The sequence below is a fragment of the Mytilus galloprovincialis genome, chromosome 12 (assembly GCF_965363235.1).
Source record: "Mytilus galloprovincialis chromosome 12, xbMytGall1.hap1.1, whole genome shotgun sequence".
In the NCBI taxonomy this organism is placed as follows: domain Eukaryota; kingdom Metazoa; phylum Mollusca; class Bivalvia; order Mytilida; family Mytilidae; genus Mytilus; species Mytilus galloprovincialis.
The window spans coordinates 46,917,962-47,042,306 of NC_134849.1; the positions used below are offsets into that span (position 1 = coordinate 46,917,962).

Consider the following 124,345-nt stretch of genomic DNA (forward strand, 5'->3'; position numbering starts at 1 on the left):
ATGTCATAATAAACTTTAGAAGAAAAGAAAATGTCAATAATTAGTACATTGACTCATGCATATTATTTACAAGCGGGACATCAGTGGCCTGTAGACACATTCTTCATTTATTGATACCATATATATACATATTCCAAGTCGATACCATCAAATGGAAATCTTTTGCTTATTTCAAATTTTGTGATTACTAGGACCAAATCTTTTTGGGAGGATTAATTACTGATGTTTTTTTCCCCGATTTAGTGGAGAGGGGGCATTAAGTTTTACTCTTGTCCATCAGTCCATACCTACAATGTACATCCGTACTTCCCAAAATTGGTTTCCATTCTCTAACTTGATTTTGCCTCAACCAAATGTTGTGAAACTTATATACAATGCTTATTACCACAAAACACAGATCAAATTTGAAATTTGATGGCGTCACTTTAACCGTTCTAGAGTTATGCCCCTTTATAAATGGAAAAATTGCAAAAATTTTAGTTTCCGTTTTCTAACTTTATTTTCTTGTTCCTGGTTCATTCAAACTAATGTGATAATTCAATGAGGGGATCTTTTCAATATGATTAATCTTAACTGTGAAATTAGCGACAAATACCCGGTGTTAATTTCTTTCTTGCAGAACTTAATTAGGTGCTAAAAAAGTGTAGGCAATTGGGGACCCCTGCCTTCTTTATTATTGCATATGGACCTTTAATTGTTATCTTAAAAAGTATAAAAACTTTTAATTTTGCATCATTAATTAATTCTTTATTACCACGTTTTATTCCTGCAAATTGATCTTTGATAATCTTCTTCAAAAGTACGAAAATATTTTGCATCAACAATTAATTGCTTGTAGGTGTTGATATTGACATTTTATGGTTGTTTATTATGGAAAGCATAGTAGATGGAGAGAAACTGAAACTCCAAAATAATTACATCGCTGAAATAGTCTGCAGCCAACTCCTTTTAGAGTTATTGTCCTTTTTTTGTCTTTTTATGCCAGCAACAACCACATTAAAAAAAAAGGACAAGAAAAATATAAGTTTGGCATATGCATTTATCTGTCAAATTCTGATAGTTCAGAGAGACTTTGACAAACAATGGTGACAAGCAAGACAAGTTCTACAAATCTTGCAACATATGACTGGAGTGTAAATTTGACCTTAATTGACAATTTTAACTTATTTCCATTTTTGGCCAGGTTGGATGATGTCAAAAGTTCCAAATTAAACTCACTAATAATATGGAAATGTCGGACAGATTGGCGACATGAAAAGTGGATGCCTATTTTGTGTAATCAATTTCTACAGTTTCCAACTCAGACCCTTAAACCTTTGCTTAAAGATTGCACCCATATTGAAGTTTTACATCTATTATTATGGAATTGTTAGAGGAATTGTGTATCGATATTTCTAAATACCTGAAACTTCACAGGAATATCAGGGTGGATCCCGTCATTTAAAAAGAAAGGGGGGGGGTCACAACTAGAACACCCCTCCTCTGGATCTGCCACTGTATATTTCATATATATGTTGATGTTGTGCACCTGCTATTATGGGAATTTTTTATCCTATCTTAATAATTTTCAGAAAAATTAACAAAAAAACAGGAACTCTTTTGTGTAATCAACTCAGATCACTAAAACAGTTAAATTGCACATAAGACATGTATGTTGAAGTTTGTATATAAGGCCAAATAAAAATATATGTGTGGTTCCAGTAACCCTACTTTCCCTACTTTTTCGACTCAAAAATAGCCTACCCTAAAGATTTTATTGACTTTTTTCATTAAGCACTGTTAAAGTCAGAATGTTGCTCCCATAGACTCAATGTAAAAAAAAAACACAAAATAAAAAAAGATCCCTACCTACCTACCCTTACTTTTTTTCAGATGTAACTGGAACCACACATACTTTTTATACGACCGCAAAAATTTAAATTTTTTACTTGGCCTAAAAGATTATGCTTTATTTGGCTGAATTGTAGCCTAATCTGAAATACTCACAACTGTATTTAATTCAGTGCCTCAGTAAGAATGACCCGAACAGTAAGATCTACAAATAGGTTGACACAAAAAAGTGTCTCTTGACCTCTTGTAGGAGTTAATGCCCTTCAAATACTAATTTTACTGATTTGTCACAGAACCTATAATAGAGAAAGAAAGAAACATTGTCATTGTCAAATAACTGTGAATTTATTGCCGCTGAAAAATGATTCTTTTACATTTATGCAGCTTTGAAAAATAGTAATATTATAATAGATAGTGAAATACAAGCAAAAAAACCCTGTTCAGCACAAAAAGATCTACAGATCAGTCATCATAGTTAAAATTGCTAACAATCTACTTGATACTCAGGGGCGTAGCTGCCATTAGGCACTTTAGGCACGTGCCTACATATAATTTTTATGCCCCACCTACGATAGTAGAGGGGCATTATGTTTTCTGGTCTGTGCGTCCGTTCGTTCGTTCGTCCGTCCGTCTGTTCGTTCGTTCGTTCTTTGTTCCGTTCGTTCGTCCGTCTGTCCCGCTTCAGGTTAAAGTTTTTGGTCAAGGTAGTTTTTGATGAAGTTGAAGTCCAATCAACTTGAAACTTAGTACACATGTTCCTTATGATATGATCTTTCTAATTTTAAAGCCAAATTAAACTTTTGACCCCAATTTCACGGTCCACTGAACATAGAAAATGAAAGTGCATGTTTCAGGTTAAAGTTTTTCAGGTTAAAGTTTTTGGTCAAGGTAGTTTTTGATGAAGTTGAAGTCCAATCAACTTGAAACTTAGTACACATGTTCCTTATGATATGATCTTTCTAATTTTAAAGCCAAATTAAACTTTTGACCCCAATTTCACGGTCCACTGAACATAGAAAATGAAAGTGCATGTTTCAGGTTAAAGTTTTTGGTCAAGGTAGTTTTTGATGAAGTTGAAGTCCAATCAACTTGAAACTTAGTACACATGTTCCCTGTGATATTATCTTTCTAATTTTAATGGCTTATTATATTTTTTATCCAATTTCATGCTCCATTGAACATGGAAAATGATAGTGTGAGTGGGGCATCCGTGTACTTTGGACACATTCTTGTTTCACAAATATTTAACAAAAAAATAATAAACAACGTTATCTGTAGATGAAAGCCGGTGAAGCTGTCTAAACTCTTTAATTATCGAATGTCATGTGTACACTAGTCTCTCGTCCTTAGTGAATGGAATATTGGATAGAATTGAATGTTTTTCCAATTTTACCTTATATATATATAGAAACTATAAACTAGAACTTTGGTTCTGATCATTTCACTTCTATCAACAAAAACTTGAATAAACTTCAACTTAGACACATGAGTTTTTTAATTAGCTGTTGTTAGTTTTCAACTATCTTTCCACTTTGTCTTCAACCGACTTGCCAATATTGGTCGTCCGTTTGGCTGTGCAGGATGTATAAATGTATAAATGACCAGTCACGTCTGGTCATAATGGGGACATTAAATCCGATGCCTAGTTGTAGAGAAAATGCAACTCTTTGAGGAGTTCACAGTTGTTCTACTGAAATGCAAAATTTCTGCTATCCAATAATCCCTCATTTTCCAATGCATGGCATTTTAAAATTTCCAGACCTTCGTCCTGGACGACACCTATTACAGGACCTAGCTCCAAGTTGTATTTATTGTAAAAAAAAACAACGGTCCTGAACTTGCATACATATTTGACACTGGATGTAAAAAAAATCAATCAATCAACTGGCTTCCTGTAATTTTGAGTATTCTCAAATTTGCGTGTAATCCATTATGGCCACAATTGTTCAAAATTCCTAAGCAGGTAGGGATTTTACAGTAGAGGATATAAAGAAACACGAATTTCTTGAATTTTGTTAGGCATCGACTATGTCTGTATGTGTTTGTGTGGCTAGGGTGAAGGTTTAAGATTCAAGAGATTGATGGTTGATGCAGTAGTATCAGTGTGTACGTGCCTATTTTTTTTTAATGAAGGATCGTCAAATTGTACTATTAATTAAGTTAAATGTATACATCAATCAGAACGGAATAGATATGATAATACCAAACAGGGTGTACCTGCTTAATTAAAGGGATACGCTGATCTACGCTGGGCAATGCATATTGTAAATATATTTTTTTATATTACGGATTGTAATGCGTTATTTAATTCACCAGTCAGATGTTATGGTACCTTATTCATAATTCTTCGAACTTTTCATTAAATATTTTTGTACATAAAATTTTGCAGCTATAAAACGCTGAAAACCATTTTCCGTCTGGGGGCTTTGGCCCTGAACCCCTACCAGGGCTCTGGCCTGGACCTGCTAGGGGCCTTAAGCGGTCCCTAGACCCCCTGCCGATTGGTGCCTACAGTTGACTGAATACCTAGCTACGCCCCTGATACTGTTGATTTTTTATCCATTTCTTGCATTTTTGTAAAAACTAGGGGAGTTGAAGAGAGAAACTTTTAAAAGCAAAAAAGATTTGCTAGTCAGTCAACATCTGAGGCCATGTGTCACAATAGTTATAGGATAATGATAACCAATAAATATCAAAATGGCATACTTTTAACCAGGTGAGCAATTGTGTCTTGGGAGCCTCTTGTTTATTACAATAAAATTGAGAAAGGAAATGGTGAATATGTCAAAGCGACAACCACCCGACCATAGAGCAAACAACAGCCGAAGGCAAACAATGGGTCTTCAATGCAGCGAGAATTCCCGCACCCGTAGGTGTCCCTCAGCCGGCCCCTAAAATATGCATAATAGTACAGTGACAATGGACGCCATACTAAACTCCGAATTATACACAAGAAACCAAAATTTAAAATCATACAAGACTAACAAAGGCCAGAGGCTCCTGACTTGGGACAGGCGCAAAATTGCGGCGGGGTTAAACATGTTATAAAAAAAATGTCTACATTGGCTATACCTCTAGCCAATGTAGAAAAGTAAAAGAATAACAATACGCACATTAAAATTCAGTTCAAGAGAAGTCCGAGTCTGATGTCAAAAGATGTAACAAAAGAAAATAAATAAAATGACAATAATACATAAATAACAACAGACTACTAGCAGTTAACTGACATGCCAGCTCCAGACCTCAATTAAACTGATTGAAAGATTATGTCTTCATCATATGAATATCAGGTACAATCCCTCCCGTTAGGGGTTTAGTATCATACTATCATAAAATATATGAGAAGAACATAACCCGTGTCATGCCAACAACTGTTTTTTTTAAGAAATAAATGTGTTTAGTTCCGATGCAAAGACCCTATCAGTGAATCAATGTTAAAGCCAAAATATGCAATCTTTAATGACCTGACAACAGTATCGTAACTATATCCCCTTTTAATAAGTCTATTTAAAGGTTTTGTTAGTTTCTGAGGAGAATACTGACATTTTTGTGCTTTATAAAGAATATTTCCATAAAATTTTGGATGTGAAATACCTGAACGTATAAGATGTCTGCATGTTGAGTTATATTTACGAATTATTTCCTTATACCGGTGATAAAATTTAGTAAATGTTTTGACCAGTTTGTGATATCGAAAACCCTGGTGTAATAATTTTTCAGTAATACATAAATTTCTCTCGCTAAAATCTAATACATTGTTACATACACGAGCGAATCGTACGAGTTGAGATATATAAACACCATAAGATGGTGACAAGGGAACGTCACCATCTAAAAATGGATAATTAACAATAGGAAATGAAAAATCATCTCTTTTATCATAAATTTTTGTATTAAGCTTCCCGTTTATGATATAGATATCAAGATCGAGGAAAGGGCAGTGGTCATTGTTATCATTAGCTTTATTTAAAGTAAGTTCTACAGGATAAATTTCTTTAGTATACATACTGAAGTCGTCATTATTTAGAGCCAATATATCATCCAAAAGTTTGTTTTCTTGCACTTAGTCTACCATCCCTTTATTTTAACTACACTGTTGTATAGTAACCACCATAAGGTTTTACCAGAACAATCATTTTTTTATGATGCTTGAAAACCCCATAATGGGAGAAAAATAATAAAATCATCAAAGTTTTTTCAATTTTCATTTTCGTGAATGCAATATTAACCATCAAAGGTTTTGAACTTTATTTTTTAACATTAATTTTTTACATTGGCCAATTTCACCTGTAATCAAGAATGCGTTATTTATGATAAATCAATACAATTTTTACAGGTTTAAATAAATTGTTTATGTGTTGAACATGTGTGCAGAGATGCAGAAAGCCATATCTTTTAAGTAAATAACATCTTTGCATGATTAGTGAATGAATCATATAAATAGTTACTTTATAGTGCACATCAAGTTATAACAAGGCCAAACAAAAAAGTATATCTATATGTGTTTATTCTTACATGCTGAAAAAAATCAGTTGGGTAGGTAGTGATTTAAAAAAAAAAAATTTTCACATTGAGTCTATGGGAGCAGCATTGTGACTTAAACAGTGCTTAAAAATAATTATGGAAGGTAGGGGTACATCAAACACACATATTATTTGGTTTAGCCTTAAAGGCCAATGAAATTTTTAATATCATGTTGAGGAAGACATCTCTTGTTTTTTTTTCTATTTCACTTTTGTTTAAACAAAAATACATTTTTCTTAGTTTAATTTAAATAAGCAGGACATCATATTTTTAATGAAGGAAAAGAGTAAAAATGTTGGGTTGCATGACGTATAATTGACACATTTTTTTGTAATAAAACTTCACCGATTTTTCTTTAAAAGTACATATACTAGATTCTCACCTCACTATTAACACTGTGAAGGCTTGTGTGTGTACCTTTGTGTTAAGGGATAAATTTTTTAAGAAAAACTTATCAATTTTCTTCATAAACCAGGTAAATGAGAGGTTGAGATCAGGAACTTGGATTTCTTGGTGTGTAGTCACTAAAATCTAAGTATCAACTAGTTTACGCCAACGTCATAGGAAAACAAAAATTTACTGATTTATAAATAAGTGTTAATTGGCGTTAATTTATGAATTGGATGGATAAATAATGATTTGTGTTGATGATAATAATAATGATGTCTGCCCACAAACCAGGACAATAAGATGTACAATTTCTCAGGAAGACCAAAAATAAAATGTAAATTGCTTGATGTTTGCGGCCTTAACTTACCTAATAAATACATTGTAATAAAAGCTGATGCCTGCACGAAGAATAATTATGGTACGACTTGTCTTTTGTTAAAAAAGATTTCTCCCGCTCTAACGTCAATTTCTTGTCTAAATGCATGCAACTATAAAAGAACTTGTTTACCAAAAAAATGAAAAAGAATCCCTTCATACCTTTGGACCATGGGTAGGCAACAAGCAATTTTTAAAGGGTGGTCTAATATTTTATAGAAGTGTCTAATAGTATGTGTACTAGATTCCTGTGTCTCTATTAGCAACGTCTTCACTTTTGTACATTCATGTTTTAGGATAAATTTTTTAATTGAAGATGAGGAGTTTTAGCCTTGATTTTTCTATGTGTTAATTTTATAAAGAAAAACTGATTTTGTGTTTCACACCAAAGAGATTACAAGTACTAAGCAGGGAGAGTTTTTTAATGCCAGGCATGTCATGGTTGAAAAAAATGATTACCTGAACCTGGGTATGTCCAAGATCAGGAGGTATTGATATTTGTGATTATTTGTAATAGCAAAATTCAGGGCTGTGAATGTAAGAGTTATTTAAAAAAAAATGGTGAACTAATAGATAAAAAAATGGTGAACTAATAGATAAAAAAAAGGTGTAAAGTCCAGTTGTCATTATCTAAGTAAACTTGGTCATAGTTTCCTTTGACCAGTTGAGCTTTGTCCCAGTCATCTGTTGTATATATATGAATTTCGTTTTTTTACAATCGCATTGAATTTTAGAATGATTGTTTTATGATGTAAGTTTACACATGCACCATAATATTGCATTAAATTTGAAAGTTTAGATAAAATTTGCTATACTGCAATCATGTTTATCATATATAAAGCATGACAAGGTTTTAAACAGAATTTTAACAATTGTTTCTTGGACATACCCCTAAATGTTATCCTTTCAAAATATGGAATTCAGCCCCAGGAAAGGGAAAAGCTTTTATTTAAAAATTTGTAGAATAAAAAATCTACATTTAAGGGGGTTTAAATATAGGATTTCGCTATTTTTAGCTCACCTGGCCCAAAGAGCCAAGTTAGCTTTTCTCATCACTTGGCGTCCGTCTTCCGTCGTCCGTCGTCGTCCGTCGTCGTCCGTCGTCGTTAACTTTTACAAAAATCTTCTCCTCTGAAACTCCAAATTAAACTAAACTTGGCCACAATCATCATTGGGGTATCTAGTTTAAATAATATGTGGCGTGACCCGGCCAACCAACCAAGATGGCCGCCATAGCTAAAAATAGAACATAGGGCTAAAATGCAGTTTTTGGCTTATAACTCAAAAACCAAAGCATTTAGAGCAAATCTGACATGGGGTTAAATTATTAATCAGGTCAAGATCTATCTGCTCTTAAATTTTGAGATGAATCGGACAACCCGTTGATAGATTGCTGCCCCTGAATTGGTAATTTTAAGGAAATTTTGCTGTTTTTGGTTATTATCTTGAATATTATCATAGATAGAGATAAACTGTAAACAGCAAAAATGTTCAGCAAAGTAAGATCTACAAATAAGTCAACAAGACCAAAATGGTCTGTTGAACCCTTTAGGAGTTATTGCCCTTTATAGTCAATTTTTAACCATTTTTTGTAAATCTTAGTTATCTTTTACAAAAATCTTCTCCTCTGAAACTACTAGTCCAAATTAAACCAAACTTGGCCACAATCATCATTGGGGTATCTAGTTTAAAAATTGTGTCCGGTGACCCGGCCAACCAACCAAGATGGCCGCCATGGCTAAAAATAGAACATAGGGGTAAAATGAAGTTTTTGGCTTATAACTCTGAAACCACAGCCTTATGAACAAATCTGACATGGGGTAAAATTGTTTATCAGGTCAAGATCTATCTGTCCATAAATTTTCAGATGAATCTGACAACCCGTTGTTTGGTTGCTGCCCCTGAATTGGTAATTTTAAGGAAATTTTGCTGTTTTTGGTTATTATCTTGAATATTATTATAAATAGATATAACTGTAAACATCAATAATGTTAAGAAAAGTAAGATTTACAAATAAGTCAACATGACGGAAATGGTCAATTGACCCCTAAGGAGTTATTGTCCTTTATAGTCAATTTTTAACAATTTTCATAAAATTTGTAAATTTTGACTAACATTTTCCACTGAAACTACTGGGCCAAGTTCATTATAGATAGAGATAATTGTAAGCAGCAAGAATGTTCAGTAAAGTAAGATGTACAAACACATCACCATCACCAAAACACAATTTTGTCATGAATCCATCTGCTTCCTTTGTTTAATATTCACATAGACCAAGGTGAGCGACACAGGCTCTTTAGAGCCTCTAGTTTTCTATAAATAAACTTTATCCTATACTAAATAAAAAATAAAATTAAAAAATGAGGTCATCATTCATTTGAGCTCACAATCTGCCTTTGAAAGAAGCATGCATTTTTGTTAAGGTACTTTTTTCTGTTGAACTAGTAGGAGAAAAAAGGTATATCAAAATAAAAAAAAACTAAATTACAGAAATCGCTTAAATTTTAATGCAACATGTACAATAATTTAGTTTAAGAACAGCTTACTGGAAAAAAAAGATATAGGTCATCTGTGAGTTAAAAAAGATATTTCAATTTTAATGCAAAAAAATGAAAATTTTCCATGAAAGGGAGATAATTAGGAGCTTTTCAATAAACATTACTATAAACATTTAAAAAGTCATCTGGGACCAAAATAAATTGATTTTTTTGGTTGATTTGTGTACCATATCGTAAAGTAACAACTTACAGTGTAATAAATAAAATTCATAATGAAATAAATAATATTTAATTTTTTGCTGAATTTTTTGTACCCACTTAACCTCCTTAATATCAGAAGCTTGGTTGTACCTGTTTAATGGTCAGATATATTTCTTAGTTTTAGTTTTGGGCCGAGCTGTAAGTGACAGTAGGTAGATTATTTAAAGACCAAAGATATTTTTGGGTTATTTCCCTTTGGTAGTAGTAAACAATCTGACCTTTTCTTTAATTACTGTTAAAAGTCATTTGCACGGACTGTCAAAAAAGGAGGCAGTACAATATCTCAATTTATTAAAGTTCATTTAGAATACACTAACCATGCTAAGGAAGTGAAAAAAACATGAGTGGTTAAATGCACAACTCCTACTTGTACAAATTCTGATGTTGCTTAGAGCACTAATAGTAAAATTGGAATCAGTTTTACAGGTAGATCTATCATGTAATCATGGTTCAAATAAAGTGCATATTGTAGGAAGTAGTCCTTACCCATATATAAGATTTATACATATATATATTTAACAGTGTCAAGGTCCTTGATATATTTACCGATTTTTGTAAAAAAAAAAATGCATAGTTTATGTTAAGAATTTACGATTCAGGTAAAAATATTTTCCATTGATTGTTCATTTATTGAATACATAATTTCCATTCATTGACATAATTTAACATATTAATATATTTGATGGCTTGATTTCTTACTGATGTGATGGATTAATAAAAATAAAATCCTAAAATGACGGAAATCATTTATAAGTTAGAGAATTTTACTTTTTGCTTAAGCAGGTTATAAGTTGCATTCAGGGGATGCATTTATTGAGATGTTAATGTTTATTACTGAAGGCAGAGTTTTAAGGTCTGAAAAAAAGCTGATTTAGATTTTAATCTCATGTTTCTGTCCAAAGTTAGGAAGTACCGTAATTGTCTTTATTTAAAAAAAATAAATTTGGAGAATAAATGTTATTTGAATATTTTGATTGTTTCTGTGAAATTTATTCACATTCACAAATTTCTGGTCCTTAGTGCTTCACATATTATTGTACATTGTTAAAGACCATATGTTGAACTTCAAATGTCAGTTGATTTTTCTGTGACCTTAAATATATGTTACATTGACGTATTCTCAATATTTCCTTTTATTCATATTAAAACTTTTTTTGGAATTTGATTTTGTGGCTCTATTAAGTTATCTTTGTTTGTCAATGGAATACAGTGATTGTAGGAATGACTTCAACATTCAGTTTTAAGAAATTTATTGACATTCCTGAAATTTATTTAGTGATTACAGAATAAAATTCAGCATTCTGATTGAAGAGAATTGATGTTCATGAATTTTATTTAGTAATTTTGATAACTATGAATATAAAGTACATGTGATTGCAAGAATGTAGATCTTAATGTTGTCTTTTATGTCTTATGTTTTTTGTGTCATTGGGTGGTAGTTTGAATGATGTACTAATTATATACCTGGCACATCTTAGTCTATGATCTATTTTATTATTCATACATGTATATCTTTATATTGACTCATGGTAACTATGTTCTTTCTGTAATTATTTTGGACCTTTCATCTTTGAAAAGGAATGACTATAGATATATTCAGATACTCAAATTTCATAAAGTCTTATTTTCATTCCCAATAAAACTTGAGTTTACATATAGAATCAGTTTTTGTTCATCCGCAATGTAACTTTAATTTATATTCTTATGATGCTTTTGTTTTTATGCCCCACCTACGATACTAGAGGGGCATTATGTTTTCTGGTCTGTGTGTCTGTTCATCAGTCTGTCCGTTCGTTCGTCCGTCTCTCCCGCTTCAGGTTCAAGTTTTTGGTCAAGGTAGTTTTTGATGAAGTTGAAATCCAATCGACTTCAAACTTAGTACACATGTTCCCTATGATATGATCTTTCTAATTTTAATGCCAAATTAGAGTTTTTACCCCAGTGTCACAGTCCATTGAACAAAGAAAATGACAGTGCGAGTGGGGCATTCGTGTACTGGGGACACATTTTTGTTTAATTTGTAAGCAAAGCTATTTTCTGATAAAAATAAAACACCCAATCTTTTTCCATTCCTTTTTGAAATAATTTATAATCAAAAGTCAATAAAATGAACTTGAACTTCTTAAACATATCAACATAAAAACTGATAGTTAAGTCTTAGAAACATTATTTAATTGGTTGTACATGTAAGTGGCATTGAATAGTTTAAGTCTTAGAAACATTATATATTTATTAGTTGTACATGTAAGTGGCATTGAATTAAACTATTCAGTAACTGAGAGTTCTCTTAGATTGGTAACTTGGTGTTTTTAGTCTATTTGTTAGTTGTTTTTATGCTTTGTGTCAAACTGATGTGCCAATTACCCCTTTGTCAACTGATTTTTAGTTTGTTCTTATGTCATAATTTTACACTCTTGTAAACATGTTTAACCTTGCTGCAACATGTTTGTGGCTGTCCCAAGTTAGTAACCTGTTATTTAGTGGTTGTCTTTGGTTGCTGACTATTATCATTTTGTTTTATTGATAAATGTTTTGTACCTTAGGCTAGCTAGGTTAACTTACAACAATGTACAGTATTTGATTGGCTTTTTCCTTTTGTCATATTTACTTTTTTTTATAGCTTACTATAAGTATTAGGTTTTACTCATTGTTGAAGGCCTTACAGACACTGAAAGTTGTTTAAATCTTAGAGACATTTGGTATCTGCTGGTAAGTTGTCTCATGGGCAATTATACCACATTTTATTATTTCTATATTCCCAAACATAGATTTGAAAACTTTATAAGGAGTGATCTATATTGTGTAGAAATTGTGAATTGACCATACTTGGAAAACAGTATTATTAAGGAGTCACTACACAAAGTCATTAGATGTTTTGGATCAAAGTTTAGAAACCATCAACAAGTAAAACTTTAAAAAATTTTTTTAATTTCGATGGCAAGCGACTCTGGCAGAAAATTCACCAAAATGTCTAAAATACATCTGAAGATGCAATTTCCAATGTGACGTCATGCATGTCTGTGATCTATGCAGTTATTATATTGATCTGTGCATTGTTTATTTTAAAAGTTGAAGGTCAGATGGTACATGTATTACTGTTTGTTGGCGGAACCTACACTCCAATGCATTTCCTTTTACTTCCTGTAAACATGTAAACAAAGTTAAGATAATCATGTGAAATTTTTTAAACAGGTTAAGAATTAGGTCATGGACCTTGAAAAATATAGAAAAAACTGTGCAACCATAAACATATCAGGTGTGGTCAAATATAAACATAGAATATACAATTTTTATCGCTAATATTAAGTTTCCTGTTTTAAAGATTCTCATCCAAGTTTAATGAAATGATTGATCCCATTGATAGACAGACTATATATAACCTGTCTAGAAATGTTATGTATACTGTAGGTTTCATTATCAAAGAAGATAAGTAAGATCAATTTTCACTTTTTTGTATCAAATTTTATTCTCAAAATGAGCTGAAATAGTTCTACTTCCAATTACCAACTTTTGTTTCCAAAGTTTGAATTCATTTACAAAGGGAATTAACTTTGACATAGGAAGAATTGTAGCATAGATAAAGATGACTGTATAAAAACCTAAACATAAGATTTTGAATTCACCTGATGAACTTTTCTGTTTTTGTTTTTATTTACAGTATGACTTGAACTCCTCTCCCCTTTCCCTAGCTTCCCCTTCCCCTACAGTAAAACCCGTTTAAAACTTAATTTTAATGTCACTACATTTTGTAACCTTGAATATGTTTACCTTTTTCACAAGGCCATTCATATATAACCTTGCTGTTAAAACAAATTAAGTAGGGTTCATTTACGTGAGCATATATCTGCAACGAAGAAATAAAAACTGCATGTTTAACATGTTAGATGTTTGTTATGAATCAGAAGACCTTCTGACGTCGTAAATTTAAGGAAAGGTTTTGTGGACGTCCTTTACCTGACATTTTTTTCATTGTCATGACAGATCATTCTAAATATGTTATACACCATGAATAATAGATGTGCAAATCTGTGCAATCTACACCGAGTGATTTATTAATTTTGGTTAATTATTCCGATTTTTTTGTAATGCTTTGCGTATATTGGTTAATTATACTATTTTACATTATACATCAATGCCTGCACACATGGCCATCACTCATGTCTATTATAGTTATATGTCAGATCATTTATTAAATTTATTTAAAGGATCTACATATATTTAAAAGGTGTTTTTTGTATGCACTGAACAGGTAGTGCCAAATTTCAATTTACAATTTACGCATCTAGTGTACTTGTTTGATGTGGTTATTGGAAAATGCAAATGATATATTTTATGTGCGCACTGAAAATCATATGACATGATATCATTGTAAATTCTAAGAGATGTACATGTATTTCTTTTGCAATGGTTAAACAATTAATGGACTCAAAAGCAAGATTAATTTTTAAGATTTTAGGAAATATTGCATACAAAAAATGTTATTGAAATTGAAATGTGAGTTTTATACGACCGCAAAAATTGTAAATTTTTTAAGTCGTATATTGGTATCACGTTGGCATCGGCGTTGTCGTTGTCTGAAGACATTTGGTTTTTGCACTCTAACTTTAGTAAAAAAAAAGGCTCTGTTGCTAAAATAGTACATTGTAATACCAAGTTTGCAATACGATCTATTATAATAAAATCTATTGAAATAACACCATGGTATAAATTAATGCCCTTAGAGAGAGTGCTGCAGATTTTTGTGGCTCTTTCATCCTATCAATCAAATGAGCTAATGGGATATTGTTATTATAGCATTAAACACATGTTGGGGAGTAAATTGACTGCAGGAAAAGTACTTTATCCTGAGAATTCTTTTTCTTTGCAGATCTTGGTACCAAACATGGTATAGTACATCCCAATGATTTGTATTATGGTCAATGCAGAATAGGATCAACACACGTAAGTCACCATGTTCTTTATATTACTGTAAATTCAGAAATAATTGCCAGGTTTTTATTATTGCGAAAAATGTGACAGAGTTGTAAATGCAATAATTTAAACTCGCATTTTGAAATATTTTCTATGAGTTAAACAGGATTTTTCTCAAAATCGTAAAAATTAAATTCTCATTTCAGCCTTAAATGACAAAATCACAATAATAAATGCATGCAATAAATTTTTGAATTTACAGTATTAGTTACAGAAGGAGTTAATTGAACATGCTCTATCAAAAATAATCTACCACTGGAATAACCGCTGCTAATTCTTTTAACCAAACATAAGTAAGGATTCTAACTTATAATGCAGCCAGAATTTTTATCTATTCGTATTAGCATTGGAACGTCTCATTTCCATGAAAATAAGTTGGCCCTGTCCCCTCAGTTATGGTCTATTGATTTTGTAACTTTAATATTGTTTACATGGTACATGTTTAAGTTTGTGATTTACTGGTATGACAGTTTAAGATGAACCCCTTATGATCAGTCAATGATATTTGGTATGCATGCAGCTGTATTAGAATTTGCATATCTCATTTCCATGGGGTTTACATATGGCATGCCAGTGGGCAATCATGGATCACTAAATCTGAAATTTTGCATAGTTAACACTGATGAAAAGTCAATGGTATTAAGCATGTTAAAGTATTAACTTTTGCATTTCTCATTTCCACAGACCCCTGCACCTTCAGTCATGGTTCATTGACTTTGAATGTTTCACATATATATATAGTATACATGGTAAAGTTTTTCCATTTTAACAAAAAAATTTTACTATCATTTACACACTACTGTCATGAATGTAAAACTTGCAAAATGGCAAAACATATCTCTGTGTCAACAGTTAATTATGGTTGTTAGTCATGAACTGAAATCTGAAAAAATTAATACAATTTCATATTTGTTACATTTTCTTTTACTGGATGCATGACACATAAAAAAATAAAAAAATATGTTAAGGTTGAAAGGGAATAATTGAGCTCATTCAAACTTATTTTTAAGAAATAGATTAAACTATCATTTAACAAATTTTCAGTTTCATCTAAACTATATATTGTTTAGCCAATAGCGATTTTTAGACCACTAGAGACAGACATTTCAGTCCTCTTAAGAGCGAAATGCGCTCAATTTTCACTCCTCATGGATTTGTAGTAAATAGCCGGAATTAAATGGATGTATGTGTTTTTCATTTCAACGTTATTAACAATTTGTCTTTAAATGGTCATTTAAACAATCCTAGTATTGCAGACTAATTTACAGCCTTTCTATACATCATGGTTATTTGGTAATTGTCACATAAAGTCGTTCTGTGCTAATGCAGAAAATTGGGAATAATCAATTTGTGTTAGTCTGGTCAGTTACAGATTGAGGAAATGTTAACTTGATTGCTGTAGGAATCAAAAATACATTTCATTGGATTTAAATCTTATGTAAAAAAAACTGATGTCTGAAAAATAGAATTGATCTTTCAACTTGATTAGGACACAAGCTCTTATTTTTTAATAGTTTTTTGGTGTTCAAAATTATTACCAGTTATTTAATTCATATGATAATCATGTGTTTGTGTCATTGCTTTGTAATTACACCATAATTATTTTAGGACAGATTATAAAAAATTTGCATGTCTGTTGTGACTGCAATTATATAAAATTCACACCTACTTTTTATTCTTATTATAAAAGGTGACACTGTCAAAAATAACAGTTCTTATAATCTCTTTTACATGTGTCACATTTATTGTTCATAAAGAACAGGACCAATATTTGGTACAGAAATAAAAGAGGTTGATTTTTGATATCATGTTCTGACGAATCTAATTTATTTCCTATAATATATATACTTAGTGGTGTTGAGGTTGAAGTGAACACTGCTAAAAATATTTTCCATCATTTCACAAATAGCCTTAAACATGTAGATCTAAATAAATTAGTATGGAGGTTGTTGGTTTTCTTTCAGTTGTTAATTATTTTGCCCTCAAATAAAATTTCTCATTTTACTCAGAATCCATGAAAATTTTGTACCTGCTACATAAATAATACTTTTGAAGTATAATTTTTTGTGTATAGCTCACAATTTGTTGTCTTTTGATTAAGAAAATGTTTGCTTTGATTGGCCTTGATTGAGTGTTCAGAAAACTGAAAGAAAAAGACATAATTATTTGTGTAAATCTGATTAATCTTTTTTTACCAGACCCTTAAAACCATGTGGATTAAAAGGAGACTGAAATATTGATAGTGATTTTAAGATAATCGAGCATTCATTTGATAGCACTCTAGTGGTTTCAATGCAATTTGAAGTTATGAATATTTTATAAAACAGATTTTATATAATCTATGATGGTTTTGAATTTCTATGACCTGATGGCCAATGAAAGGAGGTTATAAGGCTTATCATATAGGTTACTTATCATTACATATATATAAATGCTATCTTTTATATCTTAAAATCAGTTAAGGATGTTTGCTACTCTTGTTTAAAAAAAAATGCTTTTTAAAACATTGTTAAAAATTTATAGTGTCAGTATAACAGAACTAAAAATGCAAGGTCCTTGTTTTTGAGATACAGTGAAACCTGTTTAAACCGAACCTCTTCGATTGTGTTCGGTTTTGGCCAATATTCCGTTTTATCAGGTTCACAACGCACATAATTTGATATGACGGTGCTTACGAACATGTTTGGTTTATACAGGATTAGGTTTAGTCAGGTTTCACTGTATAATATCAATTGAAAATGTTACAGGAAATGATTTTCTCTTGATTTTTCATACATTTCTAATCAATATTCCTGAATTCAAAAATATTTAAAATTCAAATAATTCAGTGTTAATACATGTATATATTTTATATAGCTTTCCTTTACTGGGTGATGCAGCTTACTTCCTTTGCTTAATGTTTAAGTTTGTAATGACAATGTATAGTTGTTTGTATACACATGATTTCTTAAGACCAATCATAGATGTAATACCATCTATGGACCAATGGCTTGAATATCTGTGCATCTAGCTAGTCTAGCTAGTCAAGACTCTTTTTTGCAAAATGAATTGAAACTGTTAAAAGACTGTAACTCCCATTTGCAAATGTTGATCTGTCTGTCTTACCCCTGTGACACTTGCCCACTGTCCCACTTCAAAAATAGGTTCTATGGACTTTTTTAAATATTACCTGACAAAAATAAGTAGTTTGAACAAATCTTGGTAGTGGATAGATATAATATAAGAATCAAATATTTTCTGGTTTCAGCCAGTTTCTGTTTGTTTGTATTTTCATAAATCAAAATTTTTTTTGGTTGTATATTGGTATCACGTCGATGTTGTCGTCATTGGCGTTGCCAGCGCCGTGGTCACAGTCAGAAGACAGAAGGTTTCTGGATAGAACTTTAGTACATGTATAAGTAAATAGAAATCAATAAGATTTCAATTTTATTTTATTATTGAATATTCTACTCATTTTATACCTTTTATGTGCTTTTGATAATATTTGATGGTTTTTACTAAGTGACAGATATATTAAGTAGTTTGAACAGATTTTTAGTAGATGTAAAATAATCAGATATATTTTCCTGTTGCAGCTTAATTGTGTTTATATTTTTTTTATTTTTTTTTTTTTTTTTTAGTATCCAATATTCTAATCATTTTATACCTTCTGTGTGCTTTTAAAAAGATTTGAGGCTTTTTCAAGCTCAGCTAGCATATTCAGGTCTTGTTAGAATGACATTTTATATAGTTAATAAATATAAGTTAAAAAGGTCTTTTGGGGAGTCCTTCATTTCTTTATTCTTCAATGCTCTCTCTAGACCCTTTCTTTCTATTCTTTATTTATTTTGGCCATTATTCTCTTATCATTATAGATAAGGACCCTGGTAGTTCCTTATTTTTTATGCCTATGCTCCTAAATTCTTTATTTTTGGGCCCTGTATTCTGTACTTTTTTGGAGCCCTGTATTCTGCACTTTTTGCCCTTTATTCTCTATTTTGTAAATCCCTTCCAGACCCTCAGTATAGTATATCCAGATTATGAACATCATGTAAACAGCCTAGGATAATCCTGTAACTTGCAGGGATTAAACTTATTAAAGTATAAATAGTTTATAAAAATGTCAACACAACCTGTCACTTTAAATACCATGCAGTTTAGATAGAAAAATGTAAATACAATGTAAAAATAAACTTAAAAAAAAAAGAATAAAGGATTGATGTACCAAAATTCTATAAGAAACTGACAATGTCATAACAAAAAAAACAAACAAAACACTACACTGAAAACTTGGAAATAAGCAAATAATAAAATTAACGGTACCAATTTTCTTGCATCAGATGCGCATTTCGACAATACATGACTCTTCAGTGATGCTCGTGGCCAAAATATTTGAAATCCAAAGATTATACAAAAGATAAAGAGCTACAATCCAAAAGGTTGGAAATAAGCAATATGAACCCTGACCAAAAACCCAGTTAGATCTCAGTTGCTCCTAAAATATAAGCAGATCCTGCTCCACATGTAGCAACTGTATAGTTTCAAATACAATGTAACTTGATTATATTCTGTTTGTATACATTGGGGTCAAAAATTTTTGTGAGGGGTTTATTTTTCATTATATTTGTGATAACTAAGGGAACATAATACCCACTGGTGTTTTATGTTTTAAAAAAAGAAGTTAAAAATAAACTGCTTTGCATGTACAGTAAAGCATTTTTTCATTGCCAACACAGTAGAAAAATAGCTTTTAATGTAATTTTTCAATTAATATTTCTTCTTTTCGAATAGTGGGCCTAGAAATTAATTCTAAATATAATATTCTTCTCTTGCTTTGGAAACAAAGATGAAATTAAGAATGGAAACAGGGAATGTGTCAAAGAGACAACAACCCAATAAAAGAGCAGAAAACAGCACAAAAAGTAAAGTTCTATCAAGTTCTTACATATATTATATAATCCAGCCTACATTTTAAATGGCTACTGTGACGGTAAAGGTTAGTAATGTTAACTCTAGTTTAGGATAACCTTATGTGGGCAATGATGGTTTGCTACTACAAGAAATCTGAGGCAGTCATATTTTATGAGAGTTTAGATTATAACTATGGTAATGAATTAAATTGGAGTTTTACTTTATCATATTTGCAATAATGTTATAAGGAAATTATGAATATAAATCATGTTGACGTCTGCTAGAAAGGGATAAATGTGAAATAAGGAAAATAAGTTGGTTTATAGTTTCATTTTGGTGATAAATTCATGAATAGCTTTGAATGTGCTTCCTCAATGAAAACAGCCAATGGTAGTTGGGTACACTTTTTGTTTTGCTTCAATAGATATAGCAAACATAGAATTTTGTAGGACAATTTGGATTAGTCAGTTTCTGAACAAATTGCTTCCTGTTAAGGGTTAATTATATGGTTTTATTTATTCCAATTCTGAGAACAAACAAGAAACAAAATTATAGGGTTAGGAGATACATGCTAAATTAAAATGCTTAAATACAATGTTTGGTATAAAACAATACAACACCAACCCAACAACAACACTGTGAACACAACACCAATCCAACAACAACACTGTGAACACAACACCAATCCAACAACAACACTGTGAACACAACACCAATCCAACAACAACACTGTGAACACAACACCAATCCAACAAGAACACTGTGAACACAACACCAACACAACATCAACACTGTGAACATAACCCCAACCCAACAAGAACATTGTAAACACAACACCAACACCAACCCAACAACAACACTGTGAACATAACACCAACCCAACAACAACACTGTGAACACAACCCCAACCCAACACCAACCCAACAAGAACACTGTGAACACAACCCCAACACAAAAACAACACTGTAAACACAACATCAACCCAACAACAACACTTTGAATACAACACCAACCAAACAAGAACACTGTAAACACAACACCAACCCAACAACAACACTTTGAACACAACACAAGCTAAAACAAGAACACTGTAAACACAAGACCAACCTAACAACAACACTGTGAACACAACACCAACCAAACAAGAACACTATGAACACAACACCAACCCAACAACAACATTTTGAACACAACACCAACCAAACAAGAACAATATGAACACAACATCAATCCAACAACAACACTTTGAACACAACACCAACCAAACAAGAACACTGAACACAACACCAACCCAACAAGAACACTTTGAACACAACACCTACCCAACACCAACAATGTGAACACAACACTAGCCCAACAACAACACTGTAAACACAATACCAACCAAACAAGAACACTTTGAACACAACACCAACCAAACAAGAACACTGAACACATTACCAACCCAACAAGAACACTTTGAACACAACACCTACCCAACACCAACAATGTGAACACAACACTAGCCCAACAACAACACTGTAAACACAATACCAACCAAACAAGAACATTATGAACACAACACCAACCCAACAACAACACTTTGAACACAACACCAACCAAACAAGAACACTATGAACACAACATCAACCCAACAACAACACTTTGATCCACAACACCAACCAAACAAGAACACTGAACACAGCACCAACCCAACAAGAACACTTTGAACACAACACCTACCCAACACCAACAATGTGAACACAACACTAGCCCAACAACAACACTGTAAACACAATACCAACCAAACAAGAACACTATGTGCACAACACCAACCCAACAAGAACACTGTAAACATAACACCAACGCTATGAACACTGTTAACACAACACCAACCCAACACCTTACCCAATTCACTTTAGAGCTGCATAATACTTAACACATTATTGTTTCCCTGTTCTTATTGTTGAAGAAGTTATGTGGAACTTGGTGTTAGAGGAGATCTCTAAGATCCTATGTGTTGAATTTATTCCACAACTTTTTTCTAGTTTTCTGGATAATGGAGAACTTGATTTATTGTAAACTGTTATATATAGACATTGAGTATGGTTGAATATATAATCTTGTCCTCTAAAAAATATTTGTGTTGTTTGGTTACTGTCTTATATGTATACCTCATTTCCTCCTTTTACTCATTTGAAAATTGAGTATGAAAAATGAAGGAAATATGATTTTGGGGTTAGGTCCTAAATTTACAGTAGAACATAGATCAACATAGTTCTAAACAACAACACCTAGGTTCTGGTTGATTGTTGTTTGGTACCGTTAATGTTATTACTACCACTGGGTCGATGCCTCTGCTGGTGGACTGTTAGTCCCCGAGGCTATCACCAGCCCAGTAGCCAGTACTTCGGTACTGGCATGAAAATACGGATTTTTTGTGTTATTAAAATTTGCTGTTACAAAATGTTAGAAATTATTATAAATTAAGGAATGTATCTCCCTCATGCAAAGCTCTGATTCCTTTCACGGATTTGGCTATACTTTTTGGACCTTTTGGATTATAGCTCTTCATCTTTTATATAAGCTTTGGATTTCAAATATTTTGGCCACGAGCATCACTGAAGAGACAAGTATTGTCGAAAAGTGCATCTGGTGCCGGAAAATTGGTACCATTAATGTTATTGTTTGAAATTATTGTATTAAATTAAAAATGTGAAACAAAAAAAATGTAAATTTCAAGCATGATAAATGTAACAATTTACAAAAAGTCAAGAGATTTTTGAGTCCTTGCTTTTATTCGATGCATACATTCAATTTGATATAGGTGCTAAAAAGTCATTGATTTGGCAAGAGAGCTAAAAGAAAAATTAAAAACCTTTAAGAGATGAAGACTTACGACAGGAAGCCACATTAAAGTTAATATGAAATTATTGAATTCTGTTCTTAATATAGTTCCAGTATATTTCTTTCTGTAAAACGTAAAAAACAAATTATATGAATTGATACTTCATTCTGCACAATTTAAGAAAGATAAGTACTCAACAAATAAATTTCATACTTCCTGCAGGCTAAATTATAAAGTAATACAATTTAGGCCTATCTTCAGAACATTGGAAAAATTGCAAAACTAATTCTTAAATTACACCTTTAAGTTAGATTGACAGCATTAATTTTTTATTTCCCACATTTCACCCTCAAAGCCTCGAACATAGCAAAGATCAGGTTATTTATTATATTTTGGAGACCATTGATTGATTTTAAGATGAAATTACAGGCTTTTTTTTTAAATCGTTTTGGTTTTGTTTGTTTTTTTCTGTTCCTTGAAATTCTAAGTTTGTAATCCTTAATCATTTGTACAGTCACGACAGTCTTCCTAATGGCTTTGAAATTCGGGTTTTGAGTAGATTGAAATAAGAAGATGTGGTATGTGTATCAATATGACAACTCTGCATCCAAGTCACAATGTGTAAAAAGTAAACCATTATAAGTCAAAGTATGGCCTTCAACACAGAGCCTTGGCTTACACCAAACAGCAAAAGCATAAAGGGCCCAAAAAGAGTTTCAAGTGTTCCTTATAAAGGTTAATCCAGAAAAGCACTACATTTAGATGCTAGCAAAATCTGTTCTTTTATATATATATTTCTTACTAGAATCATTAATAAGAGAAATAATTTAAACCTTTCGGCACCTAACTCAGGCATTCAATGTGTGTACACCTTAATTCATTACAATAGAATTGCACCATAAATAGGCTTATAAAGTTAATCCTGCCATTATCTGGATTATAATGCACAGATCCTATTAGGATTAATTATAAGCATCCCCTTGCCTTAGATAAATATATATATAGTTATAGAGGTCAAAAGTTGTGTCATTTTTGGTCAGAATGACAAAGTTTTAATTGTAAGCTTTAAATGTTTGAAATGTATTGTAACATTGTGTGGTTAAAATAACACCTAGGCTTCAGGTTGAAATCTATTGGCAATTAAAGTATATGCGCAAGTCTATTTTAAGGTAAAGTACAAAGTGTACAATTTACTAAAATGGTCAGGGGATTAGGGACGACATCAAAAGTTCAATGTAGGATAAAAAACTTAATTCACATAGTTTTTTCACTGACACCCCACCCCCTCTTAACTTAATTTGGGAAAAATTGATTTACCAATAGGGATATATGTAAAAATCGATTTTAGATATACAAAACTTGTAGAATTTTAACACCCCCCCCCCCCCTCCCCACCCCCAAACTATTTGATTTAAGTTTTTTATCCTACATCGATCTTTTGATGTCGTCCCTTAGATGTTGAGTATTTTAGACCGATATCTATGACTTTTGGATATAAAAATGCATTGTAGCATTATACAATGCTATGAACATATATTTCCATATTTTTCAGCTATAAGTATAATGCCAAACTATCCTGGAGACTATTTATAAAAACAAAAGTCAAGCAAGATTATAAACCTTTCCTTCATATTTCTTATCTCAAAAACTGAAGTCACAATTACAAGTAGTTATATATAGAATAATTATACATAGGGGGATCCGGGGTTGGGTGTGTGGATTTCATTGATTATATAGGCAATCATTGAAGCATGATAGGAGCTGCTCCCCCCTTTAGGTGGTCAGTCAGCAGGCCCCTCATGATCTTAAACCATAAATTAAAAAATAAACATGAATAATATTTTTACAAACCACAAAAGTTAATACAGCCATGATAAAACAAAGTTGTATTCCCACTTTTTATTTGCCACGTTTTAGTTTTCTACCATTCAACTTAGAATTTGCCGATTTTAATCAAACATTTTTTGCAACTTAGAATTTGCAGACATTTATTCTTACATTTTTCTTTTATCTAGTACCAAAAGACACTAAAAATCTTAGATTTTGCATTACAGACTATCTGTAGAAATATTAATGAAAGTACTTTGAGCTTTATATATAATGGTGTAAAAGAGCTTTTAATTTAGCCTGATGGCAATTTCAATATATAAAATCTTAAATGTTTTTTTGCAAAATATTGGTAAATCATTAACAAGTATTTAGAAAATGGCTAAGCGCAGAACAATTAGAATTTATTACATGCTTTAAACCAGATTTCTACCAATTAAAAAGACATATTGCTTTCGGTTTTTCTTGAAAATAATGATGATCATTTTTTTTTTATCGTCTACCAGGCAAATGTTAAACGTTTCTTAGATTTTTCCCACTATAGACTTTGAAAGGGAATAAATATTCCCAACAGAATTAACACTGATGGTTTACTGCAATAATTGGAAGCAACACTTTCACATTTAAAATGATTTTTTTCTTAAATAAATTTAATGGATTCAAGCACTTTCACTAGGAAGTTTTTTTAAACTGTTTGCCTTGAACGTTCTATAGACATTATATATTATTATCTTATTTGAAATTTTGTGAGTTTTTTTTTCAGGAGAGTTAGGAGTTAGATAAAAAATAACGCATCATTCTTCCATTATCTGTTGTTTTTCAGGACTTTTTATTATTATTTTTTTTTAGACATTGACATTATAAATTTTCCTGATCATCACCATGTTAATTAAAACTTGATTAAAAGGACCCATGCATCTTGAGGAAGTATATACAGACTATTATCACTTGCCAATCCCAGGTGTTAAGCGGAAATTGGAATAACCAAGGCCAGGATTATTGTTGTTGTTTACTGTACATTCATTATTTTTTGACGTACACCAATTTTTCGTGGACTTCGTGGGTGCAGTTGAACAATGAAATTAAATAGCAAATTTTCTATAGGCTATTAGCTAAACCATGAAATGAAATATCCACAAACATGTAATTTATCCTGAAAACTCCAAAATTGGAACCCACAACAATAAATGAATCAACAATATTGTTTAAGTCTCGTCCATTAATTTTCATTCATACTGATATGTTTCAATAAAATAGGAGGCTTGCATCTTTATTGTAGCTTAAACAACTAAATGTATCAAAATGAAATTTATAGATATATTTTTTGATTTCCAAGTTATTTGGAGAATAAAGGGAGTCAGTCTGCTGTCAAATAATCACTATATATATATTTTAATTTTTCAGTATGATTTCTAAGATATCTCATATAATTTTCTTTATAAGGTAAAGATATCTTACATATTATATGAGATATCTGGAAGTTAGAATACATAGTTAACCAGCTTGCCATATGATATAAGAGACCGGGCAAAGAAGTATTCGATCAGTCAGAGTAATGTGACTGTGTCTATATTAGTGGAACAAGTTTTCACTTGAACTTTTACCATGTGAGATATCATTTACAAAATAGTAAACATGTATTAGTCTAGTAAATAGCAGGATATATATCATGGCTTTAACATATTATCATCCTGGAAATACACTTGATATTAACCACTATATATCATTCCAAACAGTTTGGTTTCAGCAAAAATTGGTTTCCTGTTCAATATTACTCTGTCTATAAACGTATTTACACTTTTGGTAATTAGCTGAATTTTGTCTCCAAATAACCTTAGATCGCCTCTGAATAACCTTCTGATGTCAAGCAACAATCACTTTTTTATTGTGACGTCAATTTTTATGCCCCACCTACGATAGTAGAGGGGCATTATGTTTTCTGGTCTGTGCGTCCGTTCGTCCGTTGGTCCGTCCGTTAGTCCGTCCGTCCGTTCGTCCGTCTGTCCCGCTTCAGGTTAAAGTTTTTGGTCAAGGTAGTTTTTGATGAAGTTGAAGTCCAATTGACTTCAAACTTAGTATACATGTTCCCTATGATATGATCTTTTTAATTTTAATGCCAAATTAGAGGGTTTACCCCAATTTCATGGTCCACTGAACATAGAAAATGATAGTGCTAGTGGGGCATTCGTGTACTGGGGACACATTCTTGTTTTGAATTGTTATGTCAAAGTTTATGGGAACCTGTGTGATTCTACATAATGGCAGACAAATTTGCATACAAGTGTAAATATGTCTATTGTCTCTCATTATTCCAAGGATAGAAATGTATTTACTCTAGTTCATGCATTTGTTGAAATTTGCCATGTGGACTTGCTCTGCAGTCTTATCAAACTGACTTCACACAACTTTTCCATTCTGTTTTTGATTCCATGTATAAAGTTCAAGATTTTGATACATTTGGTTATATATAAATCAGATGCAGTTATTTTGCTCCATGACAACTAGAATTTGATATTGTGTAAAGTGGCAGTATTGAAGCATTTCCCTTGCCGGTCTTGATGGCAAAGTTTTTTATACATGTACTGTATCACTAAAATGTCAACACCGTGATTTTAAAACCTGCACTATGCAAGTGCATTAGTATTAACCCCAACCATAACTGAGCAGTATTGCTAGTTTTCCAGCCAAAGGTGTGGTTCTCTACAGGCATTTTGGCTTCTCCAACCAATAAAATCTGGCCCACAACATATTAGCATGCAATCATGCTGAAGGTGGTGTTAAGCACCAAATAATCATAGAAAGTACGACACATAACTTGTTTTGCTATAAAGTGTTCTTTTTATGGTAGAAGAAGAACTATTAATAATCCAAGGTTATTTCTTTTCTGTCATTCATTTACAAATTTACAAAATGTCAGTGGTTGTATAACTAGTGTTTAATAAGCATTTTATTTTTGTATAAAAAGATAAAATACAAGCTGCAATCTATTAAAATTTTTTTTATTTCAGAGCATTTTTATGTATTCTGGATTATTTACAACCAGCAATTTCTACTGGCCTACATCAGCAATAAAACTTACTGCCTACATTTTATTCTAAAAGAAGAACTTTGAAATTGATGTCTTATATGTATAAGCTAACAAGAAGGTATTAATATAAGTGAATTTCACATATATATTGTAGATGCCAGTGAAATGGCAAGACTAAAAAATGCAGCAAAACTACACAAAAGTAACTAACTGCAAACAATAAAAAAGCATAGCTGCAGATGGTACAAACACAGAAAGACAAGTAAGTGAGTACATGTATTGGTTATGAATATACAACAAGTTTAAGGATACCTTTGAAAATTCATCATCTTATTTAAAGATCAGTGTGTGTCTTACTTTAAATTATTATACCCCCGCTTTAAAAAAGGGGGGTATACTGTTTTACCTCTGTCTGTCAGTCCGTCCGTCCATCAGTCCGTCAGTCAGTCCGTCCCATGAAACTTTCGTCACATTTTTCTCAGGAACTACACATCCACCCTTTCTGTAATTTGGTATCAACATTTATATATGTCAGCCACACCGTGTGATGCGTTTTCAGATTCATCACTTGACAACTTCCTGTTTACCGAACACTTGTCTGATTTTACACATGATAGCCAAGTTGAAAATTTTCGTCACATTTTTCTCAGGAACTACAATACAAGGATTTCTGAAATTTGGTTTCAGGATTTATATAAGTCAGCTATACCGTGTGATGCGTTTTCAGATTCATCACTCGACAACTTCCTGTTTACCGAACACTTGCATATTTTTACACTATTAATATTATCCACTTGCGGCGGGGGTATCATCAGTGAGCAGTAGCTCGCAGTTTCACTTGTTTGTTATACCTTAATTTGTCAGGAGTTATCTTCTTTTGGAGAATTAATGGGTAAGCAGCTGCAATTCATGCTCATATTAGCCTCTATAAGTTTCTTTTTTTTTTTAACTTAAAAAAAAAATGTTTAAACCTACAACATCATATATGAGGAGTTCAGTGAAACTCATTCTTTTTGTTTGAAAGTCACAAAAATATATTGAAAACAAATTCATTAACATGATTCCTTCAAAACATTTCGTATTAAACTTTAAATTTGAATAACAAATATCATTTAAATTTTACTGCAAATCAATTTTATTTAGATATGGATGCCCTTTAATATATTGACATTTTCCAACTTCTTTTTATCTCATCTTCCTCAAGTTACAAGTTTTTTTTATCCGCTTTTTCAAAGAATTATCGCAGATACAAAAGTCAAAGAGGTGACTTCCTGGTCTTTAATTAGGTATATTTTTTCATTGGTACTGATAACTTCAGCTTTCATAATATGGCAGAGTTAAACATGTGACTCTTGGATCTATAGAATCATTTTCCTTATTCCTACATTTGTCCTTCACCGTTATTTAGTATCTTCGATGTACCAACAGTTGTTGATGTATACTGCTAAAGGCAAATCCTTTTCTCCTAATTTCATGTAAGATTATTATAAGAACCAATTCTTTTAGGTTATGTAGTAGAAAAGAAAAATTACAGTTATGTTTTAGTGGACTTTGATAGTCTTGTCTTGTATTAAAAGATTATGGTTTCCACCGTACAACGTGCTGCTAGGTATGATCTCTATGTTTCCTTTATTCATCTGCAATCAAAGCTGAAATCAATAAAAAAAAAAAACCCTGACTTATCAAATAACTGGTAGCCATATTAAGACAGGTCTGCATTTGTATAACTAATCTAAAAGTACACTCAACGTCATTTAACAAAATGTGGTACAGCCACCTAGTTAATGCTATTAATATCATGTAATATCATGTTTTAAAAAAAATTAACTGAAATATCTAAATGCAGATAAGAGGAAATTAGAAACCTATAAAAATATATACTGGTAAAAAGTGGCGGATCTAGAAAGTGGGGGCACGCATCAGTGATTCCCTCTATAAGCAACCAAATTTTTTCCCAAAAAGGGGGGGGGGCGGGCCCCCCTGCCACCCACCCCCTAAATCCGGTAAAGTTCATGAGAAGTATAAGAATGGAGGTCTCATATTGTTAAATACGATTTTCCCCAAATTGAAAATCTGGTTAGACTATCTGAAGCATGTGTTGGTGATTGTGAAACAAATGGTTTCATGATGGAAATTGTTTCCTCTGCTTAATTGGAAGGAAACTAATATTGGGAAAGGGACGTTGAGACAATCAGTAAAGTTCAAGGTCAAAGTCACTGTCACGAAAAAACGTTTTTATTCCCCACCTTGGGGCATTATATTTTTCAGTCTGTGCATCCATTCGTGCGTTAGTACATTCATTTGTCTGTTTGTTCCAGCGTTAGTTCTTTCATTCATCTGGATTCAGGTTAAAGTTCACTGAACATAGAAAATTAGATTGACCTCTTCAGGTTAAAGTTTTTGGTCAAGGTAGTTTTTGATGAAGTTGAAGTGTCCAATCAACTTGAAACTTAGTACACTTTTTACCTATGATATGACCTTTCTAATTTTAATGTCAAATAAGTGTTTTAACCCTTACTTCATGGTCCACTGAACATAGAAAATTATAGTGACCTTTTCAGGTTAAAGTTTTGGTCAAGGTAGTTTTTATACGACCGCAAAATTTGAAAAATTTTTCGTCGTATATTGCTATCACGTTGGCGTCGTCGTCGTCGTCGTCGTCGTCGTCCGAATACTTTTAGTTTTCGCACTCTAACTTTAGTAAAACTGAATAGAAATCTATGAAATTTTAACACAAGGTTTATGACCACAAAAGGAAGGTTGGGATTGATTTTGGGAGTTTTGGTCCCAACATTTTAGGAATTAGGGGCCAAAAAGGACCCAAATAAGCATTTTCTTGGTTTTCGCACTATAACTTTAGTTTAAGTTAATAGAAATCTATGAAATTTTGACACAAAGTTTATGACCACAAAAAAAAGGTTAGGATTGATTTTGGGAGTTTTGGTTCCAACAGTTTAGGAATTAGGGGCCAAAAAAGGGCCCAAATAAGCATTATTCTTGGTTTTCGCACAATAACTTTGGTTTAAGTAAATAGAAATCAATGAAATTTAAACACAATGTTTATGACCACAAAAGGAAGGTTGGTATTGATTTTGGGAGTTGAGGTCCCAACAGTTTAGGAATTAGGGGCCAAAAAGGGACCCAAATAAGCATTTTTCTTGGTTTTCGCACCATAACTTTAGTATAAGTAAATAGAAATGTATGAAATTTAAACACAAGGTTTATGACCATAAAAGGAAGGTTGGTATTGATTTTGGGAGTTTTGGTCCCAACAGTTTAGGAATAAAGGGCCCAAAGGGTCCAAAATTAAACTTTGTTTGATTTCATCAAAAATTGAATAATTGGGGTTCTTTGATATGCCGAATCTAACTGTGTATGTAGATTCTTAATTTTTGGTCCCGTTTTCAAATTGGTCTACATTAAGGTCCAAAGGGTCCAAAATTAAACTTAGTTTGATTTTAACAAATATTGAATCCTTGGGGTTCTTTGATATGCTGAATCTAAAAATGTACTTAGATTTTTGATTATTGGCCCAGTTTTCAAGTTGGTCCAAATCGGGGTCCAAAATTAAACTTTGTTTGATTTCATCAAAAATTGAATAATTGGGGTTCTTTGATATGCCAAATCTAACTGTGTATGTAGATTCTTAATTGTTGGTCCCGTTTTAAAATTGGTCTACATTAAAGTCCAAAGGGTCCAAAATTAAACTAAGTTTGATTTTAACAAAGATTGAATTCTTGGGCCTCTTTGATATGCTGAATCTAAACATGTACTTAGATTTTTGATTATGGGCCCAGTTTTCAAGTTGGTCCAAATCAGGATCCAAAATTATTATATTAAGTATTGTGCAATAGCAAGAAATTTTCAATTGCACAGTATTCAGCAATAGCAAGAAATCTTCAATTGCACAGTATTGTGCAATAGCAAGAAATCTTCAATTGCACAGTATTGTGCAATAGCAAATATTTTCAATTGCACAGTATTGCACAATAGCAAGAAATATCTAATTGCACAATATTGTGCAATAGCAAGAAATTCCAATTGGATTTCAATTGGAGTTATCTTTCTTTGTCCAGAATAGTAGTTGAATCAACTTAAATCATTGTTTTATACAATATACAATGTATATTTACTTTTACTACCAACTGATAGATTAAAACAATCTTTACCATTCAGTAATAACAAGCACTTTTTTTACATTTTAATATTTTATGATGTATTTAAATGAGTAGTTATTGTTGCAAACTTCATTAGAAATTTGAATTGAGATCAGTTTCGAAATAAGGGAAAGGGGGATGTGAAAAAAAAAATTGGGGGGTCAATTTTTTCATTTCAGATTTCATAAATAAAAAGAAAATTTCTTCAAACATTTTTTTGAGAGGATTAATATTCAACAGCATAGTGAATTGCTCAAAGGCAAAATTTTTTGTTTAAGTTCATTAGACCACATTCATTCTGTGTCAGAAACCTATGCTGTGTCAACTATTTAATCACAATCCAAATTTAGAGCTGAATCCAGCTTGAATGTTGTGTCCATACTTGCCCCAACCGTTCAGGGTTCAACCTCTGCGGTCGTATAATGCTGCGCCCTGCGAAGCAACTGGTTGATGAAGTTGAAGTGTCCAATCAACTTGAAACTTAGTACACTTTTTACCTATGATATGACCTTTCTAATGTTAATGTCAAATAAGTGTTTTAACCCTTACTTCATGGTTCACTGAACATAGAAAATTAGATTGACCTCTTCAGGTTAAAGTTTTGGTCAAGGTAGTTTTTGATGAAGTTGAAGTGTCCAATCAATTTGAAACTTAGTACACTTTTTACCTATGATATGACCTTTCTAATGTTAATGTCAAATAAGTGTTTTAACCCTTACTTCATGGTTCACTGAACAGAAAATTAGAGTGACCTCTTCAGGTTAAAGTTTTGGTCAAGGTAGTTTTTGATGAAGTTGAAGTCCAATCAACTTAAAATTTAGTAAAAATGTTCCCTATGCTATAATCTTTCTAATTATAATGCTAAATTAGAGTTTTGACTCCAATTTCATGGTCCAATGAACATAGAAAATGATATTGCGAGTAAAACATCCATGTACTTGTGACATTCTTGAAACAAACGTTGAAAAACATTGGCAGATCCAGGGGGGGGGTTCCGGGGTTGGAACCCTCCCTTTTTTTGGCCGATCAATGCATTTAAATGGTAACATATAGTTGGAACCCCCCCTTTGTCCTGGGTTGGGACCCCCCCCCCCCCCCTTTTTAAATGGCTGGATCCGCCACTGAAAAAGGATTCCTGAAAGCTTAATTAAAACAAATCATTGTAATAATTTGTAATAAATTTTATATGTGAATGGTTCATTCCTTGAAAGAATTGTATACCACTTTTTGCAGTATATCAATTTTAAATAGATATGTATGCCATATGATTTATTTCCAAGTCGTTTATCTAACATTCCTCAAGTTACAATATTTTCTTTTTTCTTTAGTTATGAATATCAAATAATCTTCTTTAAAAAAAATGTGAAGATAGCTTCTTTGGACTTCCTTGTTTTTAATGATGTATATTTTTTGTGAATGATATCAAATTGAATTGATGACTTTAGCTTCTAGAACTGTGTCATACAATTTTAACCATTGTGGTGACGTTGACCGATTTTGAGGTGATTCTTTTTCTAGAATCAACGCTTTCACCATCTGCCGGCTTGGGGGCCTCATGTTTGTTTTTTTTTCTTCAAGAATCCACGCTTATCCATTGTATCTATATAAATGAATGTCTGTAACTAAGTTATATATATATATATGTGTGTTTTATGTGCTAGACTGCTAGTATTTGTTGTTATTCTAGAACGCCAATTAATTTCATGTAGGACTGAATTATTATAGTCTAGAAAAATAATTTTGAAAGGCTTTTGATTGGACACGACACTGTCTTGTAAGTAAATGACAATATTATACACTGTGCTGCTAGAATATGTAAGATTTCTGTGTATGGTTTATTTTAAGTTAATTACTTCTGTAATCAAAGCTGAAAAGAATGAAAAAAACCTGTAATATCAAATACTGGTAGATGTATATATTTATCCCTGCATTATAAACAATTAGAAAATAAACTGAGCATTATTTTACAAATCATTATCAGTAAGATTATACTGCAAGTACCAAATAACACCTATATCAATTTCAGTTATTAAAAAAAATTGAGATGCAAGAATGCAGATAAAATTTTTAAAAGGACATTTACCTAAAAAAAGTATCGAAAGTTCATGAGAAGGTCAGTTACAGTAAATGAAGGCCTTCAAAAATATTGTGATAAGTTATGTTCAACCAGTGGTTTCAATCAGATGTGGCTTCTTAGAATTTTTATTGAGATCAAGTCTATAATCATTACAATCCTATTCATGTTAATAGTCATATAACTGTAATAAAGAACTATGCTTTACAACTAAATTCCACTTACTCAATTTCAGGCTCATGATAAAATTTAGTGTTTTTTTCTACAAAAATAAGAATCATCATTAAAAAAATCCTTTGTTTTAGGTCACAAAAATCTCAGATTTGTAAAGGACTACTATGCTGAAGAAGAAAAATCTCTCATTTTTATGCCCCACCTACGATAGTAGAGGGGCATTATGTTTTCTGGTCTGTGCCTCCATCCGTCCGTCTGTGCCTCCGTTCGTCCGTCTGCTTCAGGTTAAAGTTTTTGGTCAAGGTAGTTTTTGAAGAAGTTGAAGTCCAATCAACTTGAAACTTAGTACACTTGTTCCTCATGATATGATCTTTCTAATTTTAATGCCAAATTATAGTTTTGACCCCAATTTCATGGTCCACTGAACATAGAAAATGATAGTGCCAAGTTCAGGTTAAAGTTTTTGGTCAAGGTAGTTTTTGATGAAGTTAAAGTTACATCAACTTGAAACGTAGTACACATGTTCCCTATGATATGATCTTTCTAATTTTAATTCCAAATTAAAGTTTTGACCCCAATTTCACGGTCCACTGAACATAGAAAATGATAGTGCGAGTGGGGCATTCGTGTACTATGGACACATTCTTGTTTTAATCATCAACCTAGTTGCTAAGTTTTGTCGATTGGTTATGACAATTATTCAGTATTTCAATGGGTACTTGTTGTTCACCCCTTCTTCAGCAACTTGTTTGTACTCATATGCATCAGAATTCAAACAATACCTTCTCATATACAAAAAGAAAATCATCCTGCCAAGGTCTTTTATTTCGCTTTCTGATATATTCATGAACCATTTCTGTACATGTCTGTCATTGATCATTTCTGTACATGTCTGTCATGGATCGTTTATATATATGTCTGTTGTTGATCATTTCTGTACAATGTTTGTCATAGATCATTTCTGTACATGTCTTTCATGGATTGTTTCTGTACATGTCTTTCATGAATCATTGCTGTACATGTCTATCATTGATCATTTCTGTACATGTCTGTCATGAATCTTTTCTGAACATGTCTGTCATAGATAATTTCTGTACATGTTTGTCATGTATCATTTCTGTAAATGTCTGTCATGGATCATTTTTGTACATGTTTGTCATGTATCATTTCTGTAAATGTCTGTCATGGATCATTTTTGTACATGTCTGTCATGTATCATTTCTGTAAATGTCTGTCATGTATCATTTCTGTACATGTTTGTCATGTATCATTTATAATTATATATGTCTGTCAAGGATCATTTCTGTACATGTTTGTCATAGATCATTTCTGTACATGTCTGTCATAGATAATTTCTGTACATGTTTGTCATGTATCATTTCTGTAAATGTCTGTCATGGATCATTTTTGTACATGTTTGTCATGTATCATTTCTGTAAATGTCTGTCATGGATCATTTTTGTAAATGTCTGTCATGTATCATTTCTGTACATGTTTGTCATGTATCATTTATAATTATATATGTCTGTCAAGGATCATTTCTGTACATGTTTGTCATAGATCATTTCTGTACATGTCTGTCATAGATAATTTCTGTACATGTTTGTCATGTATCATTTCTGTAAATGTCTGTCATGGATCATTTTTGTACATGTTTGTCATGTATCATTTCTGTAAATGTCTGTCATAGATCATTTCTGTACATGTTTGTCATAGATCATTTCTGTACATGTTTGTCATGTATCATTTCTGTAAATGTCTGTCATGGATCATTTTTGTACATGTTTGTCATGTATCATTTCTGTAAATGTCTGTCATAGATCATTTCTGTACATGTTTGTCATAGATCATTTCTGTACATGTTTGTCATGTATCATTTCTGTACATGTTTGTCATGTATCATTTATAATTATATATGTCTGTCAAGGATCATTTCTGTACATGTTTGTCATAGATCATTTCTGTACATGTCTGTCATGGATCATTTCTGTAAATGTCTATCATGGATCATTTCTGTACATGTCTGCCATGGATCATTTCTGTACATGTCTGCCATGGATCATTTCTGTACATGTCTGCCATGGATCATTTCTGTACATGTCTATCATGGATCATTTCTGTACATGTCTATCATGGATCATTATTTGTTTAATACCTGTTGTAAAACCTTTTTCTTACTGACCTTCAACATGAAAATCAAGTCAAAAGTGATTAGTAAAGCAGGCAAGAAATTTCAGTGTTAACACTATAGTTATATTACAATAATGAAAGTTATATGTTCTTTTTGGAATTGCTGCATAACAAATGTTTATGAAAGCAATTTTTTCACGTTTTCATATAATTGCAATCTATGTATATACGTAATTGAAGATGATAATGCAATCTGTGAAGCTGTAGTACCAATGTCTTTTATATCTAGACTATTGTATTTCACAGTTACACAGCAATGGGGGTCACTTTAACTAATTAGTTTGACAATATTATGTAAATTTTATTCACAGTTTTACCTTAGCTTAAATACATTGCAGGTGATCAAGAACTTGTTTTGTCCAACTTTTGTTGGTTTTCTTTTGATGCAATTTAAAAAATGTGTCTTTTGTTTTCACTCTCTTTGTTCTCCATTTACTTTGGAAAAGCATTGGGTCCATTTTTAATTGGGTTTGACAAATTCAAAACTGGTTTATGGAGATGTACAGTGGGCAGACCCAGGCAATCTATTGCCTTTTGTAGCATTGAAACATTTCAGGTTTTGCACTAAAGTCATACTAGAATAGTATAAAATATGTTCTCTTTTGGAATTCTTTTATCAGAATTGTTTATGATAAAACAAAATACCATTTCTAACTATCTTTCCTATATGTTGCAGTGCCAACATTTGCAGAAATATCAACAGAAGCTCTTCTAAAAACTGTGAAGATAATACTGCAATCTGTGAAACAATAGTACATCAAACTGTCTTCTATCTAGACTATTGTATTTCACAGTTACACAGTGATGGGGGACATTTATATTGTCAGTTTGTCATTCATACGAACAGTTTTATACACAGTTTTACCCAACTTAGTTTCATTAAAGGTGATGAGGAAACTTGTTATATGCAACTTTTATTGATTTTGTTTTGCTGAAAGCTAAAGAATTATTTGTTCTGGTTTTTTTTTTCCCATATATTTTTGAAAAGCTTTATAGTCTTGAATTTTCAATGTATTAAGATTGTACCTGCAACTAGATATAAGGAGATGTGGTATGAATGCCAATGAGACAACTCTCCATCGAAGTCATTAATAACAAAGATATATGTCTTATATATAGATTAGACAGTTAGTTTTCCTGTTTGAATGGTGTTACACTGCGGAAGTTTTGTTTTTAGGCCCTAAATTTATAGCTTGCTGTTTGGTGTGAGCCAAGGCTCCATGCTAAACTAAAGGCCATACTTTTACCTATAATTGTTTACTGTTACAAATTGTGACTTGGATGGAGAGTTGTCTCATTGGTACTCGTACCAAATCTTCTTATATCTATAATTTAAAACCTTTATTCAAAAATGAATACTACAAATTTCTTGACATATGAAACTCCAAGAAAAAATGACATTGGAATAAGGATCAGTATATTCTTTACTGGTTATATGCATATCTTGTGCACATAAGTAAAAGGCAATTATAACACATAAGTTTCCTACTAAACCTGAATAATAAATCATGATTTGAACTTTTTTTCTGATATAACTTGGCATAATTGTACTTGTCAGGAATAGCATATGGAAGGCCTGCATTATATGCCCTCATTATTTATTCCATTTCCTCTCTGTCAAAAAACATTGTTGCCTTAATGGCCCTTTTTGACTGTAATTGATGTATTTTAGAGAGAGACCATTGTTGATATATGTGGCATACAATAAAATCAGAAATTATTGCTATATGTTTTTATTATTGCGAAAAATGCAACATGGTTATAATTGCAATAATTTAAACTCACAAATTAGAATATTTTTTATGAATTGAACAGGATTTTTCTCAATATCACAAAAATTAACATCGCATCTCAAATGACAAAATCGCAGTAATTTCTGAATTTACAGTATTCCATTTCCTCTCAGACGAAAAACATGGTTGCCTTAGTTGTCTGCAGTGATTCTTGACTTTGATGTACTTTAGAAAATGATTATTGTGGACATATGTGGCATAGATTAAGTAACTGTGTTGTATTGCAACACTTTTTACAGAAAAACTTAAGATTGAAATTGATGGTAACTTATAGCTGAATACAGTCCATGACTTACAAATTTTAAAATTTGTTTGAACAGATTATAAATGCTGTATAGGGAGTTATTTTTGCAGGGTGTAAATTTTCCCTTATTTTCACGGATAAAATAAAATCGCCAAAACAAATTCTGACAATTTATAAGTGCACTGGCAAAGTTATTAATAAAAGTTTTGAATCCGCCTAAATATTTCATATAGTCCAAATCCAGCTATACTGTACCATGTACATAGTAGGATATAGGTTGGTCCCCTCCGTAAAACATTCAGTATGCCTTCGGAATATACAAATATTAACTGTCAAGAATTTCAATAACGGCCGGGAAACAGACTAAGTAGGATAGTACTCATTATTAAGTAGTTTAAAATACACAATTTAATGTCTCAAGCTCATGATTTCCTTAAACAGCTTTTATTTTCTTTTTCACAGATACTCTAGTAGAAAGACAGACAGTTTAAAGAGTAAAAGTAATCAGAAAAAATAAGGTCAACATTGCTAAAATCACCATTCTTAACTCCTTCCTGAAGTTATTGCGCTTTGGATTCTGAAAATTTTTTGTCATCTGCTTGACCACAATATTTGTTTTCATCAAATTGGTGATCAGAATATTTTTTAAGAAAAAAAAAACTTACCCCCCTTGAAATTATATGGTTGTACTGTTAAACAGGCCCTTTAGCACCTGGTCCTTTAACCTTTTGCTTGACTTAAATAGTTTTATTGATTTAGAGTAATTTCTCGCAATTTGATTGGCTGATATTGTCCTAATAAATTTCAGTACAATTTTGAATTACGTCAATTGGAATTATCTCCCTTATTTATTACGTCAATTAGAATTATCTCCCCTATACCATTGACCTAATCAAAAAAAAATTGAGTTACTTTAATTTATAGCCCCAATGTTTTCAGTTTTAAATTAAATATTTAAAATATATGTGGTTTATATTATGCTTATATTGAATTTGAATATAATAATATGATATATAACAAAATCAGGATAAATTCGTTACACAGTGTTCATTGTCCTAATACAGAATTTATCGGATCAATGAAATTCATATCGGGTTTGACTTTGCATCACGCGATATGATTTTATTGACCCGATAAATTCTTGTATTAGGGAGCTACCATTTGATTTTTATGGGGGGCTAGGATGAAAAATTTTGTCCTGCATTTTTTTTTAGCTGTAATCTCTGTTCTGCCTTTTTATTTTTCACTCTGTTTGGTCCTGCTTTTTTTTTTTTAGTTTATCCTGACTTTTTTTTACCTAAATTGTCGTCCTGACTTCTTTTTTTGGCAATTGTCTCATCCTGCCTTTTTTTTTTACTCAAAACTCCTGTCCTGCCTATTTTTTTCAAATTTCATCCTAGCCCCCCCCCCCCCCCCCCCCCCCCCCCATAAAAATCAAATGGTAGCTCCCTTAGGACAATTGCACACTGTGTTACTAATAGTAGCATATATGTCCCTTTGCTCTTCTTAATAACATCATGCTGTGAGCAAGGTTGAATTTGTTAATACGTTTAATTAATACCTAAATGTTAAGGGATTCTGAACTATAAGAAATTCACACATCAGTCAATGCATGACCATAAAACTTTCACAGTTTGCAATAATGATATGAAGTTTGTTACTAAGCTACCACTTTGCTTGATTTTAGAATACTACTTCCAAGTAAGCCAGGTTCTTTGCGCATTAAGAACCTTTGCAACAACTCTTTGAAGGGTCCATAGATGGCCTGTTGCAAGGCTACTTTTCATTGTTAGATGGCCCTCAGAGAGTACTCTGATAAAACAAAATTATTTTTGTTTCCGGGAAATTTCCTATATGCCCACATAACACAACAATGTTTCTTGAATAATCTTCATTAGGTACATTGAGCAATAGATTAAGAAAATAATTTATTCTCATTTTCTTGTTAATAAAACCATACAGGGTCCAAGGTTAAATTGTTTAATAATAAAAATATAGTATATATACCAATACACATAATTAACAGCGCCTGGTTATGTTTCATAGCCTGACCAGTTTCGGTCCAAAAAGGACCTTCATCAGAGGCAGAATGGTGGATTAATGTTTGCACCCTATTTATATAGATATGGTAACCGGCAGTTGAGGTAACCGGCAGTCAAGTTAACCAGCGGTTCAGATTTAACTGGCAGTTGAGTTAACCAGCAGTTCAGATTTAACCGGCGGTTCAGAGTTAACTGGCAGATCAAAGTGGATAAATATGTATCTGGTTGATATCTAAATAGGTTCAATTATCCTTTCAGTGAAAAATCCCTGTTAATTATGTGTATTGGTATATATACTATATTTTTATGCTTTTATATTTTTCTCACTGATACACATAGTTAATATGGCTTCTACTAACGAAAGCTCCATTTGGAGTTAATGTGTTTAGAGACCACTTATGTCAGTACACCTTTCCTATATTGCCTGTTAAATTGTTTAATACCTACGATACACAAATTCAAGTGAGCCCAAGACAAATATATTGCAAATATCACTGACCACCATTTTTTTCACAGTTTGCAAAGATTAATGCAAAACTGTATACACATTGACTGGTTTTAACATTTCATCCCCAAATTTAATTTCCTCACATGACGTCAGTAGATTTTCATTAAGTTAAAAACTCCTCTGCGAATCTGAAAAAAAGTGTTTATGTAAATGAGAAAGCATTATGTAAATCTTTCATATTATCACCCTTTGGATGTTCGTGAAACATCTGTCACTAGGGGTCGTGCAGTATTTGATATCTTTATTGTTTTTTTTACCGATTTTACTCCTTGGACTTCAAACTTCTTGCATTAATGAATGCAGAATTATAGACTGCGAACAATAGTTTAAGATTAGTGATTTAGATACATGATTATTTTTGCCAGTTGTCGTTGACTTTGAACATGTTGAACTCAACAAGTAGCTGTGGGCCTTCTCAGATCTGTACTGCATGTCTTTTTTGGTGTTAGGGATTTATAAATACCCTGCCGCATCTTCTTTTCTGAGATCTTGACAATTATATCTAAATATCAGCAACACCTCTACTCAAAATAGATATTTTGCTACAATATACATGTGTGACTGTATGTAAAATATCTTTTTGACTAAGGCTTTGTTGCTCATATCATTTTTGTCCAAAATCTATGTAAAAAATCCAAATTTCTATCGAAAACAATCACCTGATCTAAATTGCAAATAGAAAGTTTGTTAATATAGAAATTTAAGATGTGCGGTATTATATTGTTAATGTGACAATCTTCTATAGAGAACAAATGACACAAAAGTTAGCAAATATGGATCACTCTATATTCTTCTACAATTATCAAGTCCTATACCGCATAGCTTTAGCAAGCTATTTTTGCATCAAAATGACAAATTTAAAACAATAGAAATTTTTGAGAAAACTAACATTTATGTACAAAACAATAAACGAGAAAAACATAATAATGATGCAAGGAAACAACAACAAACAAGTGGTCCCCTTAATTACAGTATTCTGACTTAAGGGAGTTCGCTTCTCAGTTTCAAAGTAATTAACTTTTTGAAACACTAGTTTATATTGATAGGGGATTAATAAAGGACTTCAAAGAGCAAAAAAAATATATAGGTCACTGTGCTTGTTTTCGATATATTAGCGATTGAAATTTTGGCGGGAAAATTTTCTCTCTTGACTTTTCATAGCTTTATCATTGACAAGTTAAAGTCCTCAAAAACTATTAAAAAGTAATTAAAATTTTAAAAGACTTTAACAGACAGCTTATCATTACACATGTAAAAGAATTATAAAAAGAAAAATTGGGGTCACCGGGCAAATTTTTTTTAAAGTATTCAAATGGATAAAACCAGAGGATCTTACTTAAATTTCAAAACATGACAAGCCAGCTTCCTTAAAACGGGACAAGCATAATATACAGAATGCAGAGGCGTTAAACAATCCCCTTAATTACAGTATCCTCACTTAAAACAGGACAGGCATAATATACAGAATGCGGAGGCGTTAAACAATCCCCTTAATTACAGTATCCTGACTTAAAATGGGACAGGGATAATATACAGAATTGAGAAGGTGTTAAACAATTTGAATTAAGGTTTTCAAGTTGCAAGTTTTGTCTAAAAAAGAAAAAAAACAAGATTCCTATTTTACTTTAAAATAATTTACTTTAACTTTTGCAAGGAATTTTATTAAATAGCCAAATGTAGGACCCACTCCATCTTTGTTAAATTCATTCACCCTAGATTTCTTACTTAAAGTGAGTTAGGTTAACGTCTGCTATATGGTGTGGCCGTAATTCCATCATATCAGGGTATTTTTATTTTTAAGTTCTACAATTTACTCTAATAAATTACTATACTTTTGGGACAAAAATAATGCTTATCCATTAGTAAATCTCCAATAAACTTTTGTTTGCAATAAATGATTTCCCCATTATTGATAAGAATAATAGGAGATTGTCTTGTTGGGATGAGACAGCTAGCAAGTAGCAAACAAGCAACAAAAAGTAACAAAAAAATATGTGTAGCATGCTGACAAGTCTCTTAACATTATGGAACCTACATGTCAAGCTAATGAAATATCCGCTATTTATAACATAAGTTAAAAATCCAAAACTCCTTTAATGTTTTAAACAGGATATACATAGACAAAAAACTTAAAGGTTTGAAGAAAACATTTATAATGACCTAGTCAAAGCCTATATTTCATGCAACCCACCTCATTTTAATTACTTATTTAACTGATATTGTTAATGGTTGTTTTTACTATCAAAGGGGAAAAAATACATTTTCTTTGAAGGTTTTGAAATGCTTTGCATTTAAATAATTACTTTGAAAAATTGAAATGCATTGTTAAATGTCTCTTTGATTGTTTATTGGTTGCTTGATATAGGTATTTTAAGTGCAAATTAAAAGTCCACAAAAGTATTGAATTCTTGAGAAGAGAAATCATTAACCTTTTATCAAACAAACTCTGACCAATATTTGTCCAGTGTAGTTTTAATCAAGCAAGCACTTTGCATTCATTGTACGCTCAGCAAATATTGACCGAAAACGGGTTGATAAAACAGGATTCATATTGTCTGCATGGAGTTGAAAGGTAACATGTTTGACCACGGCAACGTAATAGTTCAGAGCCTTATGTCAATATGTCTTCAAGGGCATTGTTTAGTCGATAAGAATTGACTCTGCAAGCGGTTCACACAAGACACAGTTGCTAGGTGACTGAGAGGTGCAGTGGTCAATTTAATTTGTTTATTTGGTTAAATTGAATTTTGTATGTACATAATTATGCGTCTACTAGTAATCTTGACAAGTCGTATATAAGCCTTGTATGGACGTTAAAGCTTTAAATTAAAAAGAACTGAAGATTTTTATTTTGATTATTGGGTTTTTATTAATGCAGTACACTTTCCACAGTGAAGGTTAAGAATAAGAATGATGTTATTTCTATTTATCTGTACATGTGTACTTATAGAAATATTATAACTGGGAGATGTGGGGTATATAAGTCATCGAGATGCCTAACCAAGAAAAAAATAAACTTCAAACATCTAGTGGTCAGCTAACAGCAAATTATGTCTCAATAAAACACAATTTTTCTCTAAAAAAGAAAAGATATGAATAAATATAATATAAAGGAACAGAAATATTCAGATATGACTAAATAATAAACCATTGATTAGTGTTCTTGTTTTTGAAAAGCACATCAATGCGTTAATATTTGTATTCATAAGACAAATTCAGAATATGAAAGAGCAAATGTATATCATTCACAGGGATTATTTTTTTTAAATCTTTGACAAAAAAAAAAAAATGGAAAACATATTGGAGGGATAAAAAAGAATCTCACATTACAAACTAATGGTAACTTAAAAAAACTTGAAGATTCAATTTGAAAATAACTTTATAAAATTGAAGAAAAGCAAATATTTGGAAAAATATTTAAAATTTAAATGCAATTGCTTGGAAAGATTTATTTATAGATAATACTTAAAAGTGACAAATATATTTTTATGAGTGATCAACCTTTTATAAATGATTCGTAATAAAAAAGAAAGTCTCAATAGAGATTTTTTTTGTGTTTATATATATATATATGTCTAAATTTGGGTAAAATATATTCCTTAAAGTGGTTTCATGAATGAGGCCAATTAAGAAAAGATGTAAAATAGGTCATAGGTGTTGTAAAATGAGTCATATTTGTACAATTTAAATGGTGCAATTTTCATTTGAAAAAATGGCTTTGATTTTAAAACACTTTTTATAGCTTGATTCATTTAAATCTCTTTTTGAAAAAAGTGTGGACGCACACAGATGAAGGATTTCAATTAATGTTTTTAATTGTCAATAAATGCTATTTTTATTTGAAGATAAGAAGACACAGCTGTGATTTTATAAAGAGGTCATTTTGCCAGTAACCCATCAAAGACAAGAACATAATTTTATTGACTTCGACACTGAAATCAAGGAACACTGCAAGTCCTGACCCTTTATAGAAATCCCTGAAAGGTAGTTTAAACATATTTATTTATAGTGGATTGGGAAACAAGTTATAGCAACTTATATTAATCCCTCATCACTTTTCGGGTGTAAGTGCTGCCTTGTAGAGGCATTAACCTACTCTTTTCCGAAATCTACAAGAGTGTCTTTTATTTGCAAGAGATATCCCATTAATTTAAAATATTGTGAAATATTTCATAAGAATGAAAATGAAAAGTATATATATAAAAGAGTTTGAATGGCCTCACAATTGACAATATGGTACCCTCTCAACAAGCAGTGTGTAGAATAAACACATAGATATGATAAGAAGATCTGGTATGAGTGGCTAATTAGACAACTTTCTCTTCGAAGTCGCAATTGGTAAAAGTAAACCACTATAGGTCAAGGTACAGTCTTTTACGCAAAGCCTTGGATGCTGTATTTGTTTACCCTAACTATTGTGTCTGTATTTATATTGTATGTTTCTCTGTAAACTTAAATTGTATCTAGTTTTTAGAGAATAAAGTATCTATCTATCTATCTTATGCTTTCAAGAAATCATAAAGTATCAACTATGAAAAGTGATTTGTCTCAGTTCGATTTGCTCAATATATTTTTCTCAAATGGAAAGGGATTCAAGATATGTAGGAATGTTGTATCATAAATAAGAAATCAGAAAGATAAAATGCAATTACAAAAAAAGAAAGAAAAAGACTCTTCAAATGTGATACCAAAAATAGAAAATGAAAAACGTGACTAAATTACTCTTTAACACTTATGAAAGGCATGATAAAGCCTTATATAGCCCTTTGTATTTGAAAAAAAAATAATTAAGGTGTCATCAAGACAAAAAAAAAATAAGAACATTAAGTATGATTGCAATTGAGAACAACTGTCATCCAGAGTCAATGACGTAGAGGTTAATAACTCTTAAAACAGTTTAATGAGTCAGTCTAAAAAAAGTGCAAAAAAGAAAACAAGGGGCAATATATACACCACAAATAGAACAAAAAATATAAATAATTTGAAGGTCTTTCCACATCAAAGAAATTTAGAAAAGAAGATAGTTTCTTTATACTGATGGGGATGAAGCAATGGCTCATATTTTCTTTTGAGTGAAGTAAGGGAGATAATTGGCTACTTCCGATGAAGTGAATGTCTTTTTCGGTCTCATATGATAGATTCTTTCACACTGATTCCAAAAATAAATAGTTTCTATATACTTTTGCCTGTACAACAGAAGATAATTGGCCTCTTCCAGTTTATCAAATTTCTAGTCTTAAGTGATACTTGGAAAGTATTTGAATTACAAAATATATGGATTCCAAGTACTTTTTCATGAAAAAAGTGCAAAATGGCTAAATCCGTCTTTTTCAAGGTTACTTCCGGTTGTCATTTTTCAAGGTCATATGTCTTCAAACCTTTTGTAAAAGACCATATTGCTTTATAATGAACCTAGTTGAAGAAATAACCAATTAATCTTATAATTAGACATTTCACGGGCACTAACTCCTATAAGATGCCATTGGATTGTTTCAGACCAAATGTAACGCATCTTCATTACAATAAAGCAAACATTTTGCACTTGTTCTTTTTTATATATATCTTTAAAAGTGTTTGAGAAAATGCAAAAATAAGCAAAAGTATACATTCAGAATTTGACCTTGACCTTTGACCTTGACCTCATTTTCTTAGTTAGGACCTAGGGGCCTCAAATAAAAAGGTTCTAGGATTATACGGTTAAATACTTATGAGTTAAAAAAACATACCAACAAATTTATTGTGTAAAGGTAGATAACTCCTATAAAATTTCATCGAATCGCTTCGTTCCAAATTAGCCAAAAATTCCTGAGGATGTAACGAACAAGTAAGAAAAAGAACTTTGATGATATCATTTTTGTTACGAAGAAGATGCACACATTTGATAAACAGTGAATAGGGAGATAATTCTTACAAAGAAAATTGTTCATCTTAGCAGGGTGAAATTTAAAATTAAAAGTTAAAATATATTTAAATCCTAGCAATATTTTACATAAAAAAAACATAAATTAGCTTCTAAAAGAGGCTTCTAAATGTTAACAAAATTTTTTGACAATCGAATATATTCTTGGTTTACATTTGTCAAGAATATTGATCATTATCTTACATAAAATAGAAAATCGTAAAATTTTAAGGGAGTTAACCTCTCAAGAATCTGATAAAGAAATTGAGAGAGAAATTGAAGATAAATAGTGAAGATAAAAGAATTATAACAATAATAATTGTATATACAAAAAATAATAAACCTTGATTAGATGAAGAATTCTACTGAGTGTGACCACAACCTGGAAATTGAAGAATTTAGATATTTAAAAATATGGATGGGGGTGCCTTACTTTCTGTATTCTTTTTTTTTTATTTTTCTGGAATTTTTTATTATCGTTAAAGAAAAAATGCTTATTATCTAAAATTCTCAAGAAAAAATATTTTACCATCAAAATGATCTGTAATTAGACAGACTACACGAAATACGTCGGACCGTCCGACAAATCCGTTGAATAATGGATCGCTCTGGTAAAATTTTGTTGAATTCCGGTCGGAATGTCCGGTGTTTTTTTTTCATGGATTTTTCTAACATTCTAGCAAAATTGCCAAACGATCTCAAATTCATTTTCATCTTTATTATTCATCACAGCGATGTTTATTTTGTTCAACCGCTAGCAATAAATGAATAAAAATCCAAGAAGATTACAAAATTTAGCTATGAAATATAAACACTAGAATTGAAAACCAAAAGATATATGAAAAAGAAAGAAGAAACAGGAAATAATATTTTATACAGAAACTCTAAATTATGTTTAGTTCACAAACATTGTCAAAATCCAATAAAATGGGACATTACTCTTCACTGAAATGCATTCAAGCAATTGTGCACAACTTTCATAACAATATACCCTCTTGTTACATCATTTTGTTTAATTTGTGCATTTTGGGGAGGAGTAGGGCACAACAAAGTCATATGTTTGTTGTTTTTTGTCGGATAATATACAGCTAGGATGCTTACCAGACCGAATGTCCTGTAAAAATAAAATTCATTCGTGTAGACTGATTAGATGATTTCTATATTCTCTAGTTTCTTCATTTCTGGAATCACTATTGTACCACCTAAGTTAAGATAGCCAAGTTAGATATTTTAGTCCCATTAAAGAAACTACAATACAAGGATTTCTGAAATTTGATTTAAGGGTTTATATTAGTTACCTACACGGTGTGATCACTCAACAACTTGCTGTTTACCGAAATATTTTTCGTAGTTTCACTTGTTTGTTCATTTTTCGCTATTCATTATATTTCTGGGTCAATATTCTCATTTCTTTAAACCCCACCTAGAGTCTTATTGATATATATATATGTGTTTTTGTCACCAACAATTCTTTGTTTGCATGACAATAAAGATTATTGTATTTAACTTTTTGTTCCAGACTTAATAATGTATAAGTTTATTTGAAACTGAATTTGAATTGACATTTTTTTGGTCAACTAAAATGCCAACTATGACATCTTTACTGTCAGAGTTATGACGTCAACACTCAACCATGACATCACAAATGACATTTCTGAACCATATTTGTAATTATTATCCTGTTTTGTTATCAATAAAATTGATTTTTAGATAATAGGAAAGTCCGAAACTAATTTTGTGTGTTATGACACTGCAAATATTTTGTCTTTTATATAATCCTACTTTTTTCAATCCCTAATATACCTGAATATGATTCTCAATTACAAAATTTTATAAAGTTCTTCTTTAGATAATCAAACTGTTTTAAAGGTTCTGGACCCTAAAAAGTTTGGATGCTCCTTAATGTTTTTTTTAGATTCCACAACTTTTAGTTATGAGCATTTTAAAAAAGTATTCCAGAAAAAATGTCATTATACCCACTATTTGAATGATTTGTTCATAGTAAAGTGCTTGTGGGTTGCACAATTTGTTCTTTGTTCATTACTGCTCCTGACCTAGCTGTCATAACACTTTACTCAGTGCTCAGAGTATAAAATTATTGCTCAAAACACCAAATCTAGTATTTTGATTTCTGAGTCTTGGTACTCGAAAGATTTATTACCATAAGACCTGAAATATTAAGACATGGACTCTGCGATCCCTGCACACTTCAATACACATAACTATCAGCTTAACCTAACCCTTAATGTTCTCCCCAGAGCCTTTTAGCATCATAGTACTGTGATTATATATTGCTTGAATCTGATGCTATTCAAAATCAATTACTTATTAGTACGCTTAATGGGTTTGATGTTATAAGTTCTAGAAACAAGGTTCTATTTTAAAAGATCTTTGTTTACCATGCAGGATGCCTGAGGGAGAAATGTGCTACGTCTTAATTGTTTTGGGGGTTTCTTAAGCAAATCATGAACTTTGACAATTGTTTTTTTTAGGGAGAGTACCCATTTTGTACACAGCTCCTAACTTACTAGAATTTAGTAAAATTTTCTAAGAACCTTAACATATAATGACATCATGAACCTAATATTTTTATTTAAACAGAATTATATTTCAGGTTTCCATTAGTTAATATACATTGGGGTTTTCAGGGGTTGAGGAGACCTTTACAGACTGTTACTCTTTACTGCTAGTTTAAACAGAATGGGGCTGCCATTTGATAGACATATTATTTGTTGATTTCAATTAAGCCCAATAAAACTCTTGTTGTGTTCCATGTTGAACAAAAAAAGAGATAAATCAAATAGGAAGATTTTTGATACATGGTCATAAAATTTAAATCTCTACTAGCTGTGTATTATTAAAATCATGTTACTCTCATATTTAAAATTGGAAGCTCCCTTGATTAAAAACTAAATTTAATAAGACATGACTGTTTGAATGGCACTCACAGATAAATATTTTTATTTTCTATTATTTTATGTTTTCAATATCTTTTTTTTTTTGGCTTCCTGTGAATTTTTATGGATATAAGATTAGAGGTTTAATTTTTCATAAATCCATTAAAATTAAAATTTTAAAGTGCTGTCCTGTCACTTTTTATTGGAATAGATATGCAATTTACCAAAAATCTATATATAAAATTCTGTCAGAAAGACAAAAATAGGATTTGAACTGGTCATTCAAAATTCAAGGATGAATAAAAGTCATAATGCTGTGCAATGAGGAATTAATTTACATGTTTCCTGTCCAGTGTTGAAAATTCAAATAACGGAAAATTGTACTTTAGAAAATTCATATATTCATAGATATATTCAGATTTGGAGTAGCATTCAGGACATATTAATTAATAAGAAATTTCAATATTTATTTTGTTCATTCAAGAGTTGAAATGTAGCTGTCAGCATCCCCTGGTTTTAAATGAAAACGAATGCAACACTTAATTTTAACGTTTATAAATTTCTATTGTGAATATTCAACATGCGGTCATTCGGTAAGGCACCATTTATTCTTGTCCACTCTATTTAAGTGTCAGCAGCTTCCGTACATAAATACCCGTTCAAATTATATTATTGCAGTTGTTACGCTTGAACATGCTTTTAACAAAAACCTGTAAAACTCACAAAGAAATGCTAAATAACCTAAAGCGATAGAAAATTTATCTTTTTTGAATAAATTAAAAAACATTTCTTTGAGGTGAAAAGGGTCGACCCTGAATCTTTGATATGTATGACCATTACTTGTCCTCACTTCCTCTCATCTCATCATCTGCCATGGCGATTCCGCAATAGATGTGCGTAACGTGTCAGGGGCCATTCAATATTGCATTGTTGGACTTTTGAGGATCAGTTTTCGCTTGAGATCTTTAACTTGACCTCTATTGTTTGTTGATGAAGACTTACACCTCACCTGGTCAGAGGCCGCAGAGAAATAAAATCAACGGTGGACAATAGGTGCTTTACAACGATATAATAATGAACCGAGACAGATATAATATTACAAAATCTATCCTTTTAATGGTCGGGAAAATTTGTGTCCATCCGTCTAAGTTACAATACAGGTTTTATTATTCAGCCTTTATGGCCACGGAAATTGCAACTGTGAACTTTGTCCATATCACATGCCTGCGATTTAAAATTTGTAAAAAATAGATAATTTGATGGGTATCACGTTGGTTTAAATATACAGGTTATTGTTATCATAAACATTTACATCAAGTTCAGAATTGGAGGGAAAACAATGTCAAGATTTTCCCATGAAATAAGTGATGCATATAGTCCACCAACATCTGCACTATAAGTGATTTTTTCACATCATTTGTTTAAAATAATTGAAGCCTGCTGTCTTTATGCAATATTTTTAAGATTGGTTTTCATAAGGCCCATAGTTCATCATTATATGCATAGCTTTGGTTGTAGTACAGTTATCAGGAAAGGTTAGTCTTTTAAGTGTGAGTTGGTTAAATTGTTTTTCTAGAACTTCGGTATTTCATTTATATATCATTGGTGTATACAGTTGAACCTCGTTGTGTCGAAAACTCGGATGAGTCGAAGTAATTTCTTGGTCCCGGCATAGTATATGAATTACATTGTTTTTTTGAACTTTTTTTGTTTCATTCCCTTTTGTTTTTGTGATCAAATTGCTGTTATGTATTATAATTTTTTTTTGATTTCATAAACAAACAGTTGTGCAGTTATTGATATTGAACAAGACAGTAGAACTCAACAGACAGTAGAACTCAACATGAAATTTTTGTTATATATATAAAATTGCACAATGCGGTTGGATCATTTGTATGTAACTTGATATTTCTAATTATTTATATATGTCCTTTACTCAAATTGTTATTTATCTTTAATTTCAAATTCAAAAGTTTATCATAATTGCCTTATTTTGTCCATTATCATGCATAAAATTGAATTTCTATTTTAAACAATATTTGCACATTTAAACTCACATCTGTTAATTTTAAATCAAAATTTCTATCAAAACTATTGATTAATATTCCATATAGACATATGATATTCCTATAATTGTATGTTTATTAATGGTTATATTTTATTATATTACAAGATACTATCATTGTATTGATGTTTGTTGTTGTAGAATGCATTTCAATCAATACTTATCTAAAAAAATATCCTTGATGAGTGCGAGTATCCCTTAATTTGGTACATTTTGACTCTCCTTTACTTAATTTTTTGTGAAATTCTATCAGTACAAAGAAAGTATTTGAAAAGAATTTAATCAATACAAGGACGGTTTATTTCATGCATAGATTCTGACCACACATTTTTTTCATCTGACATTTTTTTTCATATTTGGAAACAATAAGTGTAAAGTCTAAATCTACTGTACACCAAACAAATTATTTTTCATCATACACTTCCTACTTTCCCCATATATCTTTTCAATCAGTAAACATGATAATAAGAACATGTCATAATCTTGTATTAAAAAAATATTTCTTAAGAAGTAGTTTCACGGAAAAAGATTTGATAGTATCACGTTTAAGACCTTAAGTTTTGTCATCTGCATGTTAACAAAAATAGTATATAAACAGTTACGCTTTGATCAGCCATGAAAATTAAGTCACATTAAATTAAATTTGAAAACATCTTTTTCTTATGAGTAAATTTGACCTTTTTTAAGAAATTTATCAAAAGCTTTGCTTTATGTTCCTTGAAAGACTTTTAAAAACACAGACGGGAAGTCTTTATGATTCAAATATCTCCAGAAGCATTAAGAAAAGTGGAAAGATTTTTACTTCAATTCTGGCAGACAGATTTAATGTTTTAAGCTGCATTATGTTCCTATATAAGCATAAGGATTAGTTGATTGTGTTATTTTCATTTGGGTAATAAAAATCAGTCATGTTATTTTTGTCAGTTGTAAAATACGTCTATGAAAAAAATATATGCAAATATGAATTCAAATTTATCATCTGAAAAGTCCACCAACAGAGCTATTTATATTAATTTATATGTATTTTGAAAATGATATCACAAATTTGCACAGAAATGAATATAAATCTTGTTTCCAAGGGAGATAATCCAGTAAAAGAGAGGTTCATGTTTACATTTTCATGGTAATTGATATTTTTCTACTCACAAAAATTGTACACCATTGTATCTTATACATTGCTTGCAAGATTGTTTTCCATTTTTTCTGCATATAAACCATATACAGTAATAAGGATTTATTAATAATGATTTACTAATCTTGCCAATAATAAATATCTTGCAAAAAATTCACTAATTTAGATAATTTATTATGGAAGACTGTTGACACCTGGAGATGTCTTTTGGATTAATTTTGTTGATTTCCTGTTACCTTATATAATAAAAGTCTTAATCCCAGAAACAATTAAAAAATAGTATGACATCTACTTATGATCTTAAACTATTTCGGTTACTGTATCATTGACCTATAACCCTTAAATCTCCTTTAAACTTATTTGTATCTATTGTATATATCTGTATATATTTCCTGCATAAAGAATAACAGAATCTAATGTCAACTTTGCCAAAGTGAGTTGGAATGTTAATGCAACACTATAGTGCTGACTATGGGATGAACATTACAAAGGTCAATTTGCTTGGTTTTAATTTTTCTAAATATCTTTTAAATTAATATTGTTATGACAATCAAGAACATGTTACTGTAAATTCAGAAACCATTGCAATTTTTTTATTATTGCAAAACATGACACGGGGTTATAATCACAATAAATTAAAGTCACATTTTTAATTTTTTTATATGAATTAAACAGGAATTTTCTCAATATCGCAAATATTAAAATCCCATTTTAGCCCAAAATGACAAAATCATAATAACAAATGCATGGCATGCAATAATTTCTGAATTTACAGTACTTTTATATTTGCACTAATATGCACCTTAATAAGACCCTTTTATTGTATAGCAATATAATATTTCCCACAGAACGTAACCAAAAGTTAGCGTGCAATAAATTCTAATATTGCACTAGTGCAATAAATTTTCAAAATTCATGACGTCATAAACGTTTAAATCTTAGTTTAAACCAATTTTTACTGTCAAATATTATATTGCTATACAATAAAAGGGTTATTGCATGAATATTGGGGAATATTGTCCCTCGTAGAACATATATTGCACTCGCAAGCTCGTGCAATATAGAATTCTACTCGGGACAATATCCCCCAATATTCATGCAATAACCCTATAATATTGCCTCTACTCATTTACAGTTTGTTAGATACAAATAAAGCTCAAATTAAATGGCAGTCAGACAAAATATGTTTTAGAAAAAAAGGGGGAGGGTTTAATTTTCCATCAAGTAAAAGCTGGATTCTAACTACCATAAGATTGCATCTCTTACTTTTGAAGTACATGTAAAAGGGAACGGAAGGATAGTTGCATTTTAAGACGTAGAAATAATTTTGAATTATTGAAATAAAAATCCCTATGAGGAAAAAGCAGATAATTTACACAATGAATGATTTATGTTATCCTTTTCAAGATCAAAACATCTGTGTATAAATATATTTTGCTATTCAGTGGGAAACATTTTAATCACGATTGACTTTGTCCTCTGTAAACAAAAGTATATGATGTAATGGAAGCAGTGCATTTAAATGGTGATTAAGCATATTCTGTGAATGTTTGGACTGATGAGGCAGATACTATTAATAATGTATAATTCATGTTGCAATGTTTGTGTTTTCATTTAACTTTGTACTTATATTCTCTTTTGATATTCAGTGTGAAATATTTTAATCACGATTGACTTTGTCCTCTGTAAACAAAAGTATGGAAGCAAATGTTGTAATGGAAGCAGTGCATTTAAATGGTGATAAAGCATATTCTGTGAATGTTGGGACTGATGAAGCAGATACCATTAATAATGTATAATTCATGTTGCAATGTTTGTGTTTTCATTTAACTTTGTATATTCTCTTTAAAGTTAAATAAAAGTGGTGCATTTTCAAGGTTTGGCCAATGGAAACCTCACAAAACAAATTGTTTATGATGCAACATTGGCGTTTTCATTTGATTTTTATACGACCGCAAAAATTGAAAATTTTTTGGTCGTAAATTGGTATGACTTTGGCGTCGTCGTCGTCATCGTCCGAAGACGTTTGGTTTTCGCACTATAACTTTAGTATAAGTAAATATCAATCTATAAAATTTAATCACAAGGTTTATGACCACAAAAGAAAGGTTGGGATTGATTTTGGGAGTTTTGGTCCCAGAAATTTAGGAATTAGGGGCCAAAAAGGCCCCAAATAAGCATTTTTCTTGGTTTTCGCACAATAATTTTAGTATAAGTAAACAGAAATCTATGAAATTTTAAAATAAGGTTTATGACCACAAAAGGAAGGAATTGGGATTGATTTTGGGAGTTTTCTTCCCAACAGTTTAGGAATTCTAAGGGGCCAAAAAAAAGGTCCCAAATAAGCATTTTTCTTGGTTTTTGTACAATAACTTTAGTATAAGTAAATAGAAATCTATGAAATTTTAACACAAGGTTTATGACCACAAAAGGAAGGTTGGGATTGATTTTGAGAGTTTTGGTCCCAATAGTTTAGGAATTAGGGGCCAAAAAGGTCCAAAATTAAACTTAGTTTGATTTTAACAAAAATTAAATTCTTGGGGTTCTTTGATTAATGCTGAATCTAAACATGTACTTAGATTTTTGATTATGGGCCCAGTTTTCAAGTTGGTCCAAAATTAAACTTTGTTTGATTTCAACAAAAATTGAATATATGGGGTTCTTCAATATGCTGAATCTAACCATGTATTTAGAATTTTAATATTTGGGTCTGGTTATCAAATTGGTCCACATTGAGGTCTAAAGGGTCTGAAATTGAACATTATTTGATTTCATTAAAAATTGAATTCTTGGGGTTCTATGATATGCTGAATCTAACCATGTATTTAGATTTTGGATATTGGACCATAATAGGTAAATGTCCAATTTAAAATTTTTAAGTTTTTAAGTTTAAGTTCTTAGACCACATTCATTCTATGTCAGAAACCTATGTTGTGTCAACTATTTAATCACAATCCAAATTCAGAGCTGTATCATTAGCTTAAATGTTGTGCCCATCGATACTTGCCCCAACTGTTCAGGGTTCGACCTCTGCGGTCGTATAAAGCTGCGCCCTGTGGAGCATCTGGTTTACTTATATCCCTTTCCTCCATAATGACGCTTTTTGACGCCACCCCCTTTACTCCATAATGATGCCTTTTGACGCCTGTGTAGTACTTCAGTTGAAAGGCTTTGACTACAAATGTCTGCATCAAACTTTAAAAAAAATTGTATCTAATATGAAAAGAAAATTCATGAGAATATCTGACTTGAATTTCATTGATGAAATACTTGTTTTTGTAATGCATTAATACTTTAAACCTGATAATTTGTTTTTTATTGAAAAAATCCTATGCGAATCAAGTATTTTAAAAAAAAATCTCCATGGAGTAAAGGGTTAGCTAAATAAAATGTGCATTTTTTGGGATTGGTCAATCAAAGCTTCTCAGAATACATCATTCATCTTGCAACATTGGCGCTTTCATTTGACATTTTACCTATATTGTCTCTATAATGCTGAATATTATATATAATATATGAATCACATGGGAATTCATTCCACATATAAACTCAATAGGATCAAAACTACAACATCACATGAGAGTGTCAAAGAAATCATTTGATATATTTCCGTTTATTAAATACTTTATAAATGTATGCTTTGATGTTAGATATTATTAGGTAATTGAAAAGTGCTTCATAAAGTGCAGTTGTATTTGTTGTTTTAATTGTATCCTGGTGCATTAAAATCCTGTGAGTATGTGTCCAATATAATGTGAAAAAGATTGTATTTTATAATCTATATTACCTTTAGGCTGGAATCAGCTCTCAAAATGTTTATGTGCATATTAAGAGTGCATTTGTTTCTAACCCGAAATTTTGTCATCGATGACTATTGTTTAGTAAACGTTAAGCTGCTAGAAACAAATACATCGTTTGATAAACTTAATGGACCCCACGTAGTCAGACAGAAATAGATTACACTCACGCACTGTAAACAAACAGGTAAAAGTGCGGGAAATAAATAACCAGGACTTTGCGAAAACAACACTTGCTCGTAATTATTTAAACGACAGATGCAGAAACAAATTTATCGTTTACACGTCTCAACGATAAACGATCAACGACTACGAGACTATTTTGCGCGTACATCGTTTATGTGAACGATGTCAACGTTGACCAAAAAATGTAAGAAACAAATGGATTAAACGACTACGCGCGTAATCGTTTACATCGTTTAGGTTAGAAACAAATGCGCTCTAAATGTGTTAACATGAAAAAGATAATAAGTAACATAAATGAGTTACAATTGTTTATTGTTCGATCACTACAATAATTTGTTGGTTGCTAAAATGGCCTTTTTCCACTGAAGCAGTATAAAATTTATTATTCTCAGCCAATTCGACGACAAATTATTTAGTGATCGAACAATAAACAATTTGCTGGCTGCTTAAATGGCCTTTTTCCACTGAATTAGTATAAAATTGATTATTCTCAGCCAATTCGATGGTTTCCGGTACGCTTTGCACAAAATTGAGTTTTTCAAACTTATTATTTCCTAATTCACAATTTGTGTGATTTTCACTGCTATTTCTGCTAAGTAGGTGCAATTTGGGTACTCGGTGCAATTTGGGTCTTGTAACATTATACACAATCTGACTTGTTTTGATGAAATGTTATTGTCAACATACGATGACCTATAGTTGTTAATGTCTGTGTCATTTTGGTCTTTTGTGGATAGTTGTCTTATTGGCAATCATACCACATCTTCTTTTTTATAATATATGTGTTGTTGCACTAGTTCAGAAGAGTGCAATGACAGGATTTTCACATGTAGAATTTATCTATTTTTATTTTACTTGGAAATCATGATATTTCATTGCAACCAATTTAATAAATATATTAAGTTGCCTAAAATAATTCTTATTTCTTAGAACGAAATTCACATTTTTTTATGCCTGCAAGTAAAAACCAACTGACATATGAGGAGATTTTGTTTTTAGCAGAAGTTTCGTGCAAATTGTTTTCAGTAAATCACAAATACATTATTATTGCTGAAAAAAATACAAAATTTGCATTGGAATGAACAAAAATAAGTAGGAGGAAGGAAGTGAAATATGTCTGAAGCATCTTTAGATGGTGCAAATTAGTGAACTGTTTTCAAGTGGGCGACTTTTTTAATGCCTTTTTTCCAGTTTGACTTATTGAGTTATTCCATGCAATGCATTTTATTCGTCTAGACTTACTACAAACTGAAATCTATGATTTAATCAGACTTTGTCATTGCAACATATTTTTGTGAAATAACAAGATTTTTTTCTTCAGATGACAATCGCGCAAAGTTAAATAAGTGAAATGTACTTCGGAATGAAATTAAGCCTGCAAATCGTCTGACATTTTGAGATGTCTGTAAAAATTTGGAAGCAATGTTATTTAACAAATTTGTTTTACTGATATTCTGTTTAAGGAGAAAAATACTTGGTAATTCAACATCTAATTTTGCCATTTGAATTTGCCTCAAAAGAGGGGAATTAACAATTTCTCCTGATTTTTTTTCCATTTTGACCAAGTGGTAGTTTGTTCTGGTTACCCAGGATTCCTTCACCAATAAAAAAAAATGGCTGCCATGATAAAGCCAAGATTCACCTTAGTGTGAACTGGGGTAATTAAGAGTGCTAAAATACCAATATCTACAGATGTAAACATATAGTATATGTTGATGGCAACAGGGAAAATAAGACATCCTTAAACTGCCATCCAATTATCGCCAAAAAAACTAAGCTAAAAAAAGTTATCAAAGGTACCAGGATTATAATTTCATACGCCAGACGCGCGTTTCGTCTACATAAGACTCATCAGTGACGCTCAGATAAAAAAAGTTATAAAGCCAAACAAGTACTAAGTTGAAGAGCATTGAGGACCCAAAATTCCAAAAAGTTGTGCCAAATACGGATAAGTTAATCCATTCCTGGGATAAGAAAATCCTTAGTTTTTCGAAAAATTCAAAGTTTTGTTAACAGGAAATTTATAAAAATGACCATATAATTGATATTCATGTCAACAACGAAGTGCTGACTACTGGGTTGGTGATACCCTCGGGAAGCACAACATACACCATTCTTTTTTTTTTTCCAATCAAGCCAAATATAATTAGATCATGCAAGTCCTCATAGCTATCTTATTTTTTTCTAAAGTAATTATTTAGGATTTAAAGTCTGTCTGTGCATTGATTGAAATCTAATAGCAAATACTAAATGTGTTTCCCAAGGTCAAAGATATCAAATGTAACTTTGTCTGTTGAAACCTTAATTGTTAAATACTTAACCATTTGCTGCATGAAATAATCATAGCAAACTTAACCCTTTTTTAGTGAAATTACAAGAAGCTCCATGCAGTCAGCCATTGATGCTTTTGACTCTTAATTGACTAAGTATCACCAATTTACCTGAAGGATGTGGTTTTTTCTGGGTACCAAGGATTCCTTCACCAATAAAACATGGCTGCCATGATATAGCCAAGATTCGCCTCTGGGGTACTTCAGGGTACTTAAGGGTGCTAAAATAACAAAATCTATAAATATGAACATATAGTATATGTTGATGGCAATGGGGAAAATTACATATACTTAAACTGCCTGCCAATGATTGCAAAAAAACTGAAGCTAAGTTGTAGATTTCGGAAGGACAGACATCTGCACAACATACATAATATTATAAGCCAAAGAACAACTTTCTTTGAGCCTTAATTAAAAAAAAATCACAAGAACAAAATAACAACAAACTGCATAAGATCAAGCCCCAGCACAACATACACCATTATTTTTTTCCCTATCAATCCAAATATAATTAGATCATGCAAGTCCTCATAGCTATCTTATTTTCTTCTAAAGTAATTATTTAGGATTTAAAGTCTGTCTGTGCATTGATTGAAATCTAATAGCAAAGACAAATACTAAATGTGTTTCCCAAGGTCAATGATATCAAATGTAACTTTGTCTGTTGAAACCTTAATTGTTAAATACTTAACCATTTACTGCATGAAATAATCATAGAAAACTTAACCCTTTTTATAGTGAAATTACAAGAAGCTCCATGCAGTCAGCCATTGATTCTTACAGAAAAGAATATTAGAGAAAATATTAAAACCTGAACTTGCATGTCTGTTCATGATCAAGCTACATGTATGCATTCGTTGAAATTGAAAGTCAAATTTTGTATATATTATTTATTTATTTTTATTAAATTTTGATTTTATAAAGTCTCTTGTAAAAAAAGTTGCTTGATATTTTTTTTTTCAAATGCAAAAGAAACTCTGATCATAATACTAAATGTTCTGTGTGTAAAAAATTTTCTAGAAATAATGTTTTTTTTTTTTTTTTTTTTTTTTTTTTTAAGTTGAGCATTTATCTGATAAAATCTTGTTATCAGCTTTTTATTATTTTATACGACCCCAAAAAATTTTTGGGATCGTATAATGGTATGATGTCGTCGTCTGCGTCGTCGTCGTCCGAAGAGACATTGGTTTCCAGATAATAACTTTAGTTAAAGTGAATAGATCTTCATGAAATGTTTTCAGAAGGTTCAATACCACAAAAGGAAGGTTGGGATTGATTTTGGGGACAAAGGTCCCAACCGATTAGGAATTAGGGCCCAAAAGGGGCCCAAAACAAGCATTTTTCTAGTTTCAGGATAATAACTTGTGTAGAAGTATTTTAATTACTCTGAAATTATACCGCAATGTTTAAAACCACAAGTAGAAGGTTTGGATTCATTTTAGGGGTTATGGGGCCAAAGTTTAGGAATTAAGGGCCAAAAAGGGGTCAAAACAAGCATTTTTCTAGTTTCAAGACAATAACTTGTGTGTAATTGTATGGATCTCTCTGAAATTGTACCACAATGTACCATATAACAAAGGGGAGGCTGGGATTAAGTTTTGGGTTAATTGCCCAAAATATGTAGGAATTAGGGGCCAAAAAAGGGCCAAAAAGAAGCATGTTTCTAGTTTCCAAACAATCATGACAATAACTTGTGTTTAAGTGTATGGATCTCTCTGAAATTGTACAACAAGGTTCAATACTACAAAGGAAAGCATGGGATTGAGTTTAAGGGTTATTGTTCCAAGGGGGGTTCAAAAAGTTTGGGGGGGGGATTTTTTGTTTACCATTTTTTGAAGGGCTTCCTTTTTTTCAAGAAATCTCCGATTGCACAGTATTGCATGTATTGTGCAGTAGATTTGTTAGATCTTTGACCACATTAATTTTGTGACAAAAACCTATATTATGTCAAAAATTTGATCACAATCCAAATTCAGACAGAATCAAGCTTGAATATTGTGACCAAATTTGCCCCAACTGTTCAGGGTTCAATCACTGAGGTCGTATAAAGCTGTGCCCTGCGGAGCACCTGGTTGCAGGATGACAAACTGAGTTGAATGACCTTTCAAAGGATTAAATTTAATGACCTAAAATCACTTGTCTTATTTTCTTAACTTTTATAAACATGAATGTTTGTGTTGGATTATTTTCTGGGCACTTTAAAAAAAAACTTTAAAAGAATAATAATTTGATTCAACCAACATTTTCCCACATTTTTTAAATTATCAGTGTAATATGTTTTATGTGTATTTTTTCTGCCTTTTTTATTTCAGATTTTTTAGCTTTTTTATTTCATTTATAAAACCTTAAATTTAATTCTATTTCAGATTTTACTATGCAGTTTCAATTGAATTAAAGAAGGAGTCTGTAAAATTGTACGAACAGATTTTTGTAAGTATTTTTTAGTGTGTAACAGTTGACCCAAACATTTGTCAATTTTATATGAATCTTTATCTTGATAAGAATAAACTGACCATAAGTTCTAAACTTTTATTTTCCAATCCCCTTTGACCATGATAAGACCATGATTATCTTGATAGCATGGTCCTCAAATACTACTGTAAAATCTACAACTTGGTTATTCTGAAATAAAATTGAATATGCTTTATAGTTTTTGCTATCCATTAATGCATATGCCTTTGTTAGCTTGTGCTTTTTAAAGGCGTTTTACTGGGTTTTTTTCAAAATTGAACTTTTTAATTTTTCTAAATTATGTTGTTTGTTGTACTTAGACAATAGATTGCAACTTCCACAGGCAAAATCAATCTTAAGACAATTTTGGCTTTCTGATTGTATTCTTTATTTGGTTTTAGGGCTCTTTAATGTCCTATGTACATGTATTTGATTTTGAAACATTTAAATTTCAAGCTCACATTTTGTCAAAATGGGACCTATTCTGCATTACCATACTATTATGGGGTTTGCTCATTGTTGAAGGCCATATGTTGACCTGATAGTGTTAACATCTTTGTTCTCTAGTGTTTATGGATAGTTGTCTCATTGGCATTTCCACTCGCCCCAAAATATAGCAGTGCTACATGGAGGTATTAGATCTGCAATCCCTCCCCTACAAAAACAGTAATGTGACATGAAGGTAAAAACAAAATGCAAAACTGTCCTTGAAAAATCTTTAGTGTGACATATGTATGTATGTTAATATGCAATTATTCAAAAAACTTGATATGATAAATATACCATAAATATTACATGTACAACCATTAAAAGTAGAATATCTATACAAAGAGACTGAATAAATAAAGAAAATAAATATATGTTAAGTTTGATAAAATAATGGAGTGAGAGATTACATTATTAAACCATTCAATTTCAGTGCGAATAGTTTAGCATATATATTTCAGCACGGCATTGAAATGCGTAAAAAATCGACCTTAGTATTTCAAACATAACAGATTAATACATTCATCATAATTTAATATGAAATATTATATGCATATTTTTGTTGTTGAATGACATATTAATAAATGAGACCAATCAATATTAAGACTTTATTAGGGGAGAAAGGTATGAGGAGAAAATGTGATTTTATTTGTCATTACCAGTGACACATGCAGATACATATTCTCACCTTTACAGGTAAGATAAACCTGCAGGTATATCTCAGGTGTGAAGAAATAATCAAATTTCAACCACAGAGTTTTGTCCTACTATTATCATAAAAAAATTGCATAAGAGGGGACGGACTGAATTTAATGGAAATAATCCAAGGTGTGATGCAATATTTCCAATTACAATTGTTCAACCCATGGAAGCATTTCCCCTAGGAGCTATGTTTTGCATGGAGTTGTACACTCGGACAATACAGTAGAGAAAATTGGTATGTGGCCCCATTGAGAAAAGATGTGTCGAAATTAAATGTCCCTGTGTAATATACAATTGACACGAAAAAGTTTGGACAATAATTGTATAGCCATTGTATTGTATATATGTACACTTTGAATGACCAAGGGCTACTTATAAGTAAAAAACCTACGTAAACATTCTTATCAGATTTAAAGTAAGTTAGAAGAGCAGATTTTTATCTGCATATTTGTTAATAAGATGGGATTGGGAGAGAAAATTTAGGCCATGGCTAATAAGAACTTTCCTATCATACTTTATCCAACAATATGAGTTGGAATTTATTAATTATGATATAATATTATTGAGTAAGCTTGTCTAAACTAGTAGATTTTGACAAAAGAAAGATAACAATAATACTGAAAAACATGATTTTTTTTTTTGCCTTTTTGATACTGACATATAAAGGTTTAACAAATATCTATGCAGCCTATGTTAATTTTAATTAAATTGTAAAACTACATGCAGTGACAGTACATAACCTTATAATGACTATTGTAGGTTGATTTGTTTAATAAGAAATAAACCAATAGCACAGATTCAAGAGTATAGTAGCAGAAGCCTATAACTCTTTAGAAAATCTGTTTTATTATGATAACTTTTGATGAGAAATTATTAAAATTTTAATTGAATCTTTTCTTAGTGATTATATACAGTGAATTCAGAAATTATTGCGTACATTTATTGTGATTTTGTCATTTTAGTCTAAAATGCAATTTTATTTATTGCGATATTGAAAAAAAAAATCCTGTTCAATTCATATGAGAACTTTCAAAATGCTAGTTTGAATTATTGTGATTATAACCCTGTTGAATTTTTCGCAATAATAAAAACATCGCAATAATTTCTGAATCTACAGTATATAGTCATGAACTCAGGTCTGAGGTTCTTGTGGCAGGATTATGAAATGTAATGCAAAATTGGAAGTGTCAAGAAAAAACATTGCAGCATGCATTTTAAATAACATTAATTTTTTAGCTTCTGTTAGCTTTGGACAAAGAATTTGAATTCACACTGATGTTTTTCTAACAAAAAAATTACAGTAGGGTATCCCCCATATATATTATGCAAAAAGTAGGGTACCCTTTTCACACCCATATATATTATGCAAAAAGTAGGGTACCCTTTTCACACCCATATATAATTTATTATGCAAAATGTTGTGGTCTTGATAGGCATATGAATTCAGAAAGTGATCTAAGATAGAAGATAGTACTTTTTACTGGATATTGTTACCGGTACTTTAACCCTCTATGATAAGACCTGCAACATCAAAATTAAAGATATGTAGTCTATGTTTAGCTAGTTTATGAATTCCAAGAGACTGCCATATATTTCGAGGCCATATTTTCACAAATGTTTAGAACAAGAAATGGTGGCTTATTGAAAGGGAAATTTTGGTACATCTGAATTTCAGATGAATTCAGCTTAATATGACCTATTTTGCTCTTACGTGTCAACGAGGATTAATGGTTCATTACAGATTACTTATAAAAAAAATAAGATGTGCATCCTTATGACACACATGGTTGTTTACCTATATATTTTATTATGCCTAAAAGGGTGTTATATTCTATATTTGAGTCATAATTTATGTTCCTTTTAGCTCTTAAAATATCAGGGTTTATTTATATCATATATATATAACGTTCAAAGTACAAAAGCACTTAATGACTTGAAAGTGAGAAAAACATATAAGTAATACATGAAAATTATATAATTTGTGTTGTGGTGGTATGCCCATGGCCAGGGGTTCTGATTTGAAAATGATTTTCACTGTATGGAAAAAAAACATTGACTATTTTTGTGAATGTATCTGTAAACTATTCAATGAATTTCAATGAATTTTTTTTAGAATATTGAGTTTCTAATGCTATTTTGCAGCATTAATTTAATGTTTTTGTTTCATTCCATCTGAAAATATTTTTTTAGATTCATCATAATCAATTTCGCCAATCAATGCAATTGACAATTAACATTGTAAATTAAACAGGCTTTGTAGCATAGGGCACATGTTTATAGGGCATGCAATATATATGTTTACGAGCCTTGCCATTAGTAAAACTCTAATAAATCTGACTTATGATTGGTCGAAGTTAAATTCTCATCTTTTCCCAATACAAAAAATATGTTATATTAAATGTGTAATAAAAAACATTTAGAATCGAGTTAAATATAACACAGCATTTCATTTGTTCTTAAGATGATATAGAAGATAAATAAATGTTCATTTTAAATTGCTTTTTTTTTCTTTCTCTGTAGTGGAGAGCATAAAATTATTCTTAATGTATTTTGTCTCATGCATTGATTTTATCTTTTTTATTGTGTTGGTCATTTTTCATTGAAGTTCTACAGGATCAATAATGTTTGCTAAATAATTCATTTTATTATGAATTGGAGAAAAAAATGTTTTTCTTTTAAAATATCCATATAAACAACCATTGAACTAAATTCAGTCAACAAGTGGAATTTACGTTGGTAACAAAATCACCCAAGATAATCATTGACGAAAACCTTAATGGAAAATTTTGTGTTACATTTCTCCATAGTAGAACTTTGTAACGACAGAATTGATATTTACTTTTTATATTGCTCTAAGTTAAATATCTTCAGTTTATGTCTTTGTAGCTCGAAATTGTTTTGTCTACAAATTTTGATTTAATATTCATTCTATATTGAATTTTTATTTCTCAAGATCCAGATTGTCTGCAATGGTATAACTTTGTTGGGTGTTTTTCTATCAAATTTATAAATTCTATAATGCAGTCATAGTGTCAGTGCTCTGCTTTTAATGTGTAATTGAAGTAGATCTGTTTTCAGACTGACTGGTAATAGAAAAGTGCTATTTTTCTGTTGTACTAAAATTCAGTAACTTAAGTAAGACCTAAAATGGTAAATGGAGATTTATTATTTCCTCATAATTGTATGAGAAATTTTCAATTTTCTGTGTCACCTGAAAAATATTTATGAACACATGCCACACAGAAAAATTAATCTGTTTACTACATGAAAATTAGACTAGCTGTACAGAACCATTTAGCAATTTAAAACAAAAGGGGGGGGGGGTGCTAAGTTTATAGCACAGAATATTTTTTATGATTTTATGATACTGAAAGCCACACAGAAAATCTTATCCAATAACTTTATGTGTACTAAATTTTGATTTGTATAAAATCCCATATGGTTTTGTAAACCAGTTCAGTTAATTTGTCTTCAATGAAAATAACGAAAAAAAATCTATATCTAATAAAATTTAGTCTAGTTGTAAAATATATCTAATTGTTTTCTGGTTTTATATACATTGTATATTATATTACCAGATCTTCATTTTTTATTTCTAGATTTCAGTTTTTTTGTTCTTTTGTTTGTACATGTATATATTAAGTAAACTAGACAAAATGATCATCATACAAAAAAATAGTTCTACAACAATAGTTTATTGACCTCTTAATGTCTTGGTCTTACTGGGTTGCTGTCTCATCGGTGAATAAACTTCTTAACTTATTTTATTTATATTATATAACTTTGCAGCCATGATTTCAATAAAATTTTAATGAAACCTTGAGGGCCCATAGGATCCAATAAAGGGGCCAGCTGTCCTTTGGTCAGGTTGTTATCTCTTTGACACATTCCCCATTTACATTCTTTAATTATTTCATCTGTAAAGTAGAGGGACAAGAGGAAAGAGAGTGCAAAAAGTTGACATGCTATTAATTAGCCTATAAACAATATCAGAACAGCTTTTTCCAACAGCTTACATAATACATGTATTTATAACTCAAATAATTTTATATAGTGTAAATACAGTCAACGTAACACATGAGTTGATGCATTTTAAAAGGATAACATATATATTATGCAAATCTCAATTAAATTTTGCATCAAGACTTTCAATATGCCATACTTTGGAGTAGATGCCTCTCTCATTTCTTTGATGATAGTAAAGACATTAATGTGGAATCATTTGTTTTGCAAGTGGATCAATTTTCGTGGTTTGAGGAAAATTAACATTATTGTGTATATTTGATTTCATGGTTTTGTCAATAAGTACATACAAAGCCTTTAGAAAATTTGTAATTCGTGCAACATTTAAATTTGTTGTTCATGTTTACCCACTAAACCCACAAAAAAGAGATATCCAACGAATAGTGGTGAATCCACAGTAAAACAAGTAAAAGTTTTATAAGCAGAGAAAGCAATAACAATATTCATATATGCTTGTAAATACATTTATTTCATCATTTAATTCATATATTTTTTTGATTATTCAATTTAACCACAGCTTTTATGCAAAAATTTTCCATGTCATATACAATATATAAACAAACATATGCCACACTAAAATTTATGAAAATTATGTTCACAATGCGGAAAATTGGACAATAGCTAAATTGCACCACACAAAATTGGACAATAGATAAATTACACCACAAAAAATTAGACAAAAGTTAAGTGTTACCAGACAGAACAGAATATATATATATGAAACCCTCTGAGCCTCACAAATAAGATCTTTACTTCTGAATTAATTTCAGTTATTAAACAGAAGCCATGGTAAAATTAGCAGACAGACCTCCTTTTGCCTAAAATTTTGTTCATTTGCCACATTCCCTGTGTCCCTTCCCAAGGGGAGGGTTGAGTTCTCACAAAACCTGTTGCCTTGAAGCATTTATATGCCTGTCCCAAGTCAGGAATCTCTGGTCTTTCTTAAATTCTTGTGTGTTTTGTAATTTCAGTTCATTTATATGTTTCAGATTTTTAAGTGTCACATCCATTTTGCATTTAGCTAGTACACATTATTGTGTAGGGGCCATCTGAAGCCCACTATGGGGCGAAGGCTTTTCTAGCTGTGATGAAGACAAATCGGTTGCCTTTGGTTGTTTTCTGCTCTTTGGTTGGGTTGTTGTCTCTTTGACACATTCCCTGTGTCCATTCTTATTTCTGTTCTTTTCAAATTTAACAAGTTTATGTTCCTTGAAATATTAACTACATCTTGAATTTTATTCAACATGCAAATCAAGTTTTTAGCTCACCTGGCCCGAAGGGCCAAGTGAGCTTTTCCCATCACTTTGCGTCCGGCGTCCGGCGTCGTTAACTTTTACAAAAATCTTCTCCTCTGAAACTACTGGGCCAAATTAAAGCAAACTTGGCCACAATCATCTTTGGGGTATCTTAATTAAAAAATGTGTCCGTTGACCCGGCCAACCAACCAAGATGGCCGCCATGGCTAAAAATAGAACATAGAGGTAAAATGCAGTTTTTGGCTTATAACTCAAAAACCAAAGCATTTAGAGCAAATCTGACAGGCTAAAATTGTTTAGCAGGTCAAGATCTATCTGCCCTGAAATTTTCAGATGAATCGGACAACCCGTTGTTGGGTTGCTGCCCCTGAATTGGTAGTTTTAAGGAAATTTTACTGTTTTGGGTTATTATCTTGAATATTATTATAGATGGAGATAAACTTTAAACAGCAATAATGTACAGCAAAGTAAGATATACAAATAAGTCAACATGACTGAAATGGTCAATTGACCCCCTAAGGAGTTATTATCCTTTATAGTCAATTTTTAACAATTTTTATAAAATTTGTAAATTTTTACTAACATTTTCCACTGAAACTACTGGGCCAAGTTCATTATAGATAGAGATAACTGTAAGCAGCAAGAATGTTCAGTAAAGTAAGATGTACAAACACATCACCATCACCAAAACACAATTTTGTCATGAATCCATCTGCTTCCTTTGTTTAATATTCACATAGACCAAGGTGAGCGACACAGGCTCTTTAGAGCCTCTAGTTTTTTAAGCAAACAAGAGACTTCAAGTTACCCTTAAAAAGTGTGTATATGATAGGTGTACTTGACGAGAATTCATAAAGGTTATGACAGGGAGACTAAGCCAACTCCTTTTACTTGTGGAAAATATGTTTGACACTTATGACAGGGAGACTTTACAACTATTCTTCTCCTTCTACTAGAAACACATGACATACACAGCTACTTTTGCATAGGTACTATTTCTGTACTAAAAATTTGTAGTACTGGAAATCTACTTTTAATATTCAGTACTATTTTGTTATTCTAAAATTATTGTAATAATTAGGTATCTGTATTTTACAGTACTTTATTTGTACTTGAAATTTAGGTACATGTACTACAGATTTTTGGTAACTATACTGTTACATTTTCACCATTTTGAAAGTTTTTCTATTTCAGATCTCTTAAAGTTATGATTTTCAAACATGGCCGGTATATTGTATTATTTCTGTACCAAAATATTTAGTACAAATCAAGTACTGTAAAAATACAAGTACCTCAATATTACAATAGTTTTAAAGTAAAGACATACTACTAAATATTAAAAGTAAATTTCCAGTACTGCATTTGTTTAGTACAGAAATAGTACCTATGCAAAAGTAGCTGTGAAGAAGTTGTTCTTGAAGATACCTATGACAAGAAGAAGGTTAAACTTTGTATAGAGGCAAATATTACACAGGAAAAACTCTTCCTTGACTCAATTGATGTTGAATCCATGCATAAAAAAAACTTTTTTTTTCAATATTTCTGCCCTTGACTATTTTTCTTATACAAGACAAAATCCTTTTCCTCAAATTGAATATGTATACACCTAATATCACCTTTTTAGTTCAATTTTCAATGACAGATTAAAAGATAGAAAAAATAATCTGCATCCATGCCCATTTTACAAGTCAGGCTTTCAACTTTATGTAACTTCAACACTTTCTGGATAAGAGGATTAATTAATTAAATTTACCTTTTTTTCATTTTAAGAATTTACAGGTAAAATTAGTAAACCGCATGGAGTTCAAATGTCCTTGTTTATCATCGAAGGACGTACTCAGTTTAATATTGTTAATTATTCAAGATAGCTAGATGCTCAAGATATGTACGACTGATTGACCTCTGGTTTTTAGTTCAGATGTACATAAATGCATTTAAAAATAAGAGTTTACAACATTGCATTAAAATTCCAAGGAAAAGGGTTATAAGTTCACTGTACACCATTAAACTCTGCTTTTGCATTTTAATGAAGCAAATGGGCGAAACATGTTTATGTTGTTTGAATAAAATTTCCATTTCAAATATGTGCATGCTTGCATAAACATAATCTCACAAAATACATTTCTAATGACATCAATGAATTACTACTTATGACGTGCTACAGCTTGTTTGCTGCAGTCGACGACGGAGTTGTTTTCCAATATCTGACCGATTTTTCAATAGCAACACATAAATGCATCTATTTACACACGGTGATCAATGTATACTCAAAGAAATCACTGTTCCGTTATATTTATCTAGGCTTGCTTGAAATTTGCAATTCGTTTGCACTCCATATCTGCTTATGGAATACATTAAATGAATCAGGATCGTAAAATTTATGGTTTGAGGCGCAGTTTACAGATATTAAATGTTTTTATAATAGTATATTTTTTAATGAAATGCATTTGAGTGTTATTTTCTGGAATTTAGAGGATGTTTTTACATTAATGTAAAACATGATGTACTTTTAAAATTAAATGATTTAAAGCAGAAGATTTTCACTGTACTCGTTCAGTTAGGCAGTAGTAAAGAGTAAAAAAAAAATCAAACCCTCAAATAATTTAGGTCCCATGGGAATGTTGGGACTTAGGTCCCATGGGAATGTTGGGACTTGGTTTGTTCCATTCTGATTTGTTACTTCCCCTTTCCACTCTTTCCTCAGAAAGAGGCCATTTACTAAGGTCGTAGGACACAGTTATCGTCCTTTGGTTTTCGTTGTCTACAAATATAGTCCCTAGTGTGAACTGTGTATAACTTGGATTTTTAATTTGATACACTTTTCCAATTTATTTCTTGATATTAAATGCATGAAATATTAAGAAGGGGGTTGAAATTACATGTTAAAAACATTTGGGGTCTGAATCTTTATGTTAAGTAGTGATTTGGTCCAGTTCCCGCGGTATGCATGATCATTTTTTCTCCAGTTCAGTCAGTTCTCACGCTAGCAGGGGAATAGGGTGATAAAGTCGTTTTCCCCTCCATCACTTCGCTTTGCCTTACCATCAGAAGGGAAATCTAGTCGTTGTTTACGATACTCGCTTTCAGTTGCTTTCATCATTGGACATTTTCAATTTTAACCAAGATGATGAAAGGTTAATTTTTCATCAATGATTAAAGAAATTCATACATAAACGATTTATTATCTGAACTTCTGAAATGACTTATTTTCTGAACTTCTGAAATGACTTATTTTCTGATCTTCTGAAATGACTTATTTTCTGAACTTCTGAAATGACTTTTTTCTGATCTTCTGAAATGATTTATTTTCTGAACTTCTGAAATGACTTATTTATCTGATCTTCTGAAAATTACTTATTTTCTGAACTTCTGAAGTGACAAAAAATAATCAATCCTCTAAATGCATAGGTGACTTATATAAATTTGAAAGCCTGTTGCATAAATAGATCTGATCACACATGCAGATTATACTGGTATTTGTTAATCTTTTAATCTGTCAGTTGCAGCCTTGATCCAAAAATATTGACCTAAAAAGGTAATTCTAGGTAGAGATGGTTTTAGGACACAGTCTTGTATAAGTAATCGGGATTGCCCATTATTTGTATGCGTGACACGTGAAAGTCAAATTATTGTACTGTGAAAACGGAAAATGAAGTCTAGCAGGACACTGGAAATTACAAAAAAATGAGAATTGCTTACGTATATAGTGTAAACGGGATATTGTTCTTTTTTATATATACCACCACTAAAATTATAGTTTTGTCAAGCCGCAGCGACTTCTGTCCCATAAAGCTCAACATAGGGATAGTGATTCAGCAGGCAGTTGGGACAGCATCAACTAACTTCTAAACAGCTTCATATTTTAGAAGGTGGAAGACCTGGATGCTTCATATTTTGTATATAGATGCCTTATGATATGAAGTTTCCATCTGTCATATGTCCATTGTCCTTGACGTCATTTTTATGGTTCAGTGACTACTTGAAAAAAAGTTTACACCCCCTTTCTTGTATAGTTTGAAAAAATTGGAAAACCTAAATGGGGCTAGAATATCTCATTTTAATTTATATAGACTTACAACTTGTATTTTATATTTTATTGTATGATGAGGAAAAGGGGGGGGATGTTAATTTCTTTCTTATTATGAGTAAAAGGATAACTATATTGGTATGTGCGTACCTTTCAAGGTCCTCATGTCCATCAGACAGTTTTCATCTGACCTCAACCTCATTTCATGGATCAGTGAACATGGTTAACTTTTCGTGGTAAAGCATATATAAGCACTTGGTCTTTTATAATTGGTGTATGGAATGATTGTAAGGTGCAAATGTCCAACTGGCAGGTGTCATCTGACCTTGACCTCATTTTCATGGTTCAGTGGTCAAAGTCAAGTTTTAGTGTTTTGGTAAAAAAAAAATCGCACACTTTTAGTCAGTTCATGTGCTGTCATTGACACCTTTGGATTTGAAAAAGCTGATAATGCTGTTATAATTTCCCTTAACAGACCTTTGATAGTGGAAAAAGCCCTTTAATAGTGCTGAGTATTAGCTTTACTAAGTAGACCTTTGGTAGTCGTGTTGTTACATAAATTGACCAACTGACCTTGAGTTTAGGTTTCTATTACATTTGGCACATCCTCTGCAGTTCTATATTACCAGACATTTCACTAAGCTGTTATTTACACCTTTAAGATGTGCTTAATCCTCCCTGCAAATGGTATTTATAAAAGATTTGGTATCTATAGTATTACTGTAAATGATATTTTGTCTCCTGACAGTTAGTTCACTGCCATAAGGGTACATAAATGTTGGGGATAATATTTGACTTACTGTAAATGGAATTTTCTGTAAGTAATTTTAAGTTTATTGTTTTAAAAATAAACTTGCATTTTTTTGCACATAAATTAAGCCCTTTGTTTTCTTGTTTGATTTTTTTTTACATTTGTCCTTTTATAGCTGACAATGCAATAGGGCTTTGCTCATTGTTGAAGGCTGTACAGTGACCTTTAGGTAAAAATTTATGTGTCGTTTGGTCTGACTCTCTTGTCTCATTGGCAATCACACCACATATTTACATTTTTTTTAAAGATCATATTGAATTGTTTGACGAGGAATTCCACAGAAAAGTCCAGTTAGATCTCTAGCATCATTCAAAATGCATCTTACCCTTCAAATTCTTTCATGGTGTTAACCACATGCACATTAGATTTTATTGGAATATGTACAAATCAAAAAAGGGAGTTGCACCACATGGACAATGAGTTAAAGGAGATGTCACCAATACATATTAATTAGAATGCTTATTCTATTATTAAGTGTGGACAGGTTTCAGTTACTCTCTAGTTAAAGCTATTTTTACAGATGTCCTATATACAGGCATTGATAAGTTTCAACAGATGTACGTAACAACTTGTTGCTTATATCAACAGCAAATGCTTACCAGGGTTGCGTTCAATATCGTAGCCGCTACGTAGTGCTACATAGATTTTGACTATTGAACGTGTAGCTATAGACTAGTTGTTACTTAGATATTGATAGCAGCTACATAGCCGCTACTTAGCTGCTACGATATTAAACTCAACCCAGTACTAGTTTATGCAGGTTTATTAATATATGCATTCAAATAAAGTATGTTATCATGACTTCCTTACTCCAGAAACTTGAATCTGTGTTTTTGACTTTATCCAGAACAGCTTTTACTTAACCTACTCTTAAAAGTTGCTCAGTCTAAGAATCTTTTAAGGTTTTTTTTGGTTTAATTGTTAAATTTTGTTTAATTGTTAAATTTCCAAATAAGATCTTAGATAAAAAAAAAATATCATAATACTAAACAAATTATAACGAGATTAAAAAAGTTTCATTATTCTTTGTTTTTTTTGCTGATTTTTAAAGCACAGGTAAATATGGAAAAATTTAGATTTTTTAGATTTTTCCATGAACGACCTTCATTATAAATGTAAACTGTATATATGTATACAGGAGTCTGCTAAAATGGCTTCCAATTTAAGTCCATATCAGTGCAGTCAATAATTAAGTACTGCAATTAGTTGCTGTACGTTAATATTTTTCTCACCAAAGCTGGTTTATAAATGAAATGACTTAATGCAACAATACACGATAAGAAAGGGGATCAATGCAGCGACTTGGATAAAATCTATAACCACTCAACAATAATATACGACATGTTTCTCTTGCAACAGAATGTTGAGTATTGATTTTCTTTAAGGATCTGTGCAATGCATGCACAGTAAGAAGACCTCGATATGTATATGTATATATACGGTGAAAAATAACAATCTTTTCGACTCCTATGGCTGCAGTGGTTAGCCGTGGATGAAGAGGTCTAGTAAACATCGGTAAGTTGGGTCATTTTAAGTTGGATATTATTTTTTATTCGTTTGTATTGATCAATAATGCAATTTGTACTTAAAGCATGACGGTAGTTAGTTTTTCAATTGATGAAAATTGTTTTTTTCTTTTGAATAATATAGATAATTTGAGAGGCCATATAAGGAAAATTTAAAAAAAAATCTTTTTCAAGGGTAGAATTATTTGTTAAACTAGGATTTTTAAACGTTGATATATAATATGCTATTTGCACTTATATGGCATGGATAATTTTTAGCTGAGATAATTTGTGAACCATAATTAATAAATGTCCTTGGTTGTTAAGGGCAATGACATGTGAATAAAGGATATGGGGCTTATTAGCAGTGGGGGAGGAAATTCACAGGGAAATGATTCTGGTTTCAAGATCAGTCAAAACAAAAGGGAGTAGGTTGGGTGGGATGGGAATGGGGCGGGGACAGTGGCAATGCTTATAATGCACATTAATTAAAAAAGATATTTAGAGTTGTGTAATTTTTAATAAGTCACCAACTGATGACAGATTTGGAATAATTTTAAAAGCTTTGGATTATGGTCAGAGTTCAAGATCGTTGTCTTTCTGAGGTTTGTCAAAAGGATGGGACTCTAATTGAATTGTTTCAACAATTCACAATTTTTAGGAAAGGAAATGTTTTGTTGTTTATTTTGTTGTCCAATAAGCTTGTTTTTGTCACCAGAAAATGAATGCTGCACCTAAATCAACTTGCGTTTTAAGTGCACTGAAATATAGAGCAGGACAGAAAAATGTTTTTAATCATGACTTGAATAGAATTATCTGGATAAGGTTAGAATTTTCTTAAAAAGATTTGTTCAGCCATAGTTGTATGAGTTTATACATCTATGGTCTAACACATCGCCCTTCTAACCCCAAACAATTCCCTCCCCCCCAGAAAAAAACAACAGAAAAACTCTGACCTCCCTCCCTTTCTTATACATTTCCATCAAGAGCACTGAGAAATATGAAAACAGTTGATTTTATTTTCAGATTATTTGTTAGTAAAAATGATTGCTTAATGTCCATTTGTAAATATTTTATGATTAAGTCAGGACTTCTGAAAAAAATAGTGATTTTTTTTGTAATTTTGTATGTTTCATATTTTTCTAAACAGCTACAAATTTAATTGATATGAGTAACCTTTCAATCAATGGAAATCAAATCTAAAAAGGTGTCAAAATCTTTTGATTTTTAAATGTGTTGTACTCCTGAAAGCTTCAAAATTAAAAGCATATAAAAGATTTTTACGCCAATTTCTTGTCTTGAAAGGAGAGGTCAGATGTTAGATGTATTTACTAAGTATTTACATAAATTGCATATTGATTTTTAAAACATGTTATAAAATCTAGGCTTTCACAGGATTTTATCTGATTTAAATGAATTAAAGATCATTTTTTGAATCTAATACAGGTGACCCATTAAAATAAGAGTTCCAAAAGTCACATAATTGTTGGTGTAATTTGAAAGATAAAAATCAGTTTAAAACTTTCATGTAGTATAGTAATAGTAGTAGTACAACTTTACTGCTCTGTTTAACCCTGAGTCACTCAAGCTTATAACATATCAGTTATATGTAAAGTGAGGTCAGACTTATCACACAATTGAAATGCACAATTTACATTGAAGTTTGACAAAACAGGTGCCCCTTTAATAATTGGCTGTTATGGAAATTGACAAGATGTGAAATGTACATCAGGTAAGTCAATCAGTTAGTTTCCTATAAAATGATGTCAATATCTGCACCTTGTGTACATAAAATTTGTATGCATGTATAATACAAATCAATAAATACTTTGGTTGGCAGGCTTGGCTTTTATAAGTAGTAAACATGTGTGCAATGGTGACATATTATTAATAGATTGAGAGGAAATGAAAATGTGTAAGTACGTACATATATTATAGAATGTTAGAAAAAAAATATTCAATAACTTGTCATTTTGTGAACATGTGTGCAATGTCATGATAGTGAAAATTTAATGAGTAAATGGATGTGCTGTGAAATTTTATATTGACTTTTGTCATTTCAATATGATATATCGTCAATATAGCTGACAATAATTTATCTTGTATATGGAAATGCATTTTTAAAATGTAATAGCTCAATCACATTGGATTTTAACATAAGTGATAAGGAAACTATTTTTTCTTTGTTGAAATTTATTTTTAGGTATAGTATACTATATTTAAATTTTGAATATTAATCTTTGTAAAAATGTTAATAGTTGTACTATGAACCACTCGTGTATTTAAGTTGTATTTCATGTACATATTAATAGACCATCATCTATTTAAAATTTACATCAAAATGTGACAATAGTACATAGATATTATGGTGTCCATTTTCTGTCAGATAAGCCCCAACGTAGATAAAATATTCTGTACACATGTGAAGTGCAGGACAACAACCCTTCCGTGCGTGGAAGGAAATAACATCTTGTACATTTAAAATCTATCAGTGGACAAAAATACACGTATTTGATGTCAAGTGGAAGATTAAAATATAATAGGTCAGTTTATTTACATGATTTATTTCAAAACGTACATTTATTCGTACATGTGCAGTATAATTTATATATATATAATTTTGGCACAAAGAGAGAAACTTATCTCACTGCATAATTCATTGCAGAGAAAAAATATCAAATAGATAAAGTATACAGTTACATGTAGAAAATGTTAAGAATTTTGATGGCTTCTTTTCTCTGCAATTTATATACAGCATCTGTGCTTTTAAAAATTTTAAGATTGATAAGAGAATGAAGACCCTTATTTAATTTTGAATAAAGTAAGGAAAATGGAATCCAATTTGATGAAACAAGTTAAATTTGTTTGTTCCTATCGATTGCAAATTTTACTTCTTATTGAGACTTATAGTGCAGTGTTAAACTGGAATGTTGAGAAAATATCAATAATCTCACCGTAATGTCATGGCCGACTTATGTTTAAAAAAACGATGCTTTAAGACATGAATTTATTTTACTCTGTATGTGGGCTTTGCATATAATTATCAAATTTATCCTTCAAAGAAATTTTCAAAAGGAAAAAAATGGAGAAAATTGAAGGTAAGGGAGTAACAAATGTGTTTTTTTTTTTTTATGTTGATAATCAAAGATACAAATTAACGTGTTAATTAACGAGTTAAATGTAAACAAACAAGATTAAATTGGAAGATAATAAGGTTTAATTGAATACATAATGGATAATTTAGCAACAGGAAAAAAATAATGGAAATATAAATAGATAATTCAGAAAACAGAAGAAAATGGGAAATATTATAGCTTTTTACATCAATTTGCAATATAATAATTCCCTGCTGTTTTAACATTGAAAGTGTGAATTAATTTGTCCTTGATTCTTGTACTTGGTGCAGCCGAGGAAACAAAATGGCAAAAGATACCAAAGGGAGATCTGAAAGGTTAAAGTCTGAGTGCATTTTTAGTATCGAAATGTCATATCTATGGGTTTACAATATTGTAATGAGTTCATTGGTATATGCTAACAATTGTGATATAGAAATAATAACTTTCATGAATTAGTGTACTGAGTAGCAGTATTTGCCTAAGATGAGCAAGAGGCAATCGTTCAGAGCACAACTTTTATGTCTGACACCCCATCCTCTGGAACATTTGTGAGTTTTGTTTGTGTATGTTGACAGTTTTAATATGAAGAGATGCCTATGGCTGAATACATTGAAGTTAAGAGTCAAGTTTGTTTCTTCAGAAGTTGTTTGAATGTAGTTGAAACAACTGGACAATTAGGCAGAATAAGCAAAATTTTAGAGATGGTGAAGTAAATAAAGGATAATTTCATTTGAGATTTTCTGGTTAAAGTACAAAATATACAACTGTTTTTATATGTGAATTTATCATGACATGAATAAGCTGTGATAGAACTGCTGAGTACAGGTTTGCAAGTTTCTGGTTGGACTGCTATCGATATTAAGTAATTATTTAGATATGGACATCAATTTTTAGATACAAAATTTATACTTTAAAATTAAGTACATTTTTTTATTCATTCAGAAAAATAATCTTAATCCCTGACACACATCAAATCCCTTAAACTTAGTAAGATAAGTAACTTGTATAATTCAGCACACAGAACAGGCAGTAGTTAACGTAAGAGTTAGGCCAGCTGTTTTATTTTTAGATTATTTTTTAACCTATGGTAGCAAGCATAATGAACCCATTGTCCAGAATATCTTTCATTATATCTTTGCTTACATCCAATGTGCATTGACCCATGGTTTTAATTCAAGATTTTTTTCACTTGTTCAGTATGCAGTAAGATAGAAGAGGCACTCACAGGGGTTGAAAAAATACGAGTAATTGATTTATAGCTTTGAAAGTTAAGATGTTTTGAAAAGAAAAAAAATCTTGAAATATTATAGTTTTTAAAGATTTGCTCTAGAAATAATACAGAGGATATTCAAAGTTCATAGAGGTCACTTTGAAATTGGATGGAGTGCCACCGCAGATTATGATTTTTATAAGATGCATAAAAAATAAGAAAAAAAGGTCTCTCATGTCTGTTGTCCCTGATATTTGAAATATAAAATCAGAGAAATTTAAAGTACCGGTAGCTATATTTGAACACTAAGACTAAAGCACAAACAGATATCAAGGTCTTTTTTAACCAGCAAGTATCATATTACCCATGGATGGTGGATTAGTTGCTTGGATGCACAATTTGTTTATACATGAATAACAGTATTTAATAAACTGCAACGTACCATCATAAAAGTTTAGAACTGTTGATGGGTAAAGTTCTAAACAGAAATTCACTATTTCAGAATCTAAGTTATTTATATCATTTATACCCTGAAACAGAAAATAAATCGTAGTCATTTAAGTTTAATTTCCAGTTCTCAATATTTATTATAGCTTTGTGAAGGGGGATGGGGTCATCACATTGGGATTCATGTTTTGAAAATATAACCCAGAATATTTCAAGATCTCAATTGAGTATGCCCAGTTTATGATGTGGTTTTCATAATAAATCAAACAATACCATAGATTAAGTATATAATATATGAAAAAGACATCATAATTTGTAGGACTTATTCCTAAACAATTAATCATTTGTACAATATTGTTACTTGATCCAGTAAAAAATCTGTTTTAACCAATACTCTAGATAATAGGTTATGATGGACCAAAGAAAAAGATACATTTTCAACCAATCTTTGAAGCTGACTTTTCTGCAAGTGACTGTGGGGTTGTATCTGGTGAATTTTAGCATCTCCATAGTAACACTCTAGTTCAATAATTACCATAACTGTTTTACAGCTTCCTAGATGCTAGAAACTAAGACAGATGCATTTGTTTTGATTCAAATTACAACATAAAATATATGTTCTTTAATAAATTTTCTAAAATAGATAAGTAACATTATAGATAGTTGAGTATTGGTAATTAACTTGTATTACACCGAAAGCCGTCATTGCTTCAGGTCTTTCTTGTTATCTCCCTTGAAACTTCTCAGTCTCTTTAAACTTTTGATGAACTTTAGTGAATTTTTTTCCGTATTGTTTTACTCAGTGACATGTGCTACATATTTATTTTTGATTCTTGTCTAAATAAAGACACTTGCATTACCTTGAGGAAGTTATCAATGGTAAAACGGTACAAAAACACGGCTTTATGCAAATCTGAAATATGAATTGTAAATGAAGAAACATGTATTAGATGTACATATTTACAATTGCCTGAAGGCTTGAATGGCTCAAGGGTGTTCTAGTTCTAATGATTTTGTTGTATTTATAAAAATCGTAGAATTTGCACAGGATGTGATGTGTATTGCATCAACGGATAAGGAAATTGTCAAGGACGTGTTAACATTGAAATTTATGATTAACATGACTGGAGAGCAATAGTATAACATTTTTGATATGGTTAGATTTTTTTTTACGTAGTAACATAAGGGAATAACCTTGTGTGCACATTTGAACGAGGGAGGTCACACTAAAAAAATTGGAGCAGAAACATACAAAACGAAGTAACTGAAAATGAGATTAATAAAAAACATAGTATGAGAAAAGGTCAGTAGAGAGAAGAAAAAGAATGGATTCTTCCCCTGTCTATTCATTCTAAAATCAGGATTTTCTTCCAAAAAAGGTGTTTTTGGTTTTGTTTTATTTATGAATTACTTAAACCTTTGATAAACTAAATCACACAATATATGTGCTGGGGGTATATTTCAGAGGAAATTAGGTTCCGTGTGCTAACAAATTAATCAGTGATATTTTAGTGTTGTTTCATAGTAAAATGCTTAGTTTAGTTAATTTGGGTAATTTTGACCTACATTTTACACTTGAACGACTTTGTTATAGTTTTGCAGTTTAGTTCATATTGTTGATAAGTGACAACATTGCATTCTGTTTGTTGGACAGTAGTCAACTTGTTGAATGTCGTACAGTAGTCAACTTGTTGAATGTCGTACAGTAGTCAACTTGTTGAATGTCGTACAGTAGTCAACTTGTTGAATGTCGTACAGTAGTCAACTTGTTGAATGTCGTACAGTAGTCAACTTGATGAATGTCGTACAGTAGTCAACTTGTTGAATGTCGTACAGTAGTCAACTTGTTGAATGTCTTACAGTAGTCAACTTGTTGAATGTCGTACAGTAGTCAACTTGTTGAATGTCGTACAGTAGTCAACTTGTTGAATGTCTTACAGTAGTCAACTTGTTGAATGTCATACAGTAGTCAACTTGTTGAATGTCTTACAGTAGTCAACTTGTTGAATGTCGTACAGTAGTCAACTTGTTGAATGTCGTACAGTAGTCAACTTGTTGAATGTCATACAGTAGTCAACTTGTTGAATGTCTTACAGTAGTCAACTTGTTGAATGTCGTACAGTAGTCAACTTGTTGAATGTCGTACAGTAGTCAACTTGTTGAATGTCTTACAGTAGTCAACTTGTTGAATGTCATACAGTAGTCAACTTGTTGAATGTCTTACAGTAGTCAACTTGTTGAATGTCATACAGTAGTCAACTTGTTGAATGTCATACAGTAGTCAACTTGTTGAATGTCTTACAGTAGTCAACTTGTTGAATGTCGTACAGTAGTCAACTTGTTGAATGTCGTACAGTAGTCAACTTGTTGAATGTCTTACAGTAGTCAACTTGTTGAATGTCGTACAGTAGTCAACTTGTTGAATGTCGTACAGTAGTCAACTTGTTGAATGTCGTACAGTAGTCAACTTGTTGAATGTCGTACAGTGACCTAAAACAAACTTGATCTACATCATTAGTTTGTCTTTAATAATTGGCCACAAATAATACCACATCTTCTTAGTTTTGTAACAGATTGCTCTGACCAACTTATTTCTTCTTTTTTTTAATGTTAGAATATTTGTATCTTACAGACACATTATCATAAAGTTTAATAACTAGTGAAATCTTTTTTTGAAACTACGTCTTTTATTTTCATCTTGAGATTTTTCACCATTTTCCTATCAAGGGAGTATTGAATACAGAATCACCATATTAACCTATTGATAGCTTTCTGTAGCTAGAACATATGTGTGTTGTTGACTAAACTAATAAAACTGGATGCCATGAAAAATTAAAGACAAAATATGACATTTAAAAGATCATCCTATTGATTTAACATGGCCTTGCTGTGTCTTTTATGCTTTTTACGCCATCTTTTTAAGTCTACAGTTTTATCTATTTCTTGCTGGCCCTTTTAATGGGTTAAATCTTGTTCTTAGGAATCATAGCAGATGATTCTCCATTTCAGTTTCATTTCCCACATCTAAATTTGTGCATACATGTACAAGTGGTACTTTTGGCAAACAGGAAATTTTCTTATTCCGACAAGGGGAAGTTAGCTAGATGACCATTATAAATTGTATTGTCAACTAAAAATAAAAACGTAGTAGGTCAAACAAATTTAATCATGACTAACTGCCCTTCTCAGAATATAAATATGAATTAAGAGTATTGAATAAAAAAATTCAGATGTTGAAATTTTATGATGAAAATTACAATGTTACAAACGTTAAGGCCACACCAACAATGACCAGTGAAGAAACGAAGTAGCATTGGAGTAATGCTTTGATTTGTGTTTTATTTTTGTTGGTTAGAACGTGTACATTGAAATTTCCAGCATTGAAATTTACAAGATATTTATTAAAAAATTGTGTAGAAATGTATAATTTTAAGAGGAAAAAAGGTTACTCAATTCAGGTATTCAATATGCAACTATTTTTTTTTCAATTTGGACAGTAAAGTCTATTAAAAAGAAAAAGTGAAATTGCAGTTTATCTATGATTAATTAAATTCTGTGAATTTACATATAAAAGAAAGAGCTAAAGGAAGTGAAGGAAACATCATCAAGCTATTTTTCTTCCTGATCAAAAACTTCCTGTGGTCAGTATTTCCTTTGTTTTTGTCAGACTATCATCATAAATGATGTTAGGTGTGTAACTTAATCACAACTGAAAAGAATTTGGAAATTTCTTAATATTTAAGAAGGTAAATAAAGTTTTTTTTAAGGTCTGAATTTAGTACATTGTCTTGGAGTTCACAAGGTGCTGGGAGGTTCTCTGAATATTTGGTTTAGAGGAAATCGTAATTGAAGTTGGAATGAATTTTAAATGAACCATCAATGATTATTTTTTGCAAGAATTCCCCCCAAAAATTAAATAAGCTTTTTTTCAATTTTAAATCTCATTTTATTGGTCAAGCAAGTTTGTTTCTGGTTTTGACTAACATTTCAATTACTACAGGGCCTTGTATTTCATGAAACTGAAAAATTACTACAGCAAGTAACTTTCTGAATTATTTTTTAAGAAAATCAAAAACTGAACTGAAAGGCATAATTTTTGTAATGGTGCAATATGTGGTAAAATGAACATGTGTATTTGAGTATGAATCAAATATGGAATATATACCTATATGACACTACGGCAAAAGCGATGAAGCCAGAAATATCTTCAAAAAAGTCAAACAAATTTCAAGTACCACAGCATGTTACTATGAAGAAGTCTGTCTTAAATATCACTCTATTGATCTAATGTTCTTTAAGATATATGTACCACTAATTGAAATAAAAAAGGGGAAAGAATACTCAAATTACATGTTTAACACAAAACATGTTTATTTGTCTAATGCTTAGTATAAGGTTTATTTTTCTACAAATATAAATGTGTTATTGAATAACTTAAAATTCAAGATAATATTGAAGGCTTATAGTCCAATCCTTCTTTTTGTCAATGAAATAACAATTTTGTTAGTTGTTTTGCTGTGAAGTGTTTGATCAAAACCTCAATCAGACCTTCAAATGCATTGATTTCTTCTGTGCAGTCAAAATTAAAGAAGATGTCAAACAGCATGAACCACCAACATCCCGTTACAAAAAAACTTAATTGCCACCATCCCGTTACAAAAAAACTTAATTGCCACCATCCCGTTACAAAAAACTTAATTGCATCCTTTTTTGTTTGTTTACTCAAAGGAACAAAATTTTTACTACATTTTTTTTATGTAGAGTTAATGATTGATCCATAAATATGCATGTTAGAAACAAGAATGTTTGCTTGTATAGATTTTTAAGTGCAGAGAAAATAAAAAATGACAGTTACAAAAAATACCCTCATCTGGCTGCAAAAAAATTAAATCACTTCATCGATATGTTGATAACGGGCAGTAATTAGATACCACAGCTGTTGCAGAATTTCGCAATATCATGTAACGGTTTGCACGAAATCCTTTGTATCCGTTGCAGTCATTCAAACTGCAGCGCAAACACCAAAGAGAAAGTTAGCCCACTCAATAAAAAAATCAATGGCAATGGTTAATTATTAAATATGTGAAAGGCTTTTAAAGCTTTCAGGATGCTTTGAACATGCTTATTAAGCTTCAGATTTGCATTCAAGGATAATTCGTCATTTTTTCAGTATATGTTAGTTTGTTTAAATATATAGGAAGTTTTGTATTTGTTAGGGCATTCGGCAATCAATTCATGGAAGTATTTCTAAAAATGGAAATTTTTGTTTGATAAAGATCTATAAGAGAAAGAGAGAGAGAGCATTGTTTATAAATACGGACAACAGAAGGTAAAATTAAAAGGTATTTTAAGCATGGTAATAGTTATTTGGAATTAGCCAAATTTAAAAATTGTTTTTAAAATTCTAATAAAAAATGTTTTGTCATTGTTTCTATCTGAGAATTTGGAACACAAGAAATTTTCATCTTTTTTTAAAAACTCAATAAAGATTAGAAAAAAAGTTGATGAATGTTTTAATTACACTTTTAATTTTAACACAAAAAAAAATAGTTTATAGGCTTGAATCATAATTAGCAGATGTTTTCTTTTAAACAGAAGCATAAATACTATATAAGGAAAAGTGTACACCCTTGACAGGTGCCCCTCATTAATTGGTTAAATATGTTATTTAAATGTACATATCCATGTATATTTCACAGTGACTGACATGTGCAGATCAAGTGGAACCAAATAATGTGCTATAGCAGTGTCCATAAGAAAAAACGTGTGGTGCAACTGGCCTGAAAAAAAAATCCCTTAGGTGAACAACTTATATTTACTGACTGACCAAAAGGAGGTGGCAATGAAGGGGCATCAGACTGACCATAGAGGGAGTGGTCAGTCAGTGGTGGACACCAGATTTTCACTGGTGGACATCCTTACATATCATGGATTTTTTTACTCATAAGGTAAGAGGTTAAATATTTAGTTCACATACATAGGTAGTACAGAGGATTTGCACCTGTGTTTGTGTAATTAAATGGGTCAAGTTTTATCTCTGCAGTGTACAAGAAATTATCTCTGTGCATACCTATATCAGTAGGGGGCCATCAGGGTGAATTTTATTTTAATCAATAAATTTTCAATTTGAAATTGGTTGGTAAATTCTATTATGTTTAAATAGTCAGAATTCTTTGCTGTAGGTGTAATATTCTACAATTCTTGTGTACGTTTCAGATCTATTTTGACTGAAATATGATAATCATGATTAAGGTGAAAATATGAGATGTGCAATATTAAATCGGGTAATGTTTATTTCCCTCAGGGTTACCTTTAGTAAACGATTAACGATCTTTAAAAATATTTGCGTAAGACATTGACATATTAAAGTGCATAGTACATATTATACCAGGTTTCATTAATGGAAACGTAGAAACGTAGATTCTTAAAATTTTTAATTCAACATCGTAAAATCAATTATCATAACAACCTTATGCTGATCAAGGGGAGACAATAACACTGTTAATTGGTTTTTAGGTGATCAATATACAATCAATGATTTGTATTGTTCACACCTTTGAATAAAATTGGGGCAGAACAATTATGCATTTATTATAGGTAAATTGTGCAAAGCAAATCATTGATATTGCACTAAGAGGTTCTCAGCGGGGAGCTGCAAATTAAAATAGCTATAAAGATTATTATGGTATTAAAATTGGCCATAGTAAAATGTGAAAATGTTTATATTCCAAAAACTCATTACCGTGATAAAATGGAATATGTAAGAAGCAATTATAATAAAAATATCAAACAAATCCTGTATTTACTCAAATGAATTTTAAACTGTAAATTGATGTTATTATGAAACTTTTAACTGTAATTTATATTACAAAGATAATGGGCTCTCAGTTCTGCATGAGTAGGAGTTTAAAATGTTTTTCTATTTGATTCATGATCGATTAAGGTGCAAAAACAGTATCATAAATTTATTTGAATAGCTTTAAAAGAATCATTCAGTCGAAAAAGTTGCAGGTTATTAAACTGTGCAAACATAAATAGATATGAGAGGAAGGACAAGAGTACTTGTCATCATTTACAAAACGTCATGATTCACAAAACGGCAAGTTATATTGGCTTACATGCATATTCTGTAGACATCAGATAACTTTTTATTCATGTTTTATTTTAAAACAGAACAAATCATTAATGCAGTTCTTGTTTGATTTGGTTGATTAAATAGATTTTATTCAATATTGTTTTTTTTTCGTTATAAATTTTATGAATTTTTAAACAACTGAAGATTTAAGTTTTCTTATTATTACTGGTATTTAAAGGTTAACAAATTATGGTCAGAATCAGATATGAAAATTTAAGAAATAAAAAAATGTCTTAAGACAAAAAATTTGATAATCAGTCATTTCACGTTGAGTGTAAGGTTTGTTTCATTCATGCTGTCCTTTTAAGTTTTTCACTAAATCTTTTTGACGTGGATCATGTTTACATTGCTTTGTTTGTATGTAACTTTTCATAATATTGAATCGTAAAGTGCTACAGGCATTTTTTCTTTCTTTTTTTTTTGTTTGTCTTTTATTCGAGCACTTGACCTAGGAATACCAATTTCATCTTTAGAATGATCCGGTGACGCAACGTAGTTAAAGAAAATTTCCAAGTACAAAGGACATATTGTAACTTTTCTGCCCTTTTTGACACCCGATAGCCTACCATTATGGCTTAGTTGACCTGTACAATAATAACACACAGAAAAAAGATCAAGTTTGTAGCCTTATATCATGCAGAAAACATTATTTGAAGGAGTCACAAAAGACACTTTACATTTCTGGCTGATTACATCCTAATTGACCCTTACAATGAGATCGGTTGCATCTGACACACTTTAGGCTCAGTGCAGAGCTTGTACAGTGGAATTAATCATTGTTAACATTTTGACCTCAATCTTTTTAACAATTTATGATATTGACCTTGGCTTTGAAAATTTAATATGTTTTGGAGCTATCTGAATATTCAAAACATTATTTTGAATTATCAGAGTATCTTGAAGAGTGTTTTTTTTCTTGATAAGACTTTGCACATTGCTTTTTTTTTTTTTTTTTAACTTTGTGGCATTTTTTAGGATATTAAAGTTATAAATAATGAGTTCAATAGAATATTGATAATGACATTAGAAGATCCCTTCATAAAAAGGGATGTTCAGATACCCTGAGCCTAAAAGATTTGTAATTAAGATGTAAATAAAATATTCTATTTCTGTTTTTTTCCATATCTGAAAGTGATAAACTCCTCTGTGTTTGCTGAATTTGAGCTCAATTAGAACATTTTGGGTAAATACTGAAAAATTCAGAAAGTATTTGCAGGGCATTTATTATTGCGATTTTGTCATTTGAGACTAAACCACAAATTTATTTTTTTGCAATATTTGAAAAAAATTGTGTTTAATCCATATAAAAAAATTCTAAATGCAAGTTTGAATTATTGCGATAATAACCCTGTTGCTTTTTTTCGCAATGATAAAAGCATCGCAATAATATCTGAATAAGTTGAAGATTTAGGCAAATTTTGAAGTTAGATTTTTGAAAAAAGCGTATTGTTGAGTGTCATTGTAAAATGTTGTATGCCATATTTACACTGTATACACTATTATGCTTACAGCATAGTGAACTTTTTACATTTCTTGAGTCCTCATGTAGTGTGTTGTGTGTAACAGATTTTACACTTCTGTCATATTATTTACAAAATGCTGATGTTTTATCATATGTTACATGGGTGCAACAGGTGAAAATCTGTTTGTCACAAATATAAGACATGATGTTTTTGACCTTTTCACTTCTCAGAATTTACATTTCTGCAAAAAGAAATCTGTAACCATCCTAAAAATGTGAAAAAAAACATGTTTTTGGTGACCTTAATGATGATAACATTTCCAAACTTGTATGACTACAATTTAGAGGTGTGAATTAGTGTTAGACTGAGACAGCAACCCAATTCTAAAGATCGCCAAAAAGAAATAGTCTTCTTTGATTGAAAAACTAAAGATACTGGTAGGTGTTTATACAATAAGTCATAATGCTCTAAACTCATTTAGTCTGTCACAAGTCTATGAAAAGTTGTGAATACATGTATCAGTTATAATCAAATATCTGCCATTAACACCCAATTTTCAAAATGAAGAAAAACATATTAGGATTTTCCATGCCTGTTTGAACAGCACCTTGTGAAAAGCTTGTAGCAAAAAAGGGACTATTTGACGTTTAGAAAGAGAACAAATTAAGTTACTTTCAAAAATGCGATATTTTTTATAAAACATTGTATGGTATGATGAATTAAGTTTTATTTTGCATATTATATTTTTTAACTAAAATCTGATCAATCAAAGATTTTGTCATATGTCAACCAATTCTTTAATTTACGATGCTCTACAGAATATTTAATGAAAATCTGATTCTTACTCAAATTTTTACTTTGTTTTTTTCATGAGATTCATAAGAGAAAAATATATGGTGCAAATTTTCTACAAATATCCACACACTTGTTGAACCAGATATTTATTTAAAAATATATTAGCAACTATATGACACAATCAATTGTCTAACTTGGTCCTACTTATAAAGAAGATGTGGCATGATAGCTAATGAGACAACTCCTCACCAGAGACCAAATGACTCAGAAATTAACAACTATAGGTCACTATACCACTGTAAAAGGCCCTGAAATGACAAATGTAAAACAATTCAAAAGGAAAAAAACTAACGGCTCAAATAACGTACAAAATAAAAGAACACAAAACAAATATGCAATACACCAACAAACAACAAGCACTGAATACACTTGGTTCCTGATTTGAGACGGGCACATACATACACTCTGGGAAGAAATAAGTTACAAATTCTATAGGAAAACTCTTAAGCAATTGAACACACTAAAACAATGTACCCAGATTCTGGTGACAGTCAATGTCGAAATTTTAATTTTTTTAAATCTTGTCTTGAAGGTTATCTCGATGGAGCAGTCACTTTTGATACTTCCAACTAGTGACTGCTTAATATAGGTTTGACTGTTTATGGAACTTCAGCAGACACTGAGAAAACTCATTCTATATAGTTAGCTCTTAAAACCCCCAGATAACCAAATGTCAAACAATACAACACAGTAAACGTTATTGCCTGACTTTAGCTACATCAAATGAAAGCTTTTATGACATAGACGCCATATTGCACATTCCAAGAAAAATAATCTTAAAATGGCGCTTGAAACCTGATGCAATGTTTTGGAAATATCAATTGTTAAAAAGCAATCAAGGCAAAATAAGCTGTTAACTACAATCCAATACTGCCTAAGAACAGGTCTGCATATAAAAATAATCCTTGCATGTAAAAAATTATACCTTTTTTTTCCGTAAACCAAATCCTGTTGTGCAAGAAACTTTATATTGATTCAATATAACATTGTCTTGATATAGAAATAAGACTGTTCCGATCGTTTCTAACGTCACAAAATATCAATGCTTGCGCACTTAAAAACGTCCTGAGTTTAGTTGCACTAAGGTTTACACACTGTAGTGCACGATTAAATTAAATTGAAATCAATACTGCAATGTTATTCAACCTTGAGGTTTTGTTATCATTAAAGGCCTTGCATTTTGTGCACATAGAATGTTAATTGTTGTAGTGAATGGAATTTAAATGCGGAAGTTGTCTTGCAGCGATAATCGAAATTTAATTTGACATGTTAAATTGCGAAAAAAAAATCATGGTTGAATGCAGATTTAATTTTTTTTGTTAACAAAATCAAACTTATTAAAGAATTTTTTTTTATAAAGAATGTTGACAATACAATGCAATATTGGCGTAGTGTTAGCATATAGTTATAACTACTACAGGAAGGATATTTGGTCAATTTCGGTAGCGTAATAACTTATGGTTGTCTGTTAGATATCTTTACTATCCCTTATTTAAATCACTCTGGAATAGGCAATGTGAACCTTTGTCATCAGTTGCTGTGGCATTCCCATTGCCTTTATAACAGTAATGAAGATGGCCAAATATGTAAAAAAAAAAAATCAATGGTTTTCTTCTGAATAACATACTCTTATTTAAAATGAAAATAGAAAAACTTCCTTGTATGGTAACTATAAACATGTAAAGAGTAATGTCTGTGAACAGTGGTGCTGAGCAACCAATATAATATATGTATAGCCATTGCAGGTCTAAGACTTAGTTTTTGGAACTTTATAAAAATAAGATGACTTTTGATTGTCATTGATACGATTTTCAACCAGAGAGCAATTGAAAATGAAAACTATAGTTCACTGTACAGCCTTCCACAATGAGCAAAACCCATGTGTGATAAAGGTTGATACAGATCTATAAGTGGCATCAACCTTAGTTCTCTCCCCTATATAGTGGCCCTGTAGTAAGGAAACTAAAACATGAAGTTCTCTCCCCTATATAGTGGCCCTGTAGTAAGGAAACTAGAACATGAAGTTCTCTCCCCTATATAGTGGCCCTGTAGTAAGGAAACTAGAACATGAAGTTCTCTCCCCTATATAGTGGCCCTGTAGTAAGGAAACTAGAACATGAAGTTCTCTCCCCTATATAGTGGCCCTGTAGTAAGGAAACTAGAACATGAAGTTCTCTCCCCTATATAGTGGCCCTGTAGTAAGGAAACTAAAAACATGATGTAAGATTATATGATTGTTTTTATCTTGTTGTCCTGTCCCCCCTTCTCCCCTAAAAAAATATAAATACATAAAAAAAAAAATATACTTTTATTCTGAGGTAAATGAAACAGAAAATGTATTTTATTTCAATGGTTTAATTTTATCAAAATGTCAGTTCCATGCAATTATTTTTTTTTTCCCAATCAGAAAAGGTTAATCAGAAAAAATCTTGACATTCATTTTCTGAACATTAGAAAACACATTAAATAAAAACTTCAAGTTTCATATCTTTAAATTTCTATTTTAGTTCCTTGTTTTTCTGGGAACCACAAACATTAAAACTCTACACAAATAAGCTGCAATGACATCCACTAAATATCAGGGACAGTTTATATAGTTAGTATAGCAAGTTCCTACTAAGACTTAATCCACTAAATATCAGGGACAGTTTATATAGTTAGTATAGCAAGTTCCTACTAAGATGTAATCCACTAAATATCAGAGAACCTGTTTGAAAAGGCCTTTTTTAGCCTCTTGGAATCAAAAATCAAAAATTATTATTAATTTTAATCTAACAAAAACATTCAATTGATTTACACTTGTCTTCTTAAGGTTCTTTTTTCTTACATTTTGGTTTTAAGACTTTATACTTGCATATAGCGAAAACTGCACAAATAGCCACATTTTGAAGATGTGTGCCTAGGCTTAACCAAAAAAATGTATTTTGGGAAAATATTTAGTTTACAAAGATGTTAATTTAGATTTAATGTAGTATGTATATAGAGGTAGATATGTTGATGACATCACAAGTGACCTTCTTGCAACTCAAACTTGTGGACCTGTACTCTCTAAATAGTAGACAGTTTTCTTTCAGTTAAAAGCATTAAATGTAGGGCTGTTTATATCACAACACTTAATGACTAAAATTTTTCTATTTTACCTATCTAAAATTTGTCATGCATTTCAATTGTAAAAATAACAAGTCATTTCCCACACCAATCCCTTGTACAGTAAAATTGACCACCCTCAGGCCACTAACTGACCACTTAACTGGTCAACAAAGTAGAAATTCTTTATCATTTTATAGATAGCCAATCAGTCTAGTTTTCTTTTATTTTCTATGGTGTAATCAAACAGATTTAACAAACACTGCAGAAATTTGTACCTAGGTGAAGAATTTAGCCCCAAACAAAACAGTCTTAATTGAATTCTCCCCTACATAATCAAAAAGACTGGACAGTCTACATTGTAATATGCACCTGTATAGAAAACTGACCATAACAAAGGACTTTACCTGTATTCTATTGTGGACAGTTGTGTAATCTTGCATACCTTTGATAGGTGAGAATGAGCTCTTAACAAAACAAATTTGATTGACTCTGAAAACAACACTGCCTGGTGCAGGGTTTACATGTAGTGACAAAGGTTTTACTCAACTAATGAACTTCTATTGTTAACCTGTGGTGTCACACCTGTAGGGAAATATTTATCTACACTTTTATTGCACAATTGGGTGACCACATAGATAGTAAGAAGATCTACATGTTTTGAACTTTTAAAAGTAGAAATTTGCATTGCAAGGTATGTGTGTAGTTTTATTGTTTATTTTAAATGTTTGACTTAATTTTTTCTTCTTTAACCTCATTTGTATTTAGTGTGATTGGAAATCAATTTGAAAGCAAAATTTAAAATGTTAAAAATGAATTGACGGAAATATTGAACTTTTATGAATTTAATATTTCTGGCCATTGATTTGAGAATAGGTCAATATACTGGACATGTGCATGTCTTTCTTGAAAGGCATAAAATCAATGTTGTTTTATTTTACATTTTAAATTAAACATGCTTTGAAAGTGTAATTTAACACAGGTGAAAATCTGGAAGTTGTTTGTTTACACAAGTGAATTATTGTTTACCAATATGAACAATTTATTGAAGGCTGAAACTCAATTCAATTCAATTTTATGACCATTTTGTGTGGGTGGGTGATACATATTAAAACCATTCTTTTTTCAATTCTAATAAAATAATGATTTTTCTGAATCAAAACAAAACAAAAAATCCTTTTTCATATGTGTATAGTTACAGTGCATAGAGGTTAAATTTTAACTGGGAACAGTATAACTGTCAATATATATATATAATTTTTTTTATTAATTTAGGAACAACATTTATAATATGGGTATATGTCTTATTTGGCAATGCAACACTCCTGAAATTTATTTTTAAAGGTAGATTTTTTTATATTATTTTTGAAAGTCTCATTTTGGTTAATAAGTTATTTTTTTTTATGAACTCCATATTTGTACAATTTTTTTAATCAGCCATAAATTTAATTATACCTGGTTACCTGTTAATTAAGGAGCCCCATAAAAATTGTGCAATCAATATTGATTTCATTAAAAATTTATGACTAATACAATTTGCTAATTGGTTTTATAAAATCTCCATGCACACATGCCAGGATTTATGAATAATACATGTTAGTACACATGTACGATTATGCATTAATAACAGGTGCTCACATTTGCATGTAAACAGTTGTGTAATTAGGTTATCTAGCTTGACACCTCAAGTCACATTGTAGATAAGTAGATAAACAAATTGGTAAATAAAATATGTGAGCAATAAATTTGTCAGGAATTTGAAAAGGACTCAAAATGCCATTTTTTTTTTATTAACATGTACCATATTATTCAAGAATTTTTATATTACTTACAAGAACGGCTAATATTTTTTAGAAAAAATAGAATTTTTTTATAAAGAAGTGACAATTCATAAAATGTTGCATTATTTTTCTTTCTAGATTCCAAATTTTCACACTTAGAAAGTATATAATAATACTAATAAGAACAGCATGTTAAGGAAAGATCAGGTTTTTTTTTAAAAGAAGTGACAATTCATAATGTGTTGCATTTTTTTACTTTCTAGCTTCCAAATTTCCACACTTATGTATTTTCAGTGTCATCTTTAATTAATTTAAGTGTGAAATAAACAGTTGTATTCTCAGATTTAATTAATCAAAGTGTGAAAATTAATAATTTCCCAGTTTGCAATATTGACTAAGGTCATGTAACAGTTACAAGACTTCAATGCTGAAATCTTTATTTAAAAATATTAAGAATTCAAAATCTTTAATGAAATTGGAAACATGTTTTAAGGAAACAAGCTTTGACAAGTCCAGTGTTTTTCTTAGCCTGAAGCCATTGAAACCACTGAGTCTTTGGACATCTTAATAATTGCTACTTGGTGATATCATAAATTGTACAGCGTAACATCTAGTCCAATTTAAGATTGGACACTAGATATTGAAATGTGATCATTATGGCCACAATTATAACGTCAGTGTGAACTTATGCCATAAAAAACATCATTTATAAACATTAATTTAAGCCAGGTGTAACTGTGGACAGCATATTTTGTAATTGTTGAAAAGCTGGCGTAATTGTTGGGCAAATGTACAATGGATTTTTATGGATTTCTTGGACCGAGGTTAATGGTGTCCCGACCAATCGTGTTTTCAGAGTAAGAGGCACATGTTCGTTTATCCTATATACAATGTAAAGTTACTCAACGAGAACATGAAATGTATTATTCATTAATTGTAATTTACGACTGAGATGGACAATAATGAACTGACTTCTTCAACCGTTTTTTTTCTAATTTCTGTCATTTTTTTCAGCAAGAGAGATTTTAATAACATATCAAATGAAAAAAAAGTCCCTGAGACTGGACATTTTTATGTGAAGTTTTGGTTTCTTGCCTTGGGCTACTTGACCCTCCTATAGGTCTGCATATAGTTATTTTTTGGCTAAATTTTAAATTAAATAACTACTAGTGGACAGCTGGCCTTTATCCTTTTCAAATGTAAATTTTTTACAAGTGCTCTTCCTAAGATATTACTTCATTCAACTTGGTCTATTTTCTTACCTTTGCATTTGAAGAAGATCTGAGGAACTATTTACATTGGCTTGTGGTCTCTTAAATTTTAAGGTATGAAACTTTTCATGTAAGCTATATGCACTTTTTTTTACCAGAAAACTATGAGTTTATTTATTTGTTTATATATTTGAAAATAATTAGTTATGTGTTGTCAAGTTTAGGACATGACGTTTCTCAGACCCTATTTAATTATCAATTATCAGACAATCTCTTATAGAATATTTTGAAGAAAATGTATTTTTTCATTTTTTTCCAAAAAAAAACAACCTTATTTTTGAAAGTTATAAAGTTAAAGAAATGAGGTATGAATAACATTATGAGACAAACACACCACCAAATGTAGTGGATGTAAGTAAGAATTATTGACGGAGCTTTTATTCTGACATAGTTCTTAAAATCTTGAACTTCAAACTTTTTATAAGGACCAACATTTTAATTCTCTGAGCTCTCACATGCAGTGTATGAACTGAGAGCAAATCTATTCTGTGTAAGGACTGGACAACTACTTTTCTTGTGTCAACATTAGGGTAGCTATCTAGGTCCTTTTTTCAGTTTTTCTGTAAAATGTCGTCACATTTATGGACATGTAAAGCTTACTGGTGTAAGTAAAGGTCAGGAAGAGGTTACCTTCCGAAATGGAAGCAGCTGCCAAACTGCACTTTTAACATGTCTTCCCATATATGACTTGTTTCCAGGTATTGAAACTAAAGGTTAAATCAGCTTCTGCATCATTTTTCATCACTTTTGTTTTTGTCAAGTTTTTTTAATCCTTAAATACAAATATCAATATAATTAAGAGTCGCTGAAGAAGGTCTTCAGTATTTTTCTCATAAGAAATTTACACTGTATTAACACCTAAATGTTGTTTGAAAAGAAAGTAGCCAGGTATCACTTTAAAAGCTGGAGTTTGTTTACATAAAATTGACTTCTGTCGTAGCTTTTGGCATTGTCATTTCCTGCACGGAATAGATTGATTTTTTCATGGAAAACTAGTATATATATAGGGTTCAGGAAATAAGCGCAGTTTCCCAAGGATTATTGAAGATAAAAAACTTTCTCACAAATTTAATCGAATAGAAGTTGTGGTAAGTTAATTTTTTAAAGATTTAAATGCAATTAATAAGAATGAATTTTAAAAGAATGTTTTTAAATTCCATTAATAAGACTGTTTGAAAACAAATGTTGTACCGTTCTTGGTCCACACTCTTGGACGTTTCAAGATGGATTTTTTTTTAATTTTTTTAAAGATTTTTGAGTCATTAAGTTGGTGATGCTTGACAATATACAATAAACATAAAAAACTTGGTGGTCTTTGGAAGCTGGATCTGATTTAAGAAATTAATTTGCCACTGGACGATAAACAGCCATCCATATTCACTTTCATTTAATACTGATGATTACTCCTAGGCAAACTGACTCAGTAACAGCAAGAAAAAAAAAGAAAAATGCATTTTTCAAATGGCATCAACTCTGGCATAATTGAGAAAATCGTCCATATATGAGATCAATAATACAATTTAATAGCCTAGGTTAAAATAGCCTCTTGTATAAATCTTCACAGAACTTAACGAAAATTTATATTTAGACACTGACTTTAAAAAAAAAAAGGAAACTGGAACTAGTGTAAATACTGTAAAGGTTGGCACCGGCAGTAAGTACCAGTTAAAACTGGTGAGTACGTGTCAAGTCTGCTTTGGATTCAGTATCATTCATTGCATGATTCTTAAAAAAAAATGATAAAACAAAAAAGAAAATTTTTGATATGTAGAATAAGTAGCAAATCACATGCAATCAAGTATCCACAAATATGCAAACTTTTTTTCTCAACAAAAATTTGTAACCATAATTTAAATTTACGGTATCTTTAAATGAAGGATCGATGGTTTCAATTTAAATGGAATATGTATTTTATTTGTAAAGGAAGCAGAATCTTGAATAATTCATAATCTATAACTGCAGTGACTTTCAAAAATTTAACATACTTTTGGATGACTAACTAAGGACAATGAAAAAATGATTAGTTATGGCATGGATTTGTATATCTTACTATACAAATCCTTGGTTATGGAAAGAGCTGGAGGTGTTCGACACCAACAAATGTAAAACTTTAATCACTGCATCATGAAAGCAAGTTTGTACAAGGAAACCTTGAACTTTTGAATTTGATCTTACACAAAAACACAAATATTAACTGTCAGATGACAGAAAATTTATAATTAATGAAAAAGGAGAGGAAAAAGTGACCCCAAGGTTTTTTTCAAAATTGATACAACTTCAAACAAGCTCCTGATTGTACCAGTGCAGTCTTGTAGTGAACTTATAATACAAGGTCAACTATTATGAATTAATATGGCAGATTTGAATGAAATCGACATGATCTAATTGATTTATATCATTTTTTAGTGACAGTTTAATTTCATCCTGAATTGACCCTCATTATTAAATTTCAATAACTGGTTAGGCCAGAGTTGAATGGCTCCTGTATAAGTAGTATGTGCACATTGACTGGTACATGAATAGATTATTTTCAGAAACTAAATCTCCAAATCATTTTCATGCAATAAACTTTTTTAGAGGTTCAAGAAGGGTATACCTGTAATTTTTTTTTAGATATGTAAATATTGAAGGAGCTTCTTTATCAATGTTTATTTTTAATTTTGTGAAAATAATTTTCATGTTTGCTAAATGCATTTTTTGATAGTCTGCTTTGACGGAAACATAATGAATGGTTGTCTTTTGGCAGAAAAAATTATGCAAGAACTTAAGTTACACTATACAAAAAAAACTTTTAACCCTGCCTTTAAAATCAGAGGTTTGGTATCATTTCCCTCCTCAAGGTAAGGAGATCATCCCAGGTTGTCAAGATCTTTTTTTTTTGGTTAAAGTTTTTCTGGTGAATGAATCCCTTAATCAAAAAGTCCAAATGGTTTAAGAAATTTATTTATATAATTGCATCAAAAAAACGATTGTTTGAGATGTTTCGGCCATTGGCCTTCTTCAGTTCTGTTTCAGAAAGGAGTAGGTCCGGTAAGGCCCGATTTTGGCCTCAAATTTTAGGTTCATCTTACAACAGATTTTGGACACATTTTAAACACTTAAGTGTCTATTTCAATTGATTTGATTAGTCATTGTGAAGTTTTTAACTGATTTAGTCATTAGAACGCTCTGATTCAAGCATAAATATGAAAAATCTAGCAAATATGCCAAAAAACGTCACTTTTCAGATGGTTTTGATCAAAAATGAAAGTGGCAGCATCCGTGTTCATCCTCAACCTTTGTATATGTTATGTATTATCATCAAATACAACTTACATTTCAATAATATGAATGAACACAAATGCGGCCACTTTCATTGCAGACGGAAACCGTCTAAAATTTAACTAAAATGCTGAAATTGTGAAGATTTAACTAATTTAGCATGACTTAATGATGCTAGTACCCGATAAATGTACACTGTATTGTCAAAAACAGCCTATATTTATGTAGCAGAAGCATTCTACTTTCCAATAAATAGCTAAAAGATAACAATTTTATAATTTTGTAAAACTGATATATTTTGGGGCCAAAAAGGGGTCTTACTGAACCTACTCCTTTATTTATGTCTTGTTAAATTTATGCCAAACTTATGTAGACTTAAAGGGCCAATTTTGAGCTCACACATTTGTTATATACTGGTCTTTTATTGAGAACTCAGTTAGTCTGTATGCTGACTGGTATATATGTTTTAAGTGTCTTTTATTGAGAACTCAGTTAGTCTGTATGCTGACTGGTATATGTTTTAAGTGTTGTTAAGTTGGGTTTTCATTGACATTTGCCTTGATTCTAACTTTAGTGAGATTTTAAAGCTTCCTTTATCTTTTAAGCAAAGTCCTAAACCAACTGAATGCATGTACCCTTGAGCTACCACATTAATTTTACACAACTGTAACCTATCCTCACATTTTTGTCAAATTTTCCAAATTATTTTCCTACAAAAATGACTAATTCTTGAATCATTCATTTTTTTGATGCAATTACAAAGTTTTTATGCTTGGTCACTCACTTTCTGTTTTTGTTGAGATGTTTCCAAAAAACTTCACAAGTACAAAGATTTATTAATTTACATTAAAGAGAGAAAATAAAAGTTAAATGTGCAAATAATTATTTATATAGGTTGTTACTTCAAAGAATAATTTTTTCCAATTTTCTTGAATTAAATCATAATGAGGGTGAAATGGTATGAACTGACATTCTTAAGATTCATCAGTTTGTTTTAGAATTTATCAAGCTTTAATAATAATCAAACCAGTTTTTAAGAAAATCTTAAATTATAAAATTTCAAGACCATTATGGAAAGATACTAGTCTAAGACTTGGTGAATCTTTCAGGAATTTAATTTTTCTCAAGTCTCTCATATAGAGCCTCATGATCATTGCACTTGTCCGATTATTTAAAGAAGTAAAAGATGTTTTTATTCTGCCAACAAGTTGTTTCATATTACAAGCTAATCTCTGATAGTTCTTTAACTTCTGCATCCAGGTCAAAAAATGAACAGAAGTTAATATTATATAAAGTGAGGATCAGTGAAGGCAAATTCAAATATATACAAAAACTTTTTAATTTCAATAAAAATTATTGAAATTAAATGTATAAATGTCAGTTTTCAATATGAAGTGCCCTTGTTTTTGTTTAATTTTTTAAAACAAAGTTTTCTTATGTATTTTTATTAAATTTTAATCAAGTAAACTGTAATTTTTATGATTTTATTCGTGCAGATACTTACTATTAAAATATAACATATAACATTTTTAAAAAGCAAATTAAATTAAATGCAAAGAAAGTCTGTTTGTCTGTTTGTTACATGATTGCAGACCTCTTAGTCTTAAAGCATTAGCACTTTCATCAAACATTGTCTGCTTCTTGATTAAGGCTATTGGGAAACTATAGCTTGTCATGTAAAGACACTGTTCACTTCTAGCTAAGCCTTCTATCCAACCAGTCCATATGGTTGTCTTGTTTCTCAGGGTAAAAATCTTAGAATAAAATTATCTGGCCCAATATATTTTGGCACCTGTTTCAATGGTTCGAAATTTTGCTAATTTGTCAATAATGTTTTTGATACCCTTTTAACAATGTGTGGGATATTATCCGTAATTGCCACAGAAAAATGACAAGTGATTCACAGTTTGAGTGAAGCAGATCTTTTACAAAGGATAAATGATGCACCACGCCTCCTCAAAAGGAAACAGTCCTCTAAACATGCACTTGAAAACTTTTTAATCGTTGTTGTCATCTGTGCATCATTAATATCTTTCCGATCAAGGATCTCTGAGGATCGGTACAAGGTGAATTCAGCGAGGAGTGGGAGTCACACGTTGGGTAAATCTGCATATGATTATTGTTTGATTTATTTCAAATCTTGCATTGTCATCGTCAACATCAATTAAAAGTGAAAAATCGTTCACGCTTTGTAAATTTTACAACTAATGTTTTGAATTTTTATCTATTCGCTATCTGTAATATTTTTAACCTTAGTTTAGATTATGAGTTTTAATACCTAGGTGAAAATGATTTTGAAATTAAACTCAGAACATTTTTACCTGCTGTAAAAGAAAGATTTGCAATTAGAAAAAAAGACATTTGTACATGGAAATTTTTCTATACTTAACATTATGAACAGATGTGTTGTAGGTTTTTTTATACATATTTATATATAAATAAATTTTTATAAGAACATGCAGCTATTGATCTACAACAGATCATTTAAGTTAAAAAAAAATCATTATAAAAAACTATTTTGATTATAACAGCCATTGAACTTTTAAAAAAAATATATGTCATTCAATGATTGGTGTTCAATGCTTTAAGTCCAGTGGCAAATATTTGGTTCAGGTTTTCTTGAGATTTGTGAACCTCAGTCTTCTGTTTTGTGTTGTGTGCTGACTTTTTCATTTGATTTTGTCATATTCCTTTTTAATGGACAAAGCTGTTGTCTGTGGTTAGAGCTCTTCCTGTCTCCGTGGAGATTTTTTTTCATGATTTATTTTGATGCCTTATGTTTATCCAATGTAACCTTGTCCTGCTACATACAGAGACAAATTATCTTTCTATTTATTTATGAAACTACAATATCAGACAGATTTCATTTTTCCCATAAGTTTTCATTTTTACCCTCTTGCTCCTATTTCTTTATAAATTATAGGGGTCTTAAATATTTAAAGATCAAATTTCAAGCTTTCAGTATATAGGAATTGAGAATTTCTTTCTAAAAACATGATTTGTATAGGTTGCAAAACAAGCATGTCAGTCTTATAGAAATTTAAAGAAAATGAAGAAAACATTATTTAAATACTAATTCATCTTTTTAAAAAAACGAATTTTAATAGTCATAAAAAGAATATATTCTTCCTAAATTTACATAAAATATCACCTAATACATAACTGTCAAATGTTAATAAGGTAGGAGTTGAAACTCCTTGTTTGACCTTCTGTGCATACAGATTTGACCAAATTTTGTAGAACCTGCCTCAGGGCTTACAAAGCGCTTCCATGTTGCTAGAGGAATTTTCATTTCATAATTTTTTTTGGACATATTCTAATAATAAAGAATTTCTATATGTATCATGAACACGTAGTAAAAATCAATGGACACTACTTTTTAAATAAAATTTTATTTATTTTAAGAACAAAAGTAGTATATACTATATTACATTGTACATGTATCATATTTCAGCATAGTTTTGGTTAGTACTAATTCAGAGAATTTTTAAAAAATTTTATATTCAATATATATATAACACGATCAATGTTATTTTTTTATAAGTTGAAATCCTTTATGATACCCCTCTAGTTAATTTAACAGATTGTCACTTGAATGCAGGGAATAAGTATTGATCTATCATGGAGCCATGCCGAGCCTTGCACCATTTGCTTATTTCTCAAGGTTGGAAAATAAATATTGATGTGGAATTCATTTGATATGCTTGCCTACCCACTCACGGTTATTTTCAGTAACCTTTAAGGCATTTAAGCGTATCTACCCTATACATGGGATTTAAATTCCAACTCGCACAGCATTGAATTTATTTGTACACATATGTTTATCTTACAAATAAGGATTTAATTGAGTTTGATTCAGTTCAGAAATTTCAGTTCCACAGGATTTCCTTCTTATTCAATATTTAAAGTGTTTAATAGGTGGTCCAATTTTATTGAGAGGTCATGCAATTAAGACTGCAAGAGTTATTTCCCATTAACATAAATTTTTCATTTGATTTCTGATGCATTAATGTGTCCTTGGAGTGTAGTTTGTGATTTATAGTGTATCAATCATAATTTTCTCTGGATATGACTTCACAAAATGACCTTTGAACCAAATTATTGTAAAATATCTGCATTATCTGGTGGTCTTTCAGTGTGTGAATGCATCATGGGTAAGCAATGTATAGGTTTTTCCAACCCTGTGGGTACTATCTAAAAGGTTTTCTGCAGTGAGGAGTTGTATATTATACAACAATTTTATTTTTTAAATGGTTGCCCCATAGTGACCCTTACATATGAAAGACCCCATGCGTGTTTTCTGTCCATTTTACAAAATGAATTCATGCATTTATATATATATTTAATAGCTATATGACTTAGAAAAATCTTAACCCTGTAGGTAGCAATTAAAGTGAATTCATGTTGTTTTCATGTCCACTACATAACATGCTTTTATCAATTGATCGAATCACGACTCACAAGGAAGAAGACATTATGTGATATTTTTTTTTTTGCATCCTGTCCGCCAGGAAACCTGCAGACAAGATATTTTAACACATATTGATTTTTGTTCCACTGATAGTCTTAGATTTTAAAGATATAGGAAAAAAGCAAGTTTTAAACAAGACTGTATTCTCTGTACATATGATTTCAAGCAGAATTGATAAATAAACATGACTTTGTTATTTGTAAAATTATTTAAAAAGAAATAATATTGACTAAAAGGATATGAGGTTATTCTATTATCTTTTAAATTAAGAAAATGTTAGAAACATGTTAGTGCATATAATTCATTTGTCACTGGGTTTGATTTGTATGGAGAAAGGATTATAAGAATTATGCAATTTTCTTACCAAATTTGACATGTCAAAAATAAGATATTGAAAAGGATTTAATTTATTAAAAATAAAAGGTTAGAAAATGGGAGAGGAAGGTTAAAATTGTTAAAGGTTTTTTGTTAAGTTTTGTTCTTCTTGTGTCATTTTTGTGATCCTGAGATTTCAAGTGTTTGACTTTGATTTTTCCTGAAGAAGATTTAGCAGTTTGCATGTATGAAATCAAGTTTTGTTTTTTACAATTTTTAATACTTACATTTACAGCTTGTAATTGTAATTGTAATAATTTTATTGCAAATCAGTGTATAAATTAGTGCTATAGCATCAACAACATATGTAATGTAGTAGCTAGTCCCTTTTGTTTCGGAAGTCGGGGGATGTAGAAGCCTACATTTTAGTCCACTTTGGTTATGGCCTGTATATGCATTAATTTATGTTATATGTACATACTTTCCCAGACAAAAGACTTTTTGATTTATTAAAACATACAGTAAGTTAGTTGTGGTCAGAGAATTTATTACTAATGTTGACCTATAAAGCAATACATGGTCATAAATATGTGCATTCATCACCGTAAGCAAGGTGTTTGATGACCAAAAATAGAATACACTGTCAAATGTTGATTGTCACATATAGAAAAAAACTTTTGAAAGGTGTTGGAATTGTTTGGTCGTAAAATATTCACTTTGGATTATTTAATTTTCATGAGTACTAATTTTTGTGGAATATGGGGAAAACTGTTGTGCTTCACAAAAAAGCAAAAACTCGAGAAAAAAACAAACAAACAAAAAATTGCCAAATATAATATATGCAAACTATTATGAAATTATTTTATAATGTTTTTATCATTAAATAGTGTTTCTTGTTTACTGTTTTAGTAAAATGTATATCTGATGTTTTATACAGTACTGTTGATACATTATTATCAATGTGGGTACTGATCATTCTGAAAAACCACAAATCTAACATGTTACAAACTGTTCAATGAAATACATCACATGAAGAATTGGTAAAAAAAACTTGAAAATGAAATATCCATGAGATAATAATTTTTATGCCCCACCTACGATAGTAGAGGGGCATTATGTTTTCTGGTCTGTGCGTCCGTCACTCCGTCCGTTCGTTCAGGTTAAAGTTTTTGGTCAAGGTAGTTTTTGATGAAGTTGAAGTCCAATCAACTTCAAACTTAGTACACATGTTCCCTATGATATGATCTTTCTAATTTAATTGCCAAATTAGAGTTTTGACCCCAATTTCACGGTCTACTGAACATAGAAAATGATAATGCGAGTGGGGCATCCATGTACTATGGACACATTCTTGTTTGTTCTAAATCCACAAAAATGAGTAACCATGAGTGTAACTGAATTCACAGTATAGATTATGTCTTTTATTCTATGCTTTCATACGTAATTTTATGTTTATATCACTAAATTTGTTTATTTTTATTTTTCAGATATTCTTGATGACAATGGATAATTTATGCGAATCTCAGAACTTTTTCAAATCAGGGATGAATTATATATTTAATATGATGACATAATGGACTTATCAAGGACAAGTGATTCTCAGGGATTCATCAAGAATTCACCATTGACCTTGAATTATCCCCGAACAAGTGAAGGTCATATAGCGAGTTCACCATATACACATAGCAAAGAAGCTGCTAAAGAGATATTAAACTCTCAGGGACTATTAAACAGTATGGCATTGAACTTTAGTACGAAAGTGGAAGGCCAGCATAGTTCATTTCCATATGGACTTAGTGGTGTGGCCATGCCCAATTACGCATATACGGGTGATTTATATCAATTTACTTCTAACGGGTACCCAAGGAAATCGAGAACATGCAGTTACTGCAGTAAAGTGTTTACTCGATCAACAACGAGACGTTATCACGAGAAACGTTGTCCACGACTACGTGCAGCGGTGTGTGGAATCGTTCAAGATGATGACAAAAAATCAAAATTTCCTCAACTTCCATCACCGCATGGAAGGAACAGTATAGAATCAGCTACCTCAGGATATGATAAATTATCAGGGAATTCATTAAAACCTCATTCGGCATCTACCTCAAAGTTGTCCTCTACCAAATTCAAGGGAGATGACTCCTCATTAGAAAATACAGCTAGTGTAATCATGAAAAAAGAAACTCAGGAACATTTAGCATCTCTGTATGCAGACAAATCACGAGAAATCATGTCTGACTCTCATCCCATGTCTGATCTCCACGCAGCTTTGGCTGCCTATAAACAAAGCAATTTCAGAAATATTTCACTCTCTCCATTCCATTTAGGGGCTGCTTTGGACTTTAACAAGTCTCCATCACGTACATCTAGTGGTCACCGTGACGATCAGGAATCGATATCAAATGATGAAGGGGCCAACGCAAATGGATCTGATGGGGAAAATTTTGAAAAACTGAGACACAGTATTGAAAACGATGATTTAAAATTTGATGAAATGAGTAAGCGAGTTAAAAGAGAATCACCAAGCAGTGATGGAAGAATGATGCCTAGCTTTAATGAGATTGGCAAATCTGAGCAGAATAATAATGGGGAAAACTTAGATCAGTCAGGAAATGCCTCCATCAAATGTGGTGTTTGTGGAAAAATGTTTGCCTCCCAATGGCAACTGCATGTTCATGAACAAATACACACTAAATTTAAACCATATGCTTGTCGATTCTGTGGAGAAAGATTTTCGAAGGCAGCACTCCGTATTCAGCATGAGAGGTTACACGAGGCCAATACAAATGACCAGGAGGTATTGGTAAATGCAGAACATACCTGCGTTATATGTGGATCCTCATTTAAGAAAGATAATCTACGTCTACACATGCTGAAATATCATAAAGATGGGCCGTGGTTGTGTAGGGAGTGTGGAAAGGCAGCTGTTTCGCATCAAGATCTGTACGATCATTTGAAAAGTCATGACCTCTCATCAACAGAGGCAGAGTCTCTTCAGTATTTACTAGATATGGCTAACGGAACGTTGACAGCGGAGGTCAATGGGGTCAATGACGAAATGGAAGATGAGGAACTAGAGGGAGAAAACGAATCTGATTCCAATGAAAATTTAACATCTCCTGAGCAAGAATCACCAGCTGAAATGGCAATGAATATAGATGGAGAGGTTGATCCTAATGAGGAGAAAGAAATGTGCACCATCTGCGGAAGAGATATACCCAAAAGTCACATGGGATATCACTTGAAATCACACGAAGGTCAGAAACCATATGAATGTCCAATTTGTAAGAAACGATTTGGGTACAAAAACAACATGAAGTCTCATATCAAACTCCATGATGGGATTAAGCCATATCAATGTAATATATGTGGAGCCAAGTTTACTAGAGGATCAACCCTTAGACGACATGCCAGGCGTCATGGTATATCGGCAGAGAGTGTATGGGATCTGTTTGTTAAAAATGATTCTCAACAATCAAACCATGTCAGTAGAGAAAATCATAAAACAGAACTGATGAACCTCTCTGGATCATCAATGGCAGAAATTCCAAATTCAAAGTTTACTGACACCTCACCTTACAGTAACTTTAACAATTTGTTTTCTCATCCTACCTCAGTTGCAATGTCCAATGCTTTATTTATGAATTACCACAATCAGGCCATGGCTGGCGCTTCGCTGCCGTCACTCTACTCCTCCCTTCATACTACCTCAGAAATTCCACCGCCTTCAGCGGGGTTTGACACCTCTAGTCAGTCACCACAGAAGGATGCGCTCAATTTATCAGTTCATAAACAAGATGCGGGTACAGACAATGAAATCCCTTCACCTACCTCAATTAGCCGATCAAGGTCAAGGTCATTTAGTGGATCGGAGAGTATCAAGAATGACTTTATGGGTACCAGTTTAAAAGTGGACTGTTCAGATGTTGGCATACAAGTTAAAAGCTGCTGTAAAATGGGAATGGATATTCCCTTGATGATGGGAGCATGTAGTCCCAGCGATAATGCCAGTATTCAGTCAGGAGATAGTGCTGCCAATCTAGCAGCATTAGAGAATTCACCAGATAATATTGCTTCATTACTTGCTGCAGGTAAACTTTTCAAGTGTGAACATTGCGAATGCTACTTCTCAGAATATGCGATGTACAGAATTCACTCGAAGATTCATCCAGGAGGCAAATTGTCGCCATTTTCCTGTCCGATATGTAGTGAAGATTGTCATGATAAGGTGTATTTTTCCTTACATGTATCTGAACATTTACGATGATCCTTCTAGATGTAGAAGTAGAAGAATCGAAGTAGTAATTAGAAAGAAAAACAACTTTGTTCGTTTAACCTCGGGGAATCATTATTTTGTATTGTTTTTGCAGTACACTGTTTTTGTGGACGTTCACTATTGCGGGTATATTGATATTGTAATTGAATTATTTTCTGTCCACATGAATATGTGTATCGTATATTTGTTATAAGAAAATTGTGATTTAATATGTAGAAAGGCAAAAGGTTTTGGATTTGTAGCAATTGTTTATTTTATAATTCAGCAAAAGAAATTTTTACCAATTTGTGATGAAAAATATTTGACACATCTTGCAGATCTCTAGTTTTTTGTTTTTTTTTTTAAATATGAGATTGGAACATTTATATTTTGTTGCCTCATATTGTTTAGATACTATAAACAAATTTAACTTTTTACCCGAAACAAATAAAAATAATAATTTGAAATTTAATTTAGTATTTTAAAAGAAAAATTCTGTTTTGTTTGTCATTTCTTGGAACATTTTGTAAAAGAAATCCACATTTTTTTGTTTCTTACTGCATAGTAATTTCACTGTTTTTTACTGGGTACGAGTTGTAGAATAATAAATGCAAAAGTTGATTTTTTTTCAATTTGTTGTAATTTGTAAATAGTTGAATTGATTATATATATATATTTACATTATATTATATACACAACAGATATGATGGCGAAGCAACTTTTTTTTATCAGGGTAAAATTCTTGCCCATAAGATACCTCTAAAACTACACTATATATGGTAGAACTCTCAGGTTAAGAAGGAGTTAAAAAAAAGTATTTTTGAAATTTCAGGAGATATATTCATTGACCAATTACCCACCCTCAGGCTACAATAACTACATCTTAGAAGTGATTTATTCAGTCAGACAACTCAGGTTAAGAAAGATTTACATTCTTATCAAGACATACTTTTCAAACTCTGCAACAATGATCAAGGGGAAACAACTTTGAAATGTCAATATTGCTTTTAAGGGGAGATAATTTAATACATGCATCTAATTAAAACAACTGAAATTAGTAAAATAAAATATGTAATAATTTTGGAACCTTGCAAATTTTCATTAAGTTTATAAATAAGTTTGATAATTCATATATATACATATATTGAAACAATTTTTTTCAAATAAAAAAAACTAAATATTTTTATATTATTCTAAATAGACATTTAGACATAGGTCTTTCAGGAAGAAATTTTGCTTAAACCTGGCTTTACACCAAGTTCAGAAAAAGACTTCTTGACCAAAGAAACCCCTGTCTCATTTTAAAGTCAGTAATTATTTATGTACCAGTATACCTCAAATTGGACTCCCAATATTTATGAGTTTGGGTCCATGTTATGCTTTTTAAGCACTGAGCCAGCTTCATTTGTATATAAAGTTTAATCTTGTAATATAATTGACTCAGCTTGCTCTTTTTATGCCATTGTTCTAATATATGACCTCAACAGGTAAATGTAGTAAATATTGTAAAGTATCTATATCTATATACATATAATTATATATTAGTAGTAAATCCATGCCTAAGAGTGGAGACTTGGTTTAAAATTTCTCTTCATTTCATTGTTTTAGCACTGTGTTGGTGGAATGTCAGATACTGCACGTTAAGAATACCATGTGACTTTTTATTGAGCAAAAATTAACAAATGAATATATTTATTTTCAAGTGACTTCATTTCTAGTCTGATGTTCTTAACAGGGTCTTATCTTTAATTTATTTATTGCTAACTGTCTTATAGTTTTCTGTAACAGACAGTTAAAGATAGGAGGCAAACATCAGAAACTGTAAATAGAAAGATAAGGCAACATCATAGCCCTCCCCTCCTCATCCAAATACAATGTCCCCCCAAAAAAAATCTTTAAAACATTAAATGGTAATCCCTTCTTAAACCAGGTATAAACTCAGTTTCCTTTAAAGAGTATATACACTCTGTTTTTTGTATTTTGTGTCATATTAAGTCTACAATTTTTGAGAGCTTCAGTTATGAGGGAGGATAGGACCTTTATCAGGACTCCGGGATTGGGTGTTTTTAAGCTCGGAATTTCGGGATCCGGGAATTCTTTTTTTGAATTATGGGATGTGGGGATTTAAATTTATTCAAATTCAGGATCTCAGGATTTCGTGTTTGTTAAGCTTCGGATTTCGAGATCACCCCCTCCCCCACCCCCCCCCCCCCCCCACCCCCCAGTAATAAAACATAGAAATGGAGAGAAATATTTATTGCTCAAGTCAGTTATGCACTACCTCTGTTGATGAAATACCTCATAAATATGATGTTATAAATAGTCATGTTTTCAATTTATTTGTTGCACTTTTTCGCTCTGTAGTTTTGCCTCATAATTATACATAGAGCTCATGTAACATTGAAGAATTACCTCATTTCATAGTAATATGTTCTAGATATATATCTATATAAATATATATATATATATTTGATTTTTTGTTTTGTTTTGTATATTAAAATTGATGGTTTTTTAATGATATATGCCTACTGCTTATGATATTGTATATGTGTTTTGACTAGTGGCGACTCGTGGACTAGAAAAAAATCAACAAATCTTGGCCAAAATATTGGTACTAAGTTTACATGTTTTTTTAATATAGAAAATACTATTCAGGCTGCTTGGTATTTCTTGGATTAAATGATACTTGTTTGAATAGCTTTTTATTGAAGGGGGGATGTTTTTTCCAAAAAAGAACTCTTTCTATGTAGTAGTTTGTTTTGATTAAGAAGATTTATGAAATTTTACTTTCACTTTCAAGTTGAAAAAGTTTTACCTGACAGTGGAAACTTAACTACTATCACAATATTTTGGAATCAAGATAGAATTCTTAGGTTTTACATTTTGTACTTCACAATTATTACTCATGACAAAATTGCCCCTTAAAATCTAAATAACAGGGTATTATTTATGTGATATTTGAAGTTGTTTTGACCAAGATTTGTTGATGATATTAAGCTAGAGGTATGTTTGTATGCCTGCTACCACATTGTGTATGTTCATTAGATATGAAAATTTTCCTTGTGGGTATTGTAAAATTTGGATAGTCAATTTAGAACTATCAAAGTATACCTCTTGTACAATACCCATCATGCAATTGTGTTGAAACGGGTCCGTATTTAATCAGAATTTATTTATATTGAAAGAAAGTTTGACCTTTTCTACCTCTAAAAGATATAAATAACTCTATACGCAAAGATGATCTTTTATCTCAAACGCAAACAACATTACCGGTATAAGTCACATTTTTGTTATTTACATTCACTTTTATTTACATTTGTTTATTAAGATAAATTTAAGAATAGTTGAAATGTTATTTCATCTAAATATAGATATTTAAGTTCAGAATGTCACTTTTGACCTAAAAACTTACCTGAAATTGATATTTCCAGAGCTCCAGTATTTTTTATTGGTGAAGCATTATTTTGCTCAAGTTTATGTACAGTACAGTCTCATAGAATATTTCCCTCATTTAGTGCTACTTTCCCTTTATACCTCATTTATAATCTGGACAGGTTTTAAGCATCTTTTATTGTCTTGCAAAATGAAAATAAATATTTTTTTCTTAATATTATATATATTCCAATTGAATGTGACATGAAATTTTAAATTTCAGCTTATCTTTTTACAAGATGCTATAATATCCTTTACCTCATATATTAACTAAATAACCCAGAAAACTTACAAATTCTTTTTTTAAGGGAGATAATTTCCTTATTTAAAGGGAAACAATTATAAAAATATAGTCTGGGTACCTAGCTCACCGTTATAAAATAAAACCAACTGAATATATTTTACAATTATTTGATGTTAGAGAAATGCCCTGTAAGAAAATTCAACTGCCAACAAATAAAATTTCCAATTTTATTTTTAGTCTGCCATGAATTGATTTAAATTGTCAAAATGTCATGGAAATAATCTAATATAGTAAACAGTCTTTACTTTTTTACACTGATAACTTTTATTTTACATATTTTTCACATGACTAGTAAATTCAATTCTAACAAGTCTTCAAAATTGGTCATCCCCCTGACCCTTCAGTGTAAAGCTGTGTTTTCTTCAGGATCCCTGGCTGAAATAATATGTCTCTTCAATAACATCTGCATTTCATATTTGTATATTCTACCTCATTGTTGTTATATGAATTATTTATTACATTCTTGGGACCCTTAACTTACAGTCTTAAGAAAATAAATGTATGTTATATGTCTCTGAAAGAAAATCCTATGAATGAAAAAAATATAGATGCTGTTCGAGTTCTGCTCAATGACAGATGTGTATGTGTATAATTTCTTAAGTTTTTTCATCATATTTTGTATTTTCTGTTGATAGGTCATGGTATATTTTACTTTTTATCTTCAAATTCACTGCAGCAGATGTTTTACCTATTAGTCAAATTACGGGATTTTTATCAGCATTCACAGAAAAATTGAAATTTTGTCTTGAAATATTTTTTAAAAAGTACCAAATTTACGTAAAATATTATTTGCAAACATACGGTTTACATGTCTCATTGTAAGACTTCAACTTTATAGGAGGTTCTCAAAACATTTTTTTACTCTTTCCCAGCAAAAATAACCTTGCATTAGTCATGGTCATTTGGCTTTGAATGTTTGGTAGGATATTTTAGGATTTAGAAATGTAAGGATATAAAAAGCAACATTTCAAACACATATCTGTTAACGGTATACATATGTTGGCTGCAGAGTCTGTGACAATGCTTGCATGTAAAGAATTATTTTGACCTTGACACATGTTGCCGCTGAGGTGAATTTGAGGGTAAGGTTTTACTGTGCAAATGTAGACCAATTATAATGGGATCAGCTGTAATTTTTGTTGGTGGTATTGTTGCTAAGGAGTTAAGAAATACATCAGAATTGAAATCAAAATGGTCAATAATTCAAAAGTTTCAAGTAGAATAATTTATTTTTTTTGGTGAACTTTTACAGCAAAACATAGAAAAAACAATACATATGTTTAAGTACTGTGTATATATGTATAAACAAGAAGATTTTCATTTTAGAAAACGTAACACAACAAACTACAAAATCTGTTAATCAGTGTAAGGGAGACAACAAAATCTGTTAATCAGTGTAAGGGAGACAATCATGCTTTTACAGTAAAATAATTACTGGTTTAAATTTTGAATTGTTCACCATTTTGAAGTTGTATGTATAGAAAGGACTATAATTCAGTGAGAATGTGTTTATATTCAAGTCCTGCTTGTTGTATATATATTTTAGATACCAGACACAAGTTGTTAATGTTTTGTTTTAGAACTGAATCCAGTCGAAAGAAGAAGCTTCTTGATTGTTTTTGTTTTTTCTAATTTTTTTAAAAGATTTCTGATGATGATAGTGGGTTTTGAATGACTTCTAGAATATTTTAGGTGTTAGATTATAATTTAGTAAATGTAATTTAATTGAAACTAAGATTTACTTTATTTGGTTTTCAAATTGTTTTAGAATAATAGTTGGTTCCTTTTTTGGTGCACATTAGTTTTAAAAATAGATTAAGAAAAAGAAAGAAAGTTTGAAAATGTTTTTAATTATTTGTCAATGCAATAAGAAATGTTCGAGATAAACTTAAGAGGTCACTTTTCTGTTAGAAATTTTTCAAAAATCTATTTAGTTTTTGTATTAGATTTTTTTATTACAGCTAGAACATTCTAGTGACTCATATTATGAAACATTTATTTTATATTTGTTAACATTAGCTTCAAGTAGAAGTGACATTTGTTAAAGGCAGTCATTCAAAATCTATTAGCATTAACAGGAACTAATACCAGAAGATGAAGTAAAATTTCGAAGAAAAATAACTAAAACAGGTGCTTGTTTTTATTTGGTGACAAAAATATTCCAAATAAAGTGTGATAAAACAGTTCTTTACCGGTTCTGAGTTTTTTTTTATTATGTTGTAAGGGGCCATGTGATTAGACAAAAAAGGGAGATAATTTGGAAATAATATTTTTTCTGGGAAGTATGAATTACATTTTTTTCTGAAGTATTATACATTTTGATCTACAGAAGAGGATCCTAAATTTATGTAAAAATTTATATATGTCTATCTTATATATAGTAGTTTCTCTATATTCTATTGTTCATATATATTTTTTGTTTGTTATGTCATTTTTGTTACTCATTATTCTTTTTATATTACTTTTCATGTTTACGTCTGATGGAGGGCCTGACCTTCAAATGGCACGCATTATTTACAAGTACAGGGTGTTCTTTTTATTCTCTGATCTAGGCTCATTTCATCGCAGATTCATTCAATATTTACGCTATCGCTTTTAGGAAACATATCTATACTGTATTTTTTTGCTTGCAAACAATTTTTCAAATTTATAGTAAAAATTTAGAATATGATTCAAAATTCAGTATTAGGAAAGGTCATTTGAAATTATACTCATCATTTTTAAATATTTTTTTCTTCACTTTTCACAAAAGATTGCATCTTATTTTAGTATATGTCATACTTTAACCATTTTGATTGGTTGTTTGAAGGTCAGACCTCAGAAGAACTACAGCATTGTTATTAAGGGGAAATAACACCATCTGTTACAAAGGGAGACAATTACATCTATTGTACAGAGTCTAGTTTTTCGTAGTACACAGACTATATTGTTAACTAGATAAATGGCATCTGCCATACTTGTAGCCATTAACAGAAAATAAATATTTTCACATATCATTGAGTCTGTTTTAAAATTTGTTGCCTTAGAACGTCCACTTCATCCAGATATTAGAGGCCTCTTTAACTTACATTGTACTACATAGTTCATCTACAGAAATCACTAGCTTTCCAATGCTAAAGGAGCCAGTTCAAATAAAAAAGAAGATGTGGTATGATTGCTAATGTGACAGATCTTCACTAGAGACCAAAAAACACAGAAATTAACAATTATAGGTCATGTCTGCATGTGTCAGGTGTGCTAGTCTCTGGATTGTTACTTTTCCTGCTAAACTCATGGTTCTCTGTAGGCATTCCTTCACCAATAATAATTGTATAGCCATGATTGCTAAAAGTGCCATTAAACACTAATAATCAATCAATCAATCAATCAATCAATCAATCAATCAATCAATCCAGATATCTTAAGAAGGAAACATGTTATTAACATATAGAGACCAGTTCGTTTCTTTCACAACACATGACTTATCTGTAATTTGTCTAAGTGTTTTTGATCTTAATTAGATATTCTTTGAATATTCTATAGAATATTACCTGAATAATTCAGTTGCAACCCCAAGAGGCCTCCCCCCCCCCGTGGATCTGCCCCTGCAAAAAGTCAAATATAAAATTGAGAATGGAAATGGGGAATGTGCCAAAGAGACAACAACCCGACCATAGAAAAAAAACAACAGCAGAAGGTCACCAACAGGTCTTCAATGTAGTGAGAAATTCCCGCACCCGGAGGCGTCTCTCAGCTGGCCTTAAACAAATATATACTAGTTCAGTGATAATGAACGCCATACTAATTTCCAAATTGTACACAAGAAACTAAAATTAAAATAATACAAGACTAACAAAGGCCAGAGGCTCCTGACTTGGGACAGGTGCAAAAATGCGGCAGGGTTAAACATGTTTATGAGATCTCAATCATCCCCCTATACCTCTAGCCAATATAGAAAAGTAAACGCATAACAATGTGCACATTTAAAATTCAGTTCAAGAGAAGTTTGAGTCTGATGTCAGAAGATGTATGTATATTCATCTACATTCATTCTTTGACCTGAAATAGTCACTACAAATAAAATGAAATATTGGGATCATGGCAATGAGATATAGGACGGGAAATAGAAACAACAAGGTATCTGCATACAACATACAGATTGTCTAACTCTAAATTAAAAGGATTATACAGATGAGTTATGTTATCACTGCTGCAGTTGAGTACATCTTTTTATACTAACTGCTCAATTTGAAATATGATCCAAGTAAACATTAGGAAAAAGACATGGTTAAAATGAAACAGAAAACAGAAAACAAATTCATGAAATTGTCTATTTCAATAAACCAAATATAAAGAGCCAAACAAATTAGTCAAGATAAACAAGGACAAGTTTTACTGTAGGCAACTGAAGCCTTAAAGTACAAATAAGCAATCTATCATCCAGAATATGGATCGTGGTCCTGCTAGAGGCACTGGTTTCTTGATGTTCCCTTGGGTACTACACGTTTGACACTGTAGAAGTTAAAATACAGGAGAATGCTTCCTCTGGCATCGACATTTACCTTTTAAGTTCAGCTGCACTCTAGAAAATAAACTGACTGCTATAAATTCGTGATTTTCTCTTTCTTTAGCCTGTTCATATCGACCAATATAATAATATTTTCTCTAGAATAGCTAAAATAAAAAGCGGATTCCAAAATGTCATTCAAAACATATAAGTCGAAGTGAAGCTAAAAATGATGAATGACTAAGGCAAAGACGAAAAATAGACAAACAAATATACCGTACAAACACTTCTTCGAATAAACAAAAATAAGCAACACGAACCTGAAGAAAAACTAACAGTTTGACGTCGTGAAAATACACTTGATTCTATCAATCATGAATTCATGTAACTCTTTTTTATGTTCAAAAGGTTTTTTTTATAAGATATGCCAATTCAGTACACAATTTAGAGAGATTAGAGACTTGCAAATTTCTATTTTTAAAAGGGCATACAATACAGTTACAGGGGAGGTAATGACGTAGCTAACGTAAATTGTTATTTTCGCGACGTCAAACAGTGACTTATCTGGAAAAGATGCAGTTTTCGGATGATTTTTATCATTCAAACTGATTTAACTTGAAAACGAGTTCATGACCCCTCTTTTTTAAAATGACATTTGGTTTGGTTTACGTAAGAAGATTATGCATACAAATTTTCATTAAAACGTAAATAGTGCAATTTTTTTTAAATTTGATTACTATGCAGCAAAAAATGACGTTTTTTTCCTACCTTCATGAACATTGATAAATTTGAGCTATTTGTGAAAATAAAATGTGCAAATTTATACAATATTCATATAACACATATATTACAAATAATTTAACAAAAAACAAACAAATCGAGTTTATCTTTTAAAACAAAAAAGTTATGGAATTCTGTCGAAAAATAACATACGTCCACAAATCCGTATTTTGAGGAAATATCTGAAATTTGAACCTCAATTTACTCAAAAAGTAGCTCATGAAGGTATAATTTTTATTACATATTTGATTTAATCAGGTAAAAAATAGCCTACATTCAAATTTTAATCGGCAAAATTTAATTACGGGATCAAAACTGAATCCGACATCTCTGCTTGATCAGGATTCGTTACTATCAGAGCTCCCTCCCTCTGCCTCGCCACCACGCCCACGTGTTCTAGTAGATTTTGGTGGCATTACTGTATTGTTTCCGATGAATCTACGCATTAATCAGAAATATAAGGAATGGAACTGTATTGATATGAAACACGATGTTGAAGTTATTGCTGAGAACGTAATTATACTTTTAAAAGATCGCGATATAAACGTATATAATCGTGGTAAGAACGCGCTATAATCGTAGTAGAAGCCTGGTAAGATCGTGTTGCAATCGGGTAACTCGTTGTGTGGTCGAAGTGAAAACTAGATGAGCGTATAAAGATCTTGATAAGCGTAACGAGGTCGCATGATAAGCGCGTTGAGAACGTGGTATAATCGTAGCGAGATCGTTGTAGAAGCGTAATGAGGACGTAGTAGCATGGTGAAAGCTGAGACTACTATAACACATGTGAAAGCAACAAAAATTTACATTTTCATGCCGCTCATACCGCAAAAAAGAAATAAATTATTTTTAATCTTTTTTTATCGGCAATTCACATACCCTTTTTAGTTAACACATAGACAAAGATTGCGTATTTATATATATAGGTTGTTGTCTCTTTGACGCATTCCCCATTTCCATTCTCAATTTTATATTCTGTATATAAAGTGCCTAGAAAATCAACCTAACGATGTTAGAGTTAGAGTTTGATTCGTCACTTCCTCCCCGGCGCCGGGGCTGGAACCTGTACTTTATTTTCTAACTTCTACAACACCACCTAGCATTGCGCAGGTATATGTTGATATATATATAGATTGATAGATTGATTTTTGGATGCTTAATGTCCAGTGGCAAATAGTTCATGCATGCTCAGGACGAGAACAAGTTAACAATAAATACAATAGGTAGTTATTGTAATAGAGGCCGACCGGGATGACGGTCTGGTAAATTTAAACTGCCACTGGAAGAAGATGGTATATTGGATATTTCTATTCCCCAGTCACTCTTGGGGTATATATATATATATATAGCGATCAAAGATTATATAACTATGACATTGTGATAATACAAAAAAAAATACGTTGTGGTGTAAAGTAAAGTGCTTTTTATTTACTTCTTAGCTAATCGCACAGGCACTTGTCTCAGAAAAAAATTTCATATATATACCTTAATATATTAAGGTATATGGGGAAAAAATCTGAGACAAGTGCCTGTGGCTAATCGTATATTTACTGTCATATATATGCATTTGCCATGTACAGTGGCGGATCCAGAAATTTTCATAAGTGGGGGCCCACTGACTGACCTAAGAGGGGGCCCGCTCCAGTCACACTTCAATGATTCCCTATATAAGCAACCAAATTTTTTCCCAAAAAGGGGGGGGGGGGCCAGGCCCCCTGGGCCCCCCTCTAAATCCGCCTCTGATGTATTTGCATTATAAATTTACACTTGGTTTAAAAGTGCAATTGAAACAACGAGTTTTTGTTGTGCTTTATTGATTTGTTTTGGATCAAGAAATCAAGCAGAATACAATATCAGTCAAAAACATTACAGACCATTTTTTTTATTTACTCATACGATGTTAGTCGTTCTGTGTTGATGCTCTCCTTTGATATTCATAATTGAATAATTTACCACTTAATCACAGCTAATCTGAGGCAAAGTTGGACAGTGTAGATTATGATTTATATATGCAAGTCTATCTGGTTAGTATACCCTATGGACAAAAGGTTTTGAAATTTTAATAACTTGAGTAAACTATCCTTGATGTCTACCAAACTTAGACAGAAGCTTTAGGATCAAAAGCTATTATCTAGAAGGAAATTTTGTTAAAATTTTGTACCTGTTTATCTGTGTTTTACTTATAAATGGACCTAGTTTTTTTTCAGTTTACATTACATACAGTCTGCAGTTAAAGTTTAAAACATTTATTTTATTCATAAACTATCCTGGATTTTTACCAAACTTGAAGAAGATTGTTCATGATCAATAGCTAATATCTAGAAGGAAATTTTGTTACATTTTTTTACCTGTTTTACTTATAAATGGACCTAGTTTTTTTACATACAGTCTGCAGTTAAAGTTTTTAAAACATTCATTTAATTCATAAAATATCCTGGATTTTTACCAAATTTGTGCAGAAGCTTCATAAAATCAAAAGATAGTATCGATAGGAATATTTAATTTTTATTTATCTTTTTTCTCATTTTTGTTGAGTCTGCGATTAACAGTAAAAGTAGGCGAGACACTGGGTTCCGCGGAACCTTTACGACTTTTATTGTGGACTTGTCTATCTGGCAGTAATCATCTGACCTTGATCTTATTTTCCTGATTCATTGGCCCATGTTATTTGATTCTTGTTTTGTCTGTTTTTTCCGATATTATAAGGAATAAGTGAAATTTATATGTTTTAAGGAATGATTGTAAGATTTATCAATATGTGTCTTGTCAGTATCATCTGGCCTTGACCTTATTTTCGTTGTTTATTGGTCAATGTTAAATATTTCAGATTTTGTATTTTTTCAGATACGAAAGAAAGGGTATAGTTCAACTGTATTATATGTATGAAATAATTATAAGACGCGTATGTCGTATAAGGTTTGTTTCTGAAATATTTTTAGCTATTGGTTAACTAAATTTGTTGTTGCAATGGTTGTATGGCTGTCCGAAAGGGTTGATCTCATCTTGACATTATGAACATTGAACATGAAATCTTAATTGTAATTTAATATAATGCCAATGGTAATTTACTATAATGCCAATGGTAATTTAATGTAATGCCTAGAGTATCAACTTCCCTTTTGTTTACTTTCAATTATGAACTCAAGAACAGGAGAGACGTTTCAGTGTGGATTCCGTTTCAGTGTGGATCCACTCTTGTTTGTAAAGTATATCTATGCAGACTTATATATATGAGAAGTCAAATGGATGTGGTTTGATTGATAACATCCTAGACTATAGAACATAATTTCCATTTTTATGTTATTGAATTTAAACAAGCTTCCAGTACTCAAAGAGCGATAAAAAAAAAAATTAAATATAAGTTTTGTGTCTTTTCTTTATTTGATGAATACATCCATTTTCAATTATTTTAAGAAGTTATATTCTTTTTGTTTTCTAATGTTTCAGCTTTGCCCCCGTTTTGTAGATGATTGCTCGTTCATAAACATGTTTAAACTATGACATTTCATGTTGGCCTGTTTCAAGCCAAGAGTCCGTTATTTAAGGCTTGCATCGATACCTGTCTGTCAAGTTTGTTTTCGTTGATTTTTTCTTTGTATACGCTTTGGTGGGTATATGTAGTTGTCTCATTGACAATTACACCGATCGCGATCAATCGAGCCATGAGTTTTTGAATAAATGATGCACCAAAACGGACCATATTTGGAAAAAATGAATCACAATGATTTTGTTTTTTTTCCAAAATACTCCACTGATGTACTAGTATACATTTTTATTGACTATTCATAAATTGCTTTGTAACAGGTCAATTTCCTAATGTATACAAACAACAGTCTGTAAAATTTTATAATGCAATCGATCAAAAAAAGATACTTGTAACCTATTGTCCTCTCTTCTATTAATCAGAATGAAACTTAATGTTGACCTGAAACATTTACACAACTCTAAAAATGTTCACATCATTATAAGCATACTGTTCTATGTCAGTGGTATTGCTTTGCTTTATAAAAAAGAATGGCCAACATAGATACAAGTATCTTGTCTTAGGGAGGGATAAATCCTACTTTGTAAAGGATCACTCTGATTCAAATTCTCTGAAACTGATATTATCAAGATGCTTGATTTCTTGATTGACAATATATTTGTTACGTTCGGAGGACGTGTTTTTCAAACAGACTGTCGGCATTCCAATGGGAACAAACTGTGCCCCTCTACTTGCCGACTTGTTTCTTTATTATTATGAGACTGACTTCATGCAGGAACTTCTTAGGAAGAAAGATAAGAAGTTAGCAATATCCTTTAACTCTACTTTCCGCTATATAAATGATGTTCTTTCACTAAATAATTCAAAATTTGGTGACTATTTGGAACGTATCTATCCCATTGAGCTAGAGATAAAGGATACTACAGATACAGTTAAGTCGGCATCATATCTTGACTTACATCTAGAAATTGACAATGAGGGTCGGTTGAAAACAAAACTTTACGACAAAAGAGATGATTTCAGCTTTCCAATTGTGAACTTTCCATTTCTAAGTAGCAACATTCCAGCACCACCTGCATACGGGGTATATATCTCCCAATTGATACGATATTCCCGTGCTTGCATTTCTTTTCATGATTTTCTTTGTAGAGGGTTGCTGCTCACAAGGACCTTCGTAAATTTTACGGACGCCATCACGAGTTGGTTGACCGTTATGGAATAGCCGTTTCACAAATGATATCGGATATCTTCCTTTCGTCGTAACTACAATCCCCTTCCCTTTCATGAATGTGACCTACCAAATTAGACTATTTACCGGATTTGTTATCACATAAACAACACGACGGGTGCCACATGTGGAGCAGGATCTGCTTACCCTTCCGGAGCACCTGAGATCACCCCTAGTTTTTGGTGGGGTTCGTGTTGTTTATTCTTTAGTTTTCTATGTTGTGTCATGTGTGCTGTTGTTTGTTTGTCTTTTTCATTTTTAGCCATGGCGTTGTCAGTTTGTTTTAGATTTATGAGTTTGACCGTCCCTTTGGTATCCTTCGTCCCTCTTTTATTGTCAAGTGATTGTCGTTTGTTGGTGTGGTTTACCAGGTGTTAATAATATTGTTTTGTTATATATAGTCATTTTTGGGCCTTTTATAGTTTGCAGTAAGGTTCCGCGATGAAGACCGTACTTTAACCTATAATTGTTAACTTTTTATTCATTTAATTATGACTTGGATATAGAGCTGTCTCATTGGCACTCATATTAAATAGATACTCAGTTTTACCTTTATTTAATCACAACTTCATAGACTGATCACACCGTCACATTTCAATAAAGCCCCAAAGAATGTGTACACGTGTGTTCCTAGTTTTAAGTCAATTCGACTAACTTTACACCTCTACAGTGATCCTCATACTTTATTTAAGTAGATGACATTACAAGGGACGACCACAAAGACTTTTAGATATCATGACCATAGTATATCGTCGACGGGGCATAACAACATCAAAGTCGTGAGTTGAGCAGCATGTCAGTCTTGAGTCAATCAACATAAACAAAGTCTTGTTATTTGCAGACATAATAATGCATAAGTACAAATAGTAGTTAAAAAATTGTTACAAGAAACTAGTTGAAACCATAATATCAAAGTCTACATAAATTCGATAGTGATCTAGCTCTAATGCTAAATCTGTTTCAAATCGATCCAATAAACACTGATACAAAGTGGCAGTTTCAAACGCATATATTGTTAAAACCTAGTTTTAGACGACATAAACGTAGCTTCTTCCGCATTCGTTTCAGGTGTCGATAAGAAACAATGCAGTGACGACTTTTTTGATAAAAGTGCGAGTATTTCCATGTAATCTAGTCCCATTTCAAAAGACACCCTTATGGATTTCTCCATCATCTCACTTTTAAAAGGAGACATGCCAATAGCTTCAGACGGCGCAATACGAACAAACAAAAATCAAACATTTCTCTGTTACGGTCAGCAGTTTTTGTTCCAGTAGTGGCAGCTGTCGTATTGGTAATGATAACAAATCCAGTGGTTAGTTTCATTTAATAATGTCACACAGAATACAGAGGACAGGATTGTTCCTATCAGACAAGTGGAACATTCCGAGGTTATCTTTCGGAGCACCTGCGATCATCCCTAGTTTTTGGTGGGGTTCGTGTTGCTTATTCTTTAGTTTTCTATGTTGTGTCATGTGTACTACTGTTTGCCTGTTTGTCTTTTTCATTTTTCTCCATGGCGTTGTCAGTTTATTTTCGATTTATGAGTTTGAATGTCCTTCTGGTATCTTTCGTCCCTCTTTCTTAATACAGATATTTCATGACTATAACCAAATAATTCGCTGATGGCGTTTGTAAAACTGCCCAGGGTGTCAGCTAATCTACAACATTAAGAATCCTCTGTTCAAAAGCTACCTTCTAAAGTGGAATATATACTGTAGTATACACTAATGATAATGACGAAGAAGGGGTACAGCCGGCACATATATAAAGACTTTGAAGCGGCGGGTTTTTGTTTGTGAGCACTCAACCCGACCCATAACAAGAGACAGCGGTGAAACAGCAAAACATGCGAACAAACTGTAAAAATAAGTTGGAGATGGATAACTGGCAGTCAATAGTTTGGTACAGAGCACAAAACCAACCATTTCCACTAAGACAATAACAAAAGACATAAAGTACAGAACTGAGAGTACTCGCAATAACTCGCGATCGAACGGAAAAGCTTAGTATAATTTAAAACCAATTACAACTAACAAATAAATCTTGTAACCCCAGACTAAAGTATCAGTTATTTAAGGTAAAGACGCGGGAAATGTTAAAGCGACAAAGATTTCCATCGGAATAAGCCGGTTGTAAATATGGAGTCTCCATTCAGCGATTCCTTATATATTACTGATTCATTTGAAAAAAAATCCTGATAAAATTAATGGAAAATATCGTTGTTTGCGTTTGAATTAGAGTTTTTTGAAGTCTTAACATCGATAAGACAGGATTTAGATCTTTTCCGAAAAGAGTAAAAGATATTTAAGCCGGGATGTTTGTGTTTCGGCGAATAGTGTCAGAGTAACACATATCAAACGATTTGCCCTGTTTTATGATTGCCTTGAAATCTGCAAAATGAAATGCGGTTTTGGAATATTAACAGTCTAAATCTAACGACAAATTTCAGTTTCTTTAATATTCTATGTAATAAAAAAATCAAACTAAATCCAATAGTTGTAAACGAAATGTATGGCTATCCTGTCATGGACCGATATTAGATCAATCTTCAAATTGATTCTCCCTATGAAAGAAAAGCTCAAAGCATCCAGTGCAGAGAAAGGAAAATTCATTACATTAAGGTGAAAAATAAAGTGGTATTCTGTTATCCTGTTTAGGATGTTACCTAACGATTTATTGATGACAAAACAATTTTATTGTGTAAAAACGTGAAATAACGTGTTAGAAACCCATGTCACACAAGAAAAACATTATCACTGCATTTGAAGGGAGTAGTTATATTTCACAACAGCATTCATAAATATAAAAATGATCCTTTTTTATACTTCCCCATCCTGTTGTGTCTATCCTTATAGTAACCAGTTAAACCTGGGAACAGTATACCTAACAATATATGTGTTCCTGGTTAAACTTACCAAAAGTAAAACCGTGAATGTGCGATGGAAATATCCGACTGCTGTGCAGATATTTCAAGGTGGGCAGTCAAGACCGTTAAAAACACTCTCGTCGTCAGCAGTTTTGTTCTTGAAAACTAACTTACTGGCTATGTAAAACAAGCTTAACATGTTATCAAGACTTTTCAGGGCCGTAACTACCAATGAGGCAGGGGAGGCAACTGCCCTGAATTTTCTACACCAAAATTTTTTTTGAAGTAACAAAATGAAATATTGACAATATGTACACGAAGAACTTGAATTTATATTATAAACAACACAAGTTTTCAGTTTTAACAGTGTTTTCATGATACGTGGTATATCTGTCATTTCCGGATTTTTGATCGACAGTGTTTGTTTTGGTTTTTTTTTTCGTGTGGCCGTCCGTCCGTTATTCAGTATTTCCTATATCATGTATGTCGTACGAGAACACATATGAAACTTTGCTTTCGACAATTTTGAATAAAACTTAACTATTCACATTTATTTAGAGGCTCAATTAAGCAGAGGAAGTTCCCTGTGTATTGTGAATCTTTTATGATATCGGAAATTATTTACCGGCTGAATCAGCTGTTGGATCATTTTTTTTAACGTGTCTAGTCAGACAGTACGTCTCCCGATCGTACGACAACATTGATATGAACAATGCCTTAGACAGTAGTTAAACACTCCCATTCGTTGTGGCAGGGACTTTATATATACTAGTATGGAAAGTCCCTGATTGTAGCTATATATATACATGTCTGTTCAACTTTCAACAATATTGAAATTCGATAAAAAAAAAAAAATTATCTTGCGTTCTATGATCTTGCTTTATATGTTTTTTTTTTAACTTACCAGTTTGATTTCTAACAAAAA

The 124,345-nt window shown here is 31.2% G+C and overlaps 1 protein-coding gene across 9 annotated transcripts; it reads left to right on the forward strand.

The window, feature by feature from the left end:
• Positions 1-13,178: 13,178 nt before the first annotated feature.
• Positions 13,179-113,566, forward strand: LOC143053990 (uncharacterized). Of its 9 annotated transcripts, XM_076226818.1 has the most exons (7): positions 13,179-13,308; positions 14,746-14,819; positions 27,576-27,687; positions 44,449-44,587; positions 61,276-61,339; positions 84,643-84,891; positions 104,070-113,566. In XM_076226818.1, exon 7 carries the CDS (start codon positions 104,156-104,158, stop codon positions 106,847-106,849), a length of 2,694 nt encoding a protein of 897 aa, XP_076082933.1. In that variant the 5' UTR covers positions 13,179-13,308; positions 14,746-14,819; positions 27,576-27,687; positions 44,449-44,587; positions 61,276-61,339; positions 84,643-84,891; positions 104,070-104,155; the 3' UTR covers positions 106,850-113,566. The 9 variants fall into 9 exon arrangements, with proteins under 9 accessions (XP_076082933.1, XP_076082939.1, XP_076082936.1 ...); XM_076226821.1 differs by lacking the exons at positions 13,179-13,308; positions 14,746-14,819; positions 27,576-27,687; positions 44,449-44,587; positions 61,276-61,339 and adding exons at positions 75,749-75,902; positions 78,229-78,324; XM_076226824.1 differs by lacking the exons at positions 13,179-13,308; positions 14,746-14,819; positions 27,576-27,687; positions 44,449-44,587; positions 61,276-61,339 and adding an exon at positions 62,764-62,783.
• Positions 113,567-124,345: the final 10,779 nt, after the last annotated feature.

Coding starts and splice junctions, on each gene's coding strand:
- LOC143053990 (XM_076226818.1), top strand. CDS start 104,156: ATGGACTTATCAAGGACAAGTGATTCTCAGGGATTCATCAAGAATTCA.